The sequence below is a fragment of the Grus americana genome, chromosome 2, assembly GCF_028858705.1.
Source record: "Grus americana isolate bGruAme1 chromosome 2, bGruAme1.mat, whole genome shotgun sequence".
NCBI lineage: Eukaryota > Metazoa > Chordata > Aves > Gruiformes > Gruidae > Grus > Grus americana.
Genome location: NC_072853.1, coordinates 108141286 through 108265017, shown reverse-complemented (window position 1 = coordinate 108265017; position 123732 = coordinate 108141286). Strand labels below are relative to the sequence as shown.

The window sequence follows — 123732 nt, the reverse complement described above, 5'->3', positions numbered from 1 at the left end:
GCTTGCTAGCCCACCGGGGGCAAAAAAAGCCTGCCTCCCCCCAGCTGCAGGGCACGACAGGCCATCTTCGTGGGGCAGGCATGAGCAGCAGGCAGTGACCGAGCCAAAAGGGAGCGGAGGAGCCCTGACAACAAGCGGTCCTGGCTCAGTGCTGCAGAGGAAGGCAAAAAACCCCCGGGGACCAGTGCCAATCTGCCCCGGGGGAAAATTCCTTCCTGACCCCAGCGGCGCTGGCGATCGGCTATTCCCTGAGCACCTGAGCAAGACCGGCCTCCTCCTCCTCCCACAGGTAGGCTGACCACGCCTCCCAGGAGATAGATGCCAAGCCCTAATTCTCAGCCCTCAGCCTGGAGCCATCTCAGGGGCAAAAGGCCCCTGGCCTGATCTACCCTGGGGACAAGAAGCCCTCCCGCGCCTGCTCTGGGACCCCTGGCAACATCTCTGCATTCCATTTCTTTACTTGCTGCTGCCCCTGGCTCCGCAGGGGATGAGGACGGCCAGCTCTGCAGCGCTCCTCAGGAACCTCCATCAGCCTCATCCTGCCCCCGCAGGGTCATCCTCACCCAGCCCCCTCCAACCAATTCCACCGGCTCCTTAAGGACCTCCTCTTGGAGGTCTCTGGGCTGTCCCCGGGCCAGCTCTGGCAGTGGCACACGGGAGGCTGCTCCCTTGGATCCTGCCCCGGGGCATTGTGACTGCTGCGTTGCCATGGTGGCGGCACTGTGACATGGTGGTGACAGGGACCCCATGCGCAGCCCCGCCCCGGGGAAGGAAGGAAGGAAGGAAGGAAGGAAGGCCGGCCTTTGGGGTGCTGGCCCCAATGCAGGCCCTCTACAGTAATCTGCACATTCACACGATGTCAAGAAGTGCATTTATGCCATATCCATTCCTTTGGATGTGGGAATGCCCGAGTTGAAAGAAAGGGGTTTGCTTCCCTCTGCATGAACTCTGCAGAGACGTAGAGAGCAGGCAGGTTCCCCCTCCCCTGCCCCCCAGCCCTCACCAGTGCCCCAAGGGACAGTTGCTACTACCCTGCTGATGGTGAGGTCATCCTCTTGGAAAGAAGTCCTGAATGGTTTTGTGTGCTTGACCATCTCTGTCCTTGCACTTCAGCAGCTCTTTTCCTCCTTTGGCCTTCACCCTTGAGATCTTTCTTGGAAGTGACGGCAGCCCTCTCGGCCTTTGTCTTGCTCCTGCTGGTCATCTTCTTCTGTAGGCCCTCCATGCCTCGAATCAACCACTTTTAGTCTGCATTTGCCTTCATTCCAGATGGGACTGATCTTTCTGCAACCTGGTGGAATGAGAAATGTCCCTCGTGGTACAGGAGAGCTCTCAGCAGGGCTTTGCACAATGCTTGCCTTTCCTGCGGAAAGGATTGTAGCACTTCGGAAATCTCTTTTGCATTTGTTACAGAGGGTGCTTAGAACTTTGCTGGTATTTATTAATGTTAGTAAGTGTCTAGTTTGGGTGTTTACCCATTGTATTACTACTATTGATCCTGAATGCAACACTTCACTGATTGCTGCTTAATTTCATATTGTTGACAGATCAGTAAAGCACTTGGATCCCAATTTGGTTTGAGCCATGTGGACTGAGCAGGTTTTTCCTGCAACACTCAGGAAAAACATCTGACTCAGTTGTGTAGATCGGTTTAAAAAACCTCAGCTGAATATCACTGAAGGAAAGGGTACTGTATAGAGGGTAGAGATTGACAACAAATCACTCCAGCAAATTTGTTCACAACTTTGAAATGCAGGAGGACTGTTGGTCTCCCTCCCATAAGGCTTATTTCTTGAGTGGTCTATCAGGGGAAAAGGGAAAGCCACCAAGTTTGTTATTGGGGATGTTGCTGTAGGCTGCAGAAGACAGCCCCGGCTGGGTTCCTATCTGAAATGAGGACATTTTTATGTCTGTCTGAACAAACTGTTCTTTGAGGCAAAACACCATTATTCACATCGAAAACAACAGTAGAAAATGCTACTGCCTCTGCCCACTCCTGGTACAAAACAAGCATAATCACCTCTTAGAAACAAGCAGGAAAAAATAATACGCACACACACAACCACACACATATCTGTATCTATATCTACACCTATCTCCTGGGTTAGTGCAAACAAACCCTCACACCACAGCAGTACCAGTAAGTCCAATGGAGGGCACGTGCTGAGGACACCAGTTAGAAACAGCAAAGCTGCAGCCAGGGCAAAAGGGACGCAAGCTGGAGGGAACTGCAGCAGCAATGCTCTTGCAAGAGGTGTTCATAAGCAAAGGGAGGAAACAGGAGAAGCCACAAAGGGACAGCTTGTTGCCGATTCATATGATGTCCTGAGTTGGTATCAAAAGGGAAGAGCGGGCTCTAGAAGTAAAGGATCAAGAAATAGTGACCTCTGTTGCCCAGAGAAGAGCCTGGCCGTGGAGGAAAGGTGGAATGGATTGAAATCTCTGTGTTAGAGAAACACATTGTGTGCTCAGTAAAGGGCAGTACTGATGAGTTTTGCTCTGCCCTTTGGCACTGGCTGGCATGTGCATTCATGGGCACCAACGTCAGCCCCGTACCAACGGTCTCTTTAGAGAAACAGCAGTCTTCACAGCCTGTAACACTCCAGGAGCTGCTAGAGCACCTGTCACTGTCATAGTTACCCACAGACTCACACCACAAATATCAAAAGCAGGGACTTGCAGAGGTTTCTGTGGCACAGGCTACATTTCAGAAAGCTTTTTAGGTATCATCTGTTTTCCTGACCATGCAAACCACCTCTCTTCTTATCTTTCCTGCCAACGTCTGTGTTACATTTATGCCATGCGCTGATATATGCAGATAATCATAGAATCTCAGAATGGTTTGGGTTGGAAGGGACCTCAAAGATCATCTAGTTCCAACCCCCCTGCCATGGGCAGGGACACCCTCCACTAGACCAGGTTGCCCAAAGCCCCATCCAGCCTGGTCTTGAACACTTCCAGGGAGGGGGCCTCCACAACCTCTCTGGGCAACCTGTTCCAGTGCCTCACCACTCTAACAGTAAAGAATTTCTTTCTAACATCTAATCTAAATCGACCCTCCTTCAGCTTAAACCCATTACCCCTTGTCCTGTCACTACACTCCCTGATAAACAGTCCCTCACCAGCTTTCCTGTGGGCCCCCTTCAGGCACTGGTAAGCTGCAATTAGATCTCCCTGGAGCCGCCTTTTCTCCAGGCTAAACAATCCCAACTCTCTCAGCCTGTCCTCATAGGAGAGGTGCTCCAGCCCTCCAGTCAGCTTCATGGCCCCCCTCTGGACTCTCTCCAACAGCTCAGTGTCTCTCTTGTAATGGGGCCCCCCGAGCTGGACACAGTACTCCAGGTGGGGTCTCACAAGAGCGGAGTAGAGGGGCAGAATCACCTCCCTCGACCTGCTGGTCACACCTCTTTTGATGCAGCCCAGGACACGGTTGGCTTTCTGGGCTGCAAGTGCACACTGCCGGCTCATGCTGAGCTTCTCATCAATCAATACCCCCAAGTCCTTCTCCTCAGGGCTGCTTTCAATCCATTCCTCGCCCAGCCTGTAGTTGTGCTTGGGATTGCGCTGACCCCCGTGCAGGACCTTGCACTTGGCCTTGTTGAACTTCATACGGTTCACACGGGCCCACCTCTCCAGCCTGTCAAGGTCCCTCTGGATGGCATCCCTTCCCTCCAGCGTGTCAACCACATCACATAGCTTGGTGTCGTTGGCAAACTTGCTGAGGGTGCCATTGACCACAACTCTTTGAGTGCGACCATCCAGCCAATTCCCTATCCACCGAGTGGTCCATCCATCGAATCCACGTCTCTCCAATTTAGAGACAAGGATGTCGTGCTGGACAGTGTCAAATGCCTTGCACAAGTCCAGATGACGTCAGTTGCCCTTCCCTTATCCACCGACGCTGTAACCCCATCATAGAAGGCCACCAAGTTTGTCAGGCACGATTTGCCCCTCATGAAGCCGTGTTGGCTGTCACTAATCACCTCCTTGTTTTCCATGTGCCTGAGCATAGTCTCCAGGAGGGTCTGCTCCATAATCTTGCCAGGCACAGAGGTGAGAATGCATTAGATTACTACAAATGATCCCCTGTGTGATTGTCATAATTCACTGATTTTACCTGTCAAGCTGGTGAAAAGCTGGGATACAAATATTTCCTCTGCCTATACTCTTCCGCCAAAAAACTCTACAGCAAAACCTAAACCATAAGCTTTAAGCATATAAACTCTGAAGTATCATGGTACTGAAGGAAAATCACAAGCTTGTCAGCATTTAAATATATTATGACCAATCTCTCATGATGCTCCTTATTAGACCTTCCTGCTTGGAGGAATTCTATGTACTGTGGCTAAACTCGATACTGATCAGAAACTAATTCCCCTACACAAGTGTCCTGGTTCTGGCTAGGATAGAGTTAATTTTCACAAGGAGCAAGGACAGGTGAGCCAAGCTGGCCAGGGGGCTATTCCATACCATGTGATGTCATGCTCACCATAAAAGGGGGCTAGTCGGTAGAGGGTGGCCCTGGGATGGTCTGAGCATCTTGGTGGGTTGATCATCGGATTGGTAAATTGCTTTCTGTTATCACCCATTGTGAACATTCTGTTATCAGTACTGTTGTTTCCCTCTCCCTTGCCATCCCAGTAAATTGTCCTTATCCCAACCTGCAAGGTTTTGCCTTTGTTTTTCCATTCTCCTCCCCATCCCGCTGGGGTAGGGGTGAGCAAGCAGCCGCGTGGTGCCAGCTGGGGCTAAGCCACGTCAGCAAGAGAATGTGTCCTGTGAAGCATCTAAAAGGGATCAAACCAAGGAAAGTAAGCCTTGGAAGGTCTGAAGTTTCAGCCTGAGTAAGCAAGCAGGAAGGATAAACTCGTTTTAAATCTGCTGAGTGTGAAAAGCTGAGCTGTGACTTGCAGGAGAAGTGTGCTCCTGTGAGACTTCTCTTCATTGTTCTCCTCCCTTCAGGCAGAAATATTGTGAGAAACAATTTCAGAAGTTGAGCCCAAAACAGCAGTGTTCCAATATGAAAAATGTTCATGTGAGACACCAATTTGTTTCAATATACATGTTGTGTCTGTGAACAGCTGCCTCTATATACATCATCACAAAATATCAAACCACTGCAGAAAAACAAACAAACAAAAATGCAACATGTCATTTACTAAGCATCAATGAAGTTTATATTTCTGCTTCATTAGGAGCAGGTTAGCTGATACTCAAAATAAAAATGAGAAGCATAACCAAAGTTGTCTTCCAGTCTGTAAAAACTCCTACAAATAAAGAGTTTTAATAAGTTAAACCAATTCTGAGTCTTGGATCTCAGGCCCAAGAGAAACCTTCAGCCCAATGAAGATGATCATAGAAAAAGACAAGACAGTGGCTCAGTGAGTGATCTGCCATAGTACACAGCTGAGGCATTAGCAGAAAGAGACCATTTCTGATTTAAAGCATTTAATCTAGAAATGATTGAGAAGGGGGGGAAAAAATTACCACCATCTTCTTTTCATTAAGATTTCGCAGAGCAGACATGTGCCTTTAGATGTGCAAACAAATATTCTCAGTTCTGGAATTTAAAATACTTTATAGTTGGGAACAAGATCTTTGCTCTGGATGGGCAATAGTACTCCACTTACAATTGTGTGATACAACATTGTATAAAGTCTCCACATCTTACCTTGAGATTAGAACTATTAGAAGTAGTCAAGCAGTTGGACTAGATGATCATTGTACGTCCCTTCCAAGCCTTCTCTCTCTCTTTTCTCTTGCTGGAATTTACTCTGCTGCAAACGTCTGAAGCAGTCAATCATTCAGGTGACAGACACCTAGCAGAGAAGAACAAAATCAGAAGTCTTGAGGAGAGCTACTGTCCTCTGCCATTCTTGGTGATACAGACAGCAAGAGTACTCAACAGTATTAACATTAGCCTGTGGCTATAAAAGGAGCAACAGATTAACCAAAGGTTACCGTATTTGTCAGCATTCTTAGACTGCCTTTTTATTCAATATATTGGTCTGGCACTGCCTGTCTTCCACATCCAGAGGCTGGTTGTCTTTGTGAAGAACAATGAGAACTCTGCAAAATGTCTTCTACCTTCCAGCAAACATTCACAGCACAAGAAGCAGTAGATACTGGAGTATGAGCTGCCACTGACAGATTCTTTCAGGCACCTTTGAATTTGGAAGCACAGGTGATCTCTCTTCTTAGTTAGTTTATACAAACATTCATGATAGACAGTGAGCCCAAGACTCATTTACTAGTAATGATGGACAATCCTGAAATTAAAATTTTCCACTAAGCAGAAAAGCTGTAGAAATTGGCAGCCTCTTTGCAGTATGTTCAAATGCTGTACACAACCATATATCCCTTTCCCAAACACTTTCTATTTCCTGTATCTTAGCTTGCAACTCCCCAAGAAGAAACAGTAAGGGCAAAACCACGTCTGCTGCCTCTCGCTAGTTCAAGCAACAGAGGTTCTCAGAGCTGGGGAGCAAACTGTGCTCATTTCAAAAGCAGGAATAAAGCCTTAAAATGGGGAACCATCGCTTATGAGCCTGGCCAAACATTCTCGACTGAAATACTGAGGAAAATGGATCTCCCAGAAAAAAAAAGAGATATTCAATACAGCCATGCAACCTTTATAAAATGCAAGTATTAGTACTTTAATACAGTATCATACAGGAACAGCTAGGCATTACTAGCACTGTATTGCTTCCTTAAGTTGTTGCTGCCAAAGTGACCAATAATTGGCAGATTTGATGCCACTCATTAAGACCAAAAAACCAGCACAGAAGTAGCTGATATCACTTACGCACTTAATCTCAGTTTTGCTTTGTTTTGAGACTCTCTATCTGACATTAGGCATGGAAATTGAAACACACAAGAGGAGGATATTTTGTGGTTCCAGAGAGGTAATGCATATGAATAATAAAGATTACAGCCAGTGTGTATTCCTTATGTCAGCCTTCATAACACTGCTTTCTCTTAGCACTCATGACAATCCTTGCTAGTTTTGGAAAATGTATTAGCTGAAAAAGAAAGACAGCTGTAGCTTAGTAATCTCAAACTATTAGCAAATTTGAACCTACAGGCAGGAGGTCCCACCTCCCAGCTGAACGGCATAATAGCTCCCCACTCTTTTTCACTTCTGCAAAGCACAGTAAGGCTCATGCTAGTACAACCAAAGCCTAGTGCTAGGTGGGAAGAACATTCTCCTGTTAAGTCAGGCAAATTTATAGATTCCCCTTAGAGAAAGAAAAAAGCAAGGACAATGCTGTCACTCTCACAGAAAACAGAACTCAGTTTCTAGTACTTGTAGACAAAATTTCCTTTCAGGTCAAATGAAATGCTTTGTGTCAAACAAACTGAAGATTTAGGAGGGGAAGGGGGACAGAAAGGGGAAGGAAAGAAGGACATAGTTCTTTCAACTGGAAAAAACCTGTGACCATTTGCCATATCTGTAACAATTTCTGCAAAGAATTATCCACACAGACTTTCTCCTGGCAAAGAAAATGACTAGTAAGAATTTCATCAGAAAGAGGTAATTCAGAGCATTCTGCCTTGAATTGGTTAATGCAGACTCAAATACAAAACCCTCACAGGGCCTAGAGAGAATAAGACTTCTGAGAAAGCAGTTTGGTTACGTAATTGGCAAAGCTTTGTCCTGTTTCACAGGGAATACAGAACAGTTTTCATTGTCCTCTAGTGGTAATAGTTTTCGTTGGCTTTTAGTTGTAAGTTTGATGACACCACATAAAAAAGAAAGTTTAGAAATATCTTTTTAAGGACAAACACAGTAGGAAAACATTTTAAGCTGCTTCCTGGAGGTAGAAGAATATCGTTGTGATAATCCAGTTTACAGTAATGTATGAGATGCATAGAAAATCTTTTCTGGTACATGGTCTTGATACACAAAATACTGAAAGTTAGCTTCTGAATCTCTCAAATATTTGGAAACAGTATCTGCCATTGAGACTTGAGGATGTATGACTGAGTACCCAGTATTCTGGCCACGAAGGAAGATTAAAAAAAACATGCATCAAGGGATCCTTAACCATTGTGTAAATGCTGACTATCCAGAAAAGTCTGTGTCTCTTTACCAGGTTGCAAGATAAATTTCAAACATGTTGTTCTGACTTGTAGCAAGAAAAATCTTTACTCAAGCATGCACCTAACATATATCACACAACCGCCCTAGAAGTTTGACTGATCACCTCTTGCTGAACCTCACTATTTTCACTGAGGCATTCTCACACTTTGGAACAGATTTTCATGTGTGTGAGAGATGCACAACATATATATGGTCACTTCAGTTTAAATCCATCGTATTCATGTACAGCTTGCTTCCCAGTACAAAAAATTCCAGAGCTGAGGGCACCTCTCAGCCATAGACATACCTTGTAAAAATATTACCTGTGAAATTTTGGCTTTCAGGCTCCAAAAAACGGATTTGAGAGTAAGTCTAATAGCATTTGGCTCAAATTTCTGAGGAGCCTTCACCAGTTCTCAAGGAAGGACAGTGAAGAAAGTGTGCTGTGCTCACCACAAATGGTTGGAAACAAGTGCAAAACAGGCTTCCAGACATCCACCCTTCCTGCAGATTCAGGTGTGTGAGTCAACATTGTTGGTGCTGCCTGCCCCTGTGCAGACCTAAGTCGCTTTTGGACTACAGGAATTCTTTACTTAGGGCTCTGAGTACTTCAGTTACACCACTGACAGGGTCTCCTAGTCAGGCATGTGATAACCTCCACCCTGGCGCTCAGTGGGTTCCTTTCCACAATGAAGGAAAATATCCTAACACACTGGCATCAAATTTTATGAAAATGCATACGCTTAAAAGCAGATGCTAACAGGCCCACCTTCACATCATCAAATCCCTTACTCTATCAGGCGGTATCTATCCAGCACGCTGTTGCGGAAAACCAAACCAAAACAAAAACCCTCTAACTGAGTTTAGGAAACACCACTCAAACTTTTTTGCATGTTTACTGGGAGATTTACCAGGGTAGGGAGGAGACTTGCAGTCCTGTACCCACTAGCACTGCCAAGTGCGATGGGAATGTTCCGGTCGCACATCTCCAACTCGCATGCACAGCAAAGTCTGTGCCATCAGCTTAACTCTAAGTCTACTCTCGAGTGACTTTTTCAGACTGGTAGTTTGCTAAATCTCCTCCTTCCCTTCTCCACCTAGCTTGTATATCCTGATAATCTCTTTCAAATTTAGCAGATCCCACTAACAAATTCATTTTAGTTTCACAGGCCTTCCCCCCAGAGTACCATTTTCCCAGATGTTGTAAGCACAAGTTTATTAAAGCTGTACACATCTGGTGATTTTCTGTATCTGGATGTATTTTGAAGGCCAAATTATCCATTAATAACTTATTTTTGCAGCTCTATTATATTATTGCCCCAAGCAAATAATATTAACATTTTCTTAGTCCCCACAGCATCCAAAGAATTTTCCTGGCAGAAAGTGAATAGCAGTCTCCCTTCATCCCTTTCACTGACTGCTTGCATACTTATAAATAAGAAGCATTGGACTAAGTAATCTAGATGAAAACAATAATGTTCTCATACCTTTAAGAAAAATCAGATGTGCAAATCAGAGTTCTACTTCATATTTAAATTCGTTAAACACATTGAGGACTGAAAACATTTGGTAGTTACATTTTGTAATATAACTTTAAAACTCTGTTATAATTCATCAGGTAAATGTATTGGCTAGTGAAAAGCACATTGATCAGTGTAAGTGTAAGTCCTGTACTCTAACAGAAGTTGTAGTGCAACATTTTCTTATCTAGAATACTTTTGGAAGAGGTCTTTGAGTGAGACTTTCAAAGTTATTCTCATTTTGTGAGCCCACTGAGTGTAACTGAAGGAGTTCAAAATAATAAGTACCTTGCCACTGATTAAAAGGTATGAATACACTTGGGAATCTCTGTAGCATAGACTTTAGACTTTTAGGACAGATACAAGTCTAGCAATGACCCCTCTGCTGTTATCTATCCTCTCATCATATATTCTTTATGAACAAGAGTAACAATCTCGGCGTCTTGGAGAACTTTGCATCTAGGCTAGCTACTGTCATACAGGAATTTTCTTTATCTAGTTCTTCAAAACAATTATTTACAAGCTGGAGTCTAATACAGTGGTGTGTTTTGTTTTTCTTTTTCTTTTAGGTCAGCATCATACTCAAAGAAATATTTGTTTATATTCAAGCTGGCTGTAGTTTATCTAAGACATCATCATGTGGTGTGTTTGACCATGTTCACTACTTTTGCCTATCTTACGGAGTCAGTAAATTCCAAAAAGCAGATTTGACATGTTGTTTGATTAAACACTTTTGCAATATTGCCTCTCTCTGGTGGTTTGGGGTTTTTTTTGTTGTTTTGCCAGCCTGCGTCACTGGTGCATTGGCAGCAAAACGGAACTCATATTTGATAAGAATGTGGCAAAAAATCTGGTTATCATCTACCCTTAGCATGTCTTCCTGTCCGTATTGAGGAGGTGATATAATTACTGTTTTCAGACTATCACTGTAGATATAACTATGAGGGAAAGTATCCCTCTCCATCCAGCCAGCCTCCTGACAATAGTAATAAACTAGCAGCCACTGCACCTCTGTGTCTTTGAATGACTCAGGTTTTTCCTCTTTGCCAACGGAGCTTCCTACTCACATTGACAGCAAACAATGTCATGATAATTTTCTTGCTTGATGTCTGCTGATTCATTGCTGATGCAACAAGTGAGAAACCTGCAAGTTACTTTCAAAACAGGCCCCTCTCAGCAGCACTGCAAACTCACTTCAGTAAAAACAGAGTCGATTTCTCTCATGAAGTTCGTCCTTGAAATTTTGGCTGCCTCAATCTCTTGGGGAAGCTTCTCTCCTTTCATGCGAAGTACATCAATTCCATTGGACAATTCAAAATGTATTATCCATCCTGCTATGAGTAATCTGGTAATACTTATTTTGGCATTCAATTCCCTTTTCCCTCTGTGACTACTTATCCCAATACTGGAATTCTTTCATTGGATGTATGAATGAGCTATGTTATGCACACATAACACACGTCTTTAACACACCATGCAGAACTGGCCATGCTGACGCAGCATTCAGCACGACTAACACAAACTCTCCTCTAGTACAACTCACATATGTTAGCAAACCAGAAATTTAGTCATGCCTAGGAATGGCATTTACAAAGTATGTCTACATGGGCAAAACTAATATAAGCATTGTGATGCCATGCAGCCAATTGAGAGAGTGTCCCTGCTACACATTAAACCAGTTCCTCAGACAGTGCTTCTGGGGTGCTTAGCCAGCACTGTTTCATTACAAGAGCTATGTCAATGACTATGCCTGCGTCCACTTCAGTAGGCTGTGCCGTAGTAATGCATTACTATACAGGGAAATAATTTTTCAAGCACTTAGGTGACTAAGGGCCATTAGCTCTGAGAAAGCCAGTTTTCAAAAATGGTGTACAGCTGGTGGAACAAGGATGCAAGTGAGGCATTTTGCAGAGCAAAGAAATCTTCTGTTTCTTCCTATTGCTTCCCCATTTCTCTTTCCTTTCCCATGAAACTACTGCATTTTCTGGGTTGAACTCTTTATGCTAATGTAAAGGACAAGAACTTTTTATGACCTCATTTGAGTTGCTTTAAATGTCTTCTGGTATAATTTGGATCAGAATCTGAATTCATCTTGGAAGGGAAAATCAGCATGGTTTGTGAGAGTGCAGTGCAGAGAACCTCAACACAACACAATACCAAGGATATGCAAACCTCATTCTTTTTTGCAGCACAGCTCTAGCAATATAATCGGACAGTCCTCAGGAATAAAAAACACAGGACTGACTCCAAAACATTACTTTTCTGAAACTTGTCTTAATTTTGGTATGATTTGCATCATTGATTTCATACTGTTACAAATAAAAATTAACCGCCCCACTTGCAATTCACATAAAGGTGATGCAAATATGCTCACAAGTTTGTATTTTATCATCGTAAATTAGAATTACCTACACTAGGTATTCTTGCCTAAATTTGTTCATAGTTTGCAAACAGATTCATGTAACTTCTTATCCCTAAATCAGTCAAATACCTTCACACATCTGCCAATCCGCTCACAGCTGAACAATAAAACTTCCTTTCTTTATATTTCTACCCTGTTCTTCTCTCTGCAATGTTGTTTTCCAAGTTGTTTTCTTATCAATCTGAAATTCACAATTACAGAAAGATTTCTAACTATGTTCGTATGACAGCCACACTTCAAACACCATCAGTTTTCAATGCAATGTTCACTTTGAGGTAATGACTCGATGCAGTAATTCAGAGAATCGCCTCTCAGCTTGGTTTAACACTTGCTCGACAAGGACAAGCTGTTAATGCACAGCTGTACCACCCACTCGGGCTTCGAGACTGCGTATGGTGCACTTCAGTATGTCCAGGACATACCCACGTTTCTCGTAAATACAAAAGCGGCTGCTTAGCTATTGATGGAGTAAAGTCTTATCACGTCTAATGGTGCCATCCTGAAACACATCCGACAGTTCTGGCAGAGCAGTAACTTGGGGGGGGGGGGGGGGGGTGTCGGAATGATGACTCCTCAGGCAGGGCATGGCCTGGCGGCCGAGGAGATGACGGTCGGCAGGCTGCCGCCGGCGGGCTCATGCCGGCGGGCAGGCTCCCGCGAAGGGGTCCCGCTAACCCGTGCCAGAAGCCGGCGCCCAGGCCCCGCGGCTGACCCAGGCCCCAACCTGCCCCAGCTCTTCTCCTGGGGAGACGAGGGAGAGAGCAGCCGAGGAAGCAGCCGGGCTCAGGTCACCCCGAGCTCTCCCGGCCCCGCCGGCTGTGCGGGCGAGTAAAGGCTCCGCAGCGGTGCCGCCCCGACCCCCTCCCTCCGCAGCGCCCCTCACCCGCCTTCATGGGAGGGGAGTGGAGGGAAGGAAGCGGGCTGTCCCTCCCGGCGTGGGGAGCTGTAAGCCTAGAACCCCCACGCCTGCCCGCGAGCCGTGGGGCCTCCCCGCGCCGTGGGCCGGGGCGGGGCTGGCGACGAGGGGCGGTGCCTCCGCTCTCTCCGGGCCGCGCTGGGGGGAGGCGGTGGCAGATCCGGGCCTGGCGGAGGCGGAAGGGGCGGGCGGACGCGGCCTGACTCTGCGGGACGCGCGATGCTGGTGAGTGTGGGGAGGCCGCGGCGTTGTGTCGCAGCGAGACCGGGCCTGGCCCGGCCTGGGAGGAGGCGGTCCCGCTGGGCCGAGGCCGCGCGGGCCTGGCGGAGCAGGGCCCGGCACTGAGTCACGCCGCGGGGAGCGGGGGAAGGGGAGGCCGGGCCAGGCCTGGCCTGCTCGCCCGCCCGCCTTTCTTCTCCTGGGCGCGCACCTGGCTCCGGAGCGAGGGAGGAGACGGGAGCTGTTGTCCGGCTCGCTCGCAGATCCGGCCCCGGGAGCCGCGGGCCGGGTCGGAGTGGGGAGGCCGCTAACTGCGCACTCAAAATGCATCGCCCCCGTTGGGGAGCAGGAGCCCGCCCCACCGGCTGCCCAGCTGTCCCGGCTCTGCCGGCCAGTCTGCCCGCTCCTTCCCCTCCTCCCCGTGCCGGCCCTCCCTTCCGCCTCTCTGCCCTCCCCCGTGACCGTGGCCCCCACATGGCCGGGGCCGCTTCGGTGGCTGCCCCTGCCCTTCCTTCTCGCCCCGCGGGCTCTTAGACTCCAGCCCCTCGGGCCCGTTCTCCCGCGCCCCCGTTCTGCCTCCCGGCCCCAGGACTGCCCACCCCAGCCATCCCAGGCTCTGCTCGTCCCAGGCCTCAGCTCTCCTCTTTCCATGAGCTTTGGTCTATAACCTCGCTGGGCAATGTTTCTGGGTGTTCACCTGCCTTCTGTTCTTCCTGCCCTTTTCTGTGCTGCCTCCTTTCACCTTCTTGTATCCCAGCCATCCCCAGACCCTACTGACACTCAGGTCTGTCTAGAAGCTGTTTGGCTGTACCTAGAGAAATTCTTCTGTGCCTCGAGTACCATTGTAGCTGCTGGGGGATATTTCCCACAGCTCTTCCTTGTCACCTTCTCTAGGTTTCTCTCACTGTCAAGGACTGTGCACCAGGCTTTCCCTTCTTGCCACCTACTGTTGTGGCCTTACCAGAGAAGGTGCCCCCCTGTAACTTTTTATCTGTTTCTTTGTGCGTTTATTGCCTCCATCTAGGTGACTAGTCCTGCAGTTTTTTCTCATTGCAAATAATCCTCATTTATTTCCCAGTAACTTTGACACTGAAAGTCAAAGTGTCCTTACTGGGATCCTTTTCCCATGGTTCTTATTTCCTCTTCAAGTTATAGGGGGATAATGATGGTGATGGAATATTACCTTTCCCCTTTCAGTTTTCTTCCTCCCAGTAACTATTTCCTCCACCATGTTTTTTTGCCCTTCTGATCTTATTTTCCTGTCACTAAAACCTTCCTCGTGATCTCACCTAATACTCTTTCCTTTCCAGATACTCCTTTCCTTTGTAGACTTACATGCTGTCTCCCCCACTTTGTATTTAAATCCTCTAGCTGTGCCTTTGAGGAGAAAGGAATTTAACCCTAGGTTATCTGTGTACTTAAGTCAGCACTAAGAGGACACAGATGATTTATTTGGTTTACCTTATTTTGTTTTCATTTGTTTTGTTACTGTCTTCCTCAACAACCTTTCTCCCAGTATATGTGTTCAAATATAATCATATACCCCCCCCTCCCCCCCCAATACACACGCACCCCCTGATGTTAGTCTGGGGAGGAAAAAAAAAAACTGTCTTGGAAATCCTTTTGGCAGGACTAGGAGGAATGGCCTGTGGGGACCAGAAATACCTAATGGTCATGTATCTTAAATTACACTGAATATTGTTTGTTATAACATATTTTAAATTGGTACTTAGTTGATATGGAGTGTATTTAGGATGCATCCTCTTCGGGGAAGTAGTAAGATACTTGATAAGTGCCATAGTGCATAGTTTTTACTCCAGAGACGCTCACAGTGAACTGCTGTAATGTTGTGTCTTAATGGTTAGGTGTCTGCGTTGCATTGACACTTTGTGTCTCTGCTGGTGACTCTACTAGAAAGAAGTCTTTTCCCTCTGCTTTGCAGCTTCTGTTGTTTCTCAGTATTTGTTGCCCAACTTTTTATTTTACGTCTTTCTTATTTGCTTTGGTTCTTAAGATTGGTTTACATTTCACAGTCATATCATCACCATGTATTTGAGGTGGAATTGGGACACTGGACGTAGTTGTCCCATGGAGGCATGGGGAACATCTTTGGTCTCGGGAATAATTTATACATCTAACTCTCTAGAATCCAGGTTCAGTGCCTAGTGTTAACAGCTTATTTTCTCAATTGAGTACACACACATCCTAGTAACTGAGCCGCTCAGAGCAACTGAACTATGCTTCTGATCTGAATTACCACTCTGGAGGAAACTTTCCATTGCCAGGGATCACCTAGAGAACAGTTCCTTCGTTTAGGCACCCAAATTAGACATATGCACTCTGCTCCTTGGCTGACAAAATTGTGCTGGTTTTACTAAATGATTCTTCTTCCACCTTAGTCCTTTTTACACTGGTTTGAACTTCCTTATAACTTGGGCCTGTTACTTAGACTGTTGGCATGAGAAAATAATTTAAATTAATTTAAGCTAAATTGATGCACACCCTTATTTGGATACTGATTTGGGGGTGGCTTTTTTGAATTTAGCTTATTCTTCATCTTGGTGTAAGGTTTTACATTCTAGCTGTATTGTTATGAAAACAATACTGAGTCCTTTGAGAAAGTTATCTTGGATGTTCAGAGATCTTAACATATAAGTTGTAAGAAAACACTTTTTAAGCTAAGCACTGCTTTTCATGTGTTGCATTTCTCAAGTAGTGCCTGGTTTTGTGTAGTCACAATTATTTCAGTAGGGCCCAGCTTAACGATGAGTCACATCCTGGGTGTCAGTGGTTGCATGAATTGGGTATACCTGGAGTCTTTCTCTTCGCATTGGAGTTTGTGGGTTTTGTTTTTTTTTTTAAATTCCTAGTGGATGAAACAGCTTTAAAGATGTCCCACTTGCACTTATACCACTCTCAACATCAAAAATTTGTATCATGAATGTGAAATGAGGGGGTTGTCTCAGTAAGAGGTTGTCAGTGTGTTAGAGGTGGATACCAATGTCATGTGTACTATACTTTTCAACCACAATTTTCTAACTTGCAAGGGCAGAATCAGATTAAAATGTAAGGTGGCTGGATCAGTGCCGTTGTTCAACGGTGTGGCTATGCTGTTGTACTTCCCATGCTGTCCAACAGGGTTTGTGTGTGTGCATGAACTTTCTTTAAGCAGACTACTTAGGTGATAGCATTGTCTTTTTGGCAAGAGTAAACTAATAAAAACTTTTAAATTGCTGTATTTTTCAAGATAATCTCCATGTAAAGAAGTGGTTGTTGGAACCAACCACTTTACCAGCCTAGGTAAAAGTTGTAATCTATACAGCAAGCAGACTTAAACTACTATTTTTTTTAATTTGTCACAGAGGCCATTGAGCTTCACTTGTTAAAGGAGAATTTTCAGTAAGGAAAAGGCAAGAAAATGTAATGGTTGGAAAAATTATGGAGAGCTGTTGAGCTTGTCTACGTAAGTAACTTGCTATTTTGTTATAAGAGTTGTAGGTTTTTCAATGGAAGAACTACTACAGATTGGCTATTAATGTTTCTACAACACTACAGTTCAGAGCTGTTACAGACATGACTAAATGTCTTGGTAATAAAATTGTCCTAAGCTGATGTGCCCTGCTGTAGTGCTCTAACTTGTAGCCTTTAACCTAACTACAGAGATGGAATGCTGTTGGATTTAAATGCTTGTTGCATTATCCAGCATGAGTAGTTATATGAGGTTAAATCAGGGAATAGTTGCAGTACAGCTGCTGAGAAAAGCACTGGTTTAGAAAATAATGTGTGTCCCAGTGGCTAATTTTCTGACAGTTTTCTTTTTACCCACGGAACCTCTGATGCCAGAACAGTTAACTGTTTCATGTTGCTACCTCACCTCTTCTTATAAATGATACAGGTCAAAATCAACTAGATTTTTTTAAATAAACCAAACATTTATTACATTCCACTTAATATAATGTAACATTTTTCAAATTCCTCTTCATCTGTGAACCCTGGAAAAAAAAAAGGCTACTGTGAAAATAGGAAAATGTTAATTCCATTTTGCAATTCAGGAAACTGGTATAGAGTCATATGCAAATTTTTGCCAGAGTTGGGTTCTCCTGTACTTTATCCTCAATACTGCCCTACTTTCTTTGCCAATTGTAGCCTGGACTTGTAAAAAAGAAGCATGACCAGCAGGTTGAGGGAGGTGATTCTCACCCTCTATTCTGGTCTCATGAGACCCCACCTGGAGTACTGCATCCAGCTCTGGGGCACCCAACATAAGAAGGACATGGAGCTGTTGGAGAGAGTCCAGAGGAGGGCCATGAAGCTGATCAGAGGGCTGGAGCACCTCTCCTATGAGGACAGGCTGGAGGTTGCTCAGCCTGGAGAAGAGAAGGCTCCAGAGAGACCTTATAGCAGCCTTCCAGTACCTAAAGGGCCCACAGGAAATCTGGAGAGGGACTGTTTACAAGGGCACGTAGTGACAGGACAAGGGACAATGGTTTTAACCTGAAGGAGGGTAGATTTAGATTAGATATTAGGAAGAAATTCTTCCCTGTGAGGGTGGTGAGGCACTGGAACAGGTTGCCCAGAGAGGTTGTGGATGCCCCCTCCCTGGAAGTGTTCAAGGCCAGGTTGGATGGGGCTTTGAGCAACCTGGTCTAGTGCAGGGTGTCCCTGCCCGCAGCAGGGGTGTTGGAACTCGATGATTTTTGAGGTCCCTTCCAACCCAAACCATTCTATGACTCTTGAATAAACAATGTAATTTTGATGTGATGTTCTTCCAGAAACTCTGGAAAAACTAGTGTTATCTCCTTTTCTTCCCCTTTTGATTGTTCTGGTTTTGGAGTCAGAAGGTTCACTGCTGTAGTTTGGTCTAGCAGGTACAAGTCATTGCTTGACATCAATACTAAGAATAAAGGATCAAATACATTGTAGTTATGCACTAGATTTGAGTATCAGTTCAATACCTTTGACGTGTTTTTCTTTCAATCAGAAGTACATAAAGGTGATCTAAAATGGTCCTTGTCTTTGGATTTCATGAGATTTGCTCTAGCTAATGTTGCTCTATGTCTCAAACTTGGTGTTACCGTGAAGGAGAAATGGAAACTTCTTATTCGCACTTTAGATGGTGAGGATCATGATGATCGAAAGCTTTTGCAATGTGGGCAGCTTCTCACTCTGCTCTGATAATGTACTGGTCTTCTGAAGACATGCACATGCTTCTCCCATTTTCATGGAGATACTGGTGGTTTTGCTACTGAGACCTAGATGTATTTAATATATGAGGTAGACAAAAGTTATTTTTTTAAGTTTAAAGCAGGGAGGTACAAGAATTTGTGTTATTAGGAATGCAATTGCAGCCATAGCTGAACTCAGAAACTTCTTGATTGTGTTTCTGATTTGCATCTGATGTAACTTTTTGTTGCTCTGTGTGTCTAAGGTTGGACAATATCTTAATGTGGATTAGAGTTCAGAAGTAACACTGCTGGTGTGACCTTAGTTCACCCTGTTTTGCTCTGTAATTTAAGCTTAATTTCATATGTAAATTTGCAAACACCTCTAGTCTCACAGCAGTGGAGACTGTCATCTGGAAGTTTTATGTAAAGTTTGGAGGACTGAATTGAGGGGGAAAAAGAGGGTTATAGGAAATAGTTCTTGTTTTGTTAGCTGCTTTCCATCTTGCTTTTCAATGTCATGGGCAAATATTCTTCTTGCTTCTGGGTAGCCAAAGAAGAAACTTTTCACTGCACAATTAAAAACACTTCTAAAAATTTCTGCATTTTCTTAAGAAAACAGACTGTTCTCTTACTGTGCTTTTTTCAGAGATAACTTTGGAAAAGTTTTGTTATCTCTGAAAGTGTGCCTTTGCTAGAGTGCCATCACTAATAGGAGTAGTATAAAATCAAAATGTATATGCTTAAGTAATTAAATTGATTATGTTAGCTTCTAATGCAGACTTAGCATTAAAACTTAATGGTGCAAGCTAAATCAAGAAGAAGCAGGATTTAAGTGTGGCTGTTAGAGATGTGCATCAGTTTTAACTTTTACAAAATTAACTTAAACTGTTTCACTTCTGTACCAGGCATGTCTGTTGCAGTCATTAGAGGTCAAAACCGATTAAAAATTTGCTGAAAATGTTACTGAATTTATGCTGAACTCTTTGTGACGTAAAAATTCTTTGCTATGAGTTAGGGCTGTTACAGTTCAGTTTTCATAGTTGAACCAGAAAAATCATGTATGAATTCCTTTCTAGGCTTCGATGAGAAAGTTCTCATTCTTTTTCTCGCTGGCTGTGGAAGTGAGTAAGTGTGCCTTGTCAATATTTAGGCATCTAGAATGAAATATATAGGAGCTATACTATTAATTGCTAACTGTTTGCAGCATTATACCATAGTAGGAATCTAGATCGCTAGCAGATATATCTGTGCAGTTAATGTAGATCTGATTTTTTAAAAAAAAAAAGGGGGGAGGGGCAGTTTTTGCAGGGTAGCAATTTTGTCACACACAGGAAATAAGTGCAAGTAACTGCAACACTCCTTGATTTGTAGACTGTTTTTTCCTATATGGTAGTTTCAATCCTCGCTGCTTCTGAGTGAAACATTAGCGTGAAGGTAGATATAGGAGGAAGCTCTTCAGTACTTACACCATGCTCTTGTGGTATATTTGAACATCTGAAAATGTCAGACTGTTTGCAAGACGAATTGGTGTGACCGTAGTCTTTATTTATAAATTGAAGTGGCAAACTGCACTTCCTTGATCAGTTGAGCTCTTGCAAAAGTAACAAGATGGAAGGTGCTGTAAAATTAGCAAGCCGTTGGAAAAGATTCCAACCAGAATTGTTTTACGCTCGTTAACGTCTGTACTTTTTAAAGTTACTGATTAGAATAGCCACCTTCCAAGATTATGGGAAAACTTTGTGCGGAAACATTATTACAGGTGAAAATTCCTGTTTGTGTCTAACAGGTCAGTATGAGAGCATATGTTGTGGTGCACTATGTGCTGTTGCAACGGAGGGGGATTTGTGTCCAGGTTCAGAGACTTGCCCTGTGGGTTCTGGTGGAGATCAGGCTGTGTCTGAAGTGAACTGTAAGACCATAGCAAGATTTTCTTGGTGGAGATCCATAGGATCATAGTGTTTTAGCTTAATAAGTTGGTTTTAGTTAAAGTTTTGAAGGCTGGTAAGAGCTTTTAGGAAAGCAGTTATGTGTAGGAATTGTCCTCGCAGGATCATTAGGGTCTCTAAACTCGCTCGAGATATTTCCAGAGTCTTTTGTGTTTGTTCTATCTAAATTGTGTTCGATATGGCTCCCCACTGCTGCCTCTTCTTTTTTTTTTTTTTTTTTTTGTTTGTTTCTAAGAAAAACAAGGTGTATTGTTTTATCTTCTGCTTGGCATGTTTGGTATCTAGCATCATGTTTTCATGGCTTGTCCTCCATGATTTTACTTTCTGCATCTTCCTGGCTGATTCAAGAAATCCATCTTCATGTGCGCTGTCCTTCAAGGCTTATGTGTATTTGGTTTTAGTTGTTGGATTTTTTTTTTTTAAATGCAGGTTGTATCTATATATCATTTAAGCCGGAGAGAGAGTGGGAATACTCAAGGCCTTTTACTTTATGTAAACCTTTCTTCCTTTTCTTTAGTGTGCTTGTATCTTGACTTGATTCTCTCTGCACACAGTGTTGCTCTTTTCCTAGTCTGCAGTCTTCCTTATTCCAAGATGTAAGAACTGAGCGTAATCAGTGTTTTAACAAGCTATGAAGCTTATCACTGCAGGCTGTATTAAAAAAGTAGGGTCTGCATCCTGTTTGTAGCACAGGAAAACCTGAGACCTCAGTTTAGAAAGGATGTGTTCAGTTTAAGAACTGTTTAATCTAAAAACTTTTTACATAAGGATTACTTGAACTGCGAAAAAGTGAACTCTCTTACAGATGGCCAAACAACACCTGAAAGGTTTTACCTGTATAGTAGTGTTAAGGATATAGTTCCTCATATTATTTGTAAAGTTGATGTTGGTGCAGTAAGACTACCATGAAACTTTTCTTGTTGGCAGGATTGTTAATATTGACCAAAGTTTACTTCAGCTGCTAGTGCAGAAGGGAGAATTTGCTTCTATAGATACATCAGCAAACCTTGTCTAGTCTAGACCTAGCCTCTGATGATTAAGTAGCACGTATATGGGTGGGTTTTTTTGTTTTGTATTAGCTATTACATTACTGTAGGGGAGATCTCTGTCACAGGTTGCAGGAACTGTTTGCTCAAGGAAGACAAAGGTGAAGCTCAAATCAAGAAGTAAAAGAAGAATGTTAAAGAACTAATAAAAGAATAGACAGAAGTGAAAAAGCGGCACACTCAAAGTTGATTGGTGCTCTTCTGAGAAATAGTCATTTATGTTTTGGAAAAAGCCTTGTAACCAGGGATCCAAATTAAATGCATGTCAGTTAAAAAGGCTTTTAGTGAATGTGATCATGCATAATTTAAGTAAATAAGAAAGGTGTAAAAATACAATTCCAAATTACTTCCATTTATTCTGTTTAAATTTGAAAGTAAAGGTGAATTTAAGTGTCTTTCTAGCTGTGAAGAACACATCCAGGTGCTTTTTAAATTTTTTCAGCTGGCAACTGTGTCACTGGCACATGAAGTAATAATGTAGGGTGTATTCCTTCTAGGGCTTTGGATGTCATTGATCAGAGCTGTAACACATAGAGGAGAGGGTGTGGGAAGAGCACTAAAGCCCTGAATGGAGACGTTGTCAGGAAGGTAAATTAATAACTGCTCAAACTTTACACCAAAATTACACAACTTGGTATTAAACTACTGGCAAATTGAGCCTACCTGCTTCTACTCTAAACTACTATTTATTTTTTTTAAATGCTGTGCAGAATGCTTTTACCACCTGAAGACAACTTTTGGAAGGGAAGAGTATGTGCATGTATACATCTGTCTTTTTCTCATAATGAGATGAACTGCATTTAAGTCTCTTGAAAATAAGATGAGCAAAAGCTTTTCACATGACATATAACTCAGCATTTTGTAATGATACAGAGGAACTGAACATTGTCATTTGCATAATTTCTCTTAAATATCTTAGAATCTTTTCTCCCTTTTCCATATCATTATTTCTCTTCTGTTACTGATATGGTTCCAGGAATAACCATTTTTACAGTAGTTGTTTCATTTTGGTGGCGCATAGTGGAAATGTCTGCTATAGACAGATTCTCCAGATTTTGATCAATTGCACATTTGTAGCATGTGTAGTGCTAAGGACATTAGGCTTGTTCCTAGTCTTGCTTTAAGGATTGGGTCACTTCACATGCATAAACTGTCTGCCTAGTTTCTAGTCTGCACATTTAGCGACTGAAAATACTTCCGGACAGAAATGTCTGTGCTAAAAAATGTTGCATGCAGGACCATGGCTCAATTAAGCTATGTTACATTATAGTTTTGAGCTCATAATGGTAATCTCAGCAGAAGTTAAGTAAGTACAAAATAATTATTTTGGAGGTACATGGTTGTAAAAAGTGTCTTTGAAATCATAAATTGTGAGTGCAAGTGATTAAAGGGACAAAATAGAATTATTTCTCATGTCTCTCTTCCATCAAACATAAATTGGTGCTAGAATGGAGGTTGCATCATTTAGAATTCAAGAGAAGTTTTTTAACCTGGAAAAAAAATTTCCAAGAAATAGCTTCTAAATTGTAAAGGCAAAGAAGTAAAATGTGAAAGCAAAGAGAATTTTTAAGTGTCTCCCCACCCCACCCTAATGCTTATATGCAATTAATCCTTGTAGATTGTATATTACAGGCTAACTAGCAGTGGAGGCAGGTATATTGTTCTGTTGCACAGAATTCTGTTGAATTTCTGGATCAGACTTGCTTAAATACAGCAACAGGAGAGCAGGATAAAGTCAGTTAAAGGAGTCAAGCTGGAAAAATGGGGAGGAAAGAATTTGGCAAGACGAATTTCATCTTGCATTTTTAAGTGTGTGGCTATATTAATCTTACTCCTTATCTTTTGAAGCCAAAGATTAAATGTTTATTATACTTTATCCTTTCAGCACAGAGGGCTGATACTTGGCTTGTAGTGGCCACTTAAGTCAAAATGATCACTGCACCAATTTTTACAAATTTTTGCCGCCAGTGTCCAAATGATCTTGTACTGTATTTTTGTTACTGGGAAACCTGTGTTCAGTTTTAGAAAATGGAGTTGAGGCAGAGGTGAAATTCTGATTTTTAATACATACTTGTGAACTTTGGAAACCTCCTAACACTAGAGGTCTTTGAACTTATTTATAATAGCATTCAATCCACCATAGCTTATTAGTGAAACTTGCTTCTCTTTCCTCATGTGTTTGGTTTTAGTATGATTAAATCTGGTCACCTTAACTCACGCTATCAGGCGAGTGACAAGAATGTTCTCATGTTTGAAATTACACAAGGGATAAAATACTTAGAAATTACCTAAGTCTAGATCTTGTGCCTCTTTACTATGTCTTTAAAAAAAATGCCATCTGGGCTCTTGGGTCAGTTGGAAAACCTTGCTCTGGACCTGTAAGTTCTTACTGGGCCAAGAAGCTGACAGCTTCAAATTCTCTCTGTAGTTACTTATATTGCTATCTTGAAATCTGTAGTTTAGAAATAGTTGTTGTGGGAGAACAATGGATCATGCATAGGCCTTGGAGCTGTGAAGCTGAAACTTATGTTGTATTAGGACATAAAAATGAAGTAATTGCTCCAGGAGATGGCTTGAGGTGCTGTAAATCTGGTGGGTTTTATTATGTTTTTTAGATAAAAGTAGGGTTAACTTTCAGATTTTCTTGTAGGCCTCATTCAGTGTACACGTCGTTTTCCTCAGATGGGATATCTAAAGAAATACCATTTATTATTAGACAATCAGTAAAAACAAAAATGCTGTTTTCCAATGCAGTGTGTTTTCTTCCATATGAGGTGTGTCATGTTGTGTCCCCCCCAGTAATGAAAAGGAGGGAAGAGCATTTCCTTCTGTCCTTCAAGGCTGTTTTTCTAAAGTTTTGGCAGAAATATTACCTCCGTTTGACAGTTGGCATGGGCAGAAATGACGGGTTTGTTTGACAGTGTTTTAATTGCAGTGCTTGAATGCAGGATTGAAAGATAGGATGACGTTGAACACACTCATACTGCTGCATCAAATTGTGTATATATGCAGCTGGAAACTGCGGGGGTAATTTTTTTTTTTTTCTCATGTAAATATTGCTGGTCCTGAAGATATAATGAAGTCTGGGTTCTCTGGTCCAGAGCTACAGAGTGGATGTTTGCAACTCAGGCAGGTGGTCCTCTCCATGAAGTGGGTCACCAGCAAGTTTGATTTGTTCTGGCAAGAAAGCACAGCGACGGTCAGTTCAAGACTGACTTGTGCATAGTCTTACCAACAGCACTTCAGAAGGTGAGAGACCTCACTGATGTAAAGGTTATGACTTAATGTTGAGGTTTTAATTCACCTGTAGCAATTCATGGTTCTTCAGAGGGCACCTTGCTCTTGGCAGTTGTGTACAGCTCAGGCACTGAGAAATGGTAGACTTCTAAACTCCCTTTTCTCCTTCTTCATAAGTTTAGCAATTGGGACCTTGGGTAAAGAGATGCAGTGTAATTACTGTGGACCAGATTTGACCTTCCAGAATTGTTTGCCTGGGAGAGGTTTTCTAAGTGTGTAAATCACAAAAATAATTTTGAAAACTACACTTACACTTTTAACATGAAATAGAATTTAATATTTTTCACTGATTGGTTGTGTATAACAGCTGTGCTGAGTAACAAAGCCTTGTTTTACCCCTCCTCTCTCTATACGTGTAACACCATAGCTTAATTTAACCACGAAGCAAAAATGTTTGCTTTCATAAATACGCTTTTGCAGTTAAAGTATTCTTATGGAGTGAAACTTTACTCTTGTTAAGGTAATATATTAATAGTTACCTTTCTGCTTTTCTGTACATGAATAAATCTGCAAAACAATTATTAGTAGTTTATAGCATCATTCATCTATTGCTTTATTTCCCAACTATGTTAACTAGTAACTAACTGGAAGCAGTAAATGATTTGAGTCTAAGAAGTTAGTGATGTGATGCTGTCATTCTGTATTGGTGTCTAATTGCGAAATTTGAATTGGAACCCAGCCAAAGGATAGTGAGGTAATGTCAAATGCAGTGGAATTTATTGCTTCAAAAGAAAAGATGTTTCTACATAGTGGGCTGCATGAGAAAATAAAAATCAAAATTAAGTTCTTTCTCGTGGCATTGTTTTTAATGGCTACATCGTGACTTAAAGAGGGTTACCTTAGATGGAGAGGAGGGAAAAATTAGTACAGTGTGAATGAGGAACACCTTGAGTTTAAAAGATACTGGGAAAAGGTAGTATTTGTAGATGCACCAGGGTACATAAAAACTATGAGATGCTTAATTAGAGAAGGAAGTTTCCATTGTCATAGTGGGAGAAACTCCACATCTGCTGAGCAGCGGGTGACCACAGGCTTGCAACGGAAGGGTGGCTGCATCTTACTGGCACCTGGAGAGATGACTAAGAGCCCTGGCTGTTGCTCCTCTCTGCAGGCTGCCTGGGAAGGGTTATGCTTTCTGCTAGCTAGCAAGGGGTTGGCCTTTTGTTAGGAACTTTTATACAGCAGTGAAGTATTTTGTATTAGTTATGCCAAAACATTTTTATTAAAGTGCACTGTAATTTTAGGCTGCTTGCTTTTTGCAGATGAATAAGAGAATAATGGTCAATTACTTTTTATACATACTGCAGTCACAGTACAGTTGTAGATTTGTAACCGTGTCTTCTCTTGTTTCTGTGGAGAGTTCAAGTAGTACCCAATTTAAGGCACCAAAAGTTTCTTCTCTCCTGGATTGCAGATAGCAAATTAATTTTCTTGCTTTATATTGCAATGCTGACTTAGGATCATAGTCCAAGATCGTGGGTGTGTAACGTGTACAGAGTGTTTCCCACAGTAGAGGCGAATGGCCACTCATGGACCTTTGTTCTTTCTTGCTTTCATTGCTCAGTTGTGAAAGTCCATCATTGTTAGTACTGCAGCAGGTTCGATTTCCAGAAATTAAAGAAGTACAAACAAGGTATGATCTGTATTACATTTCAGCATGATAATGCATTATTCCCATGTGTCTTTACTAATGTTTGCTGTAATTATAGAAACAGAATGGCAAGGTTGAATTTTGAGTGTATGTTTTATAATATATATATAGATTGAATTCTTGTTTTTCCACCTAATCTTCTAAGTAATTGTTGCTCATGTACAAAGAAAAATTAGCTACAGAAGCAGTTTATGCCTCATTTAAATGAGACAGTACTTGTTGCTCAGATTGACATAATGAAAATACTTATCAGTGTTTTTTACTTAGAGATTCAGATTTAAATGCGTATGGGTCATGGATGGTAGAGGACTATGAGGAATGGTAACTTTTGTGTTACTGCAATAAGACAGTCATTGACTAAAAAAGACCCAAAGAAATGTCTTCATCTTACCTGGTCTTTCTAGGGTCAAGGAGAAAACGCGGAAGAGAAGCCCTAGAAATAATTGGGCGGGGGTCAGGGAGGGTATAACAGAATACTTAATCTTTAAAACAGTGTGAAACCTGGAGTAGAACATGCGATAGCCTAGAAGTGGCTGTGACAAAGCACCTATGACATACTGTACATCCTGAAGGAATATCTTTTTTTTCCACTGCTCAAAGGTTGAAACCAAATTATAGAATTTATCAGGTCTCGGCCTATGCTATCCTTGAAATTATGGAAGGATTCATATGAGCCTTGGCCATCAGGCTCCATTACAAGACAGGTTTATCGTAAAGCTGTATTCTTGTCTATAGAAGCATGACAAAAAGTTACCATGTTTCACTGAGTTTTGAGTGTTTCAGTGGATGGGCTATAAGGTACAGAATCACAGAATAGTTTGGATTGGAAGGGACCTTAAAGATCACCTAGTTCCAACCCCCCTGCGATGGGCAGGAACATCTTTCACTAGACCAGATTGCCCAAAGCCCTTCGAACCTGGCCTTGAACACTTCCAGGGAGGGGGCATCCACAGCTTCTCCGGGCAACCTGTTCCAGTGCCTCACCACTCTCATTGTAAAAAATTTCTTCTTCTATCCAGTTTAAATCTACCCTCTTTCAGTTTAAAACCATTGACCCTGGTCTTGTTGCTACAGTCCCTGGTAAAAAGTCTCTCACCATCTTTCTTATAAGCCCCATTTATATATTGAAAGACTGCAGTTGGTCCTGACTTACTACAACTCTGTAATTTGTGGGTTAATTTTTAAAATCGTGTTGCCTCCTTTGTCATTTTTGGGTATCTTCTTAATTTTGTTGCTGTGGTGGACAAGACATGTTAAAATTGCAAAATATTTTTAAGGACTTGTGTACAAATGGATCTTTTCTGCTTGATATTCTCAGTAATCCTTTCCAGGTGACTGTTTTCCTACTCTGTCATTTCATGAAGATGATGAATTGATAACCATCTTTTCACTACCTCCCAAACTTTGTGCACTTAAGCACTTAGGGGAATAGTGCATTTTCTTAGTTTCTTATTCCTTCATTCACAATTCACGCAATCTTTATTTTGTGCATTCTTATTAGTCGTTCTTTTTCTCACTGTTATTGGCTGCATATTCTCTTGCTGGTAAGGTGATGTTGAAGGAAGTGGTGTTCATTTACTTAGCAAAGAAATTAATGTAAGCATGCATTCACCAGATAGAAAAATTTTCTGCTCCCAAAATACCTTGGATTTTTAGGTTACCTGTAATAGAATCTCAAGTCTGGAAGAGTTATTAATAACCAAAGAAAAATAGTTATTTTTAGTATCTTCTGGTTAATCTTAGATATCCATCAGGATGCTTGTTAAACAACACAGAACTCTCAGTTGTTTGGAGATACTGGAGTTTTACTATTGTATAGGAAGGAAAGACATCTTAGTAGGATAGTATTTGCTGCTTGGAAAGATTTTTATTCTTACGTTTTCTTATTAGGGTTTTGTTGTCAGCAGCACTGACCTAAGTACCTACAAGCCTTGGACAGATCTGGGCACTAACAGTCACATTTTGTAGTGGATTGCTGAATTGCAAAATTAGTTTCCTTTGTTTTAGTATTTCAGATCTCATCATGGATTTCTCATCTGTAAATGAAAATGTTTCAATGAAATGATTAATTTTGTATCTTTTTCTCTAGTGTGAATGAATTTGGACTGTCATATAACATGTATATTTTCTTCTCCTCTTGCAGATTATCTTCCTGGGAAACATCACTCTCTGTATGTAAAGAATATCTCACTGAATTGCTGCAACTGAGTTTAGAATGTTACTTGACTTGTGATTCTGATGGAGGAATAACCAGATCTCAGGCTGCTGCACTGGAAGACTTTACAGGAAATACAAAATGTCATCGAATAGGAGTCAGAACCCACATGGACTTAAACAGATTGGTCTTGACCAGATATGGGATGACCTAAGAGCTGGAATTCAACAGGTTTACACCAGACAAAGTATGGCAAAATCCAGATACATGGAACTCTACACGTATCCTAATGCCTAAGCTAGTTAGTACTTTCACTGTTAGTAGATTAGAGATAGGTTTTTACTTTTCTGAACTCAAAATTCCTTCATAACTATTTGACTTAGTGGCTTTTAAGAATATATTTTTATTTTGAAGATTAGCCTTTTCTATTTAATGTTACTGGCAAATAAGCAGGAACATTCTGTTGTCTGGAAAACTATCTTCATAATTATGGCTACCTCTGAATTTCAGGTTTGGTTATTATTATCTTGGACAGAGCAGATGTTTCAAGTGATTTTATTAATAGGTCTAATTTTGAGTCCACAATACTCCAAAAGAAGATAGACATTTTTTTTCCTTTATATGTTAGTCTCTGGCATTATGCTGCAGGTCTTATTGATAATAATGACTGGTTACCTGGAAATTTTTTCTCTTGTTAACCTCAGAGTAGTACTTTACTCTTGAGTTGGTTTTATAATTTTCCAGCTGGAGTGCGAATGTGCCCAGTAGATTTCTCTTGAATTCCTAGTTTGCATCAGAGAGCTATTGAAACTCTCCAGCATCTTCCCATTCTGGGAGTTGTTGTAAGATGCTAAAAGGGTGTTGTGTTCGTCCTTGTACATGTGTGCTGAAGTACTATTTGGAAGACTGTAGGAAACTTGTTTCTGTCAGGCAGTGTGTAAGGATCTTTTATAACTAATTTGAAGGTGTGATGTGCCTCTTGCTGTGTTTATAGCTTCAGTGTTTGACTTCAGGACTTTGTTTGGAAAGTGAGAAATCCTTTTTTTATGTTCCACCTATAAAGTGGCATGTAAATGGATTTGATGAGGAACCATCTCTGTTTTGCATCTGTTGTTCTGTGGTCTCTTTTGTAACCTTGTATTGCTCAGTAGAGTATAGCACTGCTTAAGAAGGTGGTAATACAGCAAAGTATGTAGACATGATAGAAGAAATGATGATTGAATACATTTCCTATCTTTAAGTAGTTCTGCTATTTTTCTTTATCGATTTTTAGAAGTTTTTTTTAATAAAGGTGGTTGTTCTGATACATAAATTTACATCTAAAGCTGTTGGCACTGATTTGGAATTGCATATCAAATTTTAGTCTGTGTTAATTATTTTGAAAGGATGGAGCTTTTATAGAAGAAAGAGAAGCTTGAAAGCTATAAAACAATTAATTCTGTAGTTCTGTGGACTTTCTAAGGAGATTGAAAAGTTTGTTTTCTGTACAGGTAATCTCAGAGTCGATGTGTAATCTTATCTGTACCTGCAGAATCCGTGCTCCTGAGGAGCGTGGGAAAAACCCTGAGCAGATAAAGAAGTATCCTATCTGCTTCTAGGATACTTCTTTAATAGTGATGAGAAGATGAAATAGCATTTGGTTTAGGGCAGCAGTTTTCCTAAGACCTAAAATGACAGATTTCCTGCAGCACCGGGTTCAGCATTGCTCTTGACTGAATGAAACCAGTCTGAAAAAGTTGAATGTCAGATAGAAATGTAGTAGATGTTAGTAGAACCTCTGAGAGTTTTTTCTTCTGAGCGCCTTTAATATATTCCTGTTTGTGAGTTCTATCAAAGCAGGGCAGCTGAAGACTAAATACTACTTATAATGGTAATTAAAACACTTGCTTTTTTTAATCTTGTTCTGATGTTCTCAAATATTCTTGGGATGAAGTTATAAAAGGGATATGTTGTTTATTAACTAGTCATGTCCCTCTTGTTGCTGCTTCAAGTTGTTGGGTCCAAAACTAAGGACGATTTTTGTTACTTTCATAAGTTAATTCATTTAGTGGCTAATTTTGGTGGTTGACTTTCATTTGGGGTTAACTTTTAATAGGCTGATAACTCAGTTGACATTGGTTAGGTGAAGTGTTTTTAATCTACTATGAAGATAACAATGCACTTTGCATCCTATACCAAGTGCACATCTTCAAAAATTGTGCTTAAAAGATTACTCCCCTTTCAGATGCAGTATCTGTAGCACATTTGCTCAGTCTTTGCATACAGTAAGTCTAGTAGATTGAGGGACTTTTATTTCAGGAGGCTCAGCCTATTGAACAGCTTGGTTTGGAAAGCAAAACAGATGCAGATGAGTTTCAGCTGCAGCTGTAGTTGGTCTGAAGATCAGCCCTACTTAAAAGGTTGCTGGATGCGACAGCAGTTTGGAAATCTTGTGCAGTGGACACTTTAGTCATTTCCTCATCCTCTTTTGTCCTTCCCCATCCCCCCACTCCCCTCCCCTTTTTTTTTTGTGTCAGAGTATTGCTCCTGAAGTGGATTCTTATTTTATAAGAGGAGGAGGAGAACCATGCATACAAGCAAAACTGCCTTTATCTGGTATTGAATTTTCAGTCAGAATTGATTGGAGATATGGAAGCTTTTGTTTTGCCTTATTCAAGTTAATCTGGGAAAGAATTGGAAGAGTTCCGCAGTTCAGATGGTATGGACCTCCATCCTACTTCCACTCATTTTCTTTGTTCAGAGTGTCTCTTTTTGTGAGACACTAGATTCAGTCTCTGAGTACAGGCCAGAGCTTGTATTTGAGGTGGGTTTTTTTCCTTCATTCTGAGTATATTGAAGAGATGAACCAAGAAAGCTTGTTTCTGAATGGTGGATCTTAAGATCCTCATCCCTACTTTTTCAAATTTAGAATACTTTTTGTATTATTATTATTGTATTTTTTGTCAGATCAGATGATCACCAGATTTTTTCAGTACTGTATATGCTTTCGTGATTCCTTGGGCCGTACCAGTTATGCCAAAGCACCTAACTAGAAGAGCAGTTCTTTCTATAAGTCATGGTATTTTTATTTACCACTCCTTACATGATTATGAAGATCATTGTACTAATGTACTTTAATTACTTTCAGAGGTATTTTCTTTGTGTTTCCTGTTGAGAACTTACAACTTCCATAGAGAAACAGTTCCTTTAGAATGGTGCTTGCTGTGGAAGACAAGACTAGTCTTTTGTTGTGTGGTTTTTAGGGGGTTTTTTTTGTTGGTGGTTTCTGGGTTCTGGTTTTTTTCCCCCCAAGTGTGAGATTCTTGTAAGTGAAATCCTTTCTGGATGCTTTTCTGTCCCTTACTCAGATAATTAAGTTATTTCTAGTACTGAAGAACCTAATGGCTCCTGCAGTAGTAACTAACATCTTGTGACAGGCTGTATTGCAAGCTAATGTAGAATTACATGCCAAGCATTGACTTAATGCAGAAAAGTGGCCAATAAGATTAACTAGATTCCTAGGAATGGTAGACCTACCCACATTACTAATGTTGTGAGGGAAGAGCCTTATTACCATATTTTTCCTTTATTGGCAATTAGTTTGGAGGCTGTTAGCAACAGGACTAGTTTGTAAAAGTCAATGTTAGAGCAGTGATGAAGTGACTCAGGAGTCACTCCTGGAACTTGGGAGGACAACAGCAAGTTTTGGTACACTGCACCTTAGAGGGTGTTTCACTGAGAAGTAATTCTACTTTATGCAAACGGAAAAAGTTCAAGCTGCTGTTCTGCAACAACAAAAAAGGAATTCAGTTTGCTGCCATTAGTCAAGGAGTAATGAAATCGTAGTATCAATGTATACAGAATATCTCTCTGTGGCATTTAGTGTATTTGGAGGAAACTGCCAGTCTGTCCGAGAGAGAACTGTGCTTATGTGTAGCAAGTTGCGAGCTTCTGTTTTGAATTGTTGATGGAAGACCTATTACTTTGTTTACTAGAATTATTCTTACTCAACTTGGTCATATTTATATTGCTGTTAAGTCACTTGTCTTTATCACCACCTCTTCTTAAAGACCATTTGGCAAAGATAAAATATTCATACATCTTGTGCTAGTTTGGGGGGGGTTTTTTTGGCAGAAGGTGATGCCCATTTTTTAAACTAATCATATGGTGAGTCTGCAATTCCTTTTTTTCAGGCTTCATGATGTGAGAGGGTGAATGGGCATATACATGCATTTGGATTTAAACTCTGCAGTAGGGAGAATGAAAGGATTTTGTTACTCTTCTTGTTTTATGTATCTTAAGCATGTTCTCAGACCAAGTATTAAGACTGTCAGAAAACTTTCCTGCAGTATATTAAACTAGCATAATTTTTCTCAATGGCTTACACAAAAAGCTGAATAACTTTGAGATTCTTATTTTCTTCCTCCAAGCACACATCAGCTTCTCAATTTCTAGATATGATTGGTGTATGGAAAGCTTAGTGGTGGGCTTTTATTTCATATGTGTGTATTTCTTATTTGAAATGTCAAAATTACTTTTTTGGGCATAAACTCATGCTTTCGCTGTCTTGATTTATGAAACATAATCTGAGAAGCATCTTAAAGGAATTTTTTTAGACAGTGTAGTTATGCCCATAAGGAATAGAGGAACCTTTTTGTCCAGTTTTAATATTGAAAGAAAATTCAATTGAGAAAAAGACTGTTGAAAGATTCCAAGTACCATAAATTTATAATAAATAAAATTTTTATCTACATTAAGATATCTTAAACTCTTTTCATTTATAAGAGTACACAGTATTATGGAAGATGTGGTTGTTCTACTAAAAAGTGCATCTGCAATGTCCAGGTTGGCTTTCAAAATCTTTCTAATGTTGTGTATGTAAAAATCATATTGTTGATTTCAGTGGTTCCTAAAATACATTTGAACAGTTGTATTTGGCATAATTATCATGTAGGTCTTAAGTGAAACTTTGAAATAAAATGGCTGAATTTACTAGGACTTAAAGTTTGCTCAAGTCTTACCCCTGTAAATTGGATTTTATATATGTGTTTCTTAAATTTTTGTTCTATTATTAGCCACAGCAATTCTTTTCAAAAGTAATTGCTTTAAGTATTTTACAGTAGGGTTAGGTAAAGGTTCTGTCATGTTTCATTATTTTATGAAAAATCTTTTCCTTGTTTCTGAATTTGCTTATTGTGATTCAATTTTGTTAACTTATTTTAATAAAGTGGTAGTTACTGATTATCCATTCAACCAAAGGAAAGTAATTGTACATCACAAAAGGTTACTGTAATCTGTTTTATAAGGTGGGATTTTTTTCTCTCAGATATTAGCAAGTGGAAAAAGAAAAGATTGTATAAAACATTAAATAATTATTTACATTTAATAATAATGCTTACATTTGAAAAATACCAGATGACTCAGGATAAATACATTTAACATTTATTTTTTTTGCCTGTGGATAGATTCAGCAGCAGTGGTACATGTTGCCCAAGCAAACCATGAAGCCCTTCTCCGCATCCATTTGCCAAGGTCTTTTGTGGTTGCTTCTCTTGCAATCCTTGTCCTAGTGGCTTTCACTGGAATTCCTATATTTTAGTAGGATTTTAGATCAGCAGATATATATTAAAACTGTCAGAATCTTTTATGTTCTGATCACATCAGTCTGTTGTTACCAGGCAGCATGGTATGTTGGGGGTCTTTTTCGGGTGTTTTTTTGTTTGTTTTGTTTTTTTCCTGAACAGATTATTATGCTTTTTCTGTACAGAAAAGATACTGGGGTCTTAGGGCATGTACTTTTTAAACCTCAGAAACTTCCACTTTCTCTTGAGATTCTCCCACTCTAAGCTATCATTTCACTTTAATGTCAAATTGTTTAAGGTTGCTCTCAGTACATCCAAGCAGCCTCTGCTGTCTGGTAGTATTAATCCTGCTTATATTCAATATGATGTTTCATACTGTTTCTCATGTATCAGTGCTTGTGTGGAATGTGAAGGTAGAAGTCAATGTATGTATTTATGTGTTCAAAGGGTACATAATACACTTTTCCTTGTGTGGAAAGGCAGGTATGATTGCATGGGTTTGTGTATATTTATAAAAATTGCTGCTCCGGTTTGAAAGCAGTGCAGAATATGTTTGTATTAGTGCAATCAGTTCCTTCTTTTATGTTGTTCTCCACAATGATTGCTTGCTGTTCTACTTGCTTTTTATAGTAACCAAGAATATTCTGTACAAAACCAACTTCTGTTAATGCAAAGAACTTTAAACTTAAAAGCAACCTCAATTATGGTGGTTCTTATGCTTCCTGGCATAAAGACTGTATGGTTTGTGTATGCATTGGCTTTGAATATTTGTGTTTTTCTTGTAACTGAGTGTTTCTTTGTGATTCTTTTGAGTTTATGCCATGAAGAGGGAAACAAGAATTTATCTATTAGTCTTCAGATGGCTTTTGCTAGAAGTTTCTCAGATCTCGGACTTGCAGAAACTTGTCTGAGCTCAGTTATGCCTGGATTTTCATAGCAGCTGCACAGCTGATGCTGTAATAGCTCCTTCAGTCTCTGCCTCAGTCCTTCCCTGACTAAAATGGGGATGGTTTAATAGTGCAATGGTATCTGATCTAAAGGCTTACATATGTAATTGATCTCAGGATAAAGTGTATTAAAAAACAGATGGAGAATGTGTGGGGTTGGGGGCAGGGTCTTGATGTTTTTGTTTGTTTTCTTTGAACTGCTTTGTGGGGTATCTGTAACCCTTCCTTACTGGATGACAAACTGAAGGTACTTAAAATAGGCTCTTGCTGATATCTTCCTGAAAAGAATGAAGGTTTCTGGGTTAGTTTTTTGTTGTTGTTTTTACTGCTGCTCCTCGCAAAGCTGAAGTGGGTGTTTAAAGCACTTGTTCTGAATAGTGATTGAATTTTGGCAAACTCATCATTTCAAAAACTTGTGCAAAATTCCTTCATCTGTTTGACTTATGAAATGTTAAAGTCACATAGGCATGTCCACCTCTCTCAGCAGCTTTACTTATGCATGAGGTGGTTTTGTGATGTTCGTACAGCTAAATCTTCTGGACCCACAGGAGTTGAAATGGATTTAATTTTAAAGAAAATATTTAGCGTTGTTCTCTAGTAAATATAGTAAGCTATATTGCTTGTATTAGAAGTGGTTTTACAAGAATACAAAACTTCCATAATCTTTCCTAGCAGTTTTCCTATCGGTATTTTCAGTAACTTTCTATATGTTGTTCTTGTGCCTTTGGTGTAATCTAGGAAAATAGAAGTTTTTGACGGAAGTGGAACTAATCTCAATTTGTTTCTGCAGGCCAGCTATTGAGGTGACAGAGCACTCAGCATAGTTAATTACTGCTTTACATCTGTGAAATAGCAAATTTATGCCTAAAATTGATCTTTATAATAAAGAGACTAGAAGTTATGAGAGAGAAATTCTGGTTAGAGAGTTCAGCTTTTGTTGTTGTTGTTGCATGCTTCCTCCTTTTCAAAAGCTTTGTTGTTGTTTCTCTCTGCCCTATAGTTTTGTGCTAGATTGTGTTAATTCTGCTTCCCTTTCAGTTCCTTTTAGTTTTACGTATCTGTTCCTCAAACAGACTTATTCCAGTTATGTTAATTTTTCATAGCAAAATGGAAAAACTGTGGGGACCCAGCTGTACTGCTGAAAGGGGAATCAGTTATTACCTCAGCAGAACTGTTTTCTTTATAAAAAAATTAAAATTAGGGACTCATGCAAAAATGAGTAATTTGCACCCATCAGTGTAAAATCTGAGAGTTTTCACGTTGTGTGTTGAATTACAAAACTAATACTTGTCTCACATAATTTCTGTTTACACTTCTGGAGGAAAAAAATGCTGTATGGAGTATTTTGGTACTTTTCTGGGGCAGAGGGTAGATTAGAGGTGACCATGGTGCCTTCAACCTTCTGTTTTGATGGCATACTTGCTCAAAAAGTATGTGCACTACTACTGGAAGAGTCTGTTTCACTTCCTCTGTGCGGACACAGTAGTTCAGATCAGCTCAGCAAAGGATCTGGGAACAGGGACAATAGTTAATTGTAGCAGCAGTTGCTTCCCCAGTCCAAATCACTGGTTGCCTGCATGAGTTCCCATGCTACTGGAAAAGCAGGTGGCAAGTAAGCCCTCCAGGTGGGTTGTGTGTCAGGATCATTTCCTTCAGTGGAGGTGAATAAGGCCATAAATTCATTATGGTGTATCAGCATGGGATTTTTTTTTCCTTTGCACTGCCCAGCTTTAGAAACTGAGTCAAGGTTGTCAAAAGTAGTGTGAATTATATTGAAGACAAAGACTGTAAAATTAATTTGTCTTTGGCTGCTGCTTGTATCCCATTTTGAAGAGTTTCAGAGAATAATAAAATTCTGAAAAAGGTTATTTTTTTATCTTAAACTGCACAATGCTGAATCAATTTATAAACTTCTTGCAGTTTTATACCTCAAAATTTAATTTAGATAAGTAAATGTAATTTCTCCTTCACTGTAAGGAAAGTGTAGAAGTTAGAAGAGATTGATCTTGATCTGTTCTTCCTGTAGATGGTTTGTCTGTGTGCTGGGCCAAATCTGAAGTTCAGCAGCCAGAAGCTTGAGAAGCAATGCAGCTTCACCGTGGTGCATACTATTCTATTGATGAATTAACTTCTTGCTTGTTGTAGTATGCAAATTGCTATGTGGAATTGTGCAAACACCCACAGAAATGTTTCCTAATAGCTGTTTGGATATGTATATGGCTTCCAGTGTAGGAAGCAATTGAGGGGATTAGTTTACCTCCTGCAACCAAGAATTCTTCTCATAGTGTTCCCCTTGTGATTCTCAGATGGACTGTCAAGTACTTCGTTGTGAGAAGCAAGTCTGATTTTGTTTTGGATATGTCAGTCTTCCTGTCAGTAGTTGACGTTAGCAGATGGGGACACAGATTGTAAACAAAAAGTGTAAGAGAGCATTCTTTTATGTATAATATGTCAAAGAGTTATTTACACTTACAGACTGCCTTCTGCACGGGCAAACTAACTTCAGTTTGACTTGCATAGAATAACTAAATTAGAGCATTTCAAAAGTGCTGTCTTGGACGCTTTGGCTAGCAAGACACAAGCCAGAATAACAAATAAAGATGGGCATTACTGGTATATTTTTATTCCAACTCTGAGTTGATTACTGTTAGGCATAGACCAAAAGGTCTGTCTCTCTCAATGTCTACTTCACAAGGAATCCTGATTTTAATAATAAAATGTAGGGGGTTAGAAAAAGGCTTATGTCTTCTAACCTTGGTCTTTTATTTTTCTGAAGGCTGTTGTGATTTTTCTTTGAGAAGAACAGAGAGAGTATTTTCATCAGGCAGTATTCACAAAAATGGCAAGAATTACCCATCGTCTGGACAATCCTCGTATTTTTAGGCTTGTTCAAAGCCACTTGGGATAGGAGAATTAGGGGAAGGAGGAGGCAAGACTGCCAACTAGGTAAATGCCCTAAATTCCTTGTATTGTGATGGAGAGACTTTCCATAGAGAATTCAGGGGACCTTGTATTAACTATTTTAAAGTTAAACTGTGAGGCAAGCCCTGCTTTTCTTGTTTGTGAAAAGAAAGTTTTGTATCTAGAGAAGAATTATTACACTGTGTAGCATTCCTCACTTGAACGTGGAATTCTGAAATTGAAGTGTAGATCATAAAAGTAGCAACAGTGCCAGGAAAGTTGAACAAACAAATAACTAGGAGCTGAAAGAAATCATTAATGTCCAGGAAGTAAGTGGCTGATAGAGATAAGAGACTGATAAAAGTTCAGTTCGTAAGCAGAAATTAAGGTTTTATGTTATTGGTTGATATCATGGGAGATCTAATTATTTGGCACTGGGATGAGGTAACAGGTGAGAAATAAATGTATGCTGTATGTTTTCACAAAGTGTTAATCTTAGGCAAAGAGCCTAAGAGCCTTACTCTTTTGGACAGAACATGATGGCTTTCTGAACAAGTACATGAGTATAGACTGTAAGCAGACTTTCAGTTTGACACAAAGACTATGAGCCTTATTCCCGGGGGCATGCAGGACACCCTGATCCTTAAACCTAGTTTAAGAATATTATTTATCTCTGAAGCTTTTTTTAAAGTAATTGCAAGGGAGTTAACTGGATATTTTAAGAGACTTTTCTGCTTGAGCTTTACTGTTTAAGTACTAGAAGCAAGTCTGTTCATAATGACTGTAATGCATCATATATTTGAGGTTTATAGTTCCCTTGGTATTTAATTGTGCTGATGTCTTCCATTATATTGTACTGGTCTTTCTGAAGGGAAAGGTAAAAGGCAAATCTCAGCAACGTATTAATTTCCTAATATGTGGCATGCTGTGGAGGAAGCCTGTCTAGTGGTTAAAGTTTGGCCCATTAGTTAAAACACAAGTTAAAACCAAATTAGACCTTGTGGATTGCTTAATATGATGGATACAAGGGATGTGACTCAAAAGCCTGTCCTCAGACTGCCAGTAGAAGCCTGAGTGCTCAGTAGCTTTGTTCCTGTTGGCTAGTCATTTGCTTGGTGAGTTACTAGGGTAACTTTTTTTGTCAGATCTGAGTCCTCATCAAGTTGAATTTGAGTCCTACCAAGTTAGTTTATTTTCCTTGTTTGCAGAGTGCAGTTTCTTTCAGGATGCTTTCTTATTTGAAGTGTTTCAAGCAATGTGACTTCCACTTACTACTTTGGAAGAATTCTGAATGTTTGAATGTTTTAGATCAGAAAACAGAATGTTCTCTTGAAATGTTAACAGATACAGCAAGTCTTCCGGGTTGAATTATTATGAGAGGAGAAATTATTGTTACCACATACTTCAATGTTGGGATTATACTTGTAGCCTAAAATTGCATTTTGGTGAATCTCATCATAAAGTTCTCTTATGGTGTGCATTCAAGTGTGTGTGTATGTGTGTCACCATTACTGCTTTCTAGGTTTGTCCCATCTGGCAATGTTAAATGTTAATGGCAATGTTAAATCTTTTATAAAGCATTGTGTTTGAAAGAATGCAAAAATATTATCCTCTGTGTTTTCAACTACCAAATGTTGCTTGAGGCTAGTGTTGAAATTTCTTCCTATTCAAATGAAAGCTTATGTATTTGTAGAAGGCCACTGTAATACATCAAGTAAATTCCATTGAAACCTTGAAAATCTTATCAGCAAATTCCACTGCTTTTTCTTGGTGGTCTTGTTAAGTAAGTGTTAAGTAAATTTAATGTTGGCGTCGGTGTTTGCAGTGTACTTAACAGCCTGACGTTTCTGCAACAGAAAATTCTGCTGAAAATTACTTCATTTTCTTAGCTTTGGTTTGATTTTATGTGGGCTAATGTGTCTTATAACATACTATGGTTAAGTCATTTATGGTAATATAAAAATAGTTTACTGAAATTAACATATTGGTTTTTATTGTATTTTTAATGTCCCGTGCTGGCACATATGTATTCCTTAACTTTCCTGTCAGTCATGTTTATAACTACTGTACTAGTGTACACCAGTCTAATCAAGCACGGGGAGCTGGAGTACCTCCTTCTAAATCGAAAAAGGGCCAGACACCTGGAGGTGCTCAGTTTGTTGGCTTGGAACTGTACAAACGGCTAAAAGAATTTCTGAAAAACTACTTGACAAATCTCCTTAAGGTAAGATGGGGCATTAGATCAATCTGCTTTTGTAGTAGTAATATGGACTGGGTTGAGAAAAGCTTGGATCAACAAATCTAGAGGTGTATGCAGCCACTGGAAGTAAACTGAAGGATCTTGAAATTTGCTTTTGTCTCCGTTAACCATTAGAAAATTTTGTAGGCTTTACCTCGGGCATAGATCAGTCACTAAGTGTACCTGTGAGCCGCTTTTCCTCTTTGAGCTAAAGTGGTGTTTCTGTGTTTTATAGAACTAAAGGTATATGCCATCTTAAGCTGTCCTGTATCTTGAACGAGTAGCTAGACTTTCTAACCAATTAACCAGCGTATTAGTAATGCTGAAAATGGCCACCTGTAATGTTGAAAATGCCTGATGGTAGCCATTAATTTAATAAATAAACTACTAATAGAGCAGGATGCCGGACTGCTTTGTAAGAGAATGATTCCTAGTTATTTTTGGAAAGAAACCATGCTTTTAACTTTTGAGATTTTAGTTTTGGGCAATAATAAAAGAATTCTTGGTGTCCTATCAAGTCTACTGCATAAATAATTTATGAAGCTGCATAAAGGTGTTTGAGGTCTTATCCAGAATGCACTCCTGGTTTTATTCCCTTGTCCATTCAAGCTGTAGTGGTCCAGTTTGGAAAGATATTCGAACTTCTGTGTTACAACTTTATCTTCTTTTTTTTCTATAACAAGCACAAATACGCTGCCATACCCATTTCCAAGAGTATGAAGTTCCATTTACTACCTGACAGGGTCCTAGAGAAGACCCCATCCATGCTCACCTGTTTCAGCTTCCCAAGTAGCGGCAGCAGGAGTGGGGTGGTGTACTTTATGGAGATTGTCATGTTGAATTCATTACCATTGCACTAGCGTGTTTTACCTAGCGCAGTCATCAGCGTTGCTATCTGTTTTGAATGTGGTGCCCTTTTGCCCTTTCTCGCAGGAGGGACAGGAGTGTCTTCTTGGAGCTTTATCTTTTTATATTTTTTTTTATATTTTAACTGTGCAGTTTTTTTACCACTGCTCTAATTTCTAAATCTGGCCTTGTGCTTTGTTAATGTAGAAGTAAAAGTATTAGCACTATGTTTCCTATAAATGCATTGCATGGTGTAGATTTATTACACAGTCAATCTGTACACCCTTCTGTATTTTGATTGTACCTTAAAATTACCTAACAGTACTGTCAAACTTTTATTTCAGGATGGGGAAGATTTGATGGATGAGAGTGTGCTGAAATTCTACACTCAACAGTGGGAAGATTATAGGTTTTCAAGCAAAGTATTGAATGGGATATGTGCCTACCTCAATAGACATTGGGTTCGTCGTGAGTGCGATGAAGGTCGTAAAGGAATATATGAAATTTATTCAGTAAGTAGCTTTTTGAAGTGCGTGATTTATCCATTCCATCTGTCATGTTTGTGTTATCCTGCAGATCGCTCCTTGAAACTTGTATGAAGTTCACAGAAGTTTTGAAGTGGACAAAGTGGAAATCTACCCCTTTCCATACTCCTACCCCAGTATATTTGTAAAAATTCCATGGGTCTAAACCTGTGAGAGGTTCAATCTGCCTTGTGTGTATTGGGACTACCAGTATTAGACTGTCAAGGGTTGTCTGTTTCTGAATATTTGCTCCTTATACTGTTATCTGTGTGCATCAGCATGGCCTAGTCATTCCGCTTAGGATTCAGTAAAGTGTTTCAAATATAGAATGGAGAAATAAATTGCATTTTTTTTTCTGTTGACTTCAATACATCTCTACAATTTTTTTTGCATCCAAGCTGCTAAGATTCAGTCAACATTTGGTTTGTAATATAAGTTATTTTGGTACAGTTCTGAAAGATTGATATGTGATCTTGATTTTTTTTTTTTTTTGTAATGTAATATAAACAAGGGAAGAACATAGCAGAAGTTCTGTATCTCAGATAACTAAAAGTACGGGGGTTTTTTATAAAGGATAATTATTGTCATTGCTGGTGAAGCATTAGGAAAGTGATGTGTTATTTTACAGCTTCACTAAAATAACTTTGCATATGGTAGAAAAACAGTTGGTATCCTTACTTCCCTCCCTCTTCACTTCACCAGCCTAATGCTAAGGTACTGTGTTAGCCTGAAAATCGCCAATAAAAAAAAGCTGTGTATTGTCAGAGTAACTTGCAGGGTTTGTTAGTTTTCAGAGTTGGAGGTGGATCACTGTCAGAAAAGGGGGTGTCTTAGGTAGAGTTAGTAATAAAGCAAATGGTAATTCTGTTGTGAAACAGTCTTGTTGCATGAGAAATGTGTGTGCCAAAATACAATTATTAAAAAGTTCTTATTATTTAGCATACTATATCAGCTTTCCTTAAGGAGTTGTCCTGCATGTATGTGTGTATTTACATAAATATTTTCTTTACTTCATCTTTCATCTCCCTTTCTTTGCTTCTAGCTTGCCTTGGTGACCTGGAGAGACTGCTTATTCAGGCCATTAAATAAGCAGGTATATATATAAACTACATGTTATTTTTTGGGTTAATTTTATATCTTGTTAGTAACTGTTCCAAGGACCCAGAAAATAAAAGGGAGCCATCTCCTTCTCCTTTGTGATGTTAAAAAGATAAATATTTGAGGGGAATGGGCCTTTCTCTGTGTATGTGGTTGAACCTCAATGCCAAGACTGTTCTATTATCTCTTTGCTGAGAGGACCCTTGAAGTAACAACTTGAGCCATTTCCAGGCCAGGCAGGAGTACAGGCTGACGGTCATGTCTTAAGGTTTGAGAGTCAGGATTGTGTGAGAACAGATAGTGACAGGTGTAGGATGTTGGTCTCTTCTAACGTTGCCGTGAATCTTTAAATTTACACTGATGCCTGGGAGATTCAGGTCAACCCAATTATTTTTAATTAGTGGATCAGCACAGTATAAAACAAGACATTCAATCACAACAAAATAGTATATTTATGTATGTTGGTTTCACTCTTATTTACCAGTATTTCATGGTGAAAAGACTATATTATATTATGAAAATGTTAGCTGTATTTCAGTTTTGAGGAACAGTAGTTGCAACACATTATTTATCAACGTAAGCCAATAGCTTTCTTTTGTGTAAAGTACGGGTGGTCAGTTCAGCTGTTACTGCAAAGTTTTCATGTATTTTGGGTATAAAGCAAACAGAAGTTTGGTTTAGAAGGTGCTTTTTGAAATTAAAATAATAATATAATCATAAAAAACACCAAGCACTTTCATACCCTTTTACAGCTCACCACTAATTGGTCTGCAGTTACATTGTAGAATGTAAAGGTGTAGCATGCTTTGTGATGTATGTAGGAATTTTGTCTGTTCAGATGTCCTTAAAACTTGTTCTCAAGGGGCTTGACTTGTCTTGAATATAGGAGTACGCTCCTGATTAAATACAGTGCTTGACCTACCAGTTGTTTTCTCTGTGCTTTACTTTTAATCTCTGTTTTCTAAGGTAACAAATGCTGTGTTGAAATTGATTGAAAAGGAAAGAAATGGTGAAACTATCAATACAAGGCTGATCAGTGGAGTTGTACAATCTTATGGTAAATGAGATTTCTTTAAGGTTTTATTACTCTCTTAAATATATGTCCCTTGTCAGAGCCCAGGAGTAGCATCCCATCTCCTTGGATGTCCAGAAAAGATTTTTACAGTAAAATAAATGCAGTTATGTATTGTTTAACTTCATGTTTGTAGAGATACTTGACACAATTTCAGTTGATTTTACCATATTCATAAAGCTTGAAAGCACAACTGTTTATGAATCAGTTATTTAGGAGCTAAATCTGGAAGGGTGAAGCATAGTAGTTAACAAAGCGGAGTGAGATTGTTTTTTCCCATTTGCATGAAATTGAGAATTTTGTCATACACGTTAATGACCAGTTTATATGCATATATGCTTTTTTTTATTAATCTGGAACTCTAAGAGGAAAAAATGGAAGGGAAATTTGAACTAGCTTTTGAGATAGAATTTGGAAAACTTCACAGTCATCGATTTAGTAATGTATGAAAAAGTGCAGTTTACATGAGTAATGTCTTGTGCTGCTTATTTTTTAAATGCAAAATAAATAAGAAGTGGTGCTGATACTGCCCCAATTTATTACCTTCATGTAAGTTACAAGGAGAGCACCTGTTTATTTGCAGGAGACCACTTCATAAAAAACAATTTTGTCATTGCTTGCTCTGTTTTTTTTCCTGTAGTGGAGCTAGGACTGAATGAAGATGATGCATTTGCAAAAGGACCTACACTAACTGTCTATAAAGAATCCTTCGAATCTCAGTTTCTTGCTGACACAGAGAGATTTTATACACGAGAAAGTACTGAATTCTTGCAACAGAACCCAGTCACAGAGTACATGAAGAAGGTAAGTTATCTAATAAGCTTTGTGATGATTTTCTGGATACAGACCTTTTTTAGAGATGAAGTAATATAAATTCTTGGCTTTTATTATCAGTTTCTTAAAATGCTGATTATTTTACAGAAACAGTTAGCTCTTTTTCCCTGTGGTGATTTGCTTCTGTGTTTACCTGGTCTGAAGTTTGTCTCCTTAGTGTGTTTCAGTAAGTACAATGAAAGTCTGAAACTTACTTAATGGGCAAAACAGAAGAGAATGTTAAAATAAATTCAGACTTTGTTAGACTTCAAGACACCCAAATAGTCATTCTGTTTTAGACCTACAAGTTTACTGTTCCTGTACAAGGAACTGTGTGTTGGCACATTTATTGAAATCTCTTCCTGAGCAAGCTGGCCAAGGAAGTAGATCATTAATTAGTTTTAATTCTCTCGGAATATTTTAATGTAATGAATCCTACACAATACTTCTGAACAGAGGCCAGATTTAAATTCTTAGTCTCTGGTTTCGGGGATCCCAGACAGGGCAATTAAGAGCAAGCTGGATAAACATTGACTATTTCTAGCCTGGTTATTGGGTCAGTCTTACTGAATGTGAAATAGATATGCCATCTTCCATCTTGGGCAAGTGCTACTTTATATATTTTTATCAGCACGTTTCCTTGCTTTCTGAATTGTTGCTTGTTTTTTTCCCTTTCAGTTTAATTAAAAAAAAAAAAAGATTTTTGAATATGTAATATGCGGCTACACGTCCCTCCCTGCAATATCTTTGTTTCTTTTTGTCACAGAACACATCCTGTCTGAGTCTTGGCATTAAAGTGAATAATTTACCCCCCGCAAAAAGGTGGTGGTGGGGAAGTCCTAGAAATAACACAGAATCCCGCTTTCAGCGCATTGGGATAGTTGTCTAGTAGTTCCCAGACCTACCTATGTTTACTTTTCTGTTGTTGAATTCATGATTTTTGTTACTTCCCTTTCAATTTCTTGTCTTTACTTTCATCCTAAAATTATATATAAAAACAGGGTATGGGAATTTCAGTCATTCAGAACGTGAATGACTGGCTCATCTAGGCTTCCTTGGTATAGGACGGTAAAAAGCTGTCTGAAGGTCATTGCTATTTCAAGAACTAGAGATTAGTGGCAAGTAGAAAGAACTTAGTACCCCAAACAATCTTCAAGACTTGAAAAATCCACAAAAGAGCAAGTCACTTTGCTTGAAGCTGATGTTGAAACTGAAAACATGTACAAAGCTAGCAGGAGGCAGGGGAAATCTATAGCAAGAAAGTGTGTAGCCATAAGTCTTATGTACTAGAGACGTATACAAGCTGTTTGGGCTGTCTTGGCATCTCCTTACAGATAATGTGCATACACTGAAATCAACTGAAAAAGAAACTGTTTTCATTACTCATTTCCTGGGATTTAACTGCTGAAACTGAAAAAAGATGTGTATTAGACTCTACAGTAAATATGATAAGAGATTGCAAAATGGTACAAGCTATGGGATGTTACCTAACAGAAAAGGGAAATTTAGGAATTGAAGCTGAAAGCTAGTTCACTGGAATAAATTGTCCGATTTCTCTAGTCTGCATGCTCTGCTGGAGAGATTGAGAGGTCACGCAAGCTTTCAGAACTATTAATTTAAAATTTAGATAGGTTTGTCCTTCAGTTTTATCTTCATTATGCATAAGAAATTCATAACATTTTTTTTACTTAAACATGACAAGGCAGTTTTGTTAATTTTTTTTTTTGTTTGTTTGGGTACTGTAAGCTTTTTATGCCACTTAAATGCCTGGAACAGAGTAGTACTCCCCATAATTATTACTTAGGTATTGCTCGAATTAGGGTTCTTTTTTGTTATGAAACAACTTAAATGAGACTGATGTGAAAAGCTGCAAGATGTCCAGCAGTCACACGGCATACTATGAGTAAGAAGTTCTTAAATGTCCTCTCTTGGAAGTATGAACTATGAACAAAGTAATCTGCTATTAGCACACTTGTTTGACTTTCTCACTGAAGCACTATGCATTGAGTTCTAATTGGGGATAAATAGCATTGCAAAATAATAATAAAAAGAAACCTGTTGGAGTACCTTAGTGCACACCAGCATAGCATTAGACTGTTACCATGATATAGTAGAATTCTAGTTGTTTCTGTAGAATAATCAATGAAATCTTAATTAGAATTAGGATATGTGTATGTAGTTATACAGGTAGACTTACTGAGTTTAGAAGGATTGTGAATTTTTCTTTTCGGGCCAGAACTCATGAGTAACACTGGCATGGCCTGATATGCTGTAGGGAAAAAGGTCAGTATTTCTTAACATTGTCCCTTGAAGTAAAGTCTCAAACTTAACTATAAAGATCAAAAGTTCAAACAACCAAAGATACTGTTATGTGAACTAATTATTTTTCCCTTGTTTATGAAATGTGATTTTAAAAGGAAAATGGAATTATAAGAACAGAAAAACTAAGAGAGTATAAGCAAATTTGGAGTCTGTGTGAATCTTTCTTTTCATAAAGGAACCAAAAGTGAGAATTGACTGTTAACATTAAAAGTGAAGGTCTAAAGATATTTTAAAAAGCAGCATTAGAAGTAGCAGAATTTAATGAACGACAGAAATACAGAAGTGGTTAAACATTAGGTAAGTAGTCCTACAAGTCTGATTCCAGTTTCCAGTGTTCATCAGGAAGATCTAATAATTTGCTGCTATTTGCTGTTATTAAGGAAGTCAATTGCTATTCCTTACTGGGAAGAAACTGGCAGTACTCTGAAGCATGAGCTTATATCCCTTCCCAAACTGTTGATTTTTGTTTCCCATATTTTCACCTGTACTGGTTTAACTCTAGGAGATGCTAATCCAGGACCATTTCGCAAGAGCTAGGTGCAAAATTATTACAGAAATGAGTGAAGCTACAGTAGCAGAGATTATCTAAAGCTGTCTCGTGTATGATGCAGCGTGCTTGAAATAAAATAGTTCTTTTTTGTTGTTGTCCATAATATGATCTTTCATGCTTAGTCAATATTCTGAAATACTAGGAAAATGCATTAATTTAATTTCCTTTTCTTGGTGACATTAATTTAAATAATTTGGACTGATAAGGGGACATATGCATGTTATCCCTAATAATGTACTGCAATCACAGATGGTTTAAAACAAATCTTTGAAACTTCTGCAGAGAAATAAAGGTAATTGTTATATAAACAACTTCAGTTTTACATTTTGGTGTAAGTAGTATTTTTCAAGTGACATTTAGAATTTTGGTTTGCCAGGAAGATATGCATATGTAGCATTTCATATGCCAAACGGAATGCTAGTATAATTTAAATGATTGTACATTATTGGGAAGCTTTTCTGTGTAAGAATATAGATGAAAACATTCAAATAAATTTGTCATGGGCATACTGTTAAATTGTAGATTTGTGGCAGCATAAAATATATTGATGTTTGTTTTATACAAGACTACCTCTCTAGCTGAAGAGCTTACTGATGCAAAACTTGCCAGCATCTCACGTCAGCAGCTTTCTCTTTTTTTGACAGCAGATTTCATCTCTAAACTTCTTACTCAGAAGCAATGGGAAAACAATCTTGCTGTGATTTCCCCCCCCCCCCCCCCCATTTAAACAGTATATATTATCATCATCGTCAACATAAACATTGATTCCGTATGTATATACTATGGGAGGGAGGTCACATTATGATTCTCAGAAGAATCACTGCTTAAGTAGGTAGACCGTAACACTGCATTAGTGAGAGGTTTGATTTGTTTGTTTTCTAGACTAATTTACTAGATAATCATCTGTTTACTGCTGTTGGATTTCTGCTCTGCCTTCCATACTGGTTTCATTTTTCTCTCTCTCTTCTGCAGGCTGAGGCTCGCCTTCTTGAGGAACAACGTAGAGTTCAGGTATATCTCCATGAGAGCACACAAGATGAGTTAGCACGAAAATGTGAGCAGGTACTTATTGAAAAACACCTGGAGATATTTCATACAGAGTTTCAGAATTTGTTGGATGCTGACAAAAATGAAGGTAAGGAGATTCAAATATTGGTTTTAGGCTTAGAGCTCCTCCCTGATGATTTGTGAATAACGTAAATTCTGGTGATAGCTGAATGCAATTTGTTCAGGAATTAGATTAAGAGAGAAGATAGACACTAAATTGATAAGCAGCTTTTGATTAAATTGAGATGGCCGAGGATATTGGCCCAAGAAGGCTGTTCCAGTCCCAAATATTAAAGCAAAACAGCACTAATTTTGATTTCTCTTAACATGGCTGGAAGAGCACTTAAGCCATCCTTCTAGCAGGAGTGGAAGCTTTCATGAGATGTGAGACAAAAACCAGACCAGTAGTCTTACCAGCTGTATCAGTTTAATCCATGGATCTTTCAGTCAGCAGTGAGAATTTTAAAATCGAAGTTGTCTAGAAGTATGTATAGGAAATGTTAAAAGAGGAATAGAAGCAAATAAGGAGCTTCTAAAATATACTGTATGAAATAGGTAAAACTGCATATAGAGCACACACAAGGAAAGGGTGCAAATTATTAATTGATGAGATAATTTTAGCTGTGAAAACAAGTCTTAACTGCTGCTAATGACTCAAATTTATATCTTCATAGAGAACACATAGAATAAAGGCTTCTTCAGCAGTTCCTCTAAAGTAAAGCTTAGCAGAGAATTTAGGTATCTTTAAGCAACTGTCAGTTGTATTGGCTTTTATGAGTTTCTTCAGGATTTAATGCTTAGCACAAAATAACAGTCAATGAAATCTATATAGGAAATCAAGGTAAGGCTCTATAGCTGAAATACTGCTTTTAAGGAAGTGAGACTTGAAAAGATACTATGATTAAGTTACCATTGATGATACTGTTCATTTGAGAGTTGTGAAGTGCAGCTATGACTCTGTCTCTTAAAGAGCAACTATGAATAATTACTATAATCATCATGTTGATAACTAAGAGATGCTTCAAAACAGAAAAGGGCAATTTGGCATGATTAGGAGGTCAGAAGTTACCTATTTCAAATGTAAGTAGAAGATTTTTATCCTGTATGAGTATTTAAGAGTCAGATATTTATGTTTGTAAGTAAATGGATTTATTCTGTTATTGGAAGAGATTTTGATGCAGATGGGTGTTGACTAGTAAAATGACTTTATAAATGTCTTCTGACAATAAAAATAGCACAATCACGAATTTTTTTCTAGACTCAGGAGGCCTTTCCCAGGCTTTTTTTTTTCCTTTATCAAGTTCATGGGTCATGTGAGCCCTTACTACAGTCACTTACCATAGTGATGCAATTCCGTAAGTTTGTTGGGGTAAAAAAAGGAAAAGTAGTACCTTGTGTCTCGGGCACCATCTTATATGTCTTTGGTTTTACTTTCATTTGGGTTATTTCTGAGATTAATTAGGCATTTTAAAATGCCTGATTTTTTTTCTTCGTTCTCAAAATACTTCTTTTTTTTTTATTTAATTGGGCTTCACTTGTGCAAATTGCAGTAGTTCCCTGGCCCTTTTTAAGTTTCATGAAGTCTCAAGATTAGAAACATTTATCTTGAAAGATTCTTTGAGAATTCATTCTTTAATCAGTATAATCACTTCACTCTCAAATTTGTAATATACTAAAATAACCTATTGTAGACTCTCCAAAACTTACAATAAAATCTCTCTCTCTATTAAATCTTTATTTCTTAGCTCTTGAAAGTACACTGGTTTTGAGGTCCCCCAAGTGAAGTATGTTAAGCATATTGTATTACAGGCCACTCCTGTTGGTTTCTGTAATTTTTTAATCGCATTGTGCAACTAGTTATAAAGGTTGTGAGGCACATTTGTCATGTTATCTATTCACATTGTATGATACCTATAGGAAATAATTATGTTTATTGGGAGCAGGCTGTAATGATTTAGGTGGAGTTACTGTCTAAATCGTCCTTGAGGCTTTGTAGCATCTTTTCCATATTTCACCAAATACAGACATATCCTGATAGACCAACCTGTGAATCATTATTTGTGGGTAGGTCTATCAACAACTTATATGCATGGCATGATTTTCCTACCTTTTTTTTCTAAAATTCTGTAGGTAAAAGAACAGCATTCTTATGTTGTTAAAGAAGTTTAACATCAGGTTGCAAATATGGTTTATATAGAGAAAAAATGTTTCCATTTCAAATTCAAAAGTTTAAGCTTACCAAATTTCTAAGGAGTGGAAAGCATTATATGGAAATGGGTCTGAATAGAGGTGTCATCACTTCAGTATTAAAGGCATCAAATTATGTGTGTTGTATTTCAGAGTTAGGTAGTGACACAGCTGCTTGATTGCACTGTTCTATTTAATCTAATAATCCTCAGGTGTTAATAAATTGCTCATAAACCCTTCAGAGAAGTCTTTAGAAGTGCTAGATGCAGCTGACAACCTTAAGGTGGATTCAATAAGGTGAAATACCCTCATCAGTTTACAGTAATTAATTTGGTTGTTTACTGTTGAGTGTCTGTTCAGTGAGGGCAAGATTACAAGAGGTAACTGGTGGGTTTGTGTACCTGGTTTATAGAATCATTGAATGGTTTGGGTTGGAAGGGACCTCAAAGATCATCTAGTTCCAACCCCCCTGCCATGGGCAGGGACACCCTCCACTAGACCAGGTTGCCCAAAGCCCCATCCAACCTGGTCTTAAACACTTCCAGGGATGGGGCCTCCACAACCTCTCTGGGCAACCTGTTGCAGTACCTCACCACCCTCACAGTGAGGAATTTCTTTCTGACATCTAATCTAAATCTACCTTCCTTTAGCTTAAACCCATTACCCCTTGTCCTGTCACTACACTCCCTGATAAACAGTCCCTCTCCATCTTTCCTGTGGGCCCCCTTCAGGTACTGGTAAGCCGCAATTAGATCTCCCCGGAGCCTTCTCTTCTCCAGGCTGAACAATCCCAACTCTCTCAGCCTGTCCTCATAGGAGAGGTGCTCCAGCCCTCCAGTCAGCTTCATGGCCCCCCTCTGGACTCTCTCCAACAGCTCCATGTCTTTCTTATACTGGGGCCCCAGAGCTGAATGCAATACTCCAGGTGGGGTCTCATGAGAGTGGAGTGGAGGGTGTGAGAATCACCTCCCTCGACCTGCTGGTCACACTTGTTTTGATGCAGCCCAGGACATGGCTGGCTTTCTGGGCTGCAGGTGCACACTGCCAGCTCCTGTTGAGCTTCTCATCAATCAATACCCTCAAGTCCTTCTCCTCAGGGCTGCTTTCAATCCATTCCTCGCCCAGCCTATAGTTGTGGCCATATTAAAAGGTTTTGGTTGTGGTTTTGTTTGGTTTTGGTTTGGGGGTTTTTGTTGGGGTTTTTTTTTTTTTAAGAGAATTCTGCATTCAGTACAAAGCATCTGCACTGTTGAAAATTAATAAAACCAAAATGCTCTTCAATATTAGACTTTCCAAAATTACTAATTGATTTTGGAAAGTCTTGGCTTAAAACTGGTGAGATTTTCACATAGGTTAAAGCCTTACATTAAATGATGTACAATTTATTTTTATCTTTGTTAGTTTTGTTCTGTGGTAATGCTTTTCAGAATCTTTTCTTTCTTTGATACACAATTATTTTTACTGGTAATCAGTTTCTTAAATATTTTTCTAAGAGATGGCTCTATTGACAGTGCTTTATTGGCAGAAATTTGGTTTATAATGTTTCAGTTTATCTGCTAAGGTCATATCAATACATAATATTTTGTCTTTAATTTCCAACCCTTACCACTGATGCTACCCCAAGTAGATGTGTTAATATACAAAAGGCTACAGGTGGTGGTAGATCTCTAAGAACTGTCCTGTTCAGAATAAGATTTAAATGACAGTGGTCACCTGGAGAATGTTGTACTCTTAGCATGGCCAGCAGTAACACTAATCACAGTCCTAATTCATGGTAACACTTCAAAACTTCATCTAAATAAGAGGGGTTTAACTCCATTTTTAAAATCATTGCACCTCTTTAAATTTATGAAAACTAGAATTAAATATATGTCTATAATTTAAATTGTTTTTTTTCTTCTTGAGATTTATGTAGCATTATGAAGGTAAAACAGATCTTAACGTTTAACAGGTTGTTTTCTCTTTAACTAGTCTTAGCTTTCCAGGTTACTGAAAAGATTTGCTGTACTGTGCAACTTTTTTGCTGTAAGTTTTTCTGGCTTTTTACAGGAGCAATTGCACATATGTTTTTGTTGATGATGGATGTTTAACTCCTATTGTCAACTTGTAAATGAGAAATTGGAGTCATAGCTAGTACAAATGGGAGATGTTGGCTTTCCTTTTTTTTTTTTCCAGACTTGGGACGCATGTATAACCTTGTATCTCGAATCCAGGATGGCCTTGGAGAGCTGAAAAAACTTTTGGAAACCCACATTCATAATCAGGGTCTAGCAGCAATTGAGAAATGCGGAGAAGCTGCTCTAAATGCAAGTATCCCATCAAAATAAGTCTGTGTATGGCTGCTGTCAGTTTTACATTAGAGGAGGGTGTATGCTTCTTGATATAATTTCCAGTTTGCTTACGTTTTCCCTGTCACTGATTTGTGAGGACTAGGGAATTCTCAGATGTTGATAGCAGGCTTAAAACAACAGTCATATCACTGTGTTACTACTCTGAGCTTTGGGGTTTGTTGTTTGTTTGGGTTTTTTCTTCATTTTTTTCCTTCTCAGTTTTTGCTCTTGGTCAGGATGTCATGCTGCTTAGAAGGCTGGCCGTGCATCATAGACTTAAAAATACACTTGGAAGTTCACTGTTTCAAGAAGCATTATCTGCAGTGGGCTGTATTTTATTTCATCATCTTATAGACTTCTGACTTGGATGAGACTGTGTGGAGAAAGTTTTTGTTAATTTTATTTTTTTTGTAAATATGCCATTTATTTTATTTGGAAAAGCATGAAAAACATAAGAGGAAGAGACAACTGAAATGGTTGGAGAGGTCACAATATAAGGAGCAGGTCATGTCTTCTGCAACACTGTGGTCATTTAATCATATAATTGGCTTTCTTGATTTTACCCCATAATTGTAATTTCAGACTTAATTTTGTATTGATTAGGGTTGAATCTCGGCAACATGAAGTTGCTTAAACCCTTTCCTAACCTTTTTGTCTATACAGTACATGACATTTTCTAGCAAAAATAAAAAATAAATAGACTGAAACATACAAAGCAAAATCAGGATAGAATATAGATTCTGGTAAATTTTATTTAAAATTAGGTTTAACTTTGATTTTTGACACAGTTAATTTTAACCTGTTACTGGCCTCAGCTATTCTTGAAATAGCTTCATACTAGTAATCATTAAAGTAGTAATCTAATGACTGCATAGACAACAGTAAAAACTTTAGGTTTTAGCACAGATTAAAATGTTTTACATGTGTGTAGTGTCTGTTCACTAATATAATTTTAAGTGCGTAGCTTTTTAGTGGTGTTGGTCTTTCATGAATCAGGAAGTAATTTTAGGAATCTTCAGCTTCATTTGTAAACGTCACCTTAAATTTTGAAATCAGATGTGCTCCATGGTTGTCGCATCCCACTAGTGGTCATCACTCTTGAGTTTCTTTGTACTTAGACCTTGAAGAATTTCCCAGAAAAATGAAAGTTCTTTCTCCAGGAATTAGTTCATCTTTGAGAGAGGGGAGGCCTGAGATTTGTATGTATTGGTTCTTTTGACTCCAACCATTTGCAAAACTCTTCCTGATCATGACACTTCTTGTTTCTTCATCTTTCTCTTTTGTTCTTTGTCTGTCTTCCTTGGGAACTGTCTTGCCTGATCTTCCAGTATCCTTCACTCCACCATATTGATATTTATCATTGCCTTGTTAGCCCTCTATCACACGTAGGTAGGATTGATTCTGCCTAACTTCATTTATCTGTACTCTGTCTAAACAGATAGTCAGCTGGGCAACATCTTCTCAGTTTCTCTGTAGTCAGTGGGAGAGAAATAGTCATACCAGCTTGACTCATCTGACCTATTTTAGATTTTTACTGCAGAATGAGTTGTCCTCTAGACTCCATTAACTATATTAACAAGACTGCTCTTCAGTCAGATTACTGCTTTTAGTGCCTTTTGGGTTTTGATTTGGTTGTTTTTTGGGGTTGAGTCCTTATAATCAGTAGATGCCTTTCTGAATGTCCTTCAAGCCTACTTGAGTTTCTTGTCTGGGAGGTTCTCAGTAATCTCAGTTCTTTATCTGAAGCACGTCATTAGATTGGTGGTCCATGGAGTCTATGTCTGTATTCAGTGGCAACAGGAAAAGTGTTTCAGGATCCTCATACAGCCCTGCCCATCTTCTGCCATTTGTTGCCAGCATCTAGAACTCTTACGACAGGAATGTTACAGGAATACTTCCATGCCCAGTCCTTTTTGTTTATGGACCTGTTGCCTGTGAGTTTGTTGTCCTGGTTCTGGCAAGGACAGAGTTAATTTCACAAAGAGCCAGGACAGGTGAGCCAAGCTGGCCGGGGGCTATTCCATACCATGTGACGTCATGCTCACCATAAAAGGGGGCTGGTCGGGCAGGGGCGGGTTCGGTGTGGCTCCGGGATGGGTTGAGCATCCGGTCGGCTGTGGGATCGGTAAATTGTTCTTTGTTATCACCCATTGTGAATATCTGTTGTCAGTGCTGCTGTTGATTGTTTCCCTCTCCCTTGCCGTCCCAGTAAACTGCCCTTCTCCCAACCCTCGAGGCTTTGCCGTTGTTTTTCCATTCTCCTCCCCAGCCCGCCGGGGGAGGGGTGAGTGAGTGGTGCGTGGCACCCAGCTACCGCCTGGGGCTAAACCACGTCAGTTTGTCTAATCTGTTCTTGAACCTGCTGATACCTGCTTCCAGCAACCTCCTGTAGTAACAAGTTCCAGTAGTCTGCTACCTTATATGTAAAGATGTTCTTTATCTGTCTTAAACTTGTTTCCTATCACTTTTGTCAAGTGCCTCGTAGTTATAAAATGTGGCTTTTAGTGATTGTTCATCTTTTCTGACATCCTCCTGATTTTTGTAAACTTTGGTCACATGCCCTTTCAAACTTCTGATTTCCAAATTGAAGACTTCCAGATTTTTAGTCTGTCGTGTAGTAGCTACGCTGTCTGCCTGGTGTTTTAGTTGCCCTTAACTGTTCCTACTCTGACTCCACTGTATATTTATTGAGATGCACAGATCAGTAAGTGCACATAGGACTCAGTCTGTGAGTGCCATAAACTTGATGTTCATTGGCATTTGGCTGCACTGGGTGTTGAGTGGATAATTTTTAAGAACTGTCAACAATGACTGAGGTCTCTGTACTAAGTTGTACCTATTGAGGATACACCTGTTACATTCTTACCGCAGAGATTTATTTTGAGGGTTTCTTCTATAGCAACTGCCACTTTATGATTGTCCAGCTGTCTCAGGTCTGATTTGAATTGAGCTTATGTCTTTGAAAATGTCCTTTTTGGAAATGTTTGCAATGGTTGAGTAAGTGATTTTGTTGTCTTTCATACTATATAATGTAGTACGCTCTGCACTCTGGTTGCTGTAAATGAAAGCTTGTGCTAATGTAAGTCAGTCCTGGATGTAGGACCTAAACTAGTCTGGATACAATTTTAGCTCTAAAATATTTCTAATACTTTTACTTTCCCCATAAAAATTTGCTTAGGCCAGTGAGTAGCTCCATTTTGGAGAAAGAAGAAAGCAGAAAGTCAACGGGTTGCAAAAAAAAATCTCTCTTTATTGCAGGATCCAAAAATGTATGTACAGACAGTGTTGGATGTCCATAAGAAATACAATGCTTTAGTCATGTCTGCATTCAATAATGATGCTGGCTTTGTGGCTGCATTAGACAAAGTAAGTATATGTAGTGGCATACAGCGAACGCTTTTTTTTTTTCCTATTCAGTGTTTTGTCTCCCAAAATTTCACTGTCTTTTGTGATTTATAGGCTTGTGGTCGATTTATAAATAATAATGCAGTGACAAAAATGGCTCAATCATCCAGTAAATCCCCAGAGCTACTGGCACGATACTGTGACTCTTTACTAAAGAAAAGGTACGTCTTCAAAGACAAATTATTATTTCAGGTTGGCTTTTATTGTAAAAGGTTTTAGCATATGAAGTTTTAAATTGTGTCTTCAGAAACAGAACGTAATGTTTCAAGAAAAAATAATTATACAAAATTCTGAATACAAAAATTTCAATAGGACCGTTCCTAACTATTGTATGGAGTTTACTTTTTTAAAGAAGGGGGGGAGGATAATAAAAGATCTAAGACCTTTCCTTATAGGAAACTAAGTTCTATTTTTTTTAATAAATCAGAAGGGGTTTTTAGGTTTTTCTTTTTTCCTCAAAATTTGAGTTGTGTTGTATGTTATAAAGAAGAGATGCACATTCCCTTTTTCCATTAAAACTCTTGCTTTCCTCCTGTTGTTTTCTCTTCTTCTATCTGGGCAGAAATTGAGGACAAAAACTGCTTTCTAACCTCTCGTGGTTCATAATTTAATTAAGGTATTTGGCTTCAAATGATTCAGCAGCTCATATATTGAGTTGGTATCAGTTCAGTTCCTACTGGATTGGTGTCAGTTTTGTCACTGGCAACTTTTCTAGCTGTTTCGGGGGAGGAAAAAACCCCACCACCAAACCAGAAGAACTTGCTCACTGTTCCCTTCCCCATCCCCTCCTTCCTTCAGCAAGGATTTATTTTCCCCTTTATAAATACTAGCTTTCTGCAGGGTAGATTTGAGGTATGGCTGACTGACAAGTATGATATGGAGGAAAACAATGTGGTGCCACCTGAGCTCCCACCCAGTCAAGACCCAGCTCTCTGAGCTGTTTTCTTTTCACTGTACTGCCTAAGATAAGAAATGAAGATAGCATTTAGCAGCAGAAAAAAGGCTGGAAGAGAGATCCATGTTTAAGCCCATAAATCCTGATCAGTATCAGGCTATCAGGAAGTCCCAAGCAATTCATGGTCCAGGACACAACCTGTTGTTTAAAAATCACGTACTTCAGAATTGCTTACATGTGGAGTAGTGAAGAGAAGCGATCATTTCGTTACACTGTTTCCTCTCTAAAGAGTCTTTGATCCCAAAACTACTCAATTTGTGTTCCTTTATTTATGAAATTTCCATATACATCCATATGTTATTTTAATTCAGCAGTTTTGGGACTCATTAAAAATGTGCTTCTTTAATTGCAGCTCAAAAAATCCAGAAGAAGCAGAATTGGAAGATACACTCAATCAAGTGGTAAGATGTCTATAAATACAGTTCTGTGTAAGCTTTGACAAGTTGGTAATATTTGATTGTCACACAAGTCAGATGAGTGAAAACATTTTATTTTGTATGTTTGATTTCATTATTTAGTATTTCAACTTTTCAGTAATAATCTTCATCTCTGTGTAGCTTGTTGGTTGTATTCTTTTTAATTAAAAAAAAAAAGCCCTTTACAGGAGATTTAAAGTGGCTAAATGGAATTCATGCTTTTACTTAATTTTTATATACACCTATAATATATATATAAAACTTCTACAATATTTTTATATATAATTACATATATGCACTACATATTTTTTCATATATAAGGCTGTACATGTGGAATATACAGTTAATGTGTTTATTTTAAATGTGGATACTGTTTTAAACACAAACCACCACATTACAACCCCTGCCCCAAAAAAAAAACCAACCCCAGACCCTTGCCTTTAAAAATTTAAGTGCAAATGAAGTAATGCTTCAATATCTTTTTTCTTACAAGTTATCTTGGCTTTTCCAGATGGTTGTCTTCAAGTACATTGAGGATAAAGATGTGTTTCAAAAATTCTATGCTAAAATGCTGGCAAAAAGACTCGTACATCAGAACAGTGCTAGTGATGATGCTGAGGCAAGCATGATCTCTAAACTAAAAGTGAGTATTCCGTTACTGTCCCATGATCTCCCTTCTATATTGCAGGTCTTCAGGCTGCCTTGGAAAGCATTGATGTATGTCCTTTCATGTCGTCATTTTATGTACAATAGAAAAATATGCAACTTGTGTATTTTTTTTTAACCTCCTAGGAGCTTGTAGTGCATGTCTGTCCGATGCAGTTAAGCTTAATTATTCTTATACAAATGAATGACATGGGTATAATTACCCAAGGGAATGACTGCTGAGAATTTGCTTAATTTCATTAACCCTTGTTCATTCAGGGTCAAGCAAAATATGATCTAATACTCTTTTAGTAGTCTGTTTCATTGTGTGTTTTGCTTCAGTTTTAAACAAAATTTTCTTCAGTTTTTGACAACAGTTGAAGAGCTTGACTAGCTGGGATCAGTACTTTGAGTAAGAGAAATACTGAATTTTGTATATCTTCTTTTAAGAAAATAGGCTCCAATACTTTGTTCTTCTCATTCTGCAATGTCAAAAATATATCTTGTTGATGTATCTGTGCTTTTAAAATACAGCAAGCTTGTGGTTTTGAGTATACCTCCAAGCTGCAGCGGATGTTCCAAGATATTGGTGTAAGCAAGGACTTGAATGAGCAATTTAAAAAGCACCTGACCAATTCAGAACCGTTAGATTGTAAGTAATACATTTACCTAAGTTACTGTTGAGTAGTTTAGCTTCCTCTTATTTCTACAGAGCTAACTGTATGACAGACATATTTGATTTAGGCATCATAACCCCAGAAATTAGTTAGTACTATTTTGAACAAGATAGCTAGGATTTTTAAATTAGTCTTTTAGGTCTGGACTTTGTCTTCTAATAGTGCTTTATATCTTCTGTTATGGGTAGCCTCCTCCTGATTTTGCAGCTCATGTTTAGGTATGTAATTAAATTAAGTTGAATCCTTTTTCTTTTCTTTTTTTCTTTTTTTTTTGATTGGAAAGATGTTTTTCTTTAAACAATTTTGAATTTGAGCGCAACATGGCTTAAGTTCATACTTGTGTAAAAGTATTAGGGGAAAAAGGATGCTGTGTTTTAGTTTGTTAGACAGCCCAATCACTTTTTTATAAAGAAATATTTTTTTTCATTGAAGCATGTTGAAACAAATTATTTAAGAATTGATCATTATTTGTTGGATTACATTTAGAGTTGTGTATTGTCAAGTTTAAATTTTACTTAGTTTTTGTATTTTTCTTACTGACTTGCCCCAAATGCCTTGCAGGTATAAATGTGAAATGTTTATTCTTGCAGTTGTGGACTGATAAGTTTTATTTATGCATTAAAATGAATGCTTACAATTTTTGCATTTGCATGTTAAAAGAGAAATCCAGCATAGAAACAGCCAGGAGAAGAGAAGGCTCTGGGGAGACCTAATTGCAGCTTTCCAGTATCTGAAGGGGGCCCACAGGAAAGTTGGGGAGGGACTGTTTATCAGGGAGTGTAGTGACAGGACAAGGGGTAATTGGTTTAAGCTGAAGGAGGGTTGATTTAGATTAGGTGTTCGAAAGAAATTCTTTACTGTGAGGGCGGTGAGGCACTGGAACAGGTTGCCCAGAGAGGCTGTGGATGCCCCCACCCTGGAAGTGTTTAAGACCAGGTTGGATGAGGGTTTGGGCAACATGGTCTAGTGGAGGGTGTCCCTGCCCATGGCAGGGGGGCTGGAACTAGATGATCTTTGAGGTCCCTTCCAACCCAAACCATTCTATGATTTTCCAAATAAGAGAAAATTGAGTGACTGTCACAGTAAATCTAAAGCTCTCCAAACGCAGCAACATCTTACATGAATTCATCTGTTTTATGGTATAAATAAAAAAAATATATATATTGTTTAATGATTTTTCACCATGTTAGAGCAAAAGACAGAACCGTTTCTTGTTTGTGTTAGAACTGGGACTGCATGTTTGAAGAGGGGGTGGGAGCACAGGGGATAATGCAGCTCAGCCTCTTCACCTCTCTTCCAGTGGATTTCAGCATCCAGGTGCTGAGTTCTGGATCATGGCCGTTCCAGCAGTCCTGCACATTTGCTCTGCCATCTGAGGTGAGGTGCTTGCACTTGGTTCATTAGAACATGGAATGGTCATGCGAGAAATTTGTTTTACAAGGCTGGTGTCTCCTCTTGTTCTGTTGTGTGTCAGAGGGGACTTGAAGTATCTCTGGTGTTTGCCTGTTTGGCTGGATGATACTTGGAACAAGTTACTAAGGTAGTAGGAGGGAATGTGTGAAATACATCTAACTGTTTTCTCTGGTGGAAAGACCCTGGTTAATGAATATTTTTTTCAAAACATTCAACAGTAACCGAAGCAAATCTTAGTGTATTTTTTCGTGTATACTTTTATTTAAGAAACGTTTTCTTGCCGTTGCTTTGACTTTGTCCAGTAAAATCTTTAGATATTATAATCACTAGTTTTCTGTTGAGTGCTTATCCAGAATAGACAAGACATGAACACTTAACGTGAGCAATAAGTTTAACTGCTGTTACCTGGAGGATGAAGGTGGTTAAAAGAAATTGCCTTTCTAGCCTTGCTTAATCTATCATAAAAGAAAAAAAGGATCTTAAATGCCCATTTAGGTTTGTATTGTTAATGATGCTTTAAAGAGGAAAATTGTAACCAAGGAGAATTTTCATGCAGTCTGAAGAATTTGAATACTTTGGATTTGTTTCTGTTATTCAGACAGCATGGCAGTCATGGGTGATCATATTTGATTCTCCTTTGTTGATTCCAGAGCATGTTCTAGTAATGGTAAATGAAGGTAAATAATATTCTTTCTTCCGTTGTTGTTGTTTTTATACAGTTAGAACGGAGCTATCAGAGATTTACTGCATTTTATGCCAGTCGTCATAGTGGAAGAAAATTAACATGGTTGTATCAGCTATCCAAAGGGGAATTGGTTACCAACTGTTTCAAAAATAGATACACGTTACAGGTAAGGATAACATCATGCTGATAGAAACACTTGGTGGGGATTGCATTCGGGGAATTGGATGCAGCTGATCATTTAAAAGACACACATTCATGCTCTGCTCCACTGCTATGTTAGCTGGATGAGCTGCTCAGCCTCTTTACTCCTCATTTGGAGATAATTGCTTTTCCTTACTTTAAAGGGCCATTGTGCAGATAAATGTGTTTAAAATGGTGAATTATGTAGATGTTGAAGTAGTGGAGTTCATGTGAATACCTGTGCCTGCACGCAAACTCATTTTAATAGATAATACAGTGAATTGAGCTGTGTTTTATTTGTATGTCAAAATATTCATTAACAGTATGTAATGATGTATCACAATTCAATGTTTTAAATTATTCAGTTCCTTAATGGTTGGGAGTGTGTGCGTTCATATGTGTGCACACACATATATGTTTAGCTACTATTTACGATGCTCACATGCATTCATTAGCTTTATTCCTGTGAATAATGCTACTGTCTTTAAATAAAGGAAAGCACAGATGCAAGACCTGATGGTTGCTGAAGTGAACATAAATGCTAGCCCTCCCCAGATGGTTGTTGGTGTTATGATTAATAGATTAATATGATTAATAGATCCTTTATTATATGTTTGATTTATTTATTTACTGTACCGATACTTAAGATCTATGTTTAAAAGAAAATTGATTTGGAAGAGGGAATGCATTACTTGTGGTTCAAACAGGTGTTGAACTGTGTTGTGTGAGACAACTGCAACCTGTTTGCGTAAGATCTCATGCTTCTTATACTTTCCTGTCTGCTTTCTCTCAAAAAGTAGACAGAGGAGGGGAGTTCACAACAGTGAGAAGAAACAAGATAGGCCCAGACTTTGACCTTGTCATCAACATATGTTAACCCTGTGCTTATAGATATGAATAAGCCACTGATGGCTGCCTTGTTTATAAATATGGTTTCATTATTCTGCTGGAGTTGGGAGGGTTGTGAGGATGAATTCAGTAGCCTATGTAGGCTTTAATGAAGGTTAAATGGGTAAGAGTCAGGGAGTGACAGAGGAAGATAATTTAAAATTATATTAGCTAGTAGAAGAATAGGGCTTTGACATCATAATAGGAGATTTGATGAAGTGTCTGCAGCTAGTTAAATGATCATAATTTTAGGGTTTATGTTTAGATAATGCTGGAAGGAAGAGTTCTGGTTGTGTAAGTCACATCAGATTTTTTTCTGTATTGTGTAATGATTAGCACTAGTTGGCTATTCTCTGTTGTCCAAATATTCCAGTATATGTCTTTAACTGGTGAATTTCAGGCTGTTCAGATCCAGAAAGTATGTTTGTTCATTCTCATTTTCTGATTTACCCCCTCTCTCTTTCAATCTCTTTTTTTTGGATCTGTTAGGCATCCACATTCCAGATGGCGATTTTACTGCAGTACAACACAGAAGATGCCTATACTGTGCAGCAGCTGACAGACAGTACTCAAATAAAAATGGTAGTGACTTTGCACATTTTACCACACTCTTGTGAAAAAGTCTTTTGGTCTTCGGGGCTCTTCCTGCTACCATAAGAAATTAGAATTTTGGGACATTTGAAGCCAGAGTCGGTTTCTGTCCTGGAGGAAACAGATGTGCTTTATTCTTGGTCAACTTATTTTCCTGGTTTACTTTCCTGTAATCATAACTGCCTAGTCTTCTGATGAATCCTCAGTGTGTATATAGTCCTGTTCATGACTTAGTGCTGAGCTCCAGTAGTAAGTTTTCAGTGTTTCACTACATACATTTCAATATTAAAAGACAACATTGTAGGAGAAACAGCATTTTCCCGAGATGATTGATCTATGCATCCGTCCTTATTTACATCTCAAGGCTTATATACATGAACATAGTAAAATCTGCAGTTTCATTGGCTCGCTCCCTCTTGTGAAGTAGGTTCCCTCCTTTTCTTTCCAAGTAGACTTTATGATTCACAGTTTATTTGGCATCTGTGTCCTTTGCTAGTAGGTTTGAATCAAGTCTGCTGGGACTTCTGGAAAGTTAGGCGATTCCTATTCAGTGAGATCTTTACTTTTAGAAATTCATATCTAGACAGTTACTGCTACTGATGGCTTACAGCAAACCCGGAAGTCTTATGGGTTTGCCGTTTATTATAGATGCTTGTTTGCAGATACATATATGTATTTATTTCTGTAAAATAAATATTTGGCCCAAATTGTGGTTGTACTAGAATAAAACCCTTCATGTAGCTGTAAACTGTGAAACCCAGAAGATTTCCACTGTAGTAAAACAGCAGCTTTGCAAGCCCACACAGAACATGACAGTAGCGTAGTGAGTAGTGTGGCTGACCAGCGACAGTAACCAGAACAGATCCCTGATGTAAGCAATAAAAGAAAAATATGTTAATCAGAAAGCAGAGGGTGCTTGCTTTCTGAGGTTTAAGCTTGCCATGGTATCTATATTTGCATGGTTTGGGAAAAAATATTTCTTACACTTATAAACCTGCTTGCAAATAGCTCCTAAAACAGCAACTGGAAAGATCTGTTATTTAGAATTAGTGTTTCTAAAGAATTTGATGTTGTTTGGCCGACCACAAGGGGAGTATGTCCTAACACCCAAAAAGGGTGTTCTCCCTCACCCCCATTTTGCAGTGTTCTGCACTTGCTAGTTCTTAGTCTAAATATGTGTATTCTTGTTGAAGTATTTTAAGTTCGAGAAAGGTGCTGTCTGCGCTGATAATATTTTCTGTAATTTTGTAGGATATCTTGGCACAAGTTCTACAGATACTGTTGAAATCAAAATTGCTTGTAAGTACTCCTGCTTTTTTATGACCTGCTTAACATTCAGCAAAATGTATTAATGAATTTTATTTATTTGTTTATTTATTTCTTGCAGGTGTTGGAAGATGAAAATGCAAATGTTGATGAGGTGGAGCTAAAACCAGATACCTTAATAAAACTGTATCTTGGTTATAAAAAGTAAGGAAAAACTTCAGCAGCATACATCACTTGTGTATAATGGGTTGCATCCTCCTTCTCTGCTTTCAAAACTTGTGTAAAACCTAGTATAGTTGGGATGAAAGCTTCAGGGTTCAAGTGCCAATTCAAAAATATAGATCAGCTTTAAAGGAGAGGGTTGACTGGTAGGGGAGGTGGGTAAGATTTCAGCTATCTGACTGTCATAAAGTCTATCAAGGCCTGGACATATTTTCATGTGTCCTCTTTGTTCCTTGATTCTTGTCTAATTCTTATCTAATTTATTTCTGGTAAGAAATTGTGCTGGTTTTTACCAAAGTGCATGGCTTGCATGTACTCAGCAAAATACATCATATTTTATAAGATTACAGTAGTGTACAGTGACCAGCGAAGGTCAAAGTCTTAAATGTTCATCCACTAGAGAGAATATGAGAAGATCGGCAGGCTCATTTTAGAACTTCAGAGTGTACAGTGATTTGAAAACTTAATAAATGATTTTCAGTAGGTTTTATTACCTACTTTAACCAGTGTTGCTTTCAATGTTCATATATTTTTGAGCTGTTCACAGTACTGTGGTGACTTTTTATCATGCTTACCAGAGCATAGACGTAAACACAGATAAATTAAGTGAGTTCAGTACTTCCTGAAGATAAGATCTCAAACAAAAGAAACATTTTAAAATCTTTCCTTGTACCTCACTCTTTATCTGCTTTCTTCCCTCCTGGACCAATAATTAAAGGTTTGAGAATTCATGGTCAGTTATGTTAATGCAGTGATGGAAACAGCTCAGCGTTGCTGCACTGTGTGGCTCGCTGGTTCCCAATTTATGACGCACCAGACTATGCTAAATAAATAATGGATTCCCTCTCCACCGCAGCATTCCCCAGCGCAGCCAGCAGGCTGAGCACTACCCTGTGCTCCCTGGCACCGAGGCTCCTTCCTCACTTGTGACACCGCACCTTGTCTTGAGAGCAGTCACGCGTGGGAGTGGGCTCACCCTACCACAAGCATGAGTGCTGGGGAGCATGTGAAAGAAAGGCAGAATTCAGTTTTACAGAATAAAATGGATTTCTCCACTTTATGGTCAGAATCCAATCTGTAAATCAGAAAGGTGGTTCTATTTCCACTGACTTTGTCCTGTTCACTGGCTGGAAGCTTCTTACTCAACATAGAAATGTTTCAAAAATAGTGTTAGTGTACAGCACTAATTTGGCCTAATAGATCACTAGGTTGGATTCAGTAAGTCATGAAATACACTAACAACCACCAAAAAGATATTTTGGTTTTTTGGTTGATTGCATGGGTTTTTGGGGGTTTTTTTTGTTTGTTTTGTTTTTTCTTCTTTTAAACTTGAATAAGATTGGCACTTCCAAAAATTTTAGACAAAGTCCCCTTTTGTTGTAAAGTAATCGTGGTTGGTGTGGCTTTTGTTTTGGAGTTGAGCCTTGTTTGGGATTTTGTGTTTGGGGGGGGGGGTTTGTTTTGATTGGTTTTTAAACAGGCTAATTGTTTTATTAACTTTTGATTTCTTTACAGCAAAAAATTAAGGGTAAACATCAATGTGCCAATGAAGACTGAACAGAAGCAGGAGCAAGAAACTACACACAAAAATATAGAGGAAGACCGGAAACTACTGATTCAGGTGACTTGTATTGCAAAATGCTGCTGTGCTATGAACTTAGAATTACAGCTTTGTAATCCTTTAGTAAAGCTTACTGTAGGCTTTTATAATTTTTATTAAAAGACAACATACCATTGCAGTGCACTCTGTTGGAGCTAAAAGTGTATTTATAGTACTCTTAAAGGTGATTGGAGTCTGTAATAGAAAATGTAGAAAGGTGTGAACATTTGTTCTAACGTTATGTTGATAAGTGTTTGGGTTCCAGGGATGCACATACTTGCCAGACCTCTCTCCTGGGTGACAAGAAGTAATACCAACTTAATGGTGTTTTTTCTGTCAGTTCATTTGGAATCCACTTGAGAAGCAAAGGGGCTGGGGAAGGAAATACAAATGTACTACTAAGAGTGTCACAGTAAGGTTAAATATATAAAGCCAGCTTTCTGTTATATAAGGAGTTTCATGTTGCTCTTGGTACCAGTTGGTACTATTGTTATGACTGACCATAAGCAGAACAGTTGTTAAAATTCACGTGTCAAAACCACTTCTGATGACTGTATGCTGTGTAGAATCTGAGTTCTTCAAGTCTCTGTGAGTAGTGGGCATTTGCAGGCATGCTTCTGCCCGTCTGGTACTCAGGTTTGCTGTGGTGATGCTTCTGCGCTAGCAGACATGATCTGCTAGGGAAGTAAAATGGCTTTATCCAGAAGGACAAGTAGTTTGCTCCTAAGCGCACCCTTCTGACTTTGCTGTGCAGGCTGCTATTGTGAGAATCATGAAAATGAGGAAGGTTCTAAAACACCAACAACTGCTTGGAGAAGTGCTAACACAGCTGTCCTCAAGGTTCAAGCCACGAGTTCCAGTAATTAAGGTATGTGAGAACCACATCTCTGAACCTGTGTTTGTGAGGAGGATATATATATATATAGACAAAATACCTGCTTCCGAATTAAAAAGGGAAGCTAAGGAGATGGGATAGGTAAGGACAGATTTTTGGAGTGGTAAATAAGTAGGAAATACTTCAACAAGAAATACTGTATTCTCTTATGGTAACATGCATGTTTTGTATTGTAGGCAGTGGTAAAATAGTAGCTTGATTGCATCTTTTCACATCAGCACCAGCTTACAGCAGCCAGGCTTACTTCTTCCTGCTCTCCTAAGTTGTGGGAGTACCACTGCTTGTGGGTTGGCTCAATAGAACAGTTTCCTGATCTCCTCTAGAATAAAAATGGTTGGGGGCAGGGGGAGATTGTGTTTAATTATGGTTTCCTCATCATTTGTTCAGAGGTCCCACCAATGATTTTTACATCCACAACCAAGGGGATGGGTGGGGCAAACACCAGGCAGTGGAGAGCAGTTGTATAAACTGGCACCGGTCCTGAAAGAGGTGCACCCAGTCAAGTCCCGAAACAGGCAGCTAGTTACTGCAAGTGCTATCTCTAGTAACATTATGGTAGGCGCTCTGCATCTTGGTTTAACTCTTTATTTGCTGTCTTACTATGAAGTTGCTCAGCATAGTGATGATGAGTTGATCTCCAAGTCACTACCCTGGAATGGCGTCAAGTAAGCATAATTTGGTTTAGTGGATTAGTGAAGTCCTCTGCTTAGATGTGGTCAGAAATGGGAGAGCGAGTTGCTGTGGTCTGTGCCCTTAGCCTACTCCCATCTTCCACTTGGCATGAAACTCAGTGGCCAAAATTGTTCAAAGTTTATAGCAACCACAGAGAGGGCGTTTCTGCCAGTATCCTGCAGCTCACGTTTGCTTCTCCCACAGAAATGCATCGACATTCTGATTGAGAAGGAGTACTTGGAACGTGTGGATGGTGAGAAGGACACCTACAGTTACCTGGCTTAACATTTTTATTAGCAATTACTTGACTGTGTGACACTCAGCAAATAGGTATGTGATGGAAAGAATGAAAGCAACGGAACTTCATAGCAGCCACCCTGCTGCCATTTGGACCTCCCTTTTTAATAACTGAGACCAGGACTCCCATCAGCCAGTCTCAGATTTACATCAGAACTGCTCAGGATTGATACATTTCAAGTATGTAAATATGGACACCAATGCCATTTAACCTAATTTAAGAACAGAAAGGAATCAAACCCTTCTCCTTTAAGGGTTGCATGCTACTGCATTTAAATCAATACATTGGCTATATGATAAACAGCTGCCATCGCAGGCAGCACTTAAATGTTGGCAGCACTTTGAGAGCGAGTCTGAATGGACCCATGTGTAATCTGCTATGAAAAACCATTTGTATAGTGTGTTTCATTTTTTAATGTGTGATAAATAAAAAAAATTAAAAGATTTCTGTACAAGTTGCATTTGGTTTTATTGTTTTAAGTTTCATGACTTATCTTTCTAAATGTAAATAAAAGGTATAATGGTTATGAAAGCTATAAAATTTGTTTTGCTTTTTCTCCTTTTCCCTGTTTTCTGGTGATTTATGTAAGTACATTTTGTTCTCTGAAGAAATTGTCATCTATCATCAAATGTGCATGTTATTTCTTTTTTAAGAGGAAATGTCTGTGCTTTGAAAGGAACGTTGTGATGATTTTACAAGATATGCAGAATAGAAAATACTTAGAACATATGTGGCAATACTTGGTCATCTGGAAGTGGAACTGATTTTAATATTGTTCAGTATGCTAAAAATTGCATCACACTTGCCTAAACGCTGCCCTGAATAAATAAGGTTTAGGCTGCCCATTGCTTTGACTAGAACAGAAAATGGACTGTGCTCCTAAAGATTAATTGTGTTGCTACTGTTTTTCTCTGAGGAAAACTCATTTTTCATGGTTACAATTGAGCTCTGACCTACAAAAATGTCTGGGTTTAAAAAATAAAATAAAATATTATGGAGCAGTATTAGATGTGATCCAAACTGGTTTGTTTGGAAAATGGGGGGAAAGTCTTATCCCCACTTGAGATTTTGCATGCTTGCTATTCCTATTCTGAAAGAACTTTAATTACACAGAAGTCTGCCAGTATGGGTAATAGGAGCATCTTGCTGTTCAATTTTCTAATTCCTTTTGAAATTTAGAAGAATGAAGCTTGTGATGCTTTTTTGTGCTGGCTGCTTTCTTTTTTAAGATGCTGTTTTGTTTTTGTAAACCCTTCTTGCAGAAAGTTTGGTGCTAGTAGGTTTTTGTAGGAGGATGTAAGAGTGGTACGGTGACAGAGAAGCAGGCTGAATGATGTTCATATGCAGAATAACCTCTTCTGAGCTGCCTCTCAAAGCCCAGCATTAACCCACCGCTGGTTAAAGTGGCATTGCTTTGTATACTTTGTATGCTGTCTCTTGTGGAGCTTTGTTTTTAAAACTCAAGCAGGGAGAAAACAAGTTTTGACTTTTGGACTTTTCTTTTCTCATGAGTAAGATGAGGGGTATGAATTCTTAGTTCTTACTCAGGCCACCACAGAGCTAGATGGTGTCTGGCAGCTGCCTGCTGTACTTAAGACTGGGGAAGCACAGGCAGTGCTGCTTTAGCTCATGCTCAACAGGGCAAGTGAGTTGGAGCCTCCTCAGTGCAGAAAGTACCTGGTCATTATTGATGGGATTTCTTGAAATCAGTTTTGCAATAGTGTGTCCCTGTGCCTCCCCACCCCAGCTGGCAATTCCAGAAATAAATGTGCACAAACTGCAATCTAAACAATTTAAACAATTTTGGATAAAAATGTTACATATATAAATATTGTAGTAAGAGATAGTAACTGTACCAATAAGCAAAATAGTGGTTGCTTACAGATAAATGAGATGCAGATGAATGACATATGTGTGACTACTGTTGCATTCAGTTTGTTGCTTCAGCAAAGCTGCAGTTGAGGGTTCCAGTTTATTGGAATATGACTGCTGGTTTCCAGTTATTGGAATACATCCACCAGTTCCCTTATCAAATGATGCAAGTGTGCCCTCATCAGTGTTATTTCCACACTGAGTGAACAGAGTGAAGAGATTCATGGCACCTGCTTGGACAGCTGGGTTACAGATAGCAGCAAACCTTGTACTACAAATTTGTCTTGAAAGTAGCATCACAGGTATTTTCTCCTCCCATTAAATGCATCTACTGCTACTGGCCAGAGCCCTTAGGACTAGCAAAAGTAGAGAAAAAGTTTTGTTGTTGTGTTTTGTTTTTTTTTTTTTAAAGTGCAGTTGCTATTGTGACGAGGTTAGCTGTAGGAGCAACTGCGTGCATCACTTCAGAGGACGAGCGTAGCCTCCATGACAACAAGGATGCATGAGAACTGCAAGACCATGGCTATTGCACTTGGGTGCTGTATGCTCGAGTTCCACCATCAGCCTGACTGTCTCCTACACAGTTTACATCTTTGCATTAATCTTAAATGTGACCTGAAGTAACAGTAGTAGACAAGTACAGAGATGCCTTTACTCAGAAGTTGAAAGACATACTGACACACCCCTTCCTCACCTGGCTGACACAAAATTCCAACTCAGTTCCAGTAAAAATGAAGAAGTTCAAGTATCCTTTATTCAAGGTTGAAAAATGTACCACACCACATTATTGCAAAAGTTCATAGGTACAAAACACTTTGCAGCTGGTGAGAAGGCAATAAAAAGTTGGGGTTTTTAAATTTGTTACTATAAATTACTGTTACAGTACTTTGCAAATACAGAATTTCAAATTGCATCATTTTTATTTTTCTAAAATTGCCCACAGTACTAGAAATTCCTGAAGATAAGGCAGCTGTTTGTTTAAAAGAGGAGGTAGCTGGTGTCAAGGGATTTCCATTTCTCTTTCAATGCCCACATATTTAAGGGCATCAGCTTGGCTATATCTGAAATTAAAAAAATAAAAAAAATAACAACACTGAACATCTCAGCTTCATTGTTCTGACATCACAGTACCACAGCCTGAAATACTCTCTGATATCCCATAGTTCTCTCACCAGCTGGGGCCTTTATTCCCCATGTGAATTTGCAGATGTGGAACAACACTGACCACTCCAGAAACTGCTTTTAGGGAAGATTGACCGAGAGGAAACAAAACATTAAAATTCCACTCTTTGCCTTGAATCTCACAATGTTAAAATTCATTTTAGCTAGTAGAAAGCAACACTGTTTCTCAAGCTTAGTTGCAGATGAAATTATTTTAGAAGAAAGTATGAACACACTCTTAGCAAGCACTCCTAAATAACAATGCAAGAACTTCTTGCCCATTTCTGAATGGTGGGAGAGAGAACCCAGACTTGTACCGAGGGAGCCCTACCAGATAAAAATGTAATACACAGGTCCACCTGGAAGAGGCATGCAGGTCAGTCCCCTTTTGTCACTAAACTTTTCTCATACAAGCTTCTCACACAAGCTGCTGTTCCAAGTTTGGAAGGCTCTTGACCAGCTGCTTTACTCACCTCAGTCTTGCTATGGTGGCTGGCTTTAAAAAAAATAAAAATGCAAGGGGACTGCTGCTCAGCTGCTAAGACCCACAGTTATAAGGAGGCAGGCACTAAAATTTAATTATGAGCTGGGCAGAAATACTAAAAGCTCATCCAGTCTATGACTGGAAGAAATTACAAAATCCATCTACCAACCTGTAGTCAAAGAACAGTTCTTCACCAGTCTGAATGGCTCTTTTAGCAAATATTCCTATTCTGTGATCACCATTAACCATCATAACTGTTTAAAAGAAATTTAAAATGTATGTTAACACAAATATTTAGAAAACACTTTTTTTTTTCAGTAAGCATCCCGCAACATTTCATACATTGCTAAAAGCACATAAATTTAAAACTTACCTTTTGCATAGCAGTTGGGATTTACTGAATGGTTTGCAAATCTAATTTTGTTGCCCTTGCGTGTTGCATCAACCACAAAATCTAAGGGAGGGGGGAAAAAAAACCACAAATGATGGATAGGTCACCTACAAGCAAATTTTTGTGTATAATACCTAGTGTGCTTGGATTTTAGCAGGTGGAAGAGGTAACTGCTGAGCTTCCCACAAGGAAGAGCTGGCACATCATCCTACAATAGCTTTATTGTTCTACAAGACTCAAAATATTCCCGCTGCCCCACACTGCACTTCACATTTATCTCCTGCCACAGTGGCATGACCTTAGTTTCTCATTTGAAGTTTCTCTACCTTTATTCCACAAGGAGAAGCTCCATAAATATGCTAAGTCAACAGTGACATAAAGCGGATTTTTTTTTCCTCCTTTCAAATATTTTCTAGTATTCCACACTTGACACAGTGCAGTTTATTTTTCTCTTCAAGGGGCAGCAGCCACATGCCACATATCTGTGGGTGGCTTTTTTCCCCCAACACAAAATTACCATCATAAGTTACTGCTAATTTAAGTCACAGAAAAATTATTTCAGACAATACCTAGCAAGCTTTTTAAATTCTTCAGGCTACTTAATGCTTGCATGTAGTTTTACTCCATGAAATTCTACTCAACTCATCTTGTATAGTTGGTTTGTGTAATAGGCTCCATCACTACTACCTAGCTGACTGGCATTTGGGGGGGATAAAAAATAATTAAAAAAAAGCACTTAGCTATCAATATTAGGAATTCACACATTGCTAGAAAAAGGTGCACAGAAAAAAAAATTTCTCAGTGTTACCTGCTGCCTGCAAAAGAACACAGCTGAACAAGATGGTGAGCATAGATATTTTATTTATGCTGCAAGGGTTGGGACTAGTACATACATACCATTATTCAAGTTAAACAGAAAGCTGCACATGTATTTGTCATATACTTTTCCTCTTCTGTCTGCCTCATCCTGAGAAATAATCTGAAAGATACAATACTTGTAAAAGAGCCTGCTGCTTCCTTTTTGTAACCATAGCAGCTTAAGGTCAAAACCCTCAGATATTCTAAAAGAAAGGTGGGGGGGTTTAATCTCTGGGACTGAAAATATTCCCAAACAAAGTTCGGTTTTCAGCAAGTATTCTGCACTTATCAAACAACCATGATTTGCTCTTAGCATAAATAAGTTCTTTCAGAGCAGAAGGGAAAGCAACAATTGCTTCTCATCTCAAAATCAAGACTGCATACCTGATTCATGGTTTTATTAATGTAAAATACAAATTAGTGAAAGCACCTGCTGAATTTTAGTAGTATACTAAATGATTTTGCACAAAATTCCAGGCATGTCTGAATTGAAATTATATCTAAGATCGAAATGACATTCCAGCCTCTCATCCTCACAAGAACAGATGTCAGATTTTTTGTGACATTTCAACTGTCTAGCTCCTGGGATTGGAGGCTCTGACAGCAGCAGCTGTACACTTGGTCAATCACACCTCTCTGTCTAAACGTGCTACCAAGTTAGAGACAATCTCTTGGTCCCTAACCAGCACACAACGCCACTGGTTAAGCAAACTCATACATAAGCAGTGTTCTCCACCCTTACCTCGCCACAATATTCAGAGATGAATTCATTCTTCTGTACAGGATCTTTGATGAAAATTCCCCAGCCTGCCACATCTGAAGGTGCCAATAGCAAGTGCTGTGGGAAAGAAAAAACAAAGTTTCAACATGCCCAGCTTGGATTTTTTTGTTGTTTTGGTTTGGTTTTAATTGTATCACTTAATGAAATGTATGCTAGGAGTCAAGGAGAGAGGACAAACATGGATTCTTCTAATTATCAATGCACACTAAAATTACAACTTGTGGATTTGAAGTTGTGTGTGGAAAAAAACACATGAAGTACTTGAAAACCAATAAAAATTTTAATTTAACCTTGAAATGAGGGTATTACATAAAAACATATACACTAAGGACTTCAAACTAGAAAGGTCTGCAGACAGGAGCTCACTACTGATTAGCTCAGTATTTGACTGAGATAGTTTGTGAAAAGATGTTCTGGAGTAGAAACAAACTTTGGTTTATTTATTTCTTTCTTTAACAGAGCTGAATGGGCTTTTGAGATATCTTTGGTAGCCTGTATACAAGTTTGTGCATTAGAATCAACAACCAAAGAAAGAAACAGCCAGTATCTAAGTCTGAGACAAACTTCCTTATGCTGATCTAGGGAAGACTGATGAGCTATCACTTCAAAACAGCAGCCCATTTGCAAAACCTGAATGGGGAGAAGGAAATGTTCTGCTGCAGTGTTACACAGAAGACACTAATTGGTACATGACAAAATGTACACACAGCTTAACAGCAGCACATAAGCAAGCTAACATAAGTGACAGCTACCTCCCTTTTTCATTTTCTTTTCCTGTTTGACAGCATGAGGGCAAAGAAATTCCATTCTCTGGCATGAAAATATGAAAACATCTCAAAACCAAGGCAATAGGCATGTCATTGTCTAACTCTCTACATACATACTTTTTTTGATCCTCTCTGAATGCTGCAGTTCTTGCAAGAAACATTTTTGCTGTCCCAGTGGTCAGCTGCTCCACATGTTAAACAGAGGTCAGGATCACATTCGCGTACAGCTAGGTAACACGGGCACTGCTTAGTGTTGCATTGTGCTTTACAACGACATCCGGGAAACCTGTTTTGGCCTACAAAGGAATATATGGGAAACAAGAAGGGCAAGTATGAAAAAAGTACATTGTAAAATTAAGACAGTGCAGATTATAGCATATCAGGATATTAAAAAAAATAGCCACTGATATCTGTACAGGACATTCGGAAGTACTCTGAGTTCTTTCCTTCCCTGATTTTACTGAAATCTTCCTCAATTTTAAGTCTGAAATCTCTTTTTGACTTCATTCAATGGCTAATCAAGAGGGCCAGATTAAATGGAACATGTGCTCCCTTCTCACACCATTTGACACAATTTCCTGCTCCTGCAAATGCTTTCTGCAGTACAGACAGACTACTAGTACAGAGTTAGATGTTGGGACAGTAAAAGAAATTTATAGATAGCTTGTTAATATTTTACTTACATTCTGAGCTGCACTGACAAAACTTCTCACAGAAGTTTTGAGCAATTACACATGGGCATGAGCTATCACAAGGCTGACGTGGATGATCACACGGCTGATAGTTGTAAACATGATTCGATGACCCATCTGAATAAAAATAGCAACATTATGTAAAGTTGAAAGGTGCAAACAAACAATATGTAGTTCCCTTCGCTCTTTAAAGTAGAAATTCCCTTTTAGTCATTTAACTAAGAAATCCCCCCAAATGAACAAAAAACCCAAACCTACGATGAGTGGGGTTAAAAAAAACAAAAGACACCACACTGGAACGGTAACATTAGTTAGGTGTTTGTCACCATTAGTTGTCTGCTTCTTAGTGCACTTCATTCTTCCCATTACTCAGCTGCTTCAAGTATTCAGAGCTGAAAACTGTTTACTGTGGAAAACTGAAAAACGAAACTACAATGGTATAATTTCCTGTGTCAACATGTTCTAGAGTAACACTAAGGTTATTCAGCAAAGTATATTTGCTCAAATATCCGAAGTAATTTTTACTCTGGAGCAACAGTCAACTTTCAAACAGATACACTGGCAAAATAATATCTGGTCATTATACCACTGTGCTTTCCCAAGTCAATTTTCCAATACAGACAATGCTAACATCTTAAAGGCAAGGAGAGACTATCGGGGACAAGTCTAGAGCTTTACCTGTAGAGCAGCTAGGAGAATTTGGTGCTATATAAATTATATCTGCTGTTAATACTCCTGAGCTTGTGCTGGGTTTGCATGTATTTGTAAAAATGCTCAAGTTAACAATCAGCAACCAAAAAGGAGCAAGACACAAACTGATCAATTATTTATGTTGCTAGAAGTCCCAACCACTCTCAGCAAGTTTTCAGATAACTATTTCTAAAATAAGCTGTTTAAAAAAAAATGAATGCCGCTTTTTACTGCAGCTGCTACTGTTAATACCATTTTTATGTGTACTTCAATGAGGCCATACTGAAAAGATGGTAAATTCAGCCGCCTCCTCCTTTTATTGAGTTACAGAGAGCTCTTCCAGTTACATTAACAAAACAGCACCTTTTGTCCCTGCAATATTTGTAAAGAGAGCTTACTTTTTTCTTTTCATTCCCCCTGTAATCTCTAGCTCCCCATGGAATGTATATAATGGCCTAACATTAAAAAAAAAACAAACCCAAACCCCCAAAAAAAGCAATAGCAGGATCTTAAAAGTTCAGGACATAAATTGAATGGAAAGATGCTAACCCTTTTTCAGCTGTATCTTTCTGCAATGAGCAGCCCACAACCTGCAAAAACACAAAACAAACACAAGAAGGTTGACAGGAACTCCTCCTGCAGTGGGCTGGGAAAGGCAGCTGCATCTTGCACCCACACTTTACTTAAAACAGGAAAGTTTCTGGCAACGTGAAGTCAGAAGTGGTTGCAGCACAACCATCCTGTCCCAGTCTCTTGGAGCTGACAAGATCAACCCTCTGCAGGCTGCTCCCCCCTCCCCGCACCATTCCTCTAGTCCCGGGATTGTGTAGATGAGCAGCCCCCACCCAGCCCAGGCTACAGAGATGCTTAAATTCAGATGGCCTTGAAGGAAAACCTGCAAAGAGGAGGCTGCTGGAGCTGCTTCTAGCAGAAGGAAGGATACGGAATTGCAGATACAGAGAGACGTGTCTAAATAGGGGAGTGAAGGTCTGTCAACTGTTTGCTTCACAGGACTTGGCCCCAGCACCACACTGGTATTCTCCTACAGATCACAGCCAAGTATTACCCTTCATCTGCCGAACTCCAAGTATATAACAACAGGAGATCACATATGTCTGGCACAGCCACACACTGATGCGACCTCAGTATTTCTTCCGGTTGGAGAGACTTTTCCCCAGTTTGTTCTGACTGGTGGTACCGTGCTTAAGCCTTTTCCCTTCTACTTTAAACTGTATATGCCTTTCTTTTATGTCCTTACAGTTTTCCTTCAGTGTCCTCTTTCTCTGTTAGCTTAGCTAAGCACTCCCTTTGCAAGAAGTGGTGTTTTTGTTGTGTGGTGGTTTTTGTTGTGGGTTTTTTTAATTTGTTTAAGAATAACATGCTTTTGGTTATCATAACGTAATCCACTATACTTTAAAGTTCTTGCAAGTTACAATTACCCCTTTTATTTGTATGCATTTCAGATTGCAAGCTCTTCAGGCAGGAAATGCCTACTATTCCATGAATAGCTGTGTCAGACACAATTGAGAAAAAAAGAAAAAAAAAACCAAAAAAAAAACCCCCAACGACCAAAAAACCCACCAAAACCCAAAACAAACCACACCTGCCTGGACCTTAAGTACCAAAAGCAAAACCAGACTTAAATTTCAGTTGCCTTAACACTAAAGGAGAAATCAGTGTTTTTAGTTTTTTCTTCAATTCCACGGAATTTAGTTAGCACTTGAATTTCAGTGAATATAAAAAATTTAGATTAAGGATTTTCAAAGTTTATACTTCTTGGACTTTCTTAGTATGTCATACAGCAACATTAAGAGAATATGGGAGAAGCCTCATTGCCTGGCAAAATAATACACTGCTAGCTGCACCTAGCAACCCCACTTTCTGTGCAGATTTACTTAGCAGTCCAAAATACTGAGGAACACATGCACTCAGAAATCCCCAGCACAGAACACTTAAAAAGCTATTCTGCCTTTCAGTGAATGCAACATGCAGAGGTTTGCACTCTGAAAAAGTATCTCCTGCTGTAACTACTTAAATAGGACTTTTTAGCTGCTACTTCTTTCATAAAAGCATGATATAAATTCCTGCTTTAACCAAATGGTGTGCTGCTGCTCCCCCCCTCCCTCAATAGCTTTAGGTAAACAAGATTCTCTATCAATTGCCTGTTCAAAGCTTTACCATTAGACTTAACATTAAGTGCTCAACAGCCAACTTTCTTACAAGCATTGGAAGGAACCCATACAAGTTAGAAACTCACAGAGGCAGACTTGTCTAAGTAACTGAGGTTGGGGGGGAGGGAACAAAGCCAAAGACTATCAGCATTACAGAGCACTGTAATAAATAGATGACATTCCTACTAAGAGTGACTCTAGAAAAAAGGCTATTAACATATATTTATGAATTATGAGACATTGACTCTTTGTAAAAAGACAGTTCCCATATAATTGAAAGGAGGACTGCAATTTTGACTTAAATTACTCTAATGCACATCAAGCTACTTTTCTTTTTTGCCTGGCTGGTATTTGACAAATGTAACATATACCGTATTTTTGAACAATTCTTTCACAGAAGCTTGTCTCTCAGCCCAAGATAATAAGGACCTACTAGCATACCAAACCCTTAAAAGCTTTCTGTGGATAGACTTCTTAAAATGCCATTTCATTAGCAATTAGTACTTTTTTTTTCTTTTAATTAGGTAAGCACTATCCCAATACTTTAAAAGTAAAATGCCACTTGCTGACTAGTTGCCACCTGAGACTTTTTGGTGTCTATGGGAAAGTGTAGACTGTGTGGATAAGGTCAGCTGAATACGACAAAGACTGCCACCATCAAAAAACATTAATACTAACAACTCAAAATGGAGAGAAAATTAAATATAGTAATCACAATGGCAAAGGCATCAGCTTAGCCACTCGTGTAACAGAGATTGGTGTCATAGGAAGAAGAAACCCTAGCAAGAAAGGAGCTGGAGACATACAGTGTGAGCATGAATTGTGGGGAGTGACAGAAAACGACATGAAATAAGCTGCCAACATTGACCAATTCAACAAGAGGTTTGATTAGCGCAATCAAATAGTACATTCATTGGCTTGTAACTTTCAAAAACTGCCAGGAAGCACTGCAAGTTCCCCTGATTCGTGCACAGAGCTAAAGCCCAAATGAGTACCCCTACTAAATGTGGACTAATTTATGTATCTGCCCTATAATCTGCTATCTTAACCAGAAACAAAAGGCAAGATCTGGTCCCATGCATCAGGAAGCAAAGGCAAGGAAAAAACAGAAAGTTGAGAAAGCACTCATGACTTCAAGTTTCATTAAAAAAACCAAACCAAACCCAAATTGGAAGCTCCATGGCAGATTTCCAAGCAAGCAGGTGGATTTTATACATCTGGTTGCTGACATCTGCAGGATAGCCAGCTTAGAAAACAAGTGCTTCCAGAAGCATTATGACAGAAGCTGTCAAAAATATTGTTCTTCTCTGCTAACAGCCTACTAGATTTTGCCAGTGTTTTTAGGAGGCACTGGTATCAGCTAATCAGGCAGTAGAAAAGCATTCTTTGGAAGAAGCTACACTAGCATTTCTTTCTCTGTACAGGGATACTCCGCTACCAAGAATAGTACTAAAAATTCAAAATACATGCCAATTATATCAATAAATGTAGTTAAGTCTTTGCAGTGTTTGATTTTCTGGCATCACTCAGACTTTTCAGTCTCCTAAATCGTATCTTATCCACAGCCTCCCTGCCACTGTAAGGCTCAGCCTTCCAACCAGGTGGCACAACAGAATATCTGTGCCAATGTCTCAGCTGCACCTTTTGCCTGATAACAGTGAGACTTTAAATCCCTATGAAAAGGCACTCTCAACTCTAGGTGGAGCCACGTAAGCTATTCAAACATATGCAGGGAACAGCAGTCCAGTGGAAGGTAAGGACAGGAGGAGGAAAATGGGAAAAAAGAAAATACTTTCAAATAAAATTTACCAAGTAAACTCACATCCGAATAGCAGATGAGGGAGAGGAGGAACACAAAAATAATCAAGAAGCAGCATTACATAGCCCTACAATCAACAACAGATCCTTACCAATCCTGAAGAAGGAATACTGATTAAAGCAAATACAATTCAGCTCCATGCAATGGAAGAAAAACATATACATAAAAGAATGAACAGTATTGAAGTACTCTCCCTCCAGCATACGCTCATGCTTTTCTGAATTCTTTATTGTTCAGGTTTTTCTATTGGCTTATGCAAAGTACTCTCCTTCTGCAATGCAGAGTTTTCACAAACTGCTAGGTTAATCTCTGACACACAGGACAGACTCTGACGCTTACTGGCTCTCCAGAAAACAACTAAATAAAAAGTATTCTCCTCTCATTGATCAGCCTTATTATGGCTATCTAACAAAAATGACACTGCAAGGAGGGAGAGAATATCTTTTACTATCCAAGAGGGCTGTAGTCTTGCCAGCTTGTTGCTCAGTATGCCTGTACAAGATCGCATGGGAAATAGTTGAAGTGTTTTAAGAAAATCTGCTATCAAATCAGTTACAAGAGGCCATTAAAAGCAGCCTTCTGCTGCTGCTTTTCTCTTTGGTGAATGCTGCTTTTGCTCGAAGGCTGTCTACCACAAGTATATGTGGAAAACCTGCAGACCAGTAAGTCCCTTGCAATGGAAAAGTGCAAACAGGGCAGAGGGGCCTTCCTGGCTCTGGGACTGGATTTACTCTAGGAGCGAGTAAACTCAACTCAAGAAAATGTAAGAAACAGAGAAAGACTTCCAGACGGTTTTCCCAGTTGCTAGTTAGAGAAAGCTCAGATTACAGTAGTATGTAGGTGGGCTAAAAGGTTTTCCTATTTTAAGACTACTGCACATAGAAGAATGGAGACAGCTTGACTGCCACTATGAAATCAAATTAAAAAAAAGTTATCTCCTTCCTTCACTGAGAGTTAAAAGAAATAAGAGGCATTTCAAAACTAAATTGCTAGCATAAAAGTTTTTATATTGGCAACTAATAACAACAAAATAACATCAAGAAACCCCATGTAATGGTATGTGCTTTTATTCATTTGGGAAAAAAAAACCCCAAACCAGAAGTCTCAAAATTCCTCCAAACCCATATCAACCTGGTAACCATACAATCCATTTCAACTTCAAAATACATTTGAGCCTTTTACTCGCTCTTTTCGAACAGATGTAATGGCACCATTTTTATAGCAATTTGTGTGAATCAAAGCAAGCTAATTCCCAAGTGCATATCCCAAACTTGCACTATGGCTAATAACTCCAGATTTAAACAGCCAAGCCCACCAAATGCCCGAAAACATGAAAAATGTGCCAAGAGCATTAAATCAATAGTTTTTGCTGAGAACAGAATCTTTTCCAGATGCTCACTGAATCTTTTCCTAGCTCACATCAGCTGCCTCTATGCTACGACGCAGAAACATTCTACTCCACATCAACAGTATCTTTGAGCCAGTATTAGGAATTTCACTAAGCCTGGAAATAATAAATATACTTAGACAAGCTGAGACAGAAGCAAGAAGAATTGATAGGAGAAGAACTGTAAGAAAATAAGGAACGTTAAAGGGAGAAATAGGAAACTTTATGGAAAAAAAGGTACTTATTGCTTGCAGAAAGAAATGTTCTTGCTAATTTTCAGCCAGCTTTTTTCTCCTATGTTCTTATCCCTGGGAATAAAAATAACCAACGCAGAGTCGCATTTTTCAAACCTCAGGATTCTCAAAGAAAAATGCATTTCACTGACAGCCAGTAGCCACCAAGTTTACAATTTCAACAGAAATTGTTTCAGACGGTCTTTGTGGCTCCAGCAAAAGGCTTGATTTTGTTCTTTATTGCAGCTTCACTTCAAATAATAACTAGTTAACCTGGTCCTTTAGTTGAAGTTCTAGCTGATAATGAAACTGAGGTACTACAAAGGAATAGTCTCTCAAAGGAAAAAAAAAAGCAATCTTACTAGTTTGCTACAACAGTTTTGCTTACTTATCACCTGAATCTTAATGGAATACACTTCACCATAAAAATCCCAGGAGTTTTAATTTACAAAATACCATATAACCATTACTGAATACCATTATAACACTTGTAAATTTAATGTTTATTGTTGCAAACAAAATTATTTCTAATCTAAACTTAGTTTGACTACTTGCAGCAATACACCTACAAGAATCTGCTAACCAGAATCTGTCTGTTAAAGAGATTAAAAAGAAGGGAGAGGGGAAGAGAAGTGGAAGGTTACACTTGCCAATGTGGTAAAACTTTTGTCTGAAACCAAAACACCATTTTGTTTTATTGCTGCAAATTTTGGTTTTGGAAGCAAAAGGAAGAGAGCTGCATGACTTTTCCTTCAAAATGCTTTCTATCCTGATCCCCTGTATCTCCAATTTATTGGTATGCTAAGGTTATTTAGTAACAGATTTACCTGTGTTTTCTTTTCTTCTTTCTGGGAGGAGTATCAACATCTTCAGCAGGGACTGGAGCAATAATACTAGATTCCTTTACTCTAAACTCATACACCTAACAAGAGATACCATAATACATCCACGATAAATCTCTCACTAGTAGAAAGTTGCTCATTTTCTAAGTCAGTATGATTTCCTCCAACCAATAGCTTACAGATTATATCCAGTCATAATCTCTTTTTTAATACATTTAAAGTTGGTTATTTCTGTCATTTAAGAACAGATAGTCTAATTTAAACCTCCTGTAAATTTAATTTAAAAACTGTTTTAAAACTAACTTTTATATATTTGTGGCATGAATTCTGGATCATAGCATTCTTGGGAAAACCAAGAAAATTAATTTATTTTCTCTTTTAGTAATCAATACTAGTATTTCTATACTTCAGTTTTAAAAGTAAAACGCTACCATCTTTAGTAAGTAGCTTCCCTTCTTACCTGCCTGCACGTTTTGGTCCCAATCAGTCTGGCAATTGCACAGAAGTTGTCATAGTAGGTGCCAATAAGTACTCTAAACATTGAGGCTTCTGCACCACTCCATTCCACATTCTCCGGAGGCTCAATATTTGGCTTCATCTTTATTGGTGTTTGACACCTAGAATTTGCTTCTGTAATAAATAATTGAGAGTATGGGTCAATGTAAGGCCATGTTTCAAAATCTTTACACAGCCCTTAAAGATGTCAAATTGTTAACTGTGGTTAAAAATATCCCAGGTTGTTGTTGTTGTTGTGCTTTCCTAATCTAAGTGTCACAGCAAAACAGCACTTTTCACATAGCTCTTAAAAATTAGGTAACAGTAGCTATTGAAATTATGCAATCTCACCTCTATACATAAATCAAGACAATCTGGAAATTTTCTTGAAGGGTTCAACTTGATTAAACTCATATTATTACTCTGTCTTTTCACTCAGTTCCATACATTCCAAATGCATGGTTTCTAGGATCATGTGGCTCAACTTTTTGGGGGTTTTTATGGTGTTTGGTTTTTGTTTTTTTTTTTAATCCTCTCAAGCACTGTAGCTAATTGAATAAAGAAGCATCAGCTAGCCTTACCAGAGGAACTGGATGTTTCATCTTTCTTTTCTTCTTCTTCCTTATCATTGTTTTCTCCTCCAGTTTCAGTTCCAGCTTCTCTATCACTATCTGTGTCTTTTGATTCCAACACGTTTATTGTCGGCGTGCTGGGTCTGCTGGTGTTGTTTGGAAGTCTTCCCCTTCGGCGGCCACCTGGGCGCTTTGGTGGTGTCTTTATACGCTCAGCAGTCAAGGCAGCTGCAAACTCCTTTGCACCTTCCTAAACACAAAACATTGCAATTTTCAGTAAAAGAATTAACAAGTATTTTCATCTGTGGTCAGGGACTGGGGGAGAACACGTGCTACTTGCATACTGTATAACTTTGCATTATTCTACAAATTAATTGTGTACACATGAATTCCAGTTAAATCTACTCTAACCATGAACATAAATACTTTTGATGCTATCATGAAAAAAGTCTACATTTACAAAGTCCTTTGTCAGTATTTCAGTTCCACTTTCATTTTGGCTGCCAAGTGAAAAATAATTCAATAGTAAATTTCTATTTTCCTAGACGACAGAAAAAATGAGAATTTCCCACAGAGAATACTGTTCAAAATACAAGAACTGTTCTTGCACATGGCACTTAAACAATATGAGTTCTACATTTTTAAAAATGCAATTACTGGTAATTTGTTTTCTAGTGCAAAGGGGTATGACAATGCATAGCAAGTTTTTAGATTGGAAAATTACATGGTTTCTCATACTAAAAAATTTAGAGGAAGTATGAGAGAGGTTTGAAATTATATTACTAAGGATTTCACCTTATTAATTTCCAACCTGTTGTTTCTTATGAGCACAAATACTGGATGGAATCCACCTTTGGCAAATTAAAAAAAGCTTTATAATTTGTAGTTGTGATATAACTTATGAAAGAGCTAAACTTGTAAGACCCAGTTCTTTGACTAGATTGGACAAAATAGCAGCAACACATTATTAGGAGGTAATAGTCTTTCTTCCCTACAAATATCTCAGGATACATCTAATAGAGCTAAAAAAATATTCCTATTTAGACTTTCATTTGATGATTGGAAGTTAACGCTTTCTTTTGCACAAACTGGAGATAACATACTTGACTGCAAGTGGCCCACAAATACACACACTATCACAGATCCAGCATGTCCTTACACTAAGTGCAGCTTGCTATACTGCAGCTAGCACTAGCACTTAGTGAATTCAAACATATGAAATTATCTTACCAGATGTTGATAACAGTGAGGCCCACAAGGCTTATTATCTAATGCTGTTTCTGTATTCTTTCGTTTATAAGTATTAGGAGTTGCGTGGAATGCTGTTGAATCAAAACATCACATTTGTAAGTTTTAATATAAAAAAATACATTAAATATCTAACCTCAAACAGTATCCAACACACAAGGTTTACCAAGACTTTACTGAAACCAGAGTGAAAGTGATAAGAAATGGAAAAAACCCCCACAAAATAAACCCCATCTAGTGACATTTGACTTACCACTTAAATACACAGAGACAGCACATGGCTAAGCTTCACATATACCCATTGACATCAGTGGAGACAATCATCACATTTGCATCATGTATCAAGGAAGACTTGCTATATCTCCCCAACAGACAAACAGATTTTACTTCCGTAACCATGTTAAACAGATTTATTCAGGGCTTCTCCTATTAATGCATGGTCATCTCTTAATCCATAAGATTCAGGTCTTCAGTACCTATCTTGCAAAAAATCCCCCACACTTTGGAAAGGTGATGGACCCACTCACTTTTCATTGTTGTTAGTGAGAATGACACATAAGCATTTTTACCCTATTAGTTTGTCAGCACTCCAACTAAGCTGACAGGGGATAAGAGTTCAGTTCCTATATCCCAGCTGCAGGGTAAAAATAAGTTAGCATCGTACAGTCACTATGGATCATAACAACCACAGTCAAGTCTGCAACTTGCAGAGAAGTGTCTGCTTATGTATCTGATGGACTCTGTATAACTCTGTATAAGTTGCAGAATGGTGACTCAGAATGGAGCAGAACTGGGTACATTACAGATGCAACATGAGCACCCTTGTAGCAGGATGGCAGAGGTTCCTACCCCTTCCCCTTGCCAGAGCTCATCTCTGCCAGCCCTCCCCTCATGCAATCCCTGCAGGATGTTTTCAGGGAGACTGACTTTCCTGGTTTTGCCGAAGTCTTGTGAACTCTTCTGTATCCCTTATTTAGCAGAAGCCTGGAAAACCTGCAGGTAGACTTTCATCAGAACTCATATATTCACATTCCCAAAATTATATTAGGACCTTTTTGAAGTACCATCCTTAGTTTTCTGCAATTCTCTCTCCTCCATACTCAAGGAATGATTTTTTTTGTTTAATAGATAGATATCAATAAATAATTTTTCCCCCTAAACGTGTTAACACTGACACACACAACTGCAAGCAACAGAAATGGAGAATGCACTCAAGTTTTAAAAAAGAGAAAAAAAAAAAAAAGAAAAGAGAGAAAAAAAAGACTATTCATTCAGTGCTAGCTGTCTGTTTCCTAATGCTCTATGAAGGCCTGCAAATGACACCCATCTGAAAATGCATGATTCCCAAGCACTGTAAAAGCACTTATGCTGCAGTTTTACCACAGTTGCAGTTAAGCAACAGTTAGTTCAGTTTTTCAACACTCAGTGAATAAAAAGTACTAATGTTCAAACTGAAGGAAAAAATCCCTGCCCTCTTACCCTTATTAATCCATAAGGGCTGTTCCATACCAACACCACACACATCCTTCTCCTTCAATAAGCCACCACCACAGGCTTTGCTACTCATCTTATTTCCAGATTGTGCATGAGACTTCTCTTTATAATAGTCCACTATGGTTTCAAGACTGAACTTCTAAAATGCAGTTCCTTCCCTTTTGAAGAATGTGGGCAGAGCTCACATATGTGTCTTCACAGACAAAGTTTTTTAAAAACAAATCTCATTTCAGTGATTTGGTTTGCAGCATAGCTACACAAGCACTTGTTTTGGCACCAGTGGGGAGGGAGACCAGTGGTGGTGAGCACTTCTTAAGAGAGCTTCTCTGATGAAACCACTCCATCTTGGAACCATCACTTCATGCTCCCCTCCAATAAGGGAAGGTGTGCTGGAAATCAAATCATAAATTCTATAATGTTATGCCTCTATTAATGACAGCAGCACATGGGAACCTCAGGCTTTCTTAAGAAGGTATAAACAATAAAAGTATCACTAATTAAATATTGCATCACTTTCTCTGGAGAAATATATTACATTTTATAAATTTGGAAACACAAAAAAGCTTCAGTTTTCCACATACAGACATATAAATATGTAAAAATTATTTACAAGCAAGCATAGGAATGTAATTTATGCATATTGTTGCTATTAGTACTCTTTCTTCCCCCACCTTCCAGTTAAAAGCTTTTATGTGGTATGTCACTTCTTAGATGTTTCACATATCATAGAATCATATCCTTGAAGTGTTCATACATTCTGTAGGTAAAATATGTTAAATAACAAAGAAACCTTCCAATTTAATGCTAAGTTATTCCATCTTTTTCCAGCTTTTAAGAAACAATGAGATGATGGGAGCCCCTCACCCAAAAGTGGAGGGAAAAAACCCCACAATTTTTAACACTGCATCTTCAAATTTGCAGAGTACACCATTTCATTGATTCGGGGTGGGGGGGGTTTCCACATAACTGTTTTGCCCTCTCTTCATACCACAGGGAAAATTATTTTGCAACAATGCAAAAGAACAGTAAAACATTTGCAAGCCATGATCCATATCAGACTGCTGCAATGTGCAGAAATCAAAATGATTCTTTTTCATGTCATTTGCAGGTGCAAACATTTCTCTCAAGTTCATTTGTGCAAGGTCCTAAAAGGAGTGTTTACTTTTTTAAAAAATTGTTTTCCTTTAGACAATGAAGAAATGTTTAGTTTGTAATGCAGTGAAACAAATCAACGTTGGACTTTTTAAATCTGCGAGGCCTCAAAAATACACTACATCTGATACTTTAATATTAGAATCATATCTTGTATTACACTATTTCAAAAACACCCAACATAGTATAGTACTGATAACTAAAGTCAGAATCTACTACTGTTGTCGTGAGGTATTTTTTGGAAAGTTCATTACAAAGAAAGGACCCAGGACAAGAATAAAACTGTTTGTATAGCTGTATTATGAATCTTGCACATAGTTGTAGTAATTTTTTTTTCCTCTAAAATAAATCAAAGACGACTTTGCAGAATTTCCTAAATAACTAAACTCTATTTCTTCAATAATTTCCTTAAGAAAGTCATTCTAAAACTGCTTCACTGAGCAGGTTTTCTGTCTTTGAGATTAATGACCTGTCTTCATCCCCAGTGGGCCCAATTCTCATATTTTTCATAATGTGAAAGTACACAGGCAACAGGTTAGCCTGTACATTTGCTTCACAGTCAAGCTATTTGGGAAATTCTCCCTACCTGATATTTTTCCTTCTTCTAAATTCTTTGTTAGTCCAGACATTTAGGCATAATTCCTTGCTGTCAGCAAATGAAGTCGGTACACAAGTTTTTTCAGTAATGTCATCACCTGCACATAAAGGGATTGCCAGGTCGTCAAGGGGACTTGACACGTTAAAAAGCTAATGATAACTTTTCCAATATTTAACTCAAATGCTCTAGAACAAAGATTTGAAACTCCATAAAATAAAGCTAATCTTAACAAAAATGGAATCTAAGAGGGGGAATTACAAAAATCAAAACCAGACCTAATAGAATTCCTGTATTTTTTTAATTCTCTATGCCTTCTCCAGAGATTTATGCCTTTCAAAGTACAAATCTGATCACTGTAGCCCACCACGTTAGCAAAGTAATTCATCAAAAATGTCATCTGCAGAAGTTCAGGACATCATCCTTCAGTGTTTGGCAATTGCATGAAGTGGAATGTAGGGGCAACTGATTAGGGTGCTAGTAGAAATGTAATCAACTTTTTTAAAAAGTTAAATTGTTGCAGAGACACTGAAAATTGCTAGTGCAGCCTTCCAATAGCCAGAGTAGTCTTTTTTTTTTTTTTTTTTTTTTTTTTTAACAATGAGTTGCTTATTCCCAGCAATGAATTTTGACCAACAGACTTAAAATTTCACAGAAAGCAAGGAGGTCATACAACTGACTCTCAGTTTTTAAGAGAGAAATTCCTAGCTCTATACAGACACGCAGACAGACACACAGACAGAAAATAGACCTCTTTCTTTGGTGTTACTACAGACAAAAAAAGAAGGAAGCAATGCATCCAAAGCAGTGACCAGTCATTGTAGAAGCAGGATTTGCATACGTCTTCAGGGAATGGTGACTGAAGCATCAGTTTACCACATTCAGTGACCAGTGTGGAGGCTACACAGTGAATGTGTAAATAGAATTTCAAGAGATCTCTTTGCAAAGATCAAGTATCAAATATATTATCATCAGTGAGAATGCATGTGCTGCATAAGCTGTCATGAAGAGCATTATCATAACTAGTAATTTCACACTCCATCTTGACACAAAGGTACATCTTGAATGCCTCCATAGTGGAAGTGTTATTCTTCCTTCTTTCTGCTAGGGCCTTGAAAACCTAAAGAGATGAGTTTGGGCCTTTTTAAGTACAAGGCATGGTTTAAAATGAAGCCTTGGACATACACCACTTTGGAAAGAATACTGACTTAAGGGACCTATCAAAAATCACCAGCAACAAGAACTCAGGCAATCTTTTAGCATAAAGACTTCATCTTCCATCTGAAGGCTATGAACACAGAGAATGGGGGCACAACACTTTCGGCTTAAAGGATGCTGCTAGCAAGAGCTGAGATCCTTTAGCCGATCAGTGACATGACTCTACTTTGTCATTAGCTCAATCTGGCACTTAAGAACATGTCAAAATAAACACCACTATGAACCTGTCCTTCACAGCAGTAAAAGAAGTCTCACATCATTGGTGCCTCAAAACTGTGGACTGGTAACACAGGCTCCCCAGAGTAGTAGGTACCAAAATGTGGTCTGCGGATCCTTTCAGCTCTACTTCTAGCAATCTGCAAAAATAACTATGAAAGGCAAATCTATATAAACTATGTAAGTAATCAAATGTATGTGTATTTTAGAGGAACCCATATGTTCCCTGGAAAACTCCTATGAAATTATAAAATGAGTGAGAAAAATGGCCTGAAACCACTGCTCCAGAGGTACCTAATTTCTTCTGCGGTGCTACTGGACAAAGTTTGTTCTCACTATGTCTGGGCAATGCTTTCTTGTTGACTTAAAAACCAAAATCCTTTTGAAGAAGTAAAACTAGACTGGCATTCAATCTCCCTGCTAGACTATTGAGAGTGTCAAGAACTTGTAAAACCACTGCCAGGCGAATGGATTTGCCAAGAGGTAGTATACAGCTTCACTTCCCTGTCCTATGGACTAAAGCAGCACACAGCACCTCTTGGAATGAGACATCCAGGCAACTAAGATATTTCTAAACAAAACCTGCAGCTTCATAGAACACGCCGTGTTGAAGCTGGCTGGACAAGGCAGCAGCTATACCTCCAGAAACTTATTGTTCTTAAACATTATTAATAAGTAAAAGCTTCTTTATTTGTATTTTCAAGAAAGACCAGCCAACAGAATGCAAGGAGAAAGTGAAACTAACAGACCTAACTCCAAAAGCCACAAATACTAAAGAAACTAGAAACAGGAAAAGCTTCCCCCACCATCTGAGAACAACTCCAGCTCCTCCTCAAACTGAAAGGCAAACTAAGAGATACTAAAAAGCAGCAGCACTGTGTAAAGCCTTCAGGTGTAAAGCACGAATACAGGCAGATTGCATGTGTGCTGGATGAGGAGCTGCTGAAACAGCACAAAGATTTCCAAATGAACATGCACGCGCACTCACAGTGGGACATGCAAATGAACAGTTAAGTCAAAAGAGAAAATTTAAAATAGAGGGCATCATAGTATTCAACTACAAGTCAAAACCAATTAATATTTGACTGTTAGGTTCTCCCTTTATATTTGACTCCATTCTCAGAGAAAGAATTGTCTCAAGTAGCACTTCAGAATCTCTCTTATTCTTCACACTTTCCAAATGAAAACTAACATCGTTGCTAACATTCTTGTTAAATCCTTCCCCCAAAAGAATGGGGCAAAATGAAAGCAATTCAGTGGAAAGAGTATCACAATTTCTAAAACTCAACAGTCTGAATCAACTCTTCTTCAAATCACTAGGTACAAGTAAAATGGCTAGAAAGTAACCTGAGAGAATAAAAGATAAAACTGTTCAAGGATATTCATTCTCTCTGCTGGAAAATGAAGCAAATCTGATAAATAACCAGGTATTTTTATGGAGAAATATATTCCATTCTCCATGCACAAACTGAGAAAAAGTCTAGCACAGAAACAGTGGAAGAAAACAACATAGTTTTCTGAAGACTATAAATAAAGAAGTAATGTTACAGGTTGGTTCAAGCCAGGAATTCTGTATCAACTCCTGAACTCCTACCTCAGACAGGTGCATTCCATTTTTTGAGATACAGTTTTCACTGCAAAATGATGCCAACATGGACAGGTTATTTTCATAAACTTTAGTGATATTACTTCTTTTATTTTTTTCTTCTCTTTCCTTCCTTCTGTATTGCATCTTATGGTACTTTTAAGTTTCCTGACTTGTAAAAAAAATAAGAGATATACAAGGACACTATAATTGTACTTACGATGTAAGAAGCAATCATATTTAAAACAGCGTCTACAGAAGAGTGTGTGAAAAGAGTGCAGGCTTTGCTCCCTCTGAACAGATTTAGCATTTGGTCCATCTATGTTTGGTGTGCATTCAGGAGGAAGAGCTCCAGGAAGCTGCTGCTCAGTGAGTTCTTTGTACCTTAAAAGAAAAATAGAATTTATTTATTCAGTATACTAAAATTTAAAAGAGTACATTTTGATTCCAGTACCACTCTGCATTTTCAGTGACAAATTAAAAAAAAATATTAAGAAATATGTACCAGCTAAAAAGGTCATTCTGTCAGTGATGTGACAAGTTATTAATTCCATGCTCATTAATACAAATATAAAATTGGCTAGGAAAGAATGCATTTATTTTCTAGATCATCATCTCTTCATATACATTACTCACTAACTCCAAAAAGGAGGCGGCATTTTTTTTTTTTTTAAGAACAGAAGCTTTTATTTTACCACCTCAAAAACCAACATAGATTATTAAACACATGCAAGCACCCACTTTTCAATAGTTTGAAAGGATGGCTAATAAACATCCTTGTATTGTTTGACTCAGTTGGTGGGAACAGCCAATTCCCTTCAAGTATCACTTGCAGAAGTTACACAACTGCCACAGAACCTAGCTGCAAGGGGGACCATTCCTAATCAAGAAATATTTAATGAAGTCAAGGAATCTTTGTTTCATAAAGCAACACAGCAATATATCCTAAGAAATACTTTCTTACTTCTCTTTCAATTCTTCTGCTGTACCCTTGTCTGGAAACATTGAGGAAATGGCTTCAAATATCTTGTCAGAAGGAAATCTCCGAGGTGGCTGGCTCACTTTCTCTGTCAAAGAAGCAAAAGTTTGAAAAACAAAAAATTATGTATCTGCTCCTTTGCTACTTCAAGGAGGTGTTCAGAGAAAGGGAGACTTCACCAAAATCTTAATTAAAAAAAAGAAGGAAAAAAGGTTTTAATTTCTAAATTGCATACAACTTAAACTGCACTAAGTGATCTTTCCTGCTGAGAGAACTCTACTAGTAAAATTTGGAGAAACCATTATTTCACCAGCAGATGGAGATGGCAATTCAGAACTCTGCTTACTTTAGAATAATGATATTTCATTTATTAGACAGATACCTGACTGATTTTTGGTGCATTTGACTGTTTCAGTAAACAGATAAACAAAAACTGGCAAAAGCACACTTTGTAGTATTGTCTGTACAAAACTTGAACTAAATGGCAAAGGAAATGATGAAGAAAATGACGCTACTTTAGACATAAAAACTATCCAGTAGAAGGGTTTTAACAAATTTGTGGAGTGATTAAAGAAAAGGGTTTTTTGGTTTTAATTTTTAAAGTCTGCAGACAGACCTACCCATCCTGTTACCTTCCCGATCTTTTTGCTTGTCATCTCTTTCATCAGGATTGTCATCTCCATCATCATCATCTTCATCATCACTATATTGACCGAGTGCATTGACCAGCTCAACAAATATTTCATCATTGATAAATCCACATTCTGAAATTCAGCAAAATTGGGAGTGAGCAGAAAAGCACAAGGCACATATGAAGTATTTTTAATTCTCCCTACACTTGAATTAAATTATGGCAAATGCTGTAAATTATGAAAAACAATTTTTTATTTTTTCTGCTCTTAGTTTCAATGTGCAAACTGAGAAGAGTTAAAAATACTTAGTATTTATTTCTTAGACTGACAACTGGGAAAGGGAGAAGGAAACTTGTTGAAAATTTTCTTTTCCCAATCCCTTGTGCTTCATACCAGTAGACATAAAGAAATATCCCTTCCTTGGAAGATAAAAAAATTACTTACTAGCTACATTATTTAAGAGAATTTATGCCAGAATCCCAATTCTAACATGGTTGGGTCAAACCAGCCTGGAAATGCATGCAAACAGTCTATGAAGCTATCCTTGGACAGCTAGGGAATCTCCAGAGAGATTTTTTGGTTGGTAGTGCCATAGCATCCACTTCCCCAATATAGACCCCACTGGCTGGCAAGGTGATAAAAAAAGAATACAGTCATATACAAAAAAATTCAAGAGAAAACTGAACGGTATAATGCTGCATATATCTGCTTATTAGCTTATATTCTGCTGTGAAATTCAGAGGGCAGCACAGATAGACAATAAGGCATTTCTGCAGAGAGGAAAATCATAGTTAGCGTTGACAGAGACTGCTGTTATTTTTCAAAAAAAATAACCATGAACTTTGTGGGAACTGTAGTGCTTATCCTTTTAAGCCTGGACTGGGGTTGGATGTCAAACTATAACTTGAAGGAAACTAATAGTTTTATTCCTGTGTAGACAATGAAAACAGGCAGGTATTTCATTTGGATGTTTTAAACAGAACTCTTAATATACACACACAGGTTAGTATGAATTTCTCTCCCAAAAGTACAATTACAGAGCTAGTTTACAATTCTGACTTCTACATGGGAATGCCTCTGAATTACAGATTCCCACAGCATTTACATTTAATTACAGTCACACAATAATACTAGTTATTGGGAGACTAAAAACCATCTTTTCTACTTTTGATATATAGTTTTGAAGGACCAATAATAACAGCAATTGCCATAAGCTTGGGACTGAAGATGGTGAAACAAGATTAATTTCAAAGCTAGACTCATTTAATAATAAATTAAATCAATAATAGAAGATATTTACTAGTAATGTCACCATTTTGACATAACCAGTTCTCTGACAAGGATGTCAGCAATCAGTAAATCTGTAAAAATATCGAAAGGCAAAACCCCATGAAACATTTCATGTTCCTCATGAAATATAAAGGCACCAGCTATCCTGAGGACATTAACAAGACTAGCATAGGACTGAGTAGCATTTATTATTGAATTGCAAGCTTAACCTTCATGAGTGGCACGCAATGTACTCAAAAAAGTACTTGTCTTTCTCAGTCACTCCAGCATTAACAGAAATATAATCAGAGACAGATGACATCGCATGTAGTCCAGCTCCCACACAGAATAAGAGGTAAGCCACACTTAAGAGTACATATATGTAGTGTACCACCAGAAGGATACATCTTTGCTCCATGAGCTGACTTACAGAAAGGAGGTTTTTAAGTAGCTAATAATTTCCTTAAAGAAAAAAAAAAAGCCACAACCAAAACCCACAAGAATTTATCAAATTGCATTTGCATATGTTGTCATTATCAGGGTTTTGCATACTTCTCCTGTCACTTTCTGCTACGCAGGACACACATATGAACATTACACTATTATATTCCAAAGCTCTGGGCATAAAAACAAGACCAAGAACTTCTCCAAGTTGTACCTAGGCATTACGATGAATCACTGTATGGTCTAGGGAAAAAGTTAATATACTTAATTTCTCCTTACTACTACTTTAATACTTTGCAGTGTTATGAAAATGCAAAGCAATATATTTAAATAAGGAAGTCTGTTATACTCAATGTTTACACAATGTAGGGATTCTAGAGATACTACTGTAACAATCAAGCATCAGGCCTTAACAAGCAACACTGACAACAATTATTTATATAGGAAGAAGTGATTAGTATACCTGAGTGTTTGGGCTCACCTCTGTCTCCATGCACTTTCCCATCATAATTCTTGATCAGTTCTTCAATAAAGGTACCATCCTGGTCAAGCACTTCATCTCCCATATATGGAATGTTATGTAAAACAGTTTCATCCTCTACCTAGTAACAACAGTTATAATCAAACAATTTTAAATTGCGTTTTCAGTTGACCATTTCTGCATTGCTGTTCTCACAATCTACAAGCGTCTAGCTATTACAGTTAACTAACTGGCTTCAATGCTTTAGCACGTTTACCATTAACCAAAGAAATAAACCAAAACCCTCATCTTTGTTCAGCAATTTTTTGCTCTAGTGGTGACTGGCTCAAGATACTGACACTAGCTCCTAACATGAGGGTTAGCAGGGTGTTTCCACAAAGCGTCTACTATTGAAACACAGTAAGCTAGCTAGCTTTAGGAAGCTTGCATTTGATAAGTTCGTTCTCCATTCCTTAGTTCTCTTCCACAGTAATGTGCAATGGAAACTACCCCTTTATTGCTTTGCCAGAGATAAGAAAATACAATACAAAAAGACTCTAAATTCAAGTTGTCTAAACAGCAAGCGCAAAAACATGCCTCACAATTTAATCTGAATTCCACTGTCTTGTTGGGGTTTTTTGTCTGCAGATAGACTAAATGCATTAATACTCCCATGTTTTATCAGTACAATTTACAGACCTTAATACTCAGCTGTATCTTCCAATGCTACAGAAGAACCTTCTATTGTTAAGAAAATAAACGTAAACTTTCCTGATGATCATGATTCTGCAGCAGTGCAAAATATCGAAACATTGATGAATTGAAAGCAAGTAGAAAAATGTGTGGAAGAACTCTGTCCATATACTAATAAAATCACTTTGCTACAATTATTATCATAATAACTAGTCAGCAAAGGTGATCATATACAAACTGATGTGACAAAGATTTGTAATAAGCTAAGCTTTACAAATAAGTGAAATACCTACATCAGAAATCTAATGTTTATAGCTTCTGCATACAATGAAGCTAATCAGAAGAAAAGGCTATATTCAGTTGCTATATAAGAATGACCATTATGTGGGGAGACTATTTCAGGATTAAGTTCTCTTTATTCCATAAGAATTACTATTCTGCTACAGGTACGTTGGTTGATTGTCTTACATAAAGACATTCATATCCCTCAGAAAACATTTCTCATTACACTAATTATATGCTTTGAAATAAATCTACATTTGTTAAATGCCATACAAGACAATTGGTCACCTGAATTAAATAAACTTAGAGTCTCTTTACATCAAGGTTTTAGAGATACTTCATTGAGGACAGAGGTTTAGTTTGCAAAGTTACTTTTTTATTTTATTTTATTTTGGGGGGGGACACACGACCCTATTTCTGATTATTACTGCCTTAATACCAATACCAAAAAGATAGAGAGCATAACTGGCAACAGATATTTGCTCGTTTATTTCTAAAATTAAAGCCTCCCTTTTCTCCATACATTTTTCCTGCCAGCACTTTTTTAAACTTACCATAAAATTCTGTTGAAGGGGAGACCAAGAATACATAATAGGCACAGAAGCAACAGCATTGAGAGTCTTCAGTGGGATGACTTGTTTTGGAAAATCTATGTCACTGGTAACAGAGCACTGAAATAAGAGGTTGAAGTTACACTTACATAGCAACATCAGAAACAAAAAGAAAGGAAAAAAAAATCACAGGAGAACACTCTACAATGCACAAAATTCAAAGTGTTTGTCAAAATTAGCCATATCAGCCTTTAAAAAATGCATCAGATTTTTAGGGCATAATAGGTTTAGCAGGGAAAAAGAAGCAATAAGTATTTCTATGCCAATACCTTTGCTAACAGATCACGACGGGTTTTTTCCACTTATTAAGTGGTTACAATAGTATTTTACTCAGACTATTCAACCTATAATACAAATTATGTTTGTTATCTCAAAACAGATTTAGTACCTGCTGCTGCTACACTAGTTATTATTCAAACCATCAGAGAGGCAACTGAATTCCCCTGGCTTCAGATCAATACACTGCAGAAATCATGTACTTATGTTAAAAAATAAAATAAAATTTTACTTTAATGCCAGCAAGACATCTTATGGAAATAAATCCTCTATATGTATTGTTAATTCCTGCTCTGTTTCCCCATTATTGTCTGTTTATCTTTACCGTACCCTCAAGCTTTTGATTATGCTCACAGCGTACAACAGAAAAATGAAAGTTAAGTCTCAATATACAACTGCAGGCATGTCGATGAGTTTTTCAGCTACAGGACTTTTTTTTTTTTTTTTGAGATTCAGAGGTTTATGTAGCCTCCAAAAGATAAACATGCCATAGTAATACGGACAACTTCTAAGTATTCTTGCATCTATTCAACAGTTAATAGACACCGATCAACTTTTCTCAAATACTTGGACAGCAGTATGAAGAACTCTGAAAAAAGTTACAAACAAAAACAGACAGGAACATACAAAACTAGGGAAAGTACAAAGAGGATTTGGAGGTAGGTAAAACAAAGTTTAGAACAGCTATCATAGCTACCTGAAAGGAAAAAAGGAAGTGGAGACAAAAGATCTTTCTCCTTTCCAGAAGGGAAAGATGAACAGAGCTTCACATTTCTAAAGAAATACACAAAGTAATGTAACAAACAGTATACAGAGACAGTACCCCGGTAGAATGACACAAGCCAGATTTATTTATTTTCTTTTTAATCTGTAGCAAATGAAATAAGATTTCTGCTGTGTACAATCAATACTCAAGACACTGTCCTATGCTAGTGCTTTATTCCCATTTCATGTTAACGTTTAATTTTCTAGCTAGCAGCCATCTAGCATATTTTTCATGTATTTTTAAAGAAAAATACGAGAGTAAAAAAATAATTACTTATCTTTGGAACTAGAAAGCTCAGGCTCACAAATGAGCTATGTCAAAATGACTCACAGTGTTTGGTACTAACTCCCAGTTATGTTGTCCCATTGTTTTGGTATGGAACTCAGCTTAATGTTTATTAGGCTAGCACAGGACATGTTATGGTCTCTGGTTGATGTTGACTGGATTAGCTGTTGGAGAAAACCTATGTCACCAGAAATGCCCTGCAGTCTTCACCAAACACATGAAGGCTTTCACAAAACCTTTCCATCAGGTCAGTCACTAAACTTCTAGCCAGTGTCCTACACAAGTCTGAAAAAATTCAGCATCATAAGAAAAAAAGATTTTAAAGTAACCTTTTTAAAACTTCCACCATTTCTTTGTCTCACTTTTCTCACTATAAATCATGGCAAGCTTAAATCAAGCATTAGAGTTCTGATTCATGAGATAGAGACTGGATTTGAATGCAGTAATTAGTGTGCTCTATCAACTTAGGCAGAAAATCAACATAAAAGAATAGTGAATCAAGCTAAAATAAAAGAATGGTGAGGAATGATCGTGATCTTTTACTAAGAAAAAAAAGTGAAAATCGGGTGTCAATTATTATCAGAAGTTCTGATCCTACAGTGCCATATAATAGGTATAGAACTGCATGTAATTGCATATTAAATCACATTTAAAAGAAAACACTCAGGCAAAGGTCCTTGCCTGTTTGCATTTGAAGGCATGTGAATGCCCCTGTGACACACATGACCCCAGTTCCCCACTAAAATTTTAGGAAAGGAAAACCTGACAAATTTCCTTGAAGAGAAAGTGTTTGGTTTGTTTTGTTTAACCTATTCACAGTAAAGTCTTTTTGTTTGCATCCTACTGAAAAGGAGTTAGCTTTTCAGATTACTGTACATGAAACATCTTTAAACTGGTTAAGTTTGGAGAAGTGCCTAAAAAGCAATTGAGAAAGAAGATAAATTAACCTGGGCTCAATACAGAAACCTGGAGTAGGCTTAAACCACTGTTTGAGCTACCAACACAAAAGCCAGTTTAGGTGCTCAAATTGCATCACAATCATGGAAGTATTTTTCACAAATTTAGCATTCAGTCTGCTTGTGCAACACAAGGGTGCATGAACTCAACCAAGTCCTTTTAGAACCTCTGTGGTTAAATGACTCCAATTAATATAAAGAAGATTTTGTCAAGTGGGCATGTTCACAGCTTTCGTGTGCTTCAACTCAGTAAGAACCAAAGTAACTACTCATTTATACCACTGGGAGTCAACTCCAAGAGGAGTAAGATTAAACTCCCAATATCAGTGAGACAAAATGGTTTGATTAAAGGATGCTGAGGTATGATCCAAGCACTAGCAGAAATAAAGGACTTTCACTTTTGTGTGTTGTTGAAAGCTAGGTAGCCTGCTACATATCTATTACTTTCTAGAAGTCATATGATCAAAGTAGATAATAAATAAATTCTTTAAGAGACTCATACGAAAAATATTTAGCTGCCAAGTTATGCTGGGGGAAAAAAAAAAAAAAAAAAAAAAAAAACGAACAGCCAACTTTCCAGTAATAAAACAAAAACGTGCTAACAACCTTGCAAGTGGAATTACCACAACACATGTTAACCAACCTCCCTGGTCCCGCGCAATGAGCTCACAGAAGTCATGATGTGAACTGGCTGTATCCTACGTTGTTTCCATTCTTGATTTAAGATTTCAGTTCTTTCCAGTATCTTCTGACGATTAGAATTAAACATACTCTAAAAATTAATCACAAGTGTAAACATTACAAATAAATCAAAGACTCTAAATTCACCTGCTAGCATTTTAAGGCATTATAACATTTACTAGAAAAATAAACAAAAATCAGACAGGATTAAAAAAAAAAGGTGCTCAAAACTCAACCAGCCAAACTTTGTTTAAATATCAGTGAGGCTCAATATAGTTCATTATCCCTTTCTTTGACCCAAATCATGTTCTCATGTTTACAGATTCAGAGGGTTAGCATAGAATTAAATTCTAAATGGAATTATAAAGAGTATGTGGCTAAAGAAGTTGCCATACTTGCTCTCCACAGTCTCTTCTGATACTTAGCATGTCTGATTCAATCACATATAAATGATTCACACCTGTTTATAAGATCACAGAGTTAAGACAAGTTTTCATTATGTTAACAAAATACTTCATGAAATTGTTATTGCAGGCATTAACTGCAGGACAACTCATATTTCAGAAGAAAAAAATCAATTTTTGTATAATTTTTTAAGCAATAGAACCAAAAGATGACATACCTTTACTTCATCCGCACGTCGGAACCTCTTGAGCTGCCTCAGTCTCATATATTCTGATTTCACACGTTTTCGCCAACAAATTGGTCCCTTCTCAGATTTTTTTCCGGTTTGACCCATGATTATCCTACAAGAGACAATGTCATATTAATATATTACCGAATCTGACACTGCTGCTTACAGAGGAAGTTGAGAGTGAAGTTAGGTAGGATAGAGACATTCCTTTAATACCTTTCATATCCAATTCCTTTAATTCCTTTCAATCAGACACTAGCAATACCATCCCAATCCAACAAAAGAAAAGAAAAAAAACCCAAACCATACTTGTGATATACACCTGAAAACAATCATTTTAATTACAAATCAGTGGGACCATTCACATTTGCTTTAAGCACTTCTAATGCCTCTATACAGAAGAGTACCTAATGGATTTCAAGGGGTGAAGCAGAACAAATCAAGATTCCCATTGCAAAAATACACACTGGAATCTTTGCAAGCAGTTTTGTAAATTAACTTCTGGACAGCTATGTTCATGGCAGACAAACCTTTCCCTTCTCACAGGAGTGGTCTTCTTCAGTAAGATACCAACTCCTAGAATAGGCTTCTGGAGTTGATTTCAAGTGCAGAGAGGTACCCCAAGTACAGTCCCCCTACCCAGCTACTCAAATGCCAGAAGTTCTAGAAATTCAGACATAAAGAGTTTTGAAACAGTCAGAATAAGAGACTTTGCTCTTTTCTCAAGTATTGTACAAAACCCCAAACTGTCCAGCTGACTGCAAACAGCACAGATTCCACTTTTACTGATCACCATCCTAGTACCAAATGCTTCATTTTTATATTACAGGACTGTTGGCAATTAAGTTGTATTTTTACATTACAATCCAAACGCGTTGCTGGAATATGCCAATCTGCTCAGCATTTCCAAAAATCAAGGACCATATGCTGAGATGATGTTGGCAATGACTATTTTGACAGCATCCTGAAACAAAATCACTACACTGAAGACTGGCTTCCTCTCAAGAGTTGCACTGTAACAACCTACAGTATTGCACTGTAACAACCTACAGTATTGCACTGAATAGCTCAAAATAGGAGTCACAATAGCCATTGTGGACTGGAAGACTGAAATGTCCAGTTGCCCAAGGTGAATACATTCTCAAACAAGCATAATCAATTTGATCAGAAACAATTCCAGCCCTTCTAATTATCAAGGTAGGTAAACATGAACAGAGATGTCTTCTTCAAGCTGGAGTCAAATGCACAGTGCTACCTCCCCTGCCCCACAGTCATGAGTACAATTTTATCCAAGTTATTGAAGGCTCTTTGCTGGTGTAGGCAGAGCTCTATTTTCAGCAGTTTTGTACAGGTCGGATCTGAGTTCTATCAGACTTTATGATGGTGGGGGAAGAATCAATACAGAACCTGTTTATTCTCAATACTACACTTTCATTTACACTGAACACATTTACATTGAACAAAAGGTAATACTCTGAGAGCCTGACACCCATTTTTATGCAAGACAATAAATCATATTTTGTGAGAAAAATTGTTGGTTTTTTAGATTTAGAATGAAAATGAATCAACAAACAAATGGCAGAATTGCCAACCCAAATCAGGGGAAATATCTTCTGAGAAAAAAGCCAAAGTGTATAAATAAGTTTCACATAATGCCTGAAGCACCTGACTAGACAGAGGGGAAGAATGGAGAACCATCAGAAGGACGTAAATCTAGAGCAAAGTGCCAAACACAGTTGCTCTGCTTCCATGCCTCAAGGCAGCAAGCGGAATCCACCTGTATCTCATTTGCCACAACACCAGTGGTTACAAGAGAAAGAGATAAAAAATAAAATAATTAAAAAAAATATCCTGGACCATTCATGTTAGAGCACGGTAAAGACAATCAGTGATTCAAAGTGCACTATGATATTGATTAGAGAACAACATAAAAGCATTATGAAGTACAGAAAATGCATTGTATTGTATGCTAAACTAAGCAAAGCAAAAATATGGAAAAACATCCCATTAACAGGAAATAAATTACATGTAGAAAAAGTATCATTAATTAACAGAAAGACAGAATCTCAGTTTAAGTAATACAGAACACCAAAATCACTTCAGTTATGGTTTAGCCAAAACACATGGAAAAAGTACTAATTAATTCAAAAGATAAATGAAAGCTCAGTTGACAATACTCAAGCAGCATATCCCATAAAAACAAAACACAGATTATATTTATGTACTCTAATACTGCATCAACCACAGCCTTTCTTATTCTAGTTTCCTGGAGAATAAGAAATGACTCTGGCTTAAAAAAAGCTTTCTTAACTAAAATTAAATTACCAGATAAGCCCTGCTCATCAAAAGCAGATCTATATGGAAATCATATATAATTAGATTAAAAATAACAACAAAACAAATAAAACACAACAGAATTCTCATCGTTCTTTCATACAACTGAAATACAGCCCCCAGAAGACCCCACAAACAAGGATTTAAGACATGAGTGAAATATATCCCCATCAAATAAACAAATCCAATCTACTCGGTTTTTCAGTAATGAACATCATCACTACCTGTTGTATTAAAATGGTAAGAAAAATAATACTTCACAAGAACATAAATACTTCCTTTTAAAACAGCGTAACTTATGCACACTCAGATAAGTCCCATTTGTTTTCAGATGAATGACAAGAACAGTCTCCTCCTGCACTAGTTTCAAGTTGCTATCTGGGGCAAAAGATAGACAACAATTTAATGTTCAAGGCACCAAATAACAAATCACAGAAAATGAAAAAATGCATTGTTGTTTATGTCATGTTAGAGCAAGAAAAAGTTCTTCTAGATAAAGTAATAATGTTCATGTGCAACAGTCAGTGGGATACACGTACTGCATTAAGTCAAATATGCATAAACAAATTAGAAACAGCCTCTTAAATGGCAAGTCCATATTAAGAGAAAAAGTACTGAGTGGAAAGGAAGCATGTGCCTATTATAGAAAATTATAGCTAAGAAAAAAGCAAAGTGTGCTGGACTGTAAAATATTAATTTTGAAAATCCTTGAAAATTTATTAATAAATTCAGATTTTGAGCAGCAGTTTTTCAAACTAAGTGAACCACATTTGTATGTTTCTGAGCAGTTGAACACCACCAAAGTAGAATTACAGCGGTGTTAACACTTGTACTGCGGTAAGGGGTAATTGTTTTTCTGTCCCTAATCTCAGATGAAAGGGGGGGGAGGGCAGACACAACACACCAAGGCAGGGAGCAGGGCAAGAAGAGCATATTCATAGCAGACAGAGCTAATTCTCACAGTGCAATCAATCCATAATCTTCACATTAGGACTATAGCCAAATGCCACTGATAATTTCTAATGTCAGTTCAAAGGCTGCCCCCAAAAAATATGCATTTAAGAAACTAAACCTAAGAAACTGGGATAAGAACTTTCACAGACAAGGACAGCTCATGTTGGGTCAGGGCTGCGGGAGTAAAAAATGAGACTGAAAGATGAACTCTTACAGAAGGGTGCTGGACACTACCTCCATCCCTAAAAGGAAAAGTAATTTTGAGAACTAAAAGACTTCATGGAAACACCAACATAAACTCAACCTCTGAGGCAAATTCAGGATTGTAGATGCTGTCCTCAAGCCTACTCTTGGTCCACTAGTACCTACGTGCAAGAAAAACCTTTCCCAAATCACTTTCTTCCACCATTTCTGCTGTTCATATTCATAAGTATTCTGAGCTGTAACAAACTACACAGTTTTTAATTTGCTAAACAAAAAAAAAAAGCCTGTACATTTTTATTAAATTATGTTGCATGGGATTTGCAGCTAGGATTGCAGAGCAAAAAAAAGGGAATTTTAAGATCAATTTGTCAGAACTAGGCAACTTTTCATATAAAGTTTCAGAATATTTCCTACAGTAGCACAAGTGGCATAAGCTAAATCCCATCTGTCTAAGAATAGTTAAGCCTGTCTTAAGAAGACAGCATAATGTTAAACAGTTTCCATTTAATAAAACATGATACTGGATTGTCTTATTGCAATGGTCTGACTCCGAGAGCCCCCAGGCCATGTCCCTCTGTCCCCATTTCCCCTTCTGAATCCTGCTAGCTGCTTCTATTGTTTTAAAATCTTTTTCTTTCCCATTTTTTCATCTTCTTCGTAAGTGCCTACAGAAGCCGTCTAACTGCTAAAGAGCCTAGTCCTAAGAACTTTTATCCAAAAGAAACTATGTAGCAGTCAACTCAGTTATTTATGGATTAACTCCAAAATAGATACAAGAAAGCAAGCATAACCCTAAAGTAGTTATACTGTTTCTCAATCGTCTCCAAAGTGCAGAATGACTTCCATGAAGAACCTGAGCTAACTTTGCCAGATCTTCCTTGATATCACACTAATGAGGGAAACCTCACCTTATCTCCCTGCACCTCTTTGCACTAGGAAGCATGGCGAGACATCCCAAGCAATTCCAGTGACAATCTGGTACAGCCACAGACAGATGATTATCTCATTCCAGACTGGGCAATCACCCCAATACCACAGCAAGCAAGGAGATGCGCATGCCACAATTAAGCCTTTGACATTGTCCCACATGACATCCTTGTCTCTAAATTGGACAGACATGGATTTAACGGATGGACCACTCGGTGGATAAGGAATTGCTGAACAGTCGCACTCAAAGAGTTGTGGTCAATGGCTCAATGTCCCAGGGGAGATCAGTGACGAGTGGTGTTCCTCAGGGGTCAGTATTGGGACTGGCGCTGTTTAACATCTTTATCAGTTACATGGACAGTGGGATCGGGCGCATCCTCAGCAAGTTTGCCAATGACACCAAGCTGTGTGATGTGGTCAACACGCTGGAGGGAAGGGATGCCATCCAGAGGGACCTTGACAGGTTTGAGAGGTGGGCCCATGCAAACCTAATGAAGTTCAACAAGGCCAAGTGCAAGGTCCTGCACATGGGCTGGGACAATCCCAAGCACAACTACAGGCTTGGTGGAGAATGGATTGAGCGCAGCCTTGAGGAGAGGGATCCCTCCCTGGAAGTGTTCCAGGCCAGGCTGGATGGGGCTTTGAGCAACCTGGTCTAGCAGAGGGTGCCCCCGTCCATGGCAGGGGAGTGGTACTAGATGGTCTTTAAGGTCCCTTCCTTTCTATGATTCTATAAATGCAAAGGCTTAACACCTTGGGTCCAAAGCTGCACTTAACCCAGCCAGCCCTCCTGGAACACAGCACAACAGCACAGCAGAACTGAAGTGACCCCACAATTCCTATTCCATACATACAGCTGAGCATTGCTGCACTGTGCTTGCCAGCTCTTATACCATCCATATTTTTTGATTACCTGTAATGTTACAGCTACCTAATTCCCTGAGCTGTAGAGTACAGAAGCGGACATTAGATAATTATACTAATGAGAGGACCAATGTAATTCTAAACAGACCACCATCAAGTACAAGAAAAACAACAAAAATAATGCCTTTTTTACCAATAAGGAGTGTGAACTACGGTTTAAGGAATGAGAGATACTGAACCCACCTAAACAATGATTTAAAAAAACCAACAACGCATCTACAAGAAAATAAAAACAAACACATAGCTCTTCTTTTCAGTTTCTATTCATGCTTGCATAACTGGAAATGAAAAACAACAAAAATGGTAGTGTCCCAGAGCATATACATTTGCATTTTACATAAACTCTGCTGAGCATTTCATAACGAAGTTATGTAGATCATCTGCATTCTTTACATCAGTTTTAAAGAAAATTCATGCCTATAAGCTTAAATCAGCCAACACTTACTTTCAGCAGCCAAAGCATGTACAATACATCTAGAATTCACAACGAGAGACAAAGAAGTATAGAAAAATTTCATCTCAAATTGCTCCTGTTTTGCCTACAGAACATAGAAAGTGCCTTATTTAAAGACAACGTCCTATTTTTCTTTGATCATTTTGGCAATATCCATCAGTGACAGACAAGCACAGAGATAATTCTCTAAATTAAGCAGTCTATTCAAGCAGTCATACTGCTGTCAAAGACTGTATTTAAGCTCCTCTGGCTACCATGCCAAATTTCAAGGAAAAGAAAAAAAAAATATTCTTTCAGCAACATTGGCATCTTACAACCATCCCATCCTCCCCAACTCTTTATTCTCACTCCAATACTGCCCACTGGGCTGCAGCCACTCTTCTCAAAGAGATGCATGGTAGGCTGGATAAAACTGACCGATAAGTAAAAACTCACTTTTGTGATTGTTTGTTTTCTGAAACACAGATCAGTTTGATGATCCCATCCACAACTGTGGAGAAGAACTTGGGCGTGTTGGTTGACGAGAAGCTCAACATGACTTGGCAATGTGCATTTGGCCCAGAAAGCCAACCATATCCTGGGCTGTGTCAAGAGAAGCATGACCAGCAGGTCAAGGGAGGTGATTCTGCCCCTCTACTCCACTCTTGTGAGACCCCACCTGGAGTACTGAGTCCAGCTCTGGGGTCCCCAGTACAGGAAAGACATGGAGCTGTTGGAGAGAGTCCAGAGGGCCATGAAGATGACCAGAGGGCTGGAGCACCTCTCCTATGAGAAGAGGCTGAGAGAGTTGAGGTTGTTCAGCCTGGAGAAAAGAAGGCTCTGGAGAGATCTTACAGCAGCCTTCCAAGTACCTAAACAGGGCCCACAGGAAAGATGGAGAGGGATCATTTACAAAGGCATGTAGTGACAGGACTGGGGGTAATGGCCATCAGCTGAAGGAGGGTAGATTTAGATTAGATATTAGGGGGTTTGAAACTAGGTGATCCCTTCCAACCCAAGCCATTCTATGATTTCTGTGCACGACTATAACGCAGAAAGGATTTGTTAGGAACTCAGACCAACGGTAGGGAATAAACTAGTGCAAGCGATTACACCACAAACAGGTGCTGGTTTTATACATTAGTTTGCTCTGGAGCAGCAGGCATATTCTTTAACTCTAAGCTGTTATCAGATCCAGACAGCATACAGGTGTCTCTGCCTGAGCATACGCAATCTTACTAATGGAGAAATTATTGTATATTAAACCCTATCTGAAGTCATCACTGAACTTCGAGCACATACAATGCTTGGGGTTTAGTTAAAAAACAAACAAACTAACCCCACCACAGCCTTCTATGCTTTTCCTCAAACTAAAAAAAATTTGCTTGGGCAGCAGAATTTAGGACAACTTTCATGTTCAACTCAAAAAGCAGAATTTTAGCAACAGAAAGCATTAACAAGGCTTTTCCATAAGCTTGAAAAAAATTCAATACTTCCTAGAAAACAAAAAAACACCAAGATAATACATTTCAAGTATTAAACCCCAATGCATTAAGCTTAGACCTAAAGTTGTTAGCTTTCCAAAACCACATCATAAAATACTCAAATGATCTTTTATGTTACAGGATTTTACACAGCACAATACAACAAAATGATTGTTCAACTGCAGCTAAGTATTTTTCAGGTATGTTAAACTAAACTTTATTATTTAGAAACTCTTGGAAATTTACTTTTAGTATTTTACTTCATGCACCCTAAATGCAAAACAAGACAATACTCGCTTTGAACCTATCTTTCCAGAGTAAGCAATTTCCAGCAGAGTCTTATTAGAATTACCAAGCACCTGAAAATAATCTATCAATAAGACACATACATATTGCTAGACTTAAAAAAACTGACTTGGAAGTTAATTATAAATTAATGCTATAATCTGCCAGATCTGTCTCCTTCATTTATACCAAACTATTAATAGCACAGAGAGATTCATGGAAAAACTATGGTCAAGAAACAATATTATTCTCTTGGGCTAAGTAAGAAAAAATTGTTCACTGATGTGATTTCAGAACTGCTAACTATTTCCATATTAAGTTACGCAAGCTGCAGGGGTGGGGAGAATGACACTCCTAGCACACCTCAAAGGGCTTTTTACCTGTGCGTACATACACAAAAAAAAAAAAAAAAGCACAAGCCTAGAAGTTTCCTAGTTGCTTGCTACTCTCTGTATTTTCTAAAGCAAAACAAAACATGGTTTTCTTTCAAACTTATCTATGTAAAATAGCACATTCTCATTTCCATGGGAAGAAAAATATTCCCAAGGCCACTGTCAGCTTGGGTATTTCAGATACCAAACCAGATCAACTAACAAAAATCTCTAGGTCTGAAATACGATACCATAAGAAAGATTAACATAGTCCATTACTAATATTTTACTACAAAAACAACTACAGTACATTTACTCTTTTACAGAATCAGTCACAAAGAAATAGATGGGAGTAACCTGTAGTGTGGTTTTTTACTATTTTTACTATAGAAATGTGGTATTAAGTTCACAGAGCAGTTCAACCTACTTTTCATCAATAAATCCCTAAAAATACTTATCTATGCTTTAAAATTTACATCATGTTGTTATTCCATATGCTGAAGTTCTGTGTCATTAAAGGATGTTTAAATTTAGAGAGAGAACTTACATCAAATGCTACCATCAGTTCAACTACCTTCCTCAAACGCTATTTGGTGTCAGTTTTACCTGGAAAAGACATCATCTGTCAGCTGTATCAGTAGCCCCTGGTCACTCATTTCCACCTCTCCTCAGCCTTCTCTACTGTGAGAGCTTAAGTGCTTATGATTCTGTTAATCAAACTAGGTCAGGAAAAATATCTGTCTCAACAGCCCAGAAAATAAACATACTTAGTTTTTAAATACAATTTTTCAACAAAATCAGCTCCACAAGCTGGTTTGTTCAGCAGCCACATGAATTCTTGAATCAACACAAGTGAAGGGCGGGGGGGGGGCAACACTGGGGCAAGAACAAGAGGCAAAGGACTGAAATTGGAGAGGGCAGCAGCAGAGGCTTCAAAAGAAGTGTTTGTCTCGCCATGTCATCTCTCTGCCACTCAGTTTTACCAGTACAGAAAAGTGATTCTTAATAACCAGAAACAGGAAACATTTACTAAGCCAGCCATGCCACTCTTCAGGCAGATAATTGCCAACAGGTTTGTACTGGCCTACAAAGGCTTAACATCTACTGGGCCGTGTTTGGCCGTATCTAAAAGAAATTAATCAGTTCGTGAACTGATCTAAGCAGGTAACTCCAAACAGCTCATCTGTCCTTCCTCACTCGGACAGGCTTCAGTGGTTGAGGATGATATAGGTTAATAAAACACTCATGACCAACTCTTAATGAGGTTCCATGTTCTGCAAGAATGTTTGTGATTACTCAAGAGATGGAAACTATTATACAAGCTATTGTCAAAGACAAAACTATTAATTTTAACAAGCGATGTAAGGAGGAGAACCATCAACAGCCTCAGATGTACCAATGTCATAAGCCCAAACTGAGGAGTAATGTCTGTGTGTGAAAGAAGATGTCCGAATCTCAGAATACTTCCTCTTCCTCCCCCTCAAATTAGCAGAAAAACCCTGACTTGCAAGTAGAATTAAAAGTCTGTGTTTCAACTGCAGTGTGGCTAACAACCTCATCCCAGGTATTTTACCATCAGCCCTAACACCAGTACAGACTGATGACGGCTGTAGGCTTTCCAGGTAATATGGCAGCACCAAAAGCAGGCAGCCTGCTGCTATAAATAGGCATGCTTTTATAATGAGCAGTCTCATCACAATTAAGCTCCTATTATCATGATACAGTTGGTTACTTGCAATTACTATTTGCAACACTAAATACATTTCAGTTAGTGGAATCCCTTCCAATTAGTAGTCCATCACTACAATACTGTGGGGGTTTTTAATGTACCAACAACTTAAAATTTTTGCTTCCATTAGAATGGAGTTGTCAAATTTAAGACCAGTGCACTCTCTCCTTCCTGACATAATCAATAGTTGCTAGCGTATTACAAGTTATCTAACAGAATTTAACTTTGAAGAACAACATTTCAATTTAAGCAAAACTAAGCAGCACATTCACTTACCTATTTGCTTTTGGAAGCTGATGACAAATACATCCTAATGTACTTCTCAGCTAAGAGTGGGAAAGGACGTGGGATCTTAAAATGGCATACGTTTCCTCTCTTCATTGTTTGTCTACACTACTTCAGCATCTCAGATAGAATTTACATGGCAAATGCGCTAAATTTGATTGAGGTGATCAGTTACACCAAATCAGATCTTTTCTGCACTCAAAAGAAGCAGTTTCCTAACTGGACCAAAATTGCTCATGCTGGCTTGATAAACACCCAATGGGCAGGCAAGAGGAACCATGCAACCAGGGTCAAGGGAAAGGAGCAAAGCCTTTCCCTGTGAATGTCAGCAAACCGTTAGAGCATATCATCCACTTGCCTTAGACTAGAACTCTTATCTGCTGTACCATGTAAAACATACTATTCACACTACATATTTTTTTTACAAGACTTTGCACAGTCAAAGCAGTTAATGTGGCAAACTACTTCTGCACGAGTAGCTTTCAAGAAGCGTGTTTCCTGCTATCTCTAGATCAACTAAAGATGGCTCTGAAAAGGTGTAGTGAGTGGCAAAGCAGTAGCAGCCACCATTTGTTACTTGTCTACATTAGTTGCCAGTGTAAGACAAACATAGAAGATGTCTGTAACAAACAAAAAGCTAGCGCAGGTTTGTTTAATTCAGTCCTGCCTAATACATCCCACTACAGCCATTCACAACAACTGCATATATTTGGTTAACGATGGTTATTCTCCATTTCCTATTAGTACAAGCCTACGGCTTCAAGGTATGTTCTATTTATTCTTAACAAAATTATTTAAGAATACTACATGTAGACTCCTAAACAGACTTTTTAAAACATGTGTCATGTTTTCATCTGTTTCTGGGTCTTATCAAAATTGGATGAGTCACTTCAAGAATTTCAACCAATACATGAAAGAATTAATTCCTTGAACAGTGTGATTTCTTACACAAATCAGAGCTAAACATGGACGATCACAGCAGCACTATTCTAGCCCTTCTACTGAGACATGCTAATCTATACTAAATGAAAGTACAAGAGGCAACAGACAAGACTCAGCAAGGGATTTCATTTCAATACAGTGAGAAAATTCTTCACAGCGAGTGCAGTCCAGGTATAGGAATGCATTAAGCAGAGAGGTGATAGAATCTCCATTCTTGAAAACATTTTAAAAGCGGTCTGAAAAGACAGTTTCAGTGTTGGCCTTGCACAAGCAGGAGACTGGATCAGATGACCTCTAGACGTACCTGCCAACCTAAACTATTCTACAAATCAATACAACTCTCAACTGGGCCTGCCACCTCAAAACCAAAAACCATGCTATTTTTAAAGCTAATGCTATGGAGTTTGCTTGCCTTTTAAATTCCAGTTTAATATTTCAGAAGATGAAAATAATCACCACTGCATTCTAAAGTTCTTGGTATTTCAATCAGCTACAGGTACAATTTGGAAAACAACACTACTATTAAGAGAACAATATTTTGTGAATTAAAATGCTTAAGAGCTTAATCAGACAACTCTTCAGTTTGGTGTGTAATCACTGATTGTTCTAATCTAATCAGTAGAAACATTTGTTATGTTACAGTCTCCTTTAACAACTCCATCAACTAGTCAGTGCACACACTCCTTTCCAGTACTATTCCATGTTTGTTCATTTGAAAGAGGCCTTCTCTGCTTAACAGTAGAGTTGGAGCCTTCAGTTCTACCTCTTAGAAATCATAATTAAGAAAGATTGAAAAGCTCTTCACTAATTAAGAATGTAGTCTAACTAGAGTGCTACAGACTCTCCATAAACTTACCATTATGTTTAAAATAATAATAACAAAAAAAACATAAAAGGGCTGGTTTTTTTCAAAGTAGTTGTCATCTTATCCTAATAGGGTTCTGCTTCTCTTAGAGCCCATCCTTTGTGGCTTTGAAGTGTCACTCTTTTCAGACCTTTTACTTTCTGTCATTTAAGTGACTACAGCCTTACCTTGCACTTGGTATACTTAAGATCAGGAGCCTGATATCTATCCTGCAACATTAAATGGATCATTGTTTTTTTGGGTGGGTTTTTTCAGACTTCAATTTCATTTTCTTTTTAATTTTTAATTAAAAACATTCCAGAAGATACCAATAAAGCAAGTCAAGCAGTACACATGTTCACAGTAAGCAACTACTTTATGACCTGCTTCCCCACAACTTGAAAGATGTGCCTCCTCAATTATTTCTTCTTAAGCACAGTGGGTTTTGGGTCTTGTCACTATTCCAGCAGCTCCTTAAGTTACTAACTCCCACAACTGATACTTCAGGATATTAAAGATTACCAAGATGATTTTGTGTATCTTTTGAGTAAGAATTTCAGCTTCTTTCAAAAGAGGCTTAAAAAAAAAAAATCACCATTTTGTGGCAAATTCACACTGGTCATCACACGCTACCTTGATCAAGATGTCTATCAAACAAAATAACTATGCACACCCTTTTCTCTTACAGCTGCATAAACGGCTATCCGTGAACTAAGAATACAGTTTCATGACATACTCAATCCAATCAAACTACTTATTTGTAGTAGTACTACTACCAAACTAACTTATTAACTGTAATGACTATACTTTTATTTGCAGTATTATTCCCCAAACTAAAACTAGTTGGAGTGGTTACTAAATTACTTTAACAAAGGCAATACCTTGTATCTGAGCTAATCAATGTAATCAGAATTTCCTTTAAATGGCTGACTTTTAGCTTTCCTATGATAACAACAAGGCTGATGCATCCTTCTACGTACATCCTTTGCCATAACTTCTGATGCAAATGGCAAACATAAATCAAATGTGACATGGCTTACAGATCACTAAGTTATGCATGTTTTCTGCAACACATTCATGAAGGACTGCAAGTGCTCTGGCATTATGAAAAGCTGCAGTGTGAACCCATATTTTATTAAAAAAAAAAATCACGGGCGTAATAACCAAAAACAATTTACTAGGGAGAAACACCACTTAAGGCTGCAGACACTGACATATCAACAGATAGCAGCAGAACCCTACCCGAGCAATGCCATTGCAGCTAACCACAGTTCAGAAGACTCAGGGCCATACCTGCTCTCTGCTCCAATCTGTAACATAATTACACACACTACTTTACAGTAGCTACAATCCTGCATGCTACCCCTAGATGTTGCTAGGGAATGTTCCTATCTTAGATATTAGGAATTCTAACCTTCAGTCCAATTTCCAGATTTAGTATGAGTCCCTCTTTTCCCTCTCCATACTTAAGTCCTGACTTCTTTTTGCATTGATCACAACATCTAGCTTCCTTCATCAACTATTGTTTCTAGTCTGTTTTTAACAGTTAAATGAATCTCTTAAAACACGCTTTCTCTTGCTGCCCAAACATACCAGACAAAAACCATATGGAGGACCAGACAGCTTTGACTTTCAAGCATCACCCCTACTTTATCCTGGCATCACTACAAAAAGAAGCACTTTTACCTGCCACTTGTTCCTGCACATGTGCTATCATTTCCCTCCTGACAGCACAAGCACTTTTGCAGCCAGACGCTGACAGAAGCAAGGAAATCCTCTGGCTGAAAATACCTTGCTACTTTTGACTGAAGAAAAGCGAGCATCCAGCCACTCTGTCCCCACTTAAAAACACTGTGAACTATGGCCTTAGACGTTCAATTTTCAGCTCCTTCTGAGAATACTAAACGCCTAAGCCTGCAGATCAATTTCTGGATGTGCTCAATTCATACTGAGACTCATACGACTTATTATTTGAAATGCTCACCTCACATAGTAAATCAGAGCAGTTCTGTTACTGACACACAAGACAGGAGGGAAACAAGTCAACTATAGGGCTCACAGAACTCACATTTTTTTCAATCGTGCTCCCTATCTGATTTTTAAAACAAGATAAATATTAATTTGCCTCCTACAGTATTTTATGTTTTACTTTCTCCCCTAACAGTTCATTCACATAGACAGTTTAACAGTACATTGCTTGCATATTCTTTGCAGGAGTTTCTACCACCACTGATTAGGCAGATATTAGAAACTCCAACTCTTCACTAAGTATGAGGAAGAAAGAAAGGGAAGAATGAGGAGTCAAGCAGCTATTGGATATTAAAGAAAAGGAAATGTCCCTTCTTCTTGGAAAAACATGAGGAATCTTAATTTATCTTCTTGCTGGTTTTACAATAGAATTTTTTATTTTTTCTAGGTTAGAAAACTACCAAAGCAAACCAACTACCAGGTATTCAATGTTCCTTGCCCTATCTGCCAGCATGTTAAAAACTTTGCGACTTAGAGTTTATAAATAACTCAGACCTTACAGAAATACTTCAGAAAATATAGCCAAAATTGTCCCTGGTTCTTAATATCTAAAATAATTTTAATCAATCTGCTTCAAAAATTTAAATTTAAAAAAAAAAGCAAAAACTCACCTGGTCTTGACAAAATCCCCCAATCATTTTAAAAGTTTTGGCACTAACTATAGGTTGATTAAACATGAAGTACCTGAGTAAGATCCAACAACAGAACTATTCTAGAAAACAAGCTTATTTCAGACTTTCTATCAGCCATAAAGAAGGAGGAATGCATCAGTTTGATGACTTCTTTTTTCCTAACAGTACACTGCCTTTGATTTATTTTGACATTATCTCATTTTGTGGGAATTTTCTTCATTTGTGGGAATTTTCTTAGAACATTTACTCCTCAGGAAACAATGGTATGGGTAGCCCTCAGTTTCATTTTCTTCAGTAAAGAAAAATAAAAAAGTTGTGTCTGTTAATAACAAAATAAGATTTCAATACAAATAATTAATTTCCAACACATTTCCTTAAACAAATACAAGAGTAGAACAAAAAAAGTAATGTAGTATAATTTCCTTTCAGACAACCCTTAAAAGATAAGTGTTCGATCAATCTATATATGGAAGCCTGCAACTTTCAAAGGTATGCTTCCATTCAAAAATTTCTTTCTCTGTATCCCTACAGCTTCAGGATTTAGAGAAAAACAGACATTAAATAGTTACAGAATACCATGTAAGGAGTAAGAATAACCATTTCAAAGAAAAAAATTTCTAAATTCCCTATATTATTGCTTTCTTCCAGAACATTTCAACATTTGACACTTTTAGAAAATTTTGCCATGGCATATTTTCACATACTGTTTTGGAAATAAAAATAACAAGTTCAAGTACTCATCCACTTGGGTGAGGAAAGAGGGAAAGAGAGAACGGGGAGATCATAATCAAATGTTTTGTATTAAAGATCAAACCAAAATTGGCACTATGTGAAGTCAACTGACATCTCACTTCAGTTTGGGTAGCATTAGCAAACCACTGTGCAGCAGATAATGCAACTATTTACTTTTTACTTCGATATCTGCATGTATAAATACTTTTAACTATGTTTGCATGCGTGAGTAAGACTACTTGGATCAAAAACCAAATAAAGCATTTTTAAACTCCAAACAGCAGAACAGCAACAAGAAGTTTCAAGCCTGATTTTGCTCATGCTTTTTACAAGTCACCCTTAAAACCATCCCACATTTCTTTACATAAGACCAAGCCTGGCTATTTGTCAGGAGAAAGTAAAGTTTTATGCATAAAACTTGAACTTCACCTTTGAGTTGTTCAAATGCGTACCTCTGAATTTCTCCCTCCACACTCATTCATAGACACTCATAGGAATTAGATGGCTCACACACACATTCCAAATAACCTCTGTTGCCTAACACCTCCATCCCTTAAAATCTAGCTTTTTGATATCCTGGATAAATCTGGCAGAAAAAGTAACACTTGCTGGGAACACTTAAGGCATGTCTCCACAGGCAAAATAATTTAGGGTGTGAATTTGAAGTTCACTGATTATTCCACCCGAACTTGTTTTGTGGACACACCTTTTTTACTCTAAAAACTCTAAAATAGCCACAGGTTCCTGAGCTCAGTCCACACACACAAAAGCAACCCACATGCTACACTGGAAAAACCCTGCCACACAACAATTAAGCGGTTCAGTAGCTATTCTGTACTCTTTCCCTGCATAGGCAAATAGCCTAAACTTTGGAAGATACTATGCTTCCATGTATGCAGAATTCATTGTAGAACAGTCTGGTAAATTTTGGAGCTGAACTGGTATTTACCAATTGTCTGAAAAATTCCAAAATGAGCTTCAAATGATGAAAGCAACCATACGAGTTATTTACACAACTCTCATTTTGAAGTCCTCAAAATAACTGGGTCTAATGTATGGCAACCCTATTTTATAAGGTATATGGGGATTAAGCCATCAGCACATTAGATTAAATGTTGCTTATAAAGGGAAAAAACAGAGAGACTACTTTTCCAGAAGCTTGATTTAATGGAGAAAATTAATGAGAAAAGTTTATCTTAAAAACAAAACACCAAAACAAACAAACCCAAAAAACTCCAACATCCTCCAGTGAAAAAAAATCAGCTCCCTTAGGCTGTGGAAGAGAATTACAAATAGTAAGGCTTTGGAACCAATTATGTCTCCCAGTTTCAAAGCAATGATGGACTGAACACCAGCAATGGTTAAACTCTTTTAAGAATAAAACAACATAAGTCAATCTCTTCTTCCAACAGTTAAACTGTGGATTTAACATTGCATTAAACACAGTAGTAATAAATACTCACTAGAAACATGGCACAAACTAGCGGACATATAGCTGAAAATTATCACCAAGGACAGATTTTATGCTGTCCCTGGTTATAAATCATATAATTAAAAAAGAGATGATAATAATAACTTAATGACTTTAATCCATCTGCCATGGCATATTTTCACACGTATATCAAGCATCTGTAACACACATCTGCCTGATTTCTGACAGAAGCAGCAAACTGAATTCCATATCTAGAATTTTTTATCTTACTAGTAAAAAATGAAATCAGACAACTATACACCAAAACGTAAAGCTTGCCAGATCCACTCACGCTAAGAATCACAGAAAGGAAGCCAGCTCACATTTAAAAAAAAAAAAATTATATATGAGTCGGATGGTTTGAGTTTCCTTCCTTTCAAATACTTTGTTTCTTTAAATTACATCTGATGGCTTTGGGATTTAAACTGAACATGCAGGCTGTGAAAAAGAGAATTCATGGCAGGAAAAACTGAACCAACCACATAAAAGGTAGAATGGGAAGAAGCCAGATACAACAAAAACTGACAAGGGAAATAGGCTTGGTTCTAGTTTAAAAAATAATTTAAAATATATAAAGAAATCACACCCTCCCGTAAATGTTTCTTTTCAGTTTACATCTTAGAAAGCCCAGGACGTGGACTGTAATTTGAACTACTTTGCTTGCATAATTACACATACAGCATCATTTAAGCAGGCACCATATGCATATATAAAAAAGAAAACTAATAGCAAATTCTGAAGTTGTTCTGCAATTGCGTATCAAGGAAGTCTTCGTTTGCACACAGTAAGGTGTCAGTTTTACCTCATTTGTTAATGAAATCATATATATCCAAATTAGAAGCTTTGGAAATACTACATCACATTTTCAAGCAAATAACAATACTGCGCTTATTCACTCACATCATTACATTGTTATTTTTATCCACAACATTCAGAACATGCACAGTATCTATCTAGATTTCCAAATGGCCTTCTCGCCTTAAAAGTACTACTGATTTTACCATTAGAAAGGAAGCATAGTATGCATTATAAATCATTCCAAGACAACAGTATTTTTTCACAAAATGAGCAGAGGCACAATTACTGAAAAATCCTATATGCAGACTTCAGCCAGGAAGCCAGATTCCTAAAATAAGGGTGTGACCCACATTAATCTGGGGGGGGGGGGGGGAAGGGGCGTGTTTACAGTTTTTTCTGGACACAGCAGCAACATTAACAGACATCCTCTTCTCTCCCACTATTTTTTAAATGGCAACAAATTTACAAGTCTGTGATTAAATAATTACTTATATATTTAAGAATTCCTTTCTTTTTTACTATTTTTAAAAGAAGCTTAATTTGTCAATATTATATGCAAATTATACTTTTCACTCTTCTTCTTAAGAGTTGCCTCTACCCAAGTTTACTAGCGTTACTTTATCTTTTTAATTCAGAATACATATTTTGCCTATAACATTGGAGGTAGTTTTCTCACTTTTGCTGAGGATCCATATCTGAAGTCCACAGTCTGACACATCTTAGTGGAAAACTAGGTATAAAACTAGAAAAAGCCTGTAACAATCAAACTACCAACTATTCTCAGTTACAGAAAGCAGCATTGTCACTACTGCGTTTTAGAAAACTTCACTGTTTCTTGCTTGGAGCTCAACAGAACCTATTCCCTCCTTCAACAAATTTCACTCTTTAGTTTCACCTCATACATAAATAGACAGACACAACAGGTAGAATACTTATTTAATAATTCTGGACATTGTTTTCCCTTTAATCTTTAGCTCAACAAAACTCTTGGGCATATACTTGGAGCTAAAAAACAAACCCAAGCACACTAATTTGTAACCAATGTTTTTCCTGTTCCCCTGTGAAACACCTCTCCCTGTTTTGCATCCATCTTAAACCAAGTTTTTCTTTGTCTCACCTTTCCTCCTCCCAGACACAGCTGCTTAACTGAAATTATCACTTAAACTATGTCAGTACTGGAGTAACTCATCCATTTAAAGGTTGACTTAGCCATTCTAGAACAGTTGTACAAGTCATACACATGGATACTAAATGTATAGATACATTTACAGATAGCATAGATGCTGTCTTCAATCAGACACCATATCAATGAACACAGCACTGCTCTCCATGGACCTTGCTGACAATATTAACAGAAGGTTGGTAGCAGCTTTAACATAAAAATAAAGCTCCTGTTACCATCCTACAGCTTCTGTTAACAGGGGTCTTATTTCCTAATGTAAGTATAAATCAAATACCTCATCAAATCATTAAGCATTATATTTACAGTACATAGTCCATCTCCTCCACTTTAAAAAAAATTTAAAAAATCTGGTAAACTGAAATTTGCTTGGATAGGTAATTCTGTAAAGATGACCTACTTGACTCAGTAAACTTCCTTGCTTAGCAAAGACCAGGTCCTGTTCCTGAAATTTTCAGGATCCCTGCTGGGGAAAACGTTATTCCCCCTTAAGTTTCACAGACACTTCTCCTCAAGTCAGCCAAGATGCATCTATAAGCACCAACTGTAGAATTAAAGAACTTTCAGATTACAGCCAACACTAAAGTTTCCCATAGCACTTTTGCTTAAATACAATGTAAAGCAAACATTTATTAAATATGCCTTCTGTCAGTATTGCAGCCATTTTTAAAAATAACTCTCACTGTTCAATCACATGAATATAGTACTGTCGTCTAAAATTGTTGTTCAATTTTAACATTATAGTTGTGAACTTATTAAAATGTATACATGATATATACGTCTAAAGAAGCTGAATCTTCTGGTGAATGGTGACAAGAACAGATTTTTTTTTATTAATTTTGAGAGGAATTTTAGAGTGCACCAACTTTTCTGGGAACATTGTTGGAGTGCACTAGATGCTAGACATATCTTATTCTGACATAAGCTGCTTTACAGAAAGCGGCAGTTAGCTTGCACTCTCACTGTATATAATACAGTTAGTGCATTCAATAACGCACTACAAAAATTCCCCTCTCACTAAGCCAAAGTTTCTTTGCAGGTAAGCAGAAGTGCAGGCATATATTTACATTTCACCTATGAATGTTGCAATGTTACAGAACAAACAAAAATCCATTTAGATACATATCTTCAATGAAATGACCATACTTCAGCTTGTTGGTAATTCTAGCAAGAGAGGAAAAAAATACAGCAAGGAAAAAAAAAAAAATTGAGCTTCAATTTCAAGTCTCCGGCCTAAGTTTACACACTACCACTTCAGCTCATTTTAAATTGAGCAAACGCATTTTACGACCTTTTGACGATATGGATTTTCAGTGTCTGTCACTTTTCAGGGTGAAATTACATATTTTTAAAAAATCTCTGATTTTTTTCTTTTTTTCCCCAATTTTGGTCCTAAATTAGAATCTTGAATTCTTCCAAATGATGAAAATAGCTGTTGACACCTCATGGAACATTTTACTGTCACAGATTTCTCCACAGGTTGTTCAACTTTGTTACTTTCATTCCTCATGTATACAGAGGAAGGAAACAAAAAAATTTTTCCTCTCTTTTTCTTTTTGGTAAAGGAAACTCCACATCAAGAAACATAACATTTTTGATCTAACAATCTCAAAGCCAGTACTTGATAAAGCACTAGCTCTCGAAGCTAAAAAACACTCAACACATTGCACAAAATTTTTATCTCCTAAAACACTGGAAGCATACTTTCCGAAAGACTCTGTAGATCTTAAATATTCACATTTTAATAATCTAAAGTGAGAGCAGTTAGAGTACACTATGTACAAGCAATACTCACCCTTCTGAAGATGCTTTATTGTTACCACAAATAAACATTCCCCGGACTCTCAATTTGATATAGACACTGGGGACAAACAAAGAATGACCTTTTAATTTTTACAAATCACATAAAGAATCTGAATGTGCCAAGCCCTAAAAAAAGATTAACCTATATATGAGGAAATCGCAATTTAGAAGTGAAGATTGCACTAAAAATGCTGGTAAAACTCTTCACTGAAATCTGTATTAGTAAGAACCAAACTCATAATAGCTGAAACTACAGTTACTAGACTTAAACAAAGATGAACCCATCCTGCAACAATTAAACAACCTTGTCCAAACTGTTACATGCTTCTTATTAGCGGTCAAGAATCTGAACTTCCAGTTCCATAGCTCAAAAAAAAAAAAAAAGCAAACAAAAAAACACCAAACTTTAGCTCCAGTAAAATAAGGATAGTGCTTTATAAGTTAGAAATAAGTATCTTCAGTAACGTCCAAGTTTATTATCTCATTCCTGCTGCATCTATGCACAGGTTGCTTTTCTTTTGTCTGCTAATAACAATTTCTGAATCACCATGAATACCTGTTAATGTCAAATACATATGCATGATGCCACAACACCGCTTTCTTCATCTTTATCCAGTCATACATTCCTTGCTCAGGGACAGCTCTGCCCAGTACCCTCCTTCACACCTTCCCACACATCCTAGTTTTAGAGTGCTCTTGTATACCTATGCTTGGCGACATTAGATCCAAACCCCAGAATTTCCAGCTTCCTATGAACTTTCCTGCGGCGCACTGGAAGATCAGGATCGCACGGTGCCCTTAACGATTAGGAAGTTCGCCGGAGCCCCCGCCAGACTGATTTAGCCCCCGTCGCCCTCTTAAATTCCTTCCCTGAGCGAGGAACCCTCCAAGGCCAGGGGCGGGAGCCCGAAGGGCGGCGAACCCCCAAACCAGAACTTGTTTCCAGGGCACGAGGGTGCGGGCGAACGGCCCGGGACGTGCTCAGCCTCCCCGCCCGGCTCGCCCCGCCGAGCGCCAGCTTCCGGGAGGCTGAGAGCACCCGAGCTCGGACCGGACCTGTCCGAGCCTCCCGGGAGCCTGCCTCGGCGGGGGGGGGAGCTTTGTGCCACTCTCCCCGCCGGGGGCACACGGGTTTCTCCGCCGGGCGCTCCGAGACCTTAGCCGGCGTGCGTTAAGCACACGCTTAGCTCCCCTCTGTCCCTTCAATCAAACTGAAGGAGCCGCCGCCGCCGCATGCAGTCGGGAGGAGCGGGGAGGAGGGGAAGGAAACCGCCGGGTCTTCCCCGCTCTCCCTCTCCCCGCACAGCGCGGGCTCCCCGCCCGCCGCCCCCCACCCTCGGGGAGGTGGACGACGAGCTCGCCCCCAGCCCAGGGCTGCGCTCCACCGGCCTGGGGTCGGAACGGGAACTACTGGCCAGGCTGGACGGAGCCAACTTAGACAAAGGGCACTTCAGACTCCATGTCTCTCCCCTCCAGCTGTCACCGGCCGGGAGCGCGCGTGTCTCGCCGCCGGCGCCCCCCGCCGCCGGGCGCCCGCCCCCCGCGCCACCCGTCGCGCCCGCGGGAAAGGGACGGGAGGCGGCTGCTCCTCGGGAGGCGGCTGCTCCTCGGGAGCCGTCGCCCCCCTCCCGCCCCTTCCCCTTCTCCCGCGCCCTTCTCCCCTCCCCCCACTACAAAGAGAGCCGGTTATAAATAGCCGCTCCCGGCGACAACGCCTCAAGCCCGCGAGGTGTCGCTCGCTCGCTCGCTCACTCACCCGCCCCCCCGCCCCGGCCTCGCGCCGCCGCCGCTCCGCCGCTACTGCCGCCGCCGCCGCCAGCTCCGCGCCGCTCCGCTCGCTCTCCCTCCCCTGAGCCTCCGGCTGCCGGATTCACCCTCCCGGACCGAGCGCCAAACGCAGCGGCCCAATCGGCATCGCGCTCATTGGCGAGCGCCGAGCGCCGCCTCGATTGGATGGACGCGGACAGGGCCCTCCGCGCCAATCAGGAGCGGCTGGGGGCGGGGCGAGGGGCGGGAGCTCCCTCCCCACGTGCGGGGGGGGGAGGGAGGGGAGGGAGAGCTCTTTGTTCTCGCGCTGCCTGTGGGGGACTGGGGGGTTCGCGCTTCCCCTTCCCGCACCCCTCCCCCGGCCCCGCGCCTTCCGTGCTCCAGTTCTCCCCTCACCAGAGCAGGGCCGGGGCCGGAGCACGCCGGGCCGGGGAGGCTTGAAACTCTCCGCCGCCTCACGTGGAGGGGGGAGAGGGAGGAGAAAGGAGGGAGGCGAGGGGATTGGCGGGCACCGGGAGGGAGCGCGGCACGGCCCGGGGAGGGGCTGCGCTGCTCGGCGCTGCCGAGTTTGAATCAGTTCGAAAGTGGGAGCTGTAACGGTTTTAACAGTCCCGCCGCTGCGCGCGCGGGAGGGGGCAGCCCTGTGGGAAAGGCGCGGGGCTCGCCAGGCGGGAGGGAGGGAGGGGAGGGGACGTCTGGTGCGAGCGGCAGGGGCTAGGCAGTCGCTCCCCTCGGCCGCCACCGCTCCGGGCCTGTTGCTTCCCCGGCGGGCAGATCGGCTTTCCCCGCTGGCTCGCCCTCCGCCCGCCTCGGCGTCCGGCGGGGTCTCACGGCGCCACATCGAAAGTGTGGTGAGGTGAGGGCGGCCTGCCACAGCCTGCTCCCCGGCACACCCCCGCCGGGCGTCCTCGCCGCTCCCCGGGGCCCCAGCCCCCGCGCCCCGGCGGATGTCGTCTGGCTGAGTCACTTTCCAGAGTTGCGTGATGCGATCCTCGTGTCGTTTGACCTTTGCTTACCCAAACTTTACCGGCATCTGCCCTTTTTTTGTGCAGCATGCCGTTCCCCTTGGCTTTCTCTGCCTCGGTGCTCTGCATCCAGAGTGGTTTCTCTGCTATCAAACCCCTGCCTTACCCTGTTGTGGGAGCGGTAATAAATCACAGCAGCAGCAAGGTGTCCACATCAGGCTTGGATCATGTTGCTTGTTACGTGCTGTCTCCAGCCTCTAAGGTTGCTATCATTTCCCCTCATTTCTAATCTGTGAGCCATGCTCATCAATCTTGTTGCCAAGGTTGTGCTCAAACCCTGAGGATTCATGCTCCTTTAGTCCGCTGTTATCTTGCTTTTTGGTCACTCTGGCCTTTCTTCATCTTCAGTGGTGAAAAATAAAATTGTGAAGGTAAGTTTCCTGATGGGTACTTTGTCCTTCCCTTGTGACTGTATCCCTTTCCTGCCTGTCCCGGATTAAGCACCGCTTCCGAGGTGTGCTGGAGCACGAGCCGCATCGTTGCTTCCACAGTCTATTCCTGTCCTTACCAAATACCAGCTCCCCTCTCCCTTGCGAACGCTTTGGTACATCTTCAAGGTCGAAGCTCCAAAAACAAGCAGCGGCCACCGTACTGAGGTCCTTAGTGATAAAAGTCTCTCGCGGGGGAAATAAAGCACAAGCGCAACCTCATTCCCAAATCATGCAGTTGGCTTACATGTCAAATGAGGCTAGGTGTTCTTCTACTGAAAGGTGATGTTCTTGTGTGTTACTATAGTCTCTGTCTTTCTATGTGTAAGTACTTAAAATTTCCAAACTTCATCACGTATTAAACTTGCAGTGAGATCTTAAGAGTGGGCATTCCTACACTTTATGTTCTCAATTTGCCTTGTGGCCTTGAAAAGCGGCTTCTACCAGTTTTATTTTTAAATCTCTGGGGGTTTGTGAGTTAAGAGCAAAAAATGTGCAGCAGAAATTATTTCCTCTTACGGCTACATGTCATAGTGTGGGAGATTGCCATACCCTTCCCCTAATTCTAGTGGAGTGGGTGACAATTGGAAAGATTATCTTAAAATCATCACATTTGCAAAGTATTAGTCATTTCTGGAAGTTCAGCTACTTCAATCTATTCTGCCCCAAGATGGCTGCCGCCACCAAAATGGCTACCCAGTCCCTTCACAACTCAGAATTTCTAATTTGCTTTGATTGTTAGAGTTGCACTTCATGAGATCTGGTGTTAGGCAGCAAGTATAAATAATCATCACTA

General features: G+C 38.8%; 2 protein-coding genes and 1 long non-coding RNA gene across 10 annotated transcripts; 1 reads left to right on the top strand and 2 right to left on the bottom strand.

The window, feature by feature from the left end:
- Nucleotides 1-4962: 4962 nt before the first annotated feature.
- Nucleotides 4963-13746, bottom strand: LOC129203395 (uncharacterized). Its single transcript, XR_008576012.1, has 3 exons — nucleotides 13372-13746; nucleotides 5672-5819; nucleotides 4963-5267 (listed from the first exon to the last, which is right to left on the bottom strand). It is a non-coding gene; the product is annotated as an uncharacterized LOC129203395 (long non-coding RNA).
- On the top strand, nucleotides 13041-68205 carry CUL1 (cullin 1). 2 transcript variants are annotated; one of them, XM_054817821.1, is made up of 22 exons: nucleotides 13041-13166; nucleotides 28409-28701; nucleotides 39879-40053; nucleotides 41259-41426; nucleotides 42481-42531; nucleotides 43503-43593; nucleotides 44249-44412; nucleotides 48266-48428; nucleotides 52703-52833; nucleotides 56116-56223; nucleotides 56317-56423; nucleotides 57570-57618; nucleotides 58145-58276; nucleotides 58813-58930; nucleotides 60256-60332; nucleotides 61088-61219; nucleotides 62611-62703; nucleotides 63964-64011; nucleotides 64100-64182; nucleotides 65716-65821; nucleotides 66555-66668; nucleotides 67572-68205. In XM_054817821.1, exons 2-22 carry the CDS (start codon nucleotides 28562-28564, stop codon nucleotides 67650-67652), a joined length of 2331 nt encoding a protein of 776 aa, XP_054673796.1. In that variant the 5' UTR covers nucleotides 13041-13166; nucleotides 28409-28561; the 3' UTR covers nucleotides 67653-68205. The 2 variants fall into 2 exon arrangements, with proteins under 2 accessions (XP_054673796.1, XP_054673797.1); XM_054817822.1 differs by lacking the exon at nucleotides 13041-13166 and adding an exon at nucleotides 16602-16623.
- Nucleotides 68206-70258: 2053 nt separating this feature from the next.
- On the bottom strand, nucleotides 70259-121489 carry EZH2 (enhancer of zeste 2 polycomb repressive complex 2 subunit). Of its 7 annotated transcripts, none has more exons than XM_054817825.1 (21): nucleotides 121473-121489; nucleotides 119709-119774; nucleotides 99345-99468; nucleotides 98685-98813; nucleotides 95702-95818; nucleotides 94194-94314; nucleotides 91988-92131; nucleotides 91353-91455; nucleotides 90609-90772; nucleotides 84111-84202; nucleotides 82890-83130; nucleotides 82274-82443; nucleotides 81799-81893; nucleotides 75911-75951; nucleotides 74663-74788; nucleotides 74097-74275; nucleotides 73174-73269; nucleotides 72471-72552; nucleotides 71556-71636; nucleotides 71352-71436; nucleotides 70259-70598 (listed from the first exon to the last, which is right to left on the bottom strand). In XM_054817825.1, the coding sequence occupies exons 2-21, from the start codon at nucleotides 119744-119746 to the stop codon at nucleotides 70538-70540; spliced, it is 2289 nt and encodes a 762-aa protein (XP_054673800.1). In that variant the 5' UTR covers nucleotides 119747-119774; nucleotides 121473-121489; the 3' UTR covers nucleotides 70259-70537. The 7 variants fall into 7 exon arrangements, with proteins under 7 accessions (XP_054673800.1, XP_054673801.1, XP_054673802.1 ...); XM_054817826.1 differs by lacking the exon at nucleotides 121473-121489 and adding an exon at nucleotides 120421-120882 and having other exon boundaries at nucleotides 92000-92131; XM_054817827.1 differs by lacking the exon at nucleotides 121473-121489 and adding an exon at nucleotides 120421-120877 and having other exon boundaries at nucleotides 98712-98813.
- Between the last annotated feature and the right edge of the window lie 2243 nt (nucleotides 121490-123732).

Bases quoted from the DNA above. Each gene is read 5' to 3' on its own strand.
- EZH2 (XM_054817825.1), bottom strand. From the start codon at position 119,746: ATGTTTATTTGTGGTAACAATAAAGCATCTTCAGAAGG. The intron at 75,952-81,798 runs GTAAATCTGTTA...GTGTTTTTGCAG, and splicing joins AAGAAGAAAAGAAAACACAG to GTTGTGGGCTGCTCATTGCA. The intron at 70,599-71,351 runs GTTGGTAGATGG...TTTTAATTTCAG, and splicing joins GAACTGTTCTTTGACTACAG to ATATAGCCAAGCTGATGCCC.
- CUL1 (XM_054817821.1), top strand. From the start codon at position 28,562: ATGTCATCGAATAGGAGTCAGAACCCACATGGACTTAAACAGATTGGT. The intron at 58,277-58,812 runs GTGAGTATTCCG...TTTAAAATACAG, and splicing joins GCATGATCTCTAAACTAAAA to CAAGCTTGTGGTTTTGAGTA. The intron at 62,704-63,963 runs GTAGTGACTTTG...GTAATTTTGTAG, and splicing joins ACAGTACTCAAATAAAAATG to GATATCTTGGCACAAGTTCT.